The 121,042-nt window shown below is 42.6% G+C and overlaps 1 protein-coding gene across 1 annotated transcript; it reads right to left on the reverse strand.

Annotated features, from left to right (window-relative positions):
• Positions 1-1,694: 1,694 nt before the first annotated feature.
• CES5A (carboxylesterase 5A) lies at positions 1,695-113,679 on the reverse strand. Its single transcript, XM_064383084.1, is given in 15 exon segments — positions 1,695-1,926; positions 2,012-2,084; positions 4,997-5,146; positions 9,716-9,863; positions 13,213-13,281; positions 16,372-16,512; positions 18,207-18,311; positions 20,119-20,223; positions 22,094-22,247; positions 25,381-25,514; positions 27,320-27,458; positions 29,499-29,703; positions 107,958-108,039; positions 108,041-108,075; positions 113,634-113,679. Coding segments are annotated over 15 exon segments (1,818 nt in total).
• Positions 113,680-121,042: the final 7,363 nt, after the last annotated feature.

Below are 121,042 nucleotides of genomic sequence, written 5' to 3' on the forward strand. Positions count from 1 at the left end.
CCACCAGAAGCCCTGGTTATCAGGTGGGAGTGCAGCTCTGTGATAATATCTTCTGGGTTTTCTTGTTATTATTGTTTCCTGAAGAAGCTGGAAATATGCCATTTAATGTGAGATTTTCCTAATTTAAAATTTGCTGCAACAAATTCCAAAACATGTTTAACGTTGTGTGGGCCAAACGAAACACTTCAGGGAGTCAGATTCAGGCTCTGGGTTGGAGATCGCTCACCCAGGTGAGTTACTGGAGTCTCAGAAACCCTTCTATTCTATGCATCTCATGTACTCTTGAAGCCGTCACGAAGAAAAACTAATTACCCTGGTGAATTATGTGGATATAATATGGATTATGTGGCTATACAAAGTAAGAGTGCATCCTTTGAAAGATGGCGTTTAACATTCTCTCTACCCTGTGACTAACTTTGATTCGTCCTTTCTTAATGTAAATGCTATTTCTCCAGAGAGCTCCTCCTACGACTTTAACCTAACTTAGGTTCCCTCTGTTACACTTTCTTAAAACACCTTATTCTCCTGAGTCACACCTATCAAATTTACACTATGAGATATCCGCTTCTGTGAATGTTTGCTGAGTGTCCGTTTGCTCACTCTTTGGCAGCAGCCAAACTTTTCTCACTGCTGTATCCGCAGTGAGGATGCGCCTGGTATACATCAGGTGCTCAGTGAGGATACGCCTGGTATACATCAGGTGCTCAGTGTAGATTTAGTTTTTATTTATTATCTTATCTTTCTTTTTTTTAGAGATTCTCGTTCTGTCCCAGGCTGGAGTGCAGTGGTGCAACCTCTGCTCACTGCAATCTCCACCTCTTGAGTTCAAGTAATTCTCCCACCTCGGCCTCCTGAATAGCTGGGACTATAGGCACACACCACCACGCCTGGCTAATTTTTGTATTTTTTTTAGTAGAGATGGGATTTCACCATGTTGACCAGGCTGGTCTTGAACTCCTCACCTCAGGTGATCCACCTGTCTCAGCCTCCCAAAATGCTGGGATTATAGTTGTGAGACACCGCATCCAGCCAGTGTAGGTTTATAGAACAGTACCTTTATCTTGACACCATCAGGGAAGCTTCATTTCTTCTTGGCATTGCTGATCTGATCCTTGATGCCTGGAATTTCACTTCTAGATTTTTGGTTTTAGATGATGTCAGCTTTCCGTGGCTGAGGACACCCTGTCACCCACACATCTCACTGAGCCAGAGAAGAGACCCAGCTCAAACCCGGGATGTCCAAGACACCCATACTAGGCTTGTGGCTGAAGCCCCTGTGGGTGGGGTTGGAGGACTCACATTTCGGGTGAAATACACAGACACCTTCTCCGATAGAAAATGGGTTCTGGAGGTTGGGGAAGAGTTATCGGCACAGAATTTAATTCTGCCCCCTTATACATATTTGACATTCTGATTTTATTTCATATGAGTTACAAGACCATTATTATGACAACTAATAGGCCAGCCCTCCTCCAAATTTACTGAAGAAATCTTGTTGCCTTCCAAGACAAATGGCATTTTTTGATGTTGAAAAGAATTCCATAAAGATCATTCCTAAGTCCATAAAATATCAGCGAAAGCGGCTTGTTCTGCAAAGATCCCCATAGAAAGCAGCTGAACTCGGAAAGAAGCTAATGATCACGGGAAAAACTGCAGGAGGAGGAGGAAAACCAAAATCACAGAGAGATAACTTCTCAAGGAGCACAAGAGAAAAAGAAAGGCTGGAGGAGAGAGAGGAAGGTTACTGAGGAAAGAGGACTGTGAAGCGTGTCGGAGGCGGACAGGATCAGGGGGATGGTGCTGGTCCAAACCTGCACCCGCTGCTCTTTGAGTTTCTGTCCGAGGCTCATGTTTGAGTCCAGCTGCAGGTACTGCTCTGTCAGATTATAGGCCGGCCACAGGGGCAGGTCGTCCCCATTAGGATTCCTGGAAGGGAGAGCAGAAACAGGGGTGAGATTTTCCTCCTCACACCGCAGGCCCTGGCATGGGGGAGACTGGGAGGTTTACTTACCCGGTTCGAGCGAAGTTAGCCCAGTATTTCATCATCTTCTGGCTCAGCAACTTCTCCTCCTCTGTGGCTCCTTCTGAAGAAGATAATCACAAAACGCTGAGGTTCTCAGCGAGGCTGGGGAAGCCCTGAGTGCCTTATATTTGATGAATCCCTTTCACACCCCTTCTCCCATTGGATCCTTACAAACCTACCAAGTCGCTGTACCCATTTTATACATGCAGATACCGAGGCTCAGAGCAACTGGGACCTTCCCAAGGAACCGTGGCTTCCAAATGGTGGAAGCTGAACACACATCTTCCCTGTCCACCCCATGCTCCTGCAGACAGTCCCATGAGGCCGCAGGTTCCCTGGGGACACAGACCAACTTGCTCCCTCTCTCTGTCTCTTTCTGTTTTCCCCCACCCTCTTCTTTCTCTACTTCTATCTCTATTCTTTCTCTCTCTCCCTCTCTCTGTCTTCGCTCTCATTTCCTTCTCTCTTCCTCTCCCTCTCTCTCCCTCCTCTCTTCCTTCTCTCCCCCCATCTTTCTCTTCTCTCTCTTCCTTTTCTCTTTCTCTTCTCTCTCTCCCTCTCTCTCCTCCTTTCTTCCTTCCCTCTTTCTCTTCCTTCCCTCTCTTCCTTCTCTTTTGCTCTCCCTCCTTCTCTCTTTTCTCTCACCCCATCTCTCTCTTCCATCTCTCCTCCCTCTCTCCCTCTCTCTTTTTCCCCTCTCCCTCTCTCTCCCTTCTCTTTCTTTTCTCTCTCTCATCCTTCTCTCTCTCTTTCCTCTCTTTTCCTTTTCTCTCTCCCTCTACCTCCCTCCTCCCACACACATTTTTACAATTACTTTCTGTATTTCTTTATTTAAAAAGTGCAAAGTCCAAAATGCAGAAAAAGCATCTAATACACAATGAAAACGTTTCCCTTTCATCTCTTCCCTCCAGACACCCAGTGATGAGCCTCAGAGGCACCTTCCCAAAGACAGGCTCTGCGGGTACCAAGGCGTAAGCAGATGCCTTTCTACACATCTGGCAGTAGACTGGATACATATTCTACATATTGCTCTTTCTATTAAAATTATCTCATGTATAGGACTTGTCACCTATTAAACTGCCATTTGTTGTTTTATGAACATGTACTATATAAATATATATTTATATGCAATTCTATATAATTATAATTTATGTGTCATGTTTCCAATCTTTTGCTAGTAAAAGCAATATTTTAGTGTGCACATATACTTTTGCACATGTGGAAGTATTATTACACAAAAACTCTAGAAGTAGAATTCCCAGGCTAAAAACTACATGCATTTTATTCTAGGTTATTTATTTCTATAAAGATGGAGTCTCACTCTTTCACCCAAGCTGAAGTGCAGTGTCATGATCATAGCTCACAGCAACCTCCAAATCCTGGACTCAAGCAATTCTTCCTGCCTCAGCCTCCCAAAGTGCTGACATCATGGGCGTGAGCCGCCACACCTGGCAAAGACTACATGCATTTTTTTATTTTATGAAAATAAAAACAATTTTTGAGAAAGAGTCTCACTCTGTTGCCCAGACTGGAGTGCAGGGGCATGATCACAGCTCACTGCAGCCTCGAACTCTTGGGCTGAGGTGATTCTCCCACCTCGGCCCCCTGAATAGCTGGGACTACAGGTATGTTCCACCATGCCTGGCTCATTTTGTTTATTTATTAATTTTTTTGTAGAGAGGGGGCCTTACTATGTTGCCCAACCTGGTCTGGAACTCCTGGACTCAAGCAATCCTCCCACCTCGGACTCCCAAAGTGCTGGGATTACAGGTGTGAGCCACCATGCCCAGCCTTACATGCATTTTAAATGTCAACAGACTTCTCTATTAATGTATAAAATTGTTTCTCACACCTGCTTGAATACATTATTTTAAGTGCTTTGTTTTTTCCAACCTTGATTCATGAAAAATAATTCCTCAGCTAAGGTTGGTCTGCAGTTCTCTTGTTATGAGGGAGGTTGTGTTTCTTTTTCCATAAACTGTTCATATCTGTTACCCAGTTTTCAATTAGGTTGTTGTTTTCTTATTAATTTGAGGAGCTCTTTAGACATCAAGGAATTTAACCCTTTGATACATATGTTGTTCACTTTTTCCAGTTTAGGGAGTCCATGTACCATTACATAGAATGGCCTCGGGAATGGCTGACCAGTAATAACAGTGATGTTTATTAGGTATTCACTCTATACTTTATGGGGCTTATTTCATTTAATCCTTATGACAACCTAGGAGGAAATTCTATTATTGTCTGTGTTGTAAGATGAGAATGAAAAACTGAAGTAATGAATAAACCACAGTGCACAAACACACTCTATATAGGACATTCTGTCCTTGTGGTCAAGAGGCCAGTGTGAATAAGTTAAGAGCCTGTATTTGTAATGTTTTAAACTAAATATTTTAGTGATTACTCCTGTGTGTAATTTTCCCTGTAATTTTTTTTTCTACTGATAACCTCATCTGGTTGGTTTATTTTAGGCACAAAATATGTCATAAATTTAAGAATAAGTGAGCTAACATCACAAGTAACAGTTCACAAGCATTTACACAAACTCATCTGGGTGCAGACCACTTTGAGCTGGAATTATGAAAAACATGGTCCTTGCCTCCTAAAGCCCCAGGTTATGGCCTCATGGGATTTCTGGGAAGGGGAGTGAGGGTAAGACCAGTGGTCAAAGAAAAGGAAGAAAATGGTTCTAATATATTTTTTTAAAAAATTATTTAGATTGCTCGAGTGCCCTGAAGTGGCCACACCTTCAGGTTTCAGTACAAAGAGAAGCCCTCATCAAGCAACTGTCACAGCACTTTTTCATCTTGGCTTCTAAAAATAGAAGTAAGGGCATTTTCCAGAGAAAGGTTATGTCTGCCTGTAAACCAGAGAGGTGATTAAATGCCAACCCTGAAGTCCTCCGGGCTCTTGCACAGAGGTGGGGTAAGCAGAGGGCTTCATGTGAACTGTGGGGAGTGGCCAGTCCCTTACCGAACATAACAATGTCACCCTTCAGGAAGGCACCACCGAACACAAAGCAGACTTCATCAGCGTGATCGGCTTTGACAAAAGCTGGCTTCATGTCTTCAAAGCACTGGGGCCGGTGCCAAAACTCGTAGAAGTAGACAGGTGCTCCAGCATCTGACAAAGGGTCAGGGAGGGTCAGGCATGCATGCAGCGTGGAGCAGGGGGCTGCCTCTGCATCCCCACCTATCAAGTCTTGGATGTATAGATCCAGGGGTGGGACAGCTCAGAGACAAGAGGCTACCTAAGCCAGCCTCACTTCCCCCTTCCTCACTTGAGGCTGGAATTTTCTGCTACAGCAGTGCTCACATCCCTAGTGATGAATCGCTCACGTCTGAGAAGGCAATAGTTCTACTTCTCAAAAAGAGTCCTCTCTATTCAACCAAGATCTACCTTGTTGGGACTTTCTCTCATTGACCCTGATTCAATCATCTGGAGACCAGCAAAAAAAGGCTAATTTCTGGCTTTCAAGACAATCCATGCATATTCATCTTACATTCCTTCACTTGTCTTCTACTGAAGGTCTTTGCTCTGTAATTTCCAACGCACATGGGCCTGTACACATGCAGACATGGGAACACATGCATGAGCACACACAGGTGCACACACATGGGTGTGCACACACACACACACACACACACACACAGTTTCCATTTTGCCTCCAATTACTTGGCCCATTTCTCTGCATTCCTCCCAGGAAGACCTCAGAATACAGTTGCCCTATACTCACTGTCTCCGCTTCCTCTCCCCTTATTCTCTCTCCTTTAATTGAAGTACCACTTAGGGACAGCACAAAGCACAGATCTTAGGTGTAGAGTTTGAGGAGCTTTTACAAATGTGTTTATGTAATCATCAACCCAGTCGGTCAGGATACAGAGAATTTCCTTCACCCAGAAAGGTCCCTTTCTAATCACTCTCCCAAGAAAAAGCCATACTCATTCCTATCACCAATTCATTTCACCTATTCTTGAACTCCACACAAATGGAATAATACAGTATGTACTCTGTTGTGTACTCTATAGCTTCTGCTCAACCTAATGTTTTTGAGATTCATCCATGTTATCAGGTGTACCAACAGTTTATGTCTTTTTATCACTGCGTAGTATGCTAGTGCATGATTTTACCACAGTTTATTTCTCCGTTATCTATGATAGACATTTGGGTTGTTTCCAATATATGATTAAAGCTGCTGTGAATGTGCACGTACAAGTCTTTTTTCTTTTTTTCTTTTTTCTTTTTTTTTTTTTTATTGAGACAGGGTCTCACTCTGTCACCCAGGCTGGAGTGCAGTGGTGCAATCACAGCTCACTGCAGTCTCAACCTCCCAGGCTCAAGCAATTCTCCCACCTCAGTCCTCACCCTCGAGTGGCTGGGACTACAGATGCCCATCATCACACCTGGATAATTTTTGTATTTTTTTTTTTTGTAGAGATGGTGTTTCACCATGTTACCCAGGCTGGTGTCAAACTCCTGGCCCCAACTGATCCACCCACCTTGACCTCTCAAAGTGCTGAGATTACAGGCATGAGCCACCATGCCCAGTCTATAGAAGTCTTTTGTAAGGACATACACCTTAACCTGTCTTCAGTGAATGCCTAGGAGCAAAATGATCGAGTAACAGCATAGGTGTATGTTTGGCTTTCAATAAGCTACCAGTTTTCTAGAGTTGCACCATTTTACTTTTCCACCAGAAGTACATGAGAATGTTCAGTATTCTGAACATTCCACATTCTTGGCAATTCATCTTGGTATGGTTTGTATTTTTATTTTAGCCATTTCACTAGATAGAAATGGTTCCCTCATTTTAGTTTATTTTCCATTTCTTTGATGACTATTTTGGGTACCTTTTCATGGACTTTGGAACTTTTTTGTGAGGTGTCTTTTCAAGTTCAAGTCTTCTACCCATTATTGTAAAATACTTTCTTTTCTTTACTGAATTGTAAGAGTTCTTCTATTCTGGATATGATTATTTTGCCAAATACTTGTATTATGAATATTTTCTTCCAGTCTGTGGTTTGCCTTCTCATTTTCTTAGCCATATTTTTAAGGCAAAATGTACATAAGTGAAATCTGCCACTGTATTTTAAAGTATGTAATTCAGTGATTTTTAGTACATTTAGGATGTTGTGCAGCCATCACCGCTATTTAAGTCCAGAACGTTTTCATAACCCCAAACAGAAACCCCAGACCCATTAAACAGTCACTCCCCATCAACCCCTCTTCTCTGCCTCTGGAAAACACAATTCTACTTTCTGTCTCTATGGATTTGCCTAATCTGAACATTTCATATAAATGGGATCATACAACATGTGGCCCTTTGTGCCTGACTTCTTTCACTTAGCACAATGTTTATAGAGCTCATCTGTGTTGTAGCATGCATCCGCATTTCATTTCTTTTTATGGCAAAATGGTAATCCATTGTAAGTATATATAGAATTTTGTTTATCGATTCATCAGTGGATGAACACTTAGGTTGCTACCATTTTGACCTATTATGAACAAGGGTGCTATGAACATTCACATATAATTTTTGTTTGAACATCTGTTTTCAATTATCTTGAGTACACCCCTAGGACTGGATTTGCTAGGTTATATGGAAACTCTATGTTTAACTTTTTGAGGAACAGCCACAACGGTTTTCCACAGTGGCTGCACTGTTTCATGTTCCCAACAGCAGTGTATGAGGGTTTTGGTTTCTCTACACCCTTCACACTTGTTCTTTTAAAAAAAATTATAACCACCTAGTATATAGCACAGGAAAAATAATAAAGATAGATTCTTCCCTCATACTATATAGAAAAATCAACTCAAAATGGATCAAAGACCTAAATGTAAGACTAAAACTGTAAACCTCTTATAAGAAAATACGCTGGTAAATTTCCATAGCCTTGAATTTGGCAATAGATTCTTAGCTATGACGCCAAAAGCACAATCAACAAAAAGGTGGATAAATTATATTTCATCAAAATTTAAGACTATTGCGCAATTTTTGTACATTATCAACAGAGCAAGAAGGCCACCCACAGATGGGAGGAAATACTTGCAAGTCCTATATCTCATAAGGGATTAATATTCTACAATATATAAGGAACTCTTAAAACTCAACAACAAAAAACAACTCAACTGAAAAATGGGCAAGGGTCTTGAATACACATTTCTCCAAAAGCATATATACAGATGTCCAATAAGCACATGAAAAGATGCTCAACATCTCTAATAATTAGGAAAATGCAAATCAAAACCATAATGAGATACTACTTCAAACCCATTAGAATAGTTGTTATTTAAAAACAACAAAAACAGGAAATAACAAATGTTGGTGAAGATGTCAAAAAATTACAATCCTTGTGCATTTCTGGTAGAAATGTGAAATGGTGCAGAACAATGGAGAACAACATGACAGTTTTTCCAAAAATTAAACATAGAGTTACATATGATCCAGCAATTCTACCTCTGGTGTATACCCCAAATAACTGAAAACAGGGACTTGAACAGATATTTCTACAACTGTGTTCATTGCAGCATTATAGTCAATAGCCAACCTTAGCCAATAGCCAATTGTTCATTGCACAATAGCTGAAAGGTAGAAACAACCTGAATGTACGTTAATGAATAAATGGATAAACAAAATGTGATATAGACATACAAAGGAACATTATTCAGGCTTGAAAAAGGAGGAAATTCTGATGTATAGAACAACACATAGAAACCCTGAGATCTTATGCTAAGTGAAATGAGCCAGACAAAATGACAGATATTGTGTGATTCCATTTACATTGAGTAACTAAAATCACTATGTAACTAAAAAGTCGGTCATAGAGACAGCAAGCAGAATGGTGGTTATTGGAGTCTGGGGGAAGGAGAGGTGGGGAGTTATTTTTAATAGGTTCTGAGTTTCAGTTTGGGATGATAAAAAAGTTCTGAAGTTGTATAGTGGTGATGGTTGTACAACAATATGAATGTACTTAATGCCATTGAACTGTACACTTCAAAATGGTTAAAATGGTAATTTTTTATTAAGCATATTTAACCATAACTTTTAAATTTTAATATAGAGTATGCCATTTTATTTATAAATATTTATGAATTTTCCAGATTTCCTTTTGTTATTTCTAATTTCATTCCCTTGTAGTTGAGGAAGATACTCTGCGTGATTTCCATCCTTTTACATTTATTGGGATTTGTTTGGTGACCTAACATATGATTTATTCTGAAAGACGTTGCACGTGCACTTGAGAAGAATGTGGAATCTAATGTTATGGGTGGAGTATTTGGCTGCCTTTAAAATTGTTGATTTAAAGTATATTACTTTAAGAGTTCCATTACTCCTTATAGCTAAGATGTTTGTTCCATTACTATGTATGGCTAAGATGTTGGAGAAGTCATTTCTAGAAAGAAAAAATTGGGGGGGATGCCCCCAGAAAATTATAGGGAGATGGGAATTTTCTACATGGTCCTGAGGAAGGGGAAGGAACAGAAACAACAACTGATCAACATTCGCAAACTCTGAAAGGCAGGTGAATGGTGCAGGTCACCATGGCATGGGTCCATCCAGACACACCTGGGAACGCCCTCTCCATGAGGGAACAGAGGCAGAGGAGGTAGCCAGTCAGTAGACAACAAGGATCTCTGTGTCCACCAGCCTCGCTGGGCTGTGGCCCTGGAGCGGGGTGCTCAGAGACTCACCTCGGTGATACTGAGCTGTGATCAGCCCAGGGACCACAAAGAACACATCTCCAAGCAAGTCCAGAAGACTATCTCGGATTTCAGTCAGGGAGTGCTTGTCATGGAAGTATTCATTAGCCACAAGGTGCAAATACTGAGGCGGGACGTGCTATAAAAAAATCATAGTCATAGGAGATCCAGATCAACTGCAACGGCCAACACGTTGAACACTCACCTGTACAGGTATGATTCTGAATGTTTACCCACATTGCTTCATTTAACCCACACAGCAACCCTATGATACAAGTATCAAAACTAGCCCCATTTCCCAGATTAAGAAACTGAGGCTTAGAGAGGTGAAGTGGTCGGGCCCAACTGGAAGAACCATGATTCTTTCGCAAGTGTATTTGTATCCAAATCCCATGCTCCTGACCACAGGCCTGTCTTTCATGTCTCAGAATGAGTCACTCCTGGGCAGAACTGGCTGCATCATCTGTGGAGCTCAGCACAAAGTAAAAACATAGGCTCCTTGCTCAAAAATCATTAAGAATTTCAAAATGGTGGCAGCAGAGCATTATACCAAATGTAGGACCCTTCTGATCAACAAGGTCCTCTGTGACTACACAGGTGGCATATCCATGAAACCAGCCCTGCTCCTAGTACCAGCGCTGCCTCCAGCCCTTAGCTATTCTCTTACCTAGCTATTGGTTTCTTGCAGCCTCAGTTTCTTCATCTGTAGGGATGTAGAGGATTATATAAGATGTGAAGAGAAAAGCAAGCTGCTTGGCCCAGAGCAGGTCTTCAGTCCTGTTGGTTCCCCCAAGCCCCATTGCTAAGTGCCTTAATAGGACATTCAATGCTTCTCTGATCCAGCATTAGTCTGCCTCCTAGACTTCTCCCTCTCAACTTTCCCCAAGCACAAATGGCAGAGAATGCACGGTAAATTTCATGAAGATTTAGGGATCTGGTGTTCTGGGAAATGCTGGAAAAGTATTGCAGCTCAAACCCCTACCACTAAGACAGCAGCACAACCCTTGATAAGTTTCTTTGGCATTTGGAGGTGAGGCAGTGTACACCACATTGGGGAGTGCTGCTCGGACTAGTTTATCGGGTGCTCAGGAGGCTGGTGGTTTTTAATCAGGCCAGAGCAAGGGAGGCCTCTACAGCAGGTCCAGTCTATGGTGTAAGTGCCCGGTCTCTTTGATCATATGACCAGCAGACCCCATGGTGCTGGAGGTGTCCAAGGTGGGTATAGATTCTCAGGTGAGCCCCCATAGGACAGTCAGAGTAAAAAGTCCTAGGGTTCTGGAGCAAGGCTATGCCTTCTGTGTCAGAGAACTACTTACTGTTTGAAAAGCAGCCCCTAGCATGCTACCGTGCCTAGGAGAGACACATGCCCTTCCATTCCTCTTGCATCTTCCTGCACAACCTACTTCCACTCTACTTGAGATGTCCTCCTGCTCAGTTGTTCCCCACTCCCCTAAGGCTCAGATCAATGATCATGTTCTCCATGAGGCCATCTCCAATCCACCTGAGAATTCCACTGTGTGACTTATATCAAAACCTTAGTCCCAATTCATCATCAGACAGCTGCAACTCATCAAACATCCCTCCAAGGGGGCGTGAGGGATCCCTGCCTGTAGTGTTTCTTTCTGTTTTCCTTCTTTCTTTCTTTTTTTTTTCTTGTTTTTGAGACAGAGTCTCTTGCTCTATTGCCCAGGCTGGAATACAGTGGCAAGATCATGACTCACTGCAGCCTCAAACTCCCAGGCTCAACAACCCTCCGGCCTTGGCCTCCCAAGTAGCTGGCACCACAGATGCACACCACCACGCCTGGCTAATTTTTTATTTTTTGTAGAGACAAGCTCTCCCTATGTTTCCCAGGCTGGTCTCGAACTCCTGGGCTCAAGGAATCCTCCTGCTGTGGCCTCCCAAAGTGTTTGGACTGCAGGTGTGAGCCACCATGCCCAGTTTCAGAGGGCTTTTTCTAAAACAGAAATCAAATAAGGTCCTTCTTCCTTCTGTTTTCAGTCTTTAGAATGAAGCCTATGCTCATCACATAGCTTATAACAGCTGAAAGCATTCTCTCCTGCGGCAGCCAACCCTCAGCTGATCTCTTCACACCCCTCTGCTCCCAGTTGGTCCTCTTGGTTCTTCCCAGTTTCTTCACTCACCCCTTTCATCACCAGACAAGCTCCATCAATCCTTCAAACCCTTCTCCCCAAGGGAGCCTCCTGTCCCCTCCTGTGGGCACCACAGGGCCTTGGTCATTCCTCGGCTTTATGTGTACTGTACTGAAGTGGTCTAATCATCTCCGTCCACCCCACATTGCACCCCAGTGCCCAGGGAAGTGCAGGGGCATGTGGACTCTCACTAAACATATGTTTCATGGACAAGTGAATAGAACATTGGCACTGAGTCCACACTGAATAAACGTTTACGGAAAAGAGGAAGATGTCGAAAGGAGAAAAGAAAGGAAGCAAAGCAATCCATCTCCATATCCTAGTGTCTAGAGTAAGACCAGATACTGATAGGTTTGTGCAGTGAATGAATCAATTAGTGATGAAACAATAACTGAGTGAGTGAATGATAAATGACTGGTCTTGCCAGAACTTGGGCCAATGCCTGGCTGGTGTGTAGTGAATACAGGTCCCCAGTCCGTGTGTGTTTCAGCATTCAGAGCTCTTCAAACTGTAGGTAGGTAATATAGCACCTATGCTGCGTGTTATGACACATTCTCAGGGTGGGGGCAACACCCCAACACCCACATTAATGCATCCACAGAGAAACATCTCAACAGTGGTACAAATGAAATGAATGAATGTGTGGGAACAAAAATGACTGAGAGCCACAAATCAGTCAAGGTCCAGTTTGGCTGCTGGGTGGGTTACAAAAAGCCTCTGGGTTTTTGGAGCTCTTCCAGATTGGGGGTTGTGGATTAGGGATTGTGGGCCTAGTGATACAGTTTGAATCCCTGTCTCTCACCAAATCTCATGTTGGATTGTAATCCCTAATGGTGGAGGTGGGGCCTGGTAGGAGGTGATTGGATCATAGGGGTGGTTTCTCATGAATAGTTAGCACCATCCCTTTTGTGCTGTTCTCATAATAGAGTTCTCATGAGATTTGGTTGTTTAAAAGTGTGTGGCACTTCCTCCGTTTCTCTCTTCTTCCTGCTCTGGCCATGTAAGATGTGCCTTCTTCTTCTTTGCTTTCTATCATATTTGTAAGTTTCCTGAGGCCTCCCCAGAAACTGAGCAGATGCCAGTGTCATGCTTCCTGTACAGTCTGCAGAACCATGTGCCATTTAAGTCTCTTTTCTTTATAAATTACCCAGTCTCAGGTATTTCCCAATAGCTGTTGCAAGAGTGGACTAATACACCTGTACTTAGTAAAGGTCTGTTGAGTGACTGAGTGAGTGAGGAGTGTCTGTGCCCCCAGCTCCTCCCACTGAATGTGACCCAGGGCTACTTGTTAAGTGCATGTGTCTCTGGAGTACTGCAGCCTCCCAAGCTACTCACAAGGATGTTGTATATCATACGGAGGGCAAGGGACTTGTTGGAGCCACTGAGGATCTCAGGAGCCTCCCTCTGTGGAGAGAAGCAGTGCCCTCCATGAGCTATCTGGTCATCAGAAGGTTAAACCCATCTCCCCAAGGGCCTGGGCACCCGACTTTCACAGCGGAAGCTGGGAAGGGCAGGAGCCCTCAAGCCCAGGCAGCCACGTGTGGAAGTGGCTTCTGTGTGCCGGTCAGGCAGTTAATTTCTTCTTCTCACTTTTGATAAAAGGCAGCTTTTCCCTGTCATTCCACCTGCAGCCTTGTGGGGCCCAAGTGGCCACCTTGTTGAAAGGCTCCCATTACAGGCTAAATTGTGGTCCCCTCAAAATTCACACATGGAAGCCTTAACCCCTGTACTTCAGAATGCAACCATTTGTAAATAGTACTTTTAAAGGGGTGGTTATGTTAAAATGAGGCTGTTAGAGTGGGCCCTAATCCAATCTGGCTGATGTCCTTATGAGAAAGGACAGTTGAGACACACAAAGTGATACCAACACCTTGGTCTTGGACTTCCAGCCCCCAGAACTGTGAGAACAAGAATGTCTGTCTTTTAAGCCTCCCAGTCTATGCTATTTTATTATGGCAGCCCTAACTGCTTAAGAGGCTCCAACTTGGCTTTGATACCAAGTTCAAACAGAAGCCAGAAAAATCTCAAAACTGGTGTTTGTTGTTCTCTTTCTAGAGACCTTTGCAGGTGAGGCCTCTGAGAAGCCACAGTGGGAGGTGGGGCAGTGGCAGTGGGGCTAGTGGCTGAGAACACAGGCTCCCTGTGCTGCCCTTGCCAGCTGTGAACTTGGCAAGGGACTCAACTCTTCCTGCCTCAGGCTCCTCATCTGTAAGATGGAGTTTGCAACAAGTACCCCCTGCCAGGGCAGTGATGAGAACTGAGTGAGTTGATGTTTGTAAAGCTCTTACAATGGTTCTTGGTACATAGTAATCAATTCACATGATTATTTGTTAAATTACCATTTTTTGGCAAAATTACAGCTTTAAAACATGAGGCGCCAGAAATACTATCCACCTGACAAATGAATTTTCTTGGTACGTTTTCTGCTGAAAATCTTGGGATAATGAATCGCTGGGGCCAATACTTAAACATACCTGTCTCCTGGAATCACAGGGAACCCTCAGAGTCATTCAAGTTACCCGTAAGCATATTTTAACTACTAAAAACCTTCTCTGTACGTTAAGGAGCTGGGATTTGTTTCTGGGGGATTTCTTGTGGTTCCTAACAGCTAGCAATAGGTTTAACTGCAAATTCACATGGAATTTCAGCACCCACACAGGCTTTTGAGCTCTGCAGATTCTGTCACTTGAATAATTCCAATATAATAGCGTTTACCGAGCACTGACTCTATGCCAGACTGTTTGATATATACCTGCGAGGCAGGTGCTAAGATTAGCCCTATTTCACCGTTGAAAAAATGGAGGGTCAAAGAGGGTAGGCAACTCACCTAATGTCACACAGCAGGCAAGCAGAGAACTCGGCATTTAAAGACAGAGCCTAGGCTGAGCACAGGCTCACATCTGTAATCCCAGCACTTTGGGAGGCTGAGGTGGGTGGGTCATTTGAGGTCAGGAGTTCGAAACCAGCCCGACCAACATGGTGAAACCCTGTCTCTACTAAAAGTACAAAAAAGGATTAGCTGGGTGTGGTGACAGGTGCCTGTAATCCCAGTTACTCCTGAGGCTGAGGCAGAAGAAACACTTGAACCCAGGAGACAGAGGTTGCAGTGAGCCCAGATCGTGCCACTGCACTCCAGCCTGAGCAACAGAGCAAGACGTCCACTCAAAAACAAAATAAAATAAAAGGCAGAGCCTAAATGGACAAAAATTATACACCACTGTCTCCTTACGAGCTGGGAGATGTTGGCAAGCCACTTTAGCTGCTCTGAGCCTCGGTTTCTTTAAAATAGGGATAATCATGCCTGTTTTCAAGTTGTTGCTTGGATCACCTGTGGTTGGCCCTGGAAGGCACCGGGGAACTGGTTACAGTAGTTACAGTGGTGGTTGTCATCACTAGCACCTGCCTTCTTCTTTCTAACACACACCCAGAAATCACTGAAAGGCCTTACTTAAGGCATGAACTGTGATTCAGTGGCCTCATCTGCAACCTGAGGAAAAAAGTCCCTAATCCCACCTCAAAACATTGCCCTGGAGGTCAAATTAACAACGGCAGAACATGCTTTCACAACTCAGTGAACTCAGGATTCTGGTTCTAGACAGCCATCAACTAGCTTTATAATTTGACAAACCTCTTTATTTCTTAACCCCATTTCCTCCAGCTTAAAATGAGGAGGTCAGTCTAAATAAATGAGCTTCAACAGCTTTAGGAATTTGAAGCCTCTACTCTTCTGAGGACAAATGACAAGTTTATTTCCAATGAAGAGAGTCTTTCTAAACCACAGAATCAAAAAATCGTGAGTCTTTCCCAGCACCCGGGCCTCAGCTCAACAATCTCTCCCCAAAGGAGGCTTTCTGCATGACCTGTTATCCTGCCTAAAGATACCTTCTCTCCCCAATTGTGTCCTTCATATCGTCTATCACTCTCCAAAATCATCTTTTCAACTTCATGTGTCGTCTCTCTCTCTCTCTCCACCAAAGTGTAAGCTGGCACCATGCTCACTGCCGACTGGTCTGTTTTTATAAGCCTGTAATACATGCTCAGTACATACTTGTTGAATAAATAAAATGATTTAACAATTTTGCAACTTATACAACCTTAGCATTCTTGGCTGTCAAAATGCCAGAACCAAGGCTAGACATGAAAAGTTTAAAGGACTGAAGTTTTTCAAACCTATTTGAATGTCACCTCTGAAATAGTAACTGCATTTTTTGGAAACAATCATTCATGATATTTTTTGAACAAAGACCAAATGGACCCATCTCCTCTTTCCTTTTTATATAGTTGTCTCTTCCACCCTAAACCTCATCACATGAGGAGCAAGGCAGACACTTGCTGTGACTGGCCCGGTCCTCACTTCCTCTCTTTCAGAGAGAGGGAAGCACTGGTGGGCTCCAGCGCTTACACCTGGTGTCATCTTTGGAAATGCCCAGCTGTTGAAACCAAGAGCTGTATCATGGTTGAGGGAGGGGCAGTATGGCCAGCCGGGATTCTTACCAGAGACAGCAGAAAGCCACACTCGTGGTTATTGACTCCGATGATGGAAGGAATTGCTTTAAATGCTTTCTGAGACAATAGAACTAGAGGCTCATTAGGAAAGAAAGCACCATCAACCACTAGAGTGAAAGACTTTGTTTTCTGTAGTAAGGAAGAAAGAAAAATCAGCAGCTATTTCTGTTCACAAAATCTGCTGTCCCAAATCCTGGCCAAGCAAAGCCAACTCAGTCTAACACTGGCTTAAATGCCCTTAAAAAGTAAAAAGAAACACCATGGGCCCAGCTCAATATATCAGTCCCTGGCAGCTCTGCCACCTACTTAGGCAAGGGGGCTAAATTTGTCTGTGCCTTATTTTCTCATCTGCTAAATGGGAATAATATCTACCTAAGAAAAACAATGGCTTGTGATATGGTTTGCCTGTGTCCCCACCCAAATCTTAAATTGTAGCTCTCATAATTTCCACATGTTGTGGAGGGACCCGGTGGGAGGTAATTGAATCATGGGGGCAGGTCTTTCCTGTGCTATTTGCATGATAGTGAATAAATAAATCTGACAAGGTGTGATGGTTTTATAAAGAGACGCTCCCTGAGCTTTTTTTTTTTTTTTTGGCCGCCACCATGTAAGATGTGCTTTGCTCTTCCTTTGCCTTCCACCATGATTGTGAGACCTCCCCAGCCATGTGGAACTGTGAGTTTATCAAACCTCTTTCCTTTATAAATTACACAGTCTCATGTATGTCTTTATTAGCAGCATGAGAAGAAGCTAATACAACCTAGCTCAGAGATTCTCAAAGTGTGGTTCCTAGACCAGCAGCATCAGCATCATCTGGGAATTTGTTAGAAATGCACACTCTCAGGCCCATTCAGTCTCCTATTTAAGAAACTCTGGGATGGGGGTGTAGCCCATGAACTTTCTTTTGGCCAGTCCTCCAGATCCTGATGCATGTTCAAGTTTGAGAACCACTGGCCAAATGCAAAGGGAAAAATGGGGGTAGGCGGAGTGGCCAGGACTGTAAGGGTTGGTGTGAACACCTTCCTCTGATGTCTCCCTGAGACACAATGCCTTGAACATGGCTGGATATTTTTTGGGTCTCAGAAAGCAAAACTCATCTCTAATCATGGTTTCTTTAGGATTCTGTTTTGGGATTTGGGTAGAAAGGAGCACATGAAAGAGTTCCACAGAACATCAGGTCCAGGACTTATCCATTTCACTGAGTCTAGCAGGGCTCACAGTGGACACTCAGTACACACCACATAACTAGCAAATGTTGAAATCTGAAAGATAATGATTTTGTTCATTCAAAGACTGTCATCAAAGGCTCTCAAGATTGGAAGGGGCATAACAGATCATCCAGTCCAATTAACTGTCAGTGATTGAAAGTTTGTCAGTAGTCAGCTAGATTTTGCTTGAATACCCAGAGAGATGAGCATCTCACCATCTTCTGAAGGAAGTCTTGAAAAGTTTTCAGTTACACAAATTAAAATGACTTCTTAATAGAACTTCCAACTCCTGATCTTGACTTCAGCTTCTGGAAGCATATGTAATAAGTGTGGTCCCTCCCTCCAGTGAGATGCCTTCAGGGACTTACAGACAAGCCTTGTACTTTGTTGAAGCTTCTCCAGGCTAAGTTGCACCCCTGCCCCAACAATTTTCTTAAACTATCATCTACAAGGGTTCTCTACCCCCATGTATTTTTTTGTTTACAACTGTTACCAAGTATCCCCAATCCTCCTTTTTTCCATGTTTCAAATCCAAATAAATGACAAAAGGGTAGGATTTGTCCACCTCTCCATTCAAAGGGCAACCCTGCTCCCCAAACTACCCACTCTCCTCACCTGGCTGAGGGTCAGCAGCTCCTTGGAGGATTTTGTCCTCAGGCACCTCAGCAGGGCCTCAGAGTCTGATGCATTGTACCCACAGAAACATGCCACCACCTGCAGCTATTTCCAGTGGAGGACCAGGTTAGAACATGATATTGAAAGCATCTAGAAAAATGAAACCTGGAAAATGTCCTCCAGTCAGCCACAGGCTGGTGCTCCATATATGAGGCCATCCTGCTACCCCTGCCTAGCCCCACGCCCCTATAACAGAAGGTGCACATGACGGACAGGCTGGCACTGCATCACCCTCACTCTCTTGCTTGGCCTCCCTGTCATCTTTAACAAACACCACAGCTGAGATGGGATTTTGTCAGTCTGTGGCCGTGGAATGGAATCAAGATTCCTGGTCACAAAGAGATCAGTCCTGTGAGCTTGGCTGCATTGCCACTTGGCCCTTCCGGAGCCTAGAAGCCCAACCTTGAGGTACTAAATGAAGACAGAAACACCAAGAGCAAGGAGCAGCTTTGCAAGCTCCTCTGCTGTCAGCAGAGGCCGGGCTCCAGATCAGATTCTCAGCTTGTCAGCTCTGCCCAAGCCCCAGGCCCACTCACAGCCTGGAATGTCCTGCCTGTCTTTTTTTCTGTCTCTATACCAATCCTTCTCATTCTTTAAGGCCCAAGTCCTGCCCTCCACAACGTCCTTTCAGGGTATTGCAGCCCCCAGAAATCCCTTCCTCATCTAATTTCCTATCAGCTCGATGTTCTCCACCTTCCAAGCCTAGCCCATTGCTGAACACCTGATTTCCTTGCCACTGAACCATCCATATTTGTAGAACTCATCCCCTGAAAGTGGTGGTCCTTAATCTTCTAGGAGTCATGATTCTTTGAGAATCCAATCAAAGTTACAGACCCTCTCCCTGGGAAAATGCACAAGCATGTAGAGGCTGGTACAATTGTGGGACCACCTCCAAAACCTATCCATGGATTCCAGCATTTAATCTTCTCCATGGACAGGTGATAAAAAGATTACATTGCCCTCAAGTTTAGCATATGCTTTCTCCACTGATAAATCTCAAAGTTCTAACAGAGCAGGGAAAAGAGTGGGCACTCAGTGACATATATCAAATGAATAAATTATGTCCAAACTGAAAGCAGCTTTATGGAGAACGTAACCAAATCAATGTTTCCATGTATTGAAGGTTTTTTTTTTTAATAATTTTATAGCTCTGTTTCTGCTCTTGGTATATACTGTTACTTTCTATAAGATGTTTAAGAAAATTTACCACTAAAATGATTAATACTCAAGAGATGGCTCCACAGCCCTGTGCTTAATTAATATGCATTGCATGAAATAGCTCATTCGTTAACTCATTCATCCAGAACATTTATGGCTGCCTGATATATACCAGGTATTATGCTGGGGGGCCTGAAGGACAGAGAGCTCCTGGTCTCTAGGGCCTCACTATCTAGTAGATAATTAAGACAAGAGACAGATGAGAAATATCGTGGGATAGATGCCCCTTACAGTCCAATGCCAGACAACATTAATCAGTCACAGTATTATTTCCCACTGAGCTGGAAACAGCCTCTGAATCTTTCTTAATGTAGTGCCCTGGGTATCCATTCCCAGTGGAGTAGAGTAGGTACAGAAGAAGAGCTGTATAGAATACAGGGGACTGAGTTATATACCACAAGCAAAGAATAATGGGTAAAACGTAAGAACCAGACACACACTCGTGCACACCAGTGGTGTGGCCTTGTGTAGCTAGACCCATTTCCTGTTGAACCTGGCCTTTCATGGAGGAACAAGGTTCACTTGGGCCAGCACGAGGTTCCTTGGGCATGGTCACTAAGGAAAGCCAAGCACATGGTGAGAAGGTGCCCAACCACATTTTCTCCTAACTGAGAAGAGGAAGCAGTATACGTACGTCCTCACCTTTCTCATAATCTTGGGCATTCAGGTAAAGGATGATGGCCACCTGACTCTCCATGATGGCTTTGTGGAATAAGCCTTCGGCCATGGGAGACAGCATCTGGAGGGAGAACACAGAAGACTCAGGAAAGGTTAGCAGAGGACTCCCCACCGATCACACATACCATTCTTCCCTCTTCAAAGAAACCTTCCCAGGAAGCCTCCTTAAAAGCTCTAAGCTTAGAGGAGAAAAGAGCCCTGGTTTGGGGGTTGAAGGACTAGCTGTGAAGGTTTGGGTAACTTACTTAACCTCTCTGAGCCCCTGGCTCTTCATGAACTTTGATGTCAAATATTCAGGCATATGATTTCTAGCTCCTTCACTTCCCAGCTGGATAACCTCAGACAAGCTGTTTAATATTTCTAAGCATCAGTTCACTCCCCTGTAAAACTGGAGTAAAGATCAGATTTTTTTTTTTCACTTTCAATGAAGGTTTTTCATCTCCAATGGAGGCCTGGTAGGGGTAGTATTTCAGAGGACAAAAGCCCTGACTGTGCAGCTCAAGGAGGGGGAGGTGAGTATCACAGAACTGTTGTGAGGAGCAGGACAAGTAATAAACATAGAAGTCTTCATAGAGGGTCTGGCCAAATTTCGCTCATGAAATAGTGGCTGTTATAATGTATGAAAAGTTAGGTTAATATAATCCACCTTAGAAGGTAATTTTGAAGATGCTAAAAGACCACATATATTGTCAAGTGCTATACAGCAGAAGCTCTCTTAACGCATCACCACGTCACTGATTTCTGCAATTAACCTCCCAACTGATGCCAAGGAAATTCTAACCACTCTGAGCCAGTGGACCATTTTCTAGCCAGTTTCTCACTAGTTTCTTGTCAAGAATCAGGTGTGTTTCCTTCCAAATATGTTTTGTCAGTTGCACTTGTTATTGTAATTACATAATCAATGAAATATCAAGAGAACAAATGTACTATGTGTGTAAAAAGAAAATCAAATTATGTCTGGAAAAAATTTCTTCATAAAGGATGGCTAAAAAATATTGCTGTTTGGCCAGGCATAGTGACTCATGCCTATAATCCCAGCACTTTGGGAAAACAAAGCAAGAGGATCACTTGAGCCCAGAATTTCAAGACCAGCCTGGGCAATATAGCAAGACTCCATTTTTACAAAAAAATAAAAATTAGCTGGGCGTGGTGGCACATGCCTGTAGTTCTAGCTCCTTGGGAGGCTGAGGCAGGATGACTGCTTGTGCCCAGGAGTTTGAGCTGCAGTGAACTATGATCACCCCACTGCATGCCAAGCTGGGCAACAGAATCAGATCTTGTCTCAAAAAAGAATATATTGCTGTCAAATTACGTGTGGACAAGAAAGAAGTAAAAGGAAATGTATAAAATCCAAATGCACTAAAGTCAGACTACTTTGCAGCCATCTTTAAGTTTGTGCCACTGCAAAGAAATTGCAACTGCAATTTGAGGACAGTGAATTTTGCAGGCAGTTTATGCAAGATAACCCGTGTTGGAACTCGAGCCAGCAAACCAACTCTGCAAACATAAGGCCCTGTATCAAACTGTTGGCGAGAGCATGTACATTTTATGGTTTAAATTAAAATAAAATATTTATATGCATCTTGTGGTATTTCATGCTTTAGCTGAGTTTTCTATTAAACAAGTAATTGCCACTCTGGTAATTGAATACTAGGGCTTCTCCTCCACAAATATAAGGGATTTTTCCTGAAATTATTACTCGCTAGGTGACCTTAGGTGATTTATCTAAACTTCCGCAGTGGCGGCTGTCTTGTCCATGAGATGAGACTGAGCCCCTAACTCGCAATGTGTTTGTGTGGCTTGTAGGAGACAATGTGTATTAAAGTGTTTGTTCAACATGAAGGCACCAATCAAATGTTAGTGACTCATCATCATCATTGTTGGAACCTTCCGTACTGAGATTCATTCAAATCACAAAGCAGAGAACTCACAAGGCCAGAAACACTTATGGCTCCCGCAGACTCGCCAAAGATGGTCACAGAGCTGGGGTCCCCACCAAAGAACTCGATGTTCTTCTGGACCCAGGAGAGAGCAGCCACCTGGTCCTTGAAGGTCTAGTTCCCCGGAGCATGCAGATCCCATGTGCTGAGGAGAAGAGGCAGGGTGAGAATTCTCAGTCGACCATGGTGTGTTTCCCACGGCCCCAGAAGTTGTCAGCAGAGGCTGTGGGCAGGTGTCAGTGGGGAGGGGACTGAGAGTTACAGGACTGGAGGAGTTGGGAAAACCAGGCTCAGTTCTCACACTTTGCTGGGATTTGAATTTCTTTGAGAATTTGACAAAAGCTATGCACCCAAGAAAAATGCACGTACAATATTGTAGGTGTAACTTCAAGTATTCATAGACTCCTCAGAATCTAGGAATCCTATGTTGCCCAGGCTGGTCTGGAATCCATGAATCCATTCCTGAGAGTTGGTCTGTACAAGAAAGCAAGAGTTTCCTGAGCACAGAATTTTCCACTAAATTAATAGTATAGTAACAATAATAGCAGTTACAACATGTACCCGACACTGTTCTAATGACTTTAAGGCTAATACTCCTACAATCCTCACACCTATGAGGTAGATGGTGCTGGGTTTTTCTCCCTTTGCTTCTTTGGGTCCTCTCCACCCTTCTCTGCCCTGTCCCTCCAAAGCTGACCTCTAGGAATGACATCATCCAGGCCTCACCTGTGTGCCATGAGGGTGGGCTAGAGAGAGACTGGGATGTTTATCCCACCACCCCATGCTCCCTCTCTGCTGGCAAGTGCTTGGGCAGAGACTGCCTTTCTCCACAGCAGCAGCTCATGCCAACTCTCTGCCACTAAACCTGTGAGCATGCTCTCAGGAGACCAATGTATATATCAACTCTTTCATTCAGACACAGAGAGGTTAAACCCCCTTGCCCAAGAGCTACAAAGCTGCAGATTTGGGATCTCATGTTCCCATGCTGCTGCCCCTGCACAATTGCATGTTTCCCAGGATGGAATCAATGGGAGAACAAATGAAGCAAGTGGAAATGCCATAGAACCAAAGAAGTGTCTAGACCGAAAACATGCATGCAGTGCACACCATATATGCACGCCATCCTGGGGCACATTCTACTCCCCTCCATTCCCCAGTCCCCAAACTGCTCCTCCCCCTGGGTCCCTTCCTCTTTCCATGACCACTGAGCTGGCTCTGACCGCACCTTCTCTCCCCCAGGCCCCTGCATCTGATCAAGAGTCAAGCCCTGCCAATTTTACCTTCATCTACCTATGTTCCATTGTACTGTGGCTCCCACACCCTGGTCCCTGTTTCTCCATCTCTGTTTATCCTGAGAAGCATTATACCTTAGTGGTTACTATCTCTGCTTCTAGCACAGGATTCACAGCCTGGCCACTTATTATCTGGGTGGCCTTGGGCAAGTCACTTAACCTGCTTTGCCTCAATGATTCTCACATATAAAATGGGGATAATGATAGTGCCCACTCCACATGGTTGCGAAGCCTGACAGTGCCAGGCAGACAATAAGCACGTCATACACACATGTAGCTAATGCTTTTGTGGTTCAACCACCCCATGGCCTGCATCAAGACAGTGCCTCCCAGTGGGGCTCCCCACATGCAGCTGGGCATCCCTGGCTCAGCCTCCACTCTGCTCTGGAGTGAGGTTTCTGGTACACTACTCTGAGAAAGATACTACTGGTCCCTCAATCTGTATTAGATAAAGCCCAAACTCTATGTACAGCCTGGCATTCAAGGCCTTTCCTTATCAGGCCTGTCCTTGCCTTTCCATATCCTTCTCCTGCTGTAGCTTTCTCAATCTATGCTCAAAACTAGATACAATAAAAAATTGTTGAAAACTTTTCTACCAAAGGAATCTTATGCCGAATCCTAATGTATAGAGCAGCCAGAAGTGTAAATGCCCTGGTCAGGGCACCCGTCAGCCTGTCCTGCCTGCCCAGCACTCCCAGAGCCACATCCCAGGGCTACAGGCTCAGTGCAGTTTGCAAAAGTATTGCTTCATCCCCACGTGTTGCTACCTCCCTTCCAACTTCCTCGCCTTTGCACAGGTGTCACCCTTTGCCAAGCACATGCTCTCTCAACCCCTTCTCCTCAAACCCAACCACATCCTTCGAGTGCAGCTCCAATGCCACCCCTCTCCCAAAGCCTCCCCGATTCCTTGCAGCTCCTTCCTCTGTTTCCACAGCCCCGTGGTATCTCACTTGGAGAATTAACCACGTCCTGCTTGGAAAGTGGATATTTTTGTCCCTGCATTATGTCCCCCATAGTCAGGAGCCTCTGTAGGGCAGAATTCATTTAGAATCATTGCTGCTTTTCCCATAGAATGTGGCTGTGACCCCCAGGCATGATCCTGGCCCCGCCTCTCACTACTCCTCTTTACTTACATTGGACACTGCTCATGACTTCTCCTGCCGTGTTTCAGGCAGGATAATAGAAATGGTCAAGAGACCTAGCTCTGTTTTGTGACCCCTGGGAAGTTGCTTGACCTCTCTGGGCCTCCATTTTCCAGCTGTGAAATGAGAATAACAGCAGAGAACCTTCCTTGAAGGATTATTTTGCTGGTGAGTTGAAATAATGCATGGCAAGTGTACAGCACCGCGCCTGGTTCAGTGAGTGCTCAGCACATGTCAGGCGTGATTGGAGGAGGGAAGCCACTGTGATGGAGTGATGATTCTCAGGTGAGCATTCGAGGATGCTGGGGGTGAGGCTCAGGTAGACACCACCAACTGCTCACACAAACAGTGCCCTCGTCTTCCAGGGCACACAGCGGGGCTACATTGCCTCAGCTCGCTTGCAGCTGGATATGGCCACGTGACTGAGTTCTGCCAATGGTGAGTGAACAGAAACGGTGAGTGCCGCCTGCAGGCTGGGCCGGGAGACCCTCCTTTGCATGTTCCTCCATGTTCTCTCCATCCACCCACCAAATGCAGACGATCCAGGGCCCTAGAGAATCCATATCAGAGCTCAAGATCCCTGGTTGACCATGGGGAAGGATGTCTGTCAATCAGGGAAGCTTAATTAAACTTTACTCAAGTGAGAAAGAGATTTTTATTGTTTTAAGCCACCAAAATTTGGGGATTTATCTGCTACAGCTGCAAAAATTACCAAAGTAATTAGGGCCAGCTTTGTTCAATGTCACGGAAGGCTCACCCCTTCTTGGGTTGCTAGACTCTGTCTATGGCTACTACACAGCTGCCCCTTTGGGATCTGGGGTGTCAATCACTGGGAGAGACTCACTTGAAGAAGCCAAATATTCCCAGCCAGTACTGGGCGATCACAACCAGCACGTCCTCGTAGGCAGCCAGGGAGGACCCATCAAAGACGGAGGCTGAGCCAGTCTGAAAGGCACCCCCCGGGAACCATACCAAGACCTGAGGAGGGGAGAGGCCTGTTGTTTGAAGAAGACCCAGGGTGAAGCACGTAGGCTCTGGCACCTGAGTGCCTGGGTTTGACTCCCAGCCCTGCCACTGACTATCTGTGTGACCTTGGCCAGATTATTTAACCTAAGGCTCATTTTTCTCATCTGTAAGATGTGAAGAAGGAAAGCATCTCACTTATGAAGTTATCATGAGGTTTAAACAAAATTCTGCATTTAAAGCTCATAGAATAGTGAGTGGTAGCACATTTCAAGTTTCAAGTGCTCAGAAATTGTTCACTAAATACCAGTGAGCCTGTGACCTACAGGAAGATGGAAATCATTGTAAGCCATGTATAAGAGCAAATACAGAGAAGCTCTCTACTTTCAGAGAGAGGAGAGGAGAGGAGAGGAGAGGAGGGGAGGGGAGGGGAGGGGAGGGGAGGGGTTCGGGGAGGGGAGGGGGAGAAAAAGAGAAGGAAGAGAAGAAAGAGGAGGAGGGAGGGAGAAGAAGGAGGAAGGAGGAAGAGGAGGAGGAGAAGGAGGAAAAAGGATGAAAGATGAAGAAAGGAAGAAAAAGAAGAGAAAGAAGAGTCATGTGCAGTGGCTCACATCTGTAATCCCAGCACTTTGGGAGGCTGAGGCGGGTGGATTGCCTGAGCTCAGGAGTTCGAGACCACTCTGGGCAATATGGTGAAATCCTGTCTCTACTAAACAAAAAATTAGCCGGGCGTGGTGGCAGGTGCCTGTAATCCCAGCTACTCGGGAGGCTGAGGCACAAGAATCGCTTGAGCCTGGGTAGCAAAGGTTGTAGTGGGCCGAGGTTGCACTACTGCACTCCAGCCTGGGCGACAGACTGAGACGCTGTCTCAAAAATAAATAAACAAACAAACAAACAAATAAATAAGGGAAGAGTACAAACTTTATTGATTAGAAAAATTGGGACCAGGGGACATAAAACGTTATTTAAATGGCATTACCTCTATTTATATATTTAATAACAAATCCCTTCCATTCTCTTTCTTAAGGTCATATTAGATGTTACAGTCTTTGGGACGGGTAAAGAGAGGAAAGCCTCTGAGGAAAGGGGAGGTAGACAAAGCACTGGCTTTGGTGCCAGGATCTAGCGCCTACTGTGTGTACAACATTGAGCAAGTTAGCTATGCCCTTCCTGTGCCTCATCTTCTCCATCTGTGGAATGGATCCAAATCATCCTTACCCACTGAGTTAGTATGGGAGTTAAATGAGATGATGTACTGTGCCTGGCACACAGCAAGCACTTAATAGGCGTTGCTGTTATGATACAAGAGAACCAATTTCCCCTGGCAGAGGCATAGGGAAAAGAGGAGGGTGTGAGGGTGTGGCTGAAAAATATAATATGCCTTTCCCCCACTCACTGACACAGGGATATTTTATATTCTTAAAGGAAACACTTAACATGATTACCTGTCTTCATTATAAACAGAAAAGTTGGAAGATAAAACTATCGTCTTTGAAAAAGGATTCCCCAAACTTAAAAAATGTCAGACTCCTTTTAAGCAGTGTCTTTTCTGAAAGTTTACAGGTCACTAAATATGCAACAGAGAGGAAAAACAAACAAAATAAAAATTAAACGTCAAGTCACTGCCAATAAAGAATCAATCAGAAAAACTGATCACCCGAATCTATCACGAGAATGATTTTTTAAAATTGTTGATGTGATTACATTTCCCTTTTACACAACAGGGGGTAGGTCCAATTCCAGACATGCAGCTGCCCTGCCTGGATCCCAGGTCAAGGTCTTGCAAGCTGGAGCCCCAAACACACAGCAGGCAGCCTTACAGTGAGCTTGGAGCCTGCATGGGCGTGGGCCGGCGCATAGATGTTAAGGTACAGGCAGTCTTCTGACACTCCGAATTTGGGGTAATGCACCTTGAGCATGTGTTGATCTAAGAGCAGCCACTCTGAATTCTGGAGGCACCTTAGAGAAGGAAAGGAGAAAACCCTCAGAAAAAGTTACCAGCAAACTTGCCTGGGAAGGGCCAGTTCTGTGACAGCGGGGAGGCCTGGACATCTCTGCCTGAGCAGAAGAGGCAGCTGGTACAAAGTCCAGTCATACCCAAACCCCCATGGTTTCCAAATCAAAGAAGCAAGCAAACTGTAATTCTCTTTGATCTGGTTCCTGGGTAGGGAAGAACACTGTGTAGAATAATTGTACCATTACCCCCACCACCCTCCCATGCCTACACCCACCACCGCGATAGAGACACACGTAACGACCCGAGCTGGCGCAACAATTCCCCAAACCATTGAGGGCAAGACACAGTGGAATATCAAGGGCTTTGCCCCTGTGGCTCCCTCTTCTGTCCCCAGAAGAGCAAGGAAACATTTCCAGGCCTCTCCACCTGGAACCAACCAAGATAGACTGGCAGGGAGACTCCTGCATCCAGGTTTGCTCAAGAAGGGCCCTCTGCCTGGACTGCTTGCTCCCTATATCTGTATGCTCACATTCTTCCCTTTGTTTTAGCTTCACTCCAACTTGCCACCTCCTCCCAGAAGCCTTCCGAGATTTCTCCAGTTCGACCATAGCTCTACTTTGGAAATACCTACCTATTTTGCGTTCTTTCCCAGAATGTGTCCTAGGCTTGTGAACGTGAGTTATCATCATCCCCAGTTCGACTGTGAGCAGCTAAAAGCCTAGGACTCTGTATTAGTCACCTCCATACCTCAGAGCGCCGGAACAGAGCGTGATACACTGTAAGATTAAGGAAGGCTGTGAATGTGAATGCTTCTACCATACTCCATGTGCAATCACTGCTAGTTGCTTTGTTAGTAGAATAATGTGCAATATCGCTGCACATCTTCTCCTGACAGGCTTTTATGCATCCTTGCCCCTTTGTATGTTGCTGATCAGGCCTCAGCACTTTCAGCAAAGCCATCTCTGACCTCCCATCAAAGTTAGGCTGCTGAGTCTCTGTTTCCCCTCAGCACCCTTCTCTGACACCCTCATGGTTTCCCTTGCCATCTTATATTTTAACTGTCAATTATTGTTTTCATTCCTGCCACCATCACTCATTTGCATGCTCCCTGAGGACAGCCGTGACTCATGCCCTGCCATGTCCCCAGGCCTAATGCAGAGCCAGCTATTGAGTTGGTTGTCAGTGAATATTAGTTGCATGAATGAATGAATGCATGAACGAATGCGTTTCAGCTTAATGTCCTCAGTCCTTGGGCCACATGGGGTCATCTTCTGTGACTCAGGGAATATCCTGGCACCAGAATTTCTTCTGCCAGGAACCCACGTGTCCCAAAGTGAGAGCTTGACAGAATCTAAAAAGTTGGAAGATTCTAGGGGATTTTCAAGTCTCACTGCCCACCCATTAGTCTCGCCTCATCCCTCCACAGTTAACTTGGTAACAGGTTACCTACTCGAGCTTGACCAGGAGCTCCCTACCTCCCAGAGTGCCTGTGTCACAGAGACACATCCATACATTCATTCCACGGGTATTTATGGAGTTCACCATGGGCCAGGTTGGACTGCTGGAGCTAACACCCTTCTAGTGTGGTTCTTCCCAATAAAACCCTCACTCAGTCTGACCTAGAGGCCAAGCTTGGGTGAGAGTTCACAAGAAGACACCGGGACAGTCCCTTTTGACCAAAGGACTCAGTAAGCCCATCTCAGCACTTCCAAAAAACCTGGCTGGGGTCTCTAGAGAGTGATCAGAGTCTCTAGAGAGTGTTCAGATAATAGTTTCCTGAGCTCAGCTTGGGATATTCTGATTCAGGAAGTTCAGAAGGGAGCCCAGGGAATCTGCATATTTTTAAAGATGCCTCCAACGACCTGGCCATCAGCGGGTTTGGGAGTCAGGGGATTACTGAACCACTTGTCCGAGTCTCAAGCCCTCTCTCTCCCTCTTCCTGGACGCACGCCAACCCCTCTTCTTTCCCACTGGGCTGCTTGACCTGCATTCCCACAACTCCCAGAGTCACAACCCACCCATGGGCCTGAACCTGGTCTTACAAATTAGGGTAGGAGGTGGCTTCTTGCAGGTTATCCCAGGGTGATGCAGGCTGCTGATTTGTAAAAGGCAGGGGTCCCAGCGGAGGAGCTGCAAAGGGGACTCCGAGGAACACATTCACAGGCACGGGGCTTCCCAGCACAGTGACTTGCTTGCCCTGAATCCATCCCAGCCTGGTGTTCCTCTGTGGCCCTTCAGCAGAAGGCCCTGAGAGAACACATGGGAGGAGTCAGGAGCAGGCTGGGGACAAGCAGGGCCATGGCCCGACCTGGAGCTCCCCAGTTGGGACACACTTCCTTCACCTGGAGGCTGTGCAGCCGGCGGTATCCGGGTTCCCTCTCCATGAATCCATGTCTGCGGCTTCTTCCAAGATTGCTGTAGATGTCAACCTTATGAAAGCACTGACTTTCTTTCCCCTAGAGCTCAGCACAACTGAGCTACAGAATTTTCCCCATTCACTCGGGAACCCATTTCCCTTCGCTGAGAGCTCTTTCTTTCTACAGGATGGACACTTGCCAAACTCTGTGGGTCCTGGGGTGCCACAAACTCATCTTCCCAGGGGTTCCTACACTTCTGTCCCTTCCACACCCTCCTGCACCATTGCTGGCACATCTGTGCAGCACCTGCATGATTACTGGCTTTTAATTTTTTTTCTTAAAATTTAATTTCAATAAACTCCTTTTAAAATTTTACCTAGAAGACTTTCAAGTAATAACATCTATGGAATTGTGGTGGTTTTGGTGAATTAGGTATCTACTTTTGAATACATATGAATATTCACGGGTGACAATTTAAAATTCTCATGCAGATGCTACCTGAAATCAACCATACGCTTCCAGGAACATGAAGATGGCACTTTGGGAGACTGGGCATGCAAGTGTCTCAGTTTCCACACAGAACGTGGAGCCTTAGGAATAAAACTGCCCAGCTACTTACTTAGCAGGACCCGGGTGTCTTGGCACTGTTTCTAATGTCATTTCATTACTGAAAATCCTGTCGCTGCAGCCAGGAGTGCCGAAGCACAGGCTCTGTTCCTCATGCCTCCCCAGTGCTCAGGATAGAGCCCCTCTAAGCCCCTTGCAGGGCGTGAGCAACCCAAGGGCAGAGCCTCGGTCTTCTGCGCACTACCTACTCCAAGAAGGAAGCTCTGGCTTCTCAGCAACACCAGGATGTTGGTGCCATCAAAGTATCACATAGTTCTCCACGGACCCTCAGACACCTCTGACAAATAACTTCATTTCTACCAGTGGAGAATCCTCCCCGCACCCCATCTTCTGAGAGCCCTCCTCTCCCACTGGATATCTCAGGGACCCAGATAGCCCAAATTAGGATCTGGCCTGGGTGCACCCGATTCCCATTCATTTGGCTGCTGCTTAAATTCCATGAACATCCACAGTGGCTGCTGGCCTCAGAGAGCTTCAGTCGGGAGCCAGAATGAACTTCCTGCTAAAAGGCAAATGCTGAATAGGCAGGCAGAGGCAGCAGAGTTACTGAAGAACAGCATCAGAACAATATTTTCAGAGGAATTGACCAAGCAAGACTTTCCTGTTCTGATTTACATAAGAAGAAGCTGATGATTAACTCTTGAGCTAGAGAAAGATAATTTAATAGGCTTTGGACTTCTGAGATGGGAGAAATAGAAAAGACATTCCATACCAGGCAAGACATTTCAGGATTACAAGTTCCAGAGACCCAAGGATGAATGAGGTTTCCAGACCAGCCTGTGATTCCAGAAGGACACAGTGCAGGCTGGAGAAGCCGAGAAGTCTCTGAGAAGAGGAAGAAGGTTGCTACTGGGGCACAAACACTGCCAGCTCAGACTGGCACCCTGGCTGGCCCTGCCAACCACAGTCTTCGCTGGCCATTTTGTCTACAACCTCCTTGGCAACCTTGAGGCTTCTTAGATTGTATTATTTCCCCTCTGGTCCTTCCTAGTTGGCACCAAAGATTCTCCCTGGCCTTCAAATCTGTCCCTTCATCCCACCTGAAACACTATTAATTCTGTACACCACTGCTCCCTCAACTGTCTAAAAGCACTTCATGTAAACTACCTTGTTGCCAACACCACCAGCCCCATTTTGGATGTCTTTCTTCTCCAGCTTCTTCTCCTTTAAAACCCAATTTAACTACTACCTCTTCCAAGAACCTTCCCCTGATTCTTATGAACTTCTCAGTACGTTGCTTTTCCAACCTCTTATTTTGTAATTAGTTGTAGCCATGACCCTCTTCCCCTTAGAGTACACCCAGGACTTCTCCGTGGACATACTCATCACAGCTTCCTACGTGTGCCCGTGGCTTCCCAAAGCTCAGCCTTGGACCTTCTAGCTTCACATTTTGTACCATTCACACTACCAAATTGACTATCAATTTACTTGATTTTTTTCTTTAAATTGACATTTTTAAGAAGCTGCTTTAAAGAAAATTGTATCAACTAGTGTGATAAGGATAGTGTTTTGGGAAGTGCAAGCCAATGTATCTTGCATTTCTACACCACAAAACCATTCCATTTACCTCTAGCAACCATTACAAAGAGGTGGCATATGGTGAAGAAGATCCCAAAAATAAGATAAAGAGGAAAATCTGCCCCTTCTGTACAGTGGATTTTGGAAAGGAGAAGGGAACAGAGGTTGGAAAAGCAGGTGTGATATAAAATGCACCGACTCCCCCTCTTAGACATAGGTCCTAAGGGGATATAGCAATGGGATACAGCAACGGGGTGCAGGGATGGAATTTGTGCTCAGCAGTTAAGCGATCTCCAGGAGGACACTGACCCCAGGTTCTACATCTCAACCAACTTGGGCAGACACAGCAGAGCAGAAGTGGTTGGGCCAAGAGAGATCTCAGGGGGTGCTCCCACTTCCCTTGGATCCCCAATTCCTTGAAACTGATCCAGACATCACCGTGTGGCTTTAAAGAAAACTCAGAGGTGACTACCAACCTGGCTGAGAACTAGAGGAGGAGGAGGGCAGGGGGCTACACAGGCACTTCCTGGGCTCGAGAACAGAGTGAAACCACAGCCTGGCAGGTGCTGGAGCACAGCGTTGAGCGCTGGGCAGGGTGAGGTGGGGCACCGACTTGGCCAGGGAGGATCAGTGAGTTTTGATCAAGACGAAAGGACAGACCGTGAGCTCTCCACTTGAGAATTCATCCTCCTCCCAGGAGCCCGGGCAGCGGGACGTTGCTGTGGAGCCTACAACAACGCAAGGACTTCCGCAAGTGGGTCCAAGTTCCCTCCACCGTCCCACTCATGTGGTCCTATTAGCATCCCATAACTCACACAGCCACATACCATCTTGGCAAGGAGTGCGGGTGGGGTGGGGAGCAAATCTGAGAGGCCACAGATTTATTTGAAGTGATTACGCTATCTAAAGAGACTACTTAAATTACTGAATAGGACTTTACCAGATTGAGTTAGATGTAATTATCTATCATTAACCAGAGGGGCGAAGAATTCTCCTTGCTAAAAATGGAAATTAGCAAGTATTATGTGTGTGTGTGTGTGCGTGTGTGTGTGTGTGTGTGTGTGTGTGTGATGCTATAATACCACCAAACTGAGTCTTTCTCTTCCACAAAATCAGAATGCAAACAGAACTATGGAGGAAATGGTTTCCTAATGAAATGTCTTCTATTTGCTGTTCTCTCTAGGTACCACCTCTGACTGTCACAGGCCTAATGCACAGGACCTACTCTCTGAGAAACACTAATAGTGTCAGGAATCAATAGCACTTTCCTTCATTTGTAGAATGCCTTGTAGGTACCAGATCCTGGGCTAAACGCTTTCTTTGCATCTGTTACCTACTTTAATGTGATTAGTCTCATTTTGTAGATGAGAAAACTGAGGTTTTGCAAGTTAGGATTGCTGGTCCAATATCGCAAGGCTGAGAAGCAGCACCGCTGGGACTAGAGCCCAGGTTTCCTGCCCTTGAGCTGCAGGTTTTGCAATTTGGGAGGAGGGAGTAGGAAAGGAAAGGCAATAGAAAGATCTGGGAGGATGGGCTGGCTTCTGCAGTTCTTGGGCCATGAAAAATTACTCAATCTTCTGGAAAGCTGAATAACCACTTGACATCATCTCCTTGGACCTTGATGTCCCCATCAGTAGCACAGACCAGTGGCCTGAATGGCCCCTGGAAGATACAGACCTTTGATAGACTCATCCTGTTCTCCCAGATTGCTCTGCTGAAACCCTGAGGGAGAAAACCATGATGAGGGCCAAGGTCTTATTCTTTAAGAAACTTAGCTTAAAACATGTTAATCTACCCCTGCTATAGGTGGTAAAGATCAAAGCCCACTTTTGGATTCTCATAAAGAGAGGCTAAAGGAACCTTGAAGGTATGAGTGCAATGGCAGCTGCCTCAGGGTGGAAACCAGCCTGTAGGTGGACAAAACAAAGAGGGGTGCTCTGGTGCTGGAATCAGGTCACTGGGCACTGCCCCACTCGCCACACATGGACCCACAGCTGGGAAGCCTTAGCGATTCCGTCACATAACCTGTTCCTCCAAACGCCTCACACATTCATTCTAAACCCAAACACTTTAACTTGACTTTCAAATCTTTTCTCATCTGGCTCCATTCTCCTATTCCAAACTAATGCCTCACTGCAATCCCACTGCTACCCCATCACTGCACCACCACCACTACCCTATCACTGCACCCCACCACTGCACTTCCACCACTGTCCCCACCACTGCACCCATCACTGCACCCCACCACTGCACTTCCACCACTGTACCCCATCACTGCACTCCATCACTGCAACCCACCATTGTACCACATCACTGTACCCCCATCACTGCACCCCACCAATGCACCCCCACCACTGCACTTCAACCATTACCCCACCACTGCACCCCAGGATTGCACCCTAGCACTGCACATCCACAACTGTACCCCATCACTGCACTCCATCACTGCAACCCACCATTGTACCACATCACCGTACCCCATCACTGCACCCCACCACTGAACCCTCACCAATACACTTTGTCACTGTCCCCCACCACTGCAGGCCACTACATCCCATCACTGCAAGCCCATGACTGCACCCTATCACTGCATCCCATCTCTATACCTCGTCACTGCAACCCATCACTATATCCAATATTTGTTTGTTCTATTTTCCTCTCCTGGAATGTTTTGCCTTAGCTCTTTTTTTTTTTTTTTTTTTTTGGAGACAGTGTCTCTCTGTCACCCAGGCTCCAGTGCAGTGACATGACAAACTTTTGGGCTCAAGTGACCCTCCCACCTCAGTCTCTCAAGTAGCTAGGACTACGGGTGCACATCACAACTCCTGACTAATTTTTTTATATTTTTGTAGAGACAGAGTTTCACTATGTTGCCCAGGCTGGTCTCTAAATCCTGGTCTCAAACGATCCTCCTGCCTCTGCCTCCCAAAGCACTGGGAATACAGGGGGTGGCCAGGCATGGGCCACCACACTCAAGTGACTTCTTTACCCAATGAAATCCTACTTGTCTCGCAAGATTCCGTGAAAAACCACTTCCTCCATGCAGACCTCCTCATTCCCAAATGCTAGAATCATTCTCCTTTTCCCACCCATGTAGTTTTGGATGACTCTATTATTTATAATACCCTGCCCTTGTTCCATAGTTGGTATAGCCAATGATAATGATGATGATGACAATGACAAGGACCATGTGATCTCTTCTGCAGGTCACAAAACTTCAGCCCACCTCAGATTTAAGCCATGGCTGCAGTGGACAGTAGTGTGCAGACCCAGCCCCAACCTTGCACTGACAGCATACCACCTGAAACATGGGTGGGCCGCTAGCTTTCTGTTTTCTGCCCCAGGGCCTTTCTCTCATCACAAAGGTCTCTTTTGTCTTTTCTTAGTTGAGAGCAGAATTACAAGGCAGATGGAGTCCCTCAGGAGGAACCCTCCACAGAAGGGCCATGAGAGCTGAGGGAGTTCTGAGCCATTCTAGGTGCTGTGTGGAAGTCCTAGGAAGTGAGGCTCCCATTGCTCACAGTAGCAGTCTCAGGAATACCTGCTTGTCTCACGTTCCCTTCTCCCCTCCACCCTTGCTCCTGAGTAATCTACCTTTTTACCCAAATCCCTGCCTTAGGCTCTGCTTTCAGGCACCCAAACCAAGTCAGTGGTAAGAGAAGGAGACCTGAAGAGCAGAGCCTCAGTGGGTTCTGAAGCTGGATCTCCCCCCTAGTCAGACAGCATCGTACTACTAAGACTGTCAGTGGCAGGATGTGCTTCAGAGGGGCGGGCAGCACTGAGGGGCGCGTTAACACTGGCACCTTTAGGTATAGAGGCAAGGGTAACTACAAGTACTGCGGTGATAGCTGCCTTTTGTTAACTGCCTTGGAAACCTTGAAGAAGATGGCAGTCTCTGTTAATCAGCTATCAACACAGAGTACACAGTGAAAATCAGGTCTCCTGGCAGCTTTGAAAGACAGCTGTGTCCCTCGAACCATAGTTAGACTATGCTGAAAATTAGACCCAGAGTTTATCCGTAAGGGTAAAGTTGAGCCTGTGGCCTTGAAAAATCTCCTCAGATAAAGTTAGGACACAAACAGAATGATTGAGACCCTGAGACGTGGAATAGGGACATCTGGGTAGATGCATTTGAGAATACCCGGATTCTCCTAAACTCTCCAGCCTGGCAGAAGCAGGCCTCTCCTTATCAGGGGACACCAGACACTTGTACTCTGGTAACAATGCATAAACTCGACTGTGATAGATACCTCCCAAGATAAAGCCTTTCCTCATCAAGATTACCCAATCCGCTTATTGTCCCAGGCCAGTAACCAGGGACAGGCTTAAGCATAGCTTGAACAAGAAAATGAGTCCCTTCCCCAGGAGAAAACGATTTTCCTACTGAATGAATCACGTGACGTGGCTAATATGTCCTGATAGAAACAAGAAAAACATGCATGGAGCTGCGTCTTGAGGGTGGTGAGCCTGAGGGGTGCAGCAGAAGGTAAGACTGGGTAGGAGGGAATTTATTAGCACGAGAGCACACTCTCATGATGCAGGACTTACTGTCCCCAAAGAATGCCTCAGACAGATCCTAATATGCTGAGAGTGGATCCATGAAGCTTGGACGTGATGACAGCCTACAGCAAATGAGAGGGAGATGCTAGAATTACCACAGCCAGTATTAATGAAGAGATGAGAAGGTTCGGGGATGTGGAACTGTGAAAATAAATACATCTCCTATAATGAGGGACCCCCACTTGATAATGTTTCCTGAGAGTGACAAGGTATCCCTTCACTAGGGCAGTAAGGAATTTGCTGGGCAGGAAGGAATTCTTTGAGAAGCCCAGTGGTGAGAATCCTTGTAAGCTACCATAGAAACGGGCTCCCGAGTATCAATGTGAATGAGTCTGGAATAGCAGAGGCCAGAGAGTGCTGCATAACCAGAGGTAAGGTGGAAATAATTACCTTAAAGGGCAAAAGAAGACAGAGTGGCAACCAGGATGCCTTGTCCCACAGAGATCTATGACAATGGCTAATAGGTCCTGGTATTCCTAGAAGTAAAGTAGGCAGGCAGCCAACCTGAATGTTGTTTAACTTGTAAAATCAGAGAAAGTCAAGAGCTGATGAGCAGAAGTGTATGTCGGCCATAACAATGAAAAATCCCCATCCCTTACGAGATCTTTCCAGATCTAAACCACTTCTCAAACTCACTGAGCTCATTGTTTGAAGGAGTCTGGGTCCTTTGAAAGATAACTATGCAATGTCACTATAGATATATAACTATAAACATACCCCCAATCCGTCCCAAGAGAGATTTATAGCCAGGACTTATCTCCTAATGGAAAGTTCTGGATGCACGGTCACTTGGTGCCCATGGTCTAGCATTTCTTTGATGCCAGGACCCACTAATGAACCAAGGCAATTCTCAAAGGGGTTTAATTCCCTACTGTGGTGGACACGACCTTACACCAGAATTGCGGGGACCAGATTATAATCCTCCCACTGGAGCTTGCCATGAGCTCCACCTGCACCTTCTCCCATCCCTGCATTTCCACCATCACAGGCCTGCCAGATCATATCACCCAGGCAACAGGACTGATTGATCCATAGCCTGGATTTGCCAATGCCATTTTCTCTACAGACCCTACTGCTACTCAAACCTGGTGGTCTTTCATGGCATCTGAAATTTGGGCTGGAGCCATATGTCTAGGTATGGAATGTGCTGCCTTCACCTGCCAAGGAGACTTCACCTCCTTGTTTTTGGCGAGAATTGCAAGATAATTAGATTTTTCTTTGACTTTAAAGGAGAAATCCTAGCATGTCCTGCCCATGGGATTTCTAAAACCTTCACTGAAGTGTCCCTTCCTTGAGTTTCCATAGGGTTTATCTCCCACCCTCTGGAGCACAAAACCTCCAGAGGGCTGGCTACCTCTTGCTCATCCTGTCCATTGAGCATGAAGTTGTAAATGTAACACGTGAGTGCAATGTTCTTGGGACTTCCAGGCAGTGTAGATGTCTTTGGACTTTATTGTAACAGGCAGCTATCCCTGTAACTGAATATTTTTCATCCCATGTAGATGCAAATTGTTCTAGTTTAATGGAAAAGATGGAATTCACCAAATCTATAGCTGCAGCATACGTTATAGCAGAAGCCTATTCACCTGCTCAAGCGGGGATGCCACACCTAGCACAGCAGTTACGATCAGAGTTACTGCTTGGTTGAATGTATGGTAGTCTACAGTCATTCTCCAGGGGCCATTCAACTTCTGCAGCATCCACACTGATGAATGGCGTTGTGAGAGGGACCACGACTGTTAAATCTGTAAGATCCTTAACAGTGGCGCTAATTTCTGTTATACCCCTCCCTGAGGATACAATATTGTTTTTTCTTTACTGACTTGGCCATGAAGTGGGAGCCTATTGGCTTCTGGCAGTTTCAGAGGTTTCCATTTTGGCTTCCACACTGTGATAGCTCTTACCTCATAGACCATGGAGTCCTTATGGGGGGTTACTTCAAGTATATCACTCCTGGGCACTGGGGAAATGACCACTAGGTGGGGTCTGTTGACACCCTGAGGTCTCTGTGAGCCAGTCTTTAGCTAACACTCCATTCACTACCTGGCTCTTGTAAGTCCCCACTCTAACAGAGGGGTCATGGTGACACTTTAGGTCTCTACATAGCAATGTCACTTCAGACTCTGTGTCCATTGGTCCTGGAAATATTTGCTCAGTACACAGTCACCCAAATAAACAACCATAAGTCCCTTCGGAAAAGAACTAGGAAAATTATCATGGTATATGCTTCCTGCAATTGTACAGAGTCCTTCTTTCTAAGGACCTGGCCACCTTTTTCATTCAGTGGTTTCCAGATCTGGCAATTGGTTCAGATATGGGAACAGAGGAAAGGTTTGTGTTGTTTTGCTGGGGCAGCCCCCCTCGTAGCCTGGTGCCACTCCTCCGTTCTTGCTTCTTCCTTTATCATGGATGTGAAGCAGCACCTCTGTTGATGGTCTGTGTTTCCCTATAGACACCACACTCCTTTAACCATCCCCACCACTCCTTACAGGTCAAACCCCCTTATCTGATCCTCGGGCCTTGGTGACCATTAAAGCAATTGCAGCCTCCTGCCTTCTGGCAGTTAAGTGCCACTACCAGCCTCAGGGTGAGTGACTTTGAGACTCCGTCTTCTCCATCAATGTTAATGAACCCAGCTCTATGACCACCTCTCCTGCCGTGCCCCCTGGCTTGCAGAGGAGGGCCACCCCACCACCACCACTAAGCTTCTTCCTTTTATTTATTTATTTATTTTTAATTTTCTTTAGTTTTTTGAGTCAGGATCTTGCTCTGTTGCCGAGACTGGAGCACAGTAGCACGATCACAGTTCACTGCAGCCTCAATCTCCTGTGCTCAAGTGATTCTCCTGCCTCAGCCTCCCTAAGTAGCTTTGACTACAGGCATGTGCCACCATGCCTGGCTAATTTTTAAATTTTTTGTAGAGACGGGGCCTCCTTATGTTGCCCAGGTTGGTCTTGAACTCCTCAGCCTAAGTGATCCGCCCACCTAGGCCTTCAAAAGTGCTGGGATTACAGACAGGAGCCACTGTGCCCAGCCTTACCACTAAACTTCATAGTGATACTGGTAGTCCTTTTACCAGCACATTTGTGGTGAAGTCTTCAGCCTGTAGTCCAACTGTGTCTGCCTTCCCTTCCACTACTGATAAGAGGCTTAGAGCCTTTTTTTTCTTTTCTTTCTTTTCTTTTTGAGACAGAGTCTCTCTCTGTCACCAGGATGGAGTGCAGTGACGGAATCTCAACTCATTGCAACCTCCACCTCCAAGGGTTTAAGCAATCCTTCTGCCTCAGCCTCCCAAGTAGCTGGGATTACAGGCACACACCAACATGCCCAGTTAATTTTTGTATTTTTAGTAGAGACGGGGTTTCACTATGTTGGTCAGGCTGGTCTGGATCTCTTAACCTCGAGATTCGCCCACCTCTGCCTCCCAAAGTGCTGGAATTACAGGTGTGAGCCTTTTCTTAAGCTCTCCCCAAGGCTGTCTTGATCTCACATTTAGCCATTATCTGCTTGTTAACAGCTCTCTGTCTCTCATTGTCCTTCTGCAGTGTACAGCTTAGCCATACCTGGCCTACTCTACTGCCTTTGTAGGCTTTGTTCTCTGTGTATTTTTCAAATACTTACATCATTGCACCTCCGACAGCATTCTCTCCAATGTGGGACATTTTTCCAGATCACTGCCAGCAGAATCTAGCAATTGAGCCACCACCTTGTGCCTCATCAAGCACCCAAGATGATATCCTCAACTCCTGCTAAGTGATCCAGTCCCCAGACCCCCATCTTACCACCTATCTTCTGAGACCACTTTCATTGGTCTGAGAAGGATTAAACATGCAAAGGAGCAGACACCAAGAGAGGGTTAAACATGCAAAAAATTTATTAGGGGAGATGCCTATGGATGGGAAGTGGGGAGGGAGCCAGGGAAGTCCAGGAGAGCTTCCAGACTGTGACAGAATCTGCAAAGGAGAGATAACAAGAAGGTTGAGTAAAAGCATCCTAGGCTGCCATGAAGACTAAAGAAAGTCCAGCAAGTATGTCAGGAAGTCTGTGAGCCTACGTCAATGACCAGAGGAGTCTTGAGTCTCCCAGAAATGGATCTGCTACACTCAGGCATTAGCTGGAAGCAGGCTGTGGGAAGCATGGCCTTGCTGTAAATGTTGTGACGGATTTCAGCAGCAAGTAGCTGGTGCCCTGGTTCAATGATTGGAAGCCATAGTTGGAAGCCTGCAAGGTTCATTGTCATGACCACCACCTACTGTGGGATATCAAGTGAGGAGTAGGCAACCAGAGCTGCCCATTATGAGATGAGTATTTTCAGATCCAGCAACAAGATGAGGCAAGCACGTTTGGTACATTAGAAGTTGTGACTGAGCATGCCTGGCTAGCACAAGAAAGTTACATACATGTGGCTGACCCCACGTCACCCTCCTCTATTGCACCAATGCCTCCCCTCAATCACATCCATCCACTGCCTCATGGCGGGTTTCCTATGGCTAGCTGGTGGAAGAGGCAAACAGGCCTGGTTTACATATGGGCTGCTCTAAGAAAATGGGCTAAAATTTAACTGTTACACAGCAGCCACTCTGAGGCATGACCTCAAAAGAGAGTGGTGAGAAAAAAAAATCCTCCTGGTGTCCAGTTTTAAGCAATATACTTGGTTACTACTTTAAATATTCACAAAAGTGAGCTGAGGGAAAGACATGCATGACTTCTGAACAGCAGTGAATGGCTTGGCCAGTGGGCCTGGGAAGTGCCAGGTAGGATTCTAAATTAGCGACAAAGAGGTGTGAGAATCATGAGGATTCACTCATATATGCGAGTGGGACAGTGTGTAGATCTCTGTGTTTCATGTTAATGCCCAACGAAGAACTCTGCAAACAGAGGGACAAAACTCATCCAAGGTGTGCCAACCAGCCTCCCTCCTCAGCCATGCAGTGCTTGCACCAAAGAATCAGTGAACAGAATAGCTATGGTGGCTATGCATGGGCTCTGATTCACCAAGGCTCAACTCAGCAATACTGCTGCTGAATGCCCACTGGCCAGCAGCACAAACTAATATGAGCCCTCTATATAGCACTGTCGTAAGTGGGAATCAAACTCTCTTTGGTAACAAGTTAGTTATGTCAGACTCCTAACTCTGGGACATGGGGAGATATGATGACTCATCCTTACCAGAATTGACATCTACTTAGGGTATGGATTTATGGGCTTGCCTTTCCTGCCCACAGTACCTTTGTCAACACCACTATCTGAGGTCTCTTGCCTGATCTGTGTCATGGGATCCCATGTAACATTACATCAACAGGAGGGACCTATTCTGTGGTTAAAGATGGGACTGTAAACAAATGGCCACAGGACCCACTGGTCCTATTGAGGGACTGTGTTAACTTCCCTTCCTGGGTCCACAAGAGACGTGGTTTTAAAGGCAAGAACTTCCCAGTGACATGCCCGCCCTGCCTTCATTCACATCCCCATCTGGAGACTAGAGTTCCTTGTCTAACTTTTGCATATGAGGGATAGGTAGACTGCCCAGGTGAGCTTCCTTTGTTTAGAAAGCCTGCCAAAAGCTTTGGAAGGAGGGGCTCTTTGTGAGCCAAGCAGCCAATCCAGCATCAGAGTCAAAGATGAGTCACTTGAGGGAAAGTTTGTGAAATCCCCTCTCACTGGACAAGAACTTAAATGTGGTGGGAGTAACTCCAGGGTTAAAATCCCCTCTACTCCCTTACCTATACAGACTCCATCTCTGGATCCCCTCCCACAACAGGGTGGGGATCTCTCTCTCTCTCTCTCTCTCTCTCTCTCTCTCTCTCTCTCTCTCTCTCTCTCTCTCTCTGCCTAATAAATTGCTTTTCTGCAAAGTTCTTTGGGTCCAATATTTACTTGAACAATATCACCGCGCTGCCTGGGTCTCCTCCCCATTCTTGGGTGAGTGAGATCCCAAGGTCCTGGAAAAAACACATCTGATCGGGGAACAGTAAGTGTCACTGGAATGCCCCCGCAGCCCTGCTCCCGTACCCTGGTTACACTACCATATGCTGCATTCACTGGAAACAGCATAATAAAACCATGGAAGGTCTATTAGGAGATCTGCTAAGGAATCAACTTGGTATCAACACACTGCAGAGTAGGAATGTTGTACTTCAGGATGCATTATGAGCTCTACAATACTTGGAATGTGCTGCTGTGCCTCAAAGGCTAGAACTGACCAGTCTGAGAATCAAGAGGTGAAAGAAATATTGACCCCTGTCACCATCACTCCCAGTGACTCACTTGCAGAATTTGTGCTTCATGTTACCCAGAGCGTAGGCTTTGTGGAATATCAGGTCTTGTTTTCTAGGGATGGAGGGATGCTTCCACTGGTCAACAGTTGATTGGTTGACCCAGCAAAGAGTCCGCTAAACTTGAAACTAGAACTGCTGCCTGATTACTTCAGACTCTTGTTACCAGTGGATCAGAGGAAAAAAAAAAAAAAAAAAAAAGGTCTGGCACGGTGGCTCATGCCTGTAATCTCAGCACTTTGGAAGGCCGAGGCAGGCAGATCATGAGGTCAAAAGATCAAGACCATCCTGGCCAACATGGTAAAAGTCCATCTCTACTAAAAGTATAAAAATTAGCTAGGCGTGCTGGTACATGCCTGTAGTCTCAGCTACTCACAAAGCTGAGGCAGAAGAATCACTTGAACGCAGGAGACAGAGGTTGCAGTGAACTGAGATTGCACCACTGCACTCCAGCCTGGCAGTAGAGCGAGACTCCGTCTCAAAAAAAGAAAAGTTAGATTATCATTAAAAACTAGGACTGCTGCTATATATAAGGGTGCTTCTATGTTCAGTTACAGAAAATTCAATGTGGCACGCCAGGTCAATCAAGTTCTTAGATCTATCAGGGTTAAAGGTCTAGAGCAGTTCACCAGGTAGACTTGGACTCAGGCCCTGTTGCAGCAATGGATACTGAACTTGTTCCTCTAACTCTACTGCCTTAGGTTTTTTGTGGAAATTGAAGCTGGCACCACCATGAAGACTATGTGACAGTGTAAACTTAATGTGGTATATGAGCAGATCTAAGTGGAGCAAGGAGTGGACTGTAGAAGATATTGTCATGGGTGAATGGTGACTATCTGGGGCAGTGACTATCCGAGGCCAGTGGCATGGGGGTAAGAAGAATTTACCAGTTGTAGATTAAAAAGGGCAGATTTATTAGAGAAAGCATGAAAATATGCTGCAAGGGAACAATGGGCAGAATCAGCAAGAAAGGAGCTGACTGCAAGGAAACAAAGCCTCACTGGAAATTTTATAGGATGGTTCTTGAGCTGCAGAGTGCTGCATGCAGTACTGATAATGGCAAGGTTACAGGGGGCTAACCTGCCATTCTTCTATCAGCCAAGGGTCTGGTGATAGCTGGGCACAGGAAGATTGTGGGTTATTTGCACAGAAGGACTGTTTCCTGGACCATGAAGAAAGACACACTTGTAGCTTATCTGCTTTCTTTTTGCTTTCTTTTAGTCCTGTCAGCTGACTCCTTTTTTCTAGTTAGGACTCCACAGATATCTCTGCTGTTCCACATCTCATCCTCTCCACCCACCTCTGATTTCATCCGCAGTTGTTGTAGACTGTCCCATGGCAGTACAGACTCACTTCACATTGACAAGTTCCACCTCAATCACGGGCCATGCAGCTTTCCACTTACTGTCCCCAGACTCTTTCTGATGTTAGAAATTCTACCTGGCTCATGCACAAGCTAGCACAGAAAGAGCAATCTTTAACCAATGAGGCAAGAGCCAGTGGAGAACAGCTCCAGCTTCCTGTTATTCAAGTGAACAATCCTAGCAGATACTCTATTAATTGTCCAATAGGTCTCTGGAACCAAGACCCAAGTTGTCAATAGCAAAAATCTCAACAAAAGACCCTTACATTCACTTTTCCTCCACTACCCTATCTCATGTTCTCTTATTCCCTTATTCCCAAGATTGCCTGCTAAATAAATTACCTGAACCTTAGTCTTTTGTCTCAGGCTCTGCTTTTAGGGGAACCCAGACTAAAATTTCCATTTTCATTTATTGGTTGTGTCAATCACTGTGCTAAGCATTTTGCAAGCATGTCACACTGAATCTTCACAAAATGCTATGGAGTTGATTCTATTGTTATTCTAATTATAGATGAGGAGACTAAGACACAGTAAGGTTAAGTGAAGGTCACAGAGCTGGTCTGCAAATCTAGATCTCTGCCTGACTGTAGCTTTAACCATCATGCTATTCAGCCTCTTCCACCAAGGTGTGAACTGCATGAGGGCAGGGACATTTTGGATTCACTTTGCACCCTCAGCAACCAGCTCAGAACCTGAGAGCAGCACTTTAATAAATGTTACATTTTAAATTGTGAATGTGCTTCTTTCTCTAATTTTATAGTTAAAAGGGAGCTTTGCTCAAAAGTAGCCTAGAGTGACCTAAACTCAGGAAAATATTCAACCCTGAAACCTGCTAGGACTCTAAAAAGGCCAAACTGGATGTGGCCCTTAGAGACAGGAAAAAAAGGGTCTTTTTTCCTGTCTATTCTTATACACCATTCAACACAACACTTCTGACACCAAATGTATGTATTTCCCCATACATTCCCCAAGAAATGCCAGCTAAGTATCTTCTAATGCAATTCAATTCTGACACTGTCTACCTGGAGACAGCATCAAATCCCACAGGTTGGGAGGTCAGTCCCATAAGCTTTCTCCCCACTTCAGATGCCAGTTGCAAGTAGTAGGTTGTGACTCTCACCGGCTATAAATTGGGTTTCTCATGACCCCTCCTTAGATTCAATTACTTTGCTAGAATGGTTCACAGAACTCAAGGAAACATTTCACTTATGTTTACTCATTTATTGGAAAGGATATTACAAAGGATACAAGTGAACAGCAAGATGAAGTGATGCAGAGAGCAAGGTATGTGGGAAGGGGCTGGGAGCGCATATGCCCTCTCTAGTATGCCACTTGCCCCACCCCTGACCCCAAACCTCCACATGTTCAGTTATCCAGAGCTCTCCCAACCCAGTCCTTTTGTTTTTTTATGGAGGCTTTGTTATGTAGGCATGATTGATTATATCATTGGCCATTGATAAATAACCCAACTTTCAATCTCTCTCTCCTACCCTCTAATCACATGATTGGTTCCCTTGGCAACCAGCTCCCATCCTGAGGTTATCTAGGAGCCCCCAGCCATCAGTCATCTCACTAGAATACAAAAGACACTCTTACTGCTCTAGGAATTTAAGAGGTTTTAGAAGCTTTATGTGAGGAAATGAACAATGAAACCACAAATGTATTTCACAATATCACAGTGGGCTACTCTTAAAATAGAAGCTTCTTAGAGACTCTCACTCAATTGGATTTCAGAACCAAGTCATAGTGACCTTTCAGCCAGGAAAGGATCAGAGTCACACTCACTAAAAGAAATTTTGAGTGCCCTTGATAGCATAAACTGAGACTGTAAAGGTCTTACAAGCATCCAAGAAGAATGGACCCTGTATTTTCCATCAGGCTGAGATGAAAGAAAAGGTATGGGAAGGTAGAGAAAGCCAAAAGAAAGGCAGAAAGCTTAAGAAGCATTCCAAGACAACCTGAAAAAAATGAAAGAACCTGAAATTTTTGATTGTAAGATAAGCCCAGTTTAGAAAAAAAAAAATCAGGTTACTTAATCTCAAATTTCAATGAATATTCACACATGATTGAGGCACCTTAATATTATAGATGGGAACTTGAATTAACTTTTTTTAAATTTTGCTGTGAATTTTCAGAGGTAAATATAGAAGAGAATTCTGGGCAAGCATTTTAGGATCAATCAATGGCAATCTTGCAGGAACTCTTTCAGAGAATAAAAAAGTAGGGAATGCCTCCAAACTACTTTAATGAGACCTGCATAACCTTAATTCTAAAACCCACAAAGGACCTTATGAGAAAATAAAAATTAAATATTGATATATCTCATAAACTTGTTAGATACAGTGAACTCCAAGTCTGTCTTCAAAGAATCAGGATGTCAGTATGTTCAGCTCTCTCATTCTTTAATTTTCCATTTTAAAGTTTAACTTCCTTGTAGTTTCAGTAAACAACATTTTCCACCAGTTCTAATCAGTAGTTCACATCTGTTTCCCTAGTCTCCTGCTCCATCCTGACTCATCCCGGTCACATGCTCCGGTCACTCACTCCAGTCACATGATTTGACCCCTGGTTACCTGCTCTGACCGGCTCATAACTGTCCTTCCCACCAAACTGCCCACTCCACCACTCCAGCTTGTACCCCTGCTCTCTTTAAAATCACTTATAAGAATTAGCTTAGACTGTACAGTCTAACCTTAGCCAATAGGGGAATGACACAGCAGTAAGGGCCACCTCTGTCAGGAATAAGTACCTCTTCCCCTCCCTTGTTCAGGTGTGTGCTCACCATTGTTCCATCTGGGAGCCACACTCTTCTATAGAAGTAAATTGCCTTGCTGAGGAAATTTACATTCAAGTGCTACTTCTTGTGCAGCACCAAAAATTTACATACAACAAACTTATGTGAAAGAATCTAGTGATATATAAAAACATGTATCACAACAAACTGAGGCTTATTCCTGGTGAGGACTAAGCTCTGATTTTTTTCTCATCTTGCCCAAATATCCAAGAAGTCTGGGGAGTCATGTCCTTGTGAACTTCAAAAATCTGAGATAGGGCTCCATTAATTTAGAGAGTTTATTTTGCCAAGGTTGAGGATGCACACCTATGACACAGTCTCAGGAGGTCCTGATAACATGTGCCCGAGGTGGTTAGAACACAGCTTGGTTTTATATATTTTAGGGAGACAAGAACATTGGTTCCATCCAAAAAGGCAGGACAACTCGAAGCAAAAGCAGGACAACTCAAAGCAAAAGCAGGACAACTCAAAGTGGGGAGGGGGCTTCCAGGTCACAGGTAGGTGACAGACAAACAGTTGCCTTCTTCTGAGTTTCTGATTAGCCTTTCCAAAGGAGGCAATCAGATATGCATGTATCTCAGTGAGCAAAGGGATGACTTTAAATAGAATGGGAGTCAGGTTTGCTCTAAGCAGTTCCCAGCTTGAATTTCCCTTGAGCTTAGTGATTTCGAGGGCCCATTATACTTCCCTTTCACATCCTACAAACCATAAATTCTCATCAGATGGGTTTTATTTAACCCTCTATATCATGACTTCCTTTCTAATCTGACTCTAGCATAACATAATGTGACAAAGAAGAAAATAAAATACTTTACCCCACATTTTGAAATGGCCCTGCAAAGCCATCCTTTGTGGGGGGAATTTGCATCTGTAAATAATCTCTATTAACATAGTTAGATGTTTTTCTTCCCAGTGCTCCCAATCCTGATGAGATTAACTGAGAGTCTAGTATATTTTAAAGGTCTGAACAGAAAACATTTGCCATCTACCGTCTCAAAGGGCAGCCACTATGAGACTTCAAAAGAAACTTGGTCTCCACAATCTTTTATCTCAACCTGAACATGTCCTTTCTATTGATGCCAGGTCTTTAGACAACCTCAATCAATTGTCAATCAGAAAATGTTTAAATTTACCTATAGCCTGGAAGCCCCCCCACACCCCTCACACCGCCTTCCCTGCTTCAAATTGTCCCACCTTTCTGGACCAAACCAATCTGTTTCTCGAATGTATTTGATTGATGTCTCATGCCTCCCTAAAATGTATAAAACCAAGCTGCATTCCAACCACATTGGGCACATGTTCTCTGGATCTCCTGAGGGCTGTGTCATAGGCACTGGCCACGCATATTTGACTCAGAATAAATCCCTTCAAATATTTTACAGAGTTTGACTCTTTTTGTCAACACTGGTATGCAAGGTTTGTTTAATGTTTGAAAATCAATGAGTGTGGTTTACCACATAAAAAATGCCTAGCTTAATACCAAAAACTTAAGCAACCATAATTTTTTTTTTCAAAATGTAAGTCTGCTTATAAGGGCACTAATGGAATTTTGCTTCCAGTTAGGATTTAGAAGCTTTTTACAGCTCCCACTCTAACAAAAAGAAAATAGTGGATAGACTTTTGAAAATTGCATATATAACACTATCAAGAACTATGGACACAGAGAAACCTAATTGAGCTAAATTCCACAGAGGGAACAAGTTGTTTGTAAATGAGTACAGATGAATATAGATGAGTACAATTATATATTTGGAAGAAGTTGCCGAGTTAGGGTCAAAAATAGGTAAAAGAACTAGCCTATCAGAGGCAGGGGAGTTGTTCAGGGACAAGGAAAAACCACTTAAGCTTCTAAAGTCAAATGTGGTTTAGCCTGGCAGGTTGAAATCTGGAAAAATGCCAAGCACAGCCTTCTGGTTCCTGCCTGCCAATTCTCTTCCACAGGAGTTTTTTTGAGTAAGCAGTGGCCTTGAGAAGCTGAAGGAAGTGCTGAAAACAGAAAGAACTTTTGTATATTCACAGTGCTCACCTTTCAAAGCCCCAGAGAATTAAGGGACTTGTTTTTACATCTTCAACACATTTGAAACCAGAGGTCAATCACAATTAACCAAAAGCTCAACCCTCGCTCAGCTTAATTTCTGATTAAATTGATCAGATAACCCCTGTTTTCAATATTGACATAAAATAGAAAAAATATATAGAATTATAAAGGAACAAGAAAATGTGACCCATAATCAAAAGACAAGTAAGATCAATAGAATCGGTTCCCACAAATGACAAAAACACTGCGATAACAGACAAGAACATTAAGGTAATTACTATGAATACATTTAAACATTTAGAGAAAAAGGGCCAGGTGTGGTGGCTCAGGCCCAGGCCTGCAATCCTAGCACTTTGGGAGACTGAGGATGGTGGATCATGAGATCAGGAGACTAGTCTGGCCAATATAGTGAAAGCCTGTCTCTACTGAAAATACAAAAAATTAGCTGGGTGTTGTGGTGTGCACCTGTAATCCCAGTTGCTCAGGAGGCTAAGGTCAGAGAATTGCATGAACCCAGGAGGCAGAAGTTGCAGTGAGCCAAGACTGCCATTGCACTCTAGCCTGGTCAACAGTGCGAGACTCTGTCTCAAAAAAAAAAAATTAGATAGGAAACTGGGCAAAATAAATGGAAACATGAAAAATTTCATAGAGAAATGAAAACTCTACAAGAAACCAAATGATAATTCTAAAGCTAAAAAACACAATACATGAAGTAAAAAATTATTTAAGTGTGCTTAACAGCAAACTAGATAAAGCCGAAAAAAAAAAATTATTGGTGAAATTGAAAACAGGGTAATATCAAATAGTCAGAAGCACAAAGTGAAAAAAAGAAAAGAAGAAAAATGAAAGCATTAATAACCTAAAGTATAATATAAAATGATCTAACATATGTATAATTGGAATCCAAAAAGGTAGAGAAAGAAAATAAAGTTGCACAACTATTTGATGAAGTATTGGCTGAAAAATGGATAAAAGACATCAACTTGTGTATCTGAGAATCTCAACATATCTCAAGCAAGATAAATACAAATGTAAATGAAAATTTAAAAATCACTCCTTAGCATATTATAACCAAATGCTAAAACTAAAGCTTAAGAAAGTTTTGCGAAAAACCAAAGAATAAAAGACACATTGGATTGCAGAAAAAAGCAATAGAAATGGTGGCTATTTTTGTTAGAAATAATAGAAACCAAAAGATGAAAAATGATGAATGAAAAATAAATGTTTATCTAAAATTTTAGAGAAAGATTATTTTTAGAAAATATTCTTCAGAAATGAAGATAAAAATAAGAAAATATGAGGAGAAAAAAGCTGAGAGAATGTGTTACCAACAGATCCACACTGTAAGAAATAATAAATGATGTTTTTGGGAGATGTAGGGTGACATCAAAGAAAATTACGGAGTAGGGAACTCCAAGGCCCCATTTCTCTGCAAAAACAGAAAATATACTGGCAAAAATGTCAGAATAAACTTTATCTGAGCACTGGAAACTAATGAAAGCTTTACAACAATCAAACAAACATTTACTCCAGAAAAAGTTTGCTGAATCTCAACAGAAGAGCTTTGTGGCATTATTGGCACCCTCTTCCACTCTTCAGTTCCATGGCAGTTTTGAAGGTGGTAGCCTACAATGCAAGACAAATGTTTTAGCTACTGCCACCTGGGACAAAGTAGAGATCCCAATGGAAAACAAGCATCCCTTGTTGTGGATCCTTCTGGAAAACAATAAACATACCAAAAAGCTTGGGAGGAAAGATGGGAAGTGAGATACTTTAAGGGATAAGGGCTTTGAAAGCTCTCACATATTCCTGGGAATCTAGAAGATCATGTGCTTGCCAAAAGTAGGGAGCACACTCAGATAAGACCTATAAGGGCCCTAAGCTCTCACATTTGGCTGACCTTCAGGGTCTGTCCAAGCAGAAAGTTAAGGCTAAGGCAGAGTTATAAATTTTACAGCTCAGTGTTGAAGGCTTGCCTCACTTAAGACACACAGAATACATTTGCAAAGACTGAAATAATTTGGTTGTTTTTATTTTTTCCAAGAATTCAAAGAAATTTCTGTCAAATTGCTACCTGACTATTAAACTAACCAATGACTTAAATGTCCACAATAACAAATTACAAACTTTCCAAAAATACATTTATTAAAGTCAACAAACAAACAAAACCAACCATAAGCAGCAACGACAAACCCTAAGGAGGGGATGACTGTGTTTCCAGAGCTGCCACATTATTCAAAATCTCCAGTTAACAAAAAAAGAGATGAGGCATACAAAGAAACAAGAAAGTGTGTTCTATAAATGGGTGATGAAGGGGAAGAAATTCATAAAAATTCTCACTGAGAAAGTCCAGATGTCACATTCACTAGACAAAGACAAACTATTTTAACTATGCCTCAAGAGCTAATGGAAATTAAGTACAAAAAAAACTAAAGGAAATCTTAAGAACAATATCTCACCAAATATAGAATATCAATGAAAATATCAAAAATTTTAAAAGGAATCCAGTAGATTTTAGTAGAAGAAGAATACATGAACTAGAATATACATCTAGTATATTACCCAACCTGAGGAGCAGAAAGAAAAAGAAGGAAGAAAAAAGAACAAAGTCTAAAACTTGTGAGACACCATCAACCATCCCAAATATAAATAATAGAAGCCCTGGAAGTAAAGGAAAGAGAGAAAGGTACATATAGAGGAGTGGAAGAAATAATACCTGAAAACTTCCCAAAGTTGATAAAAGGTGTGAATCTACACATCCAAGAAACTCAACAAATCCCAGGAAACATAAAGTCAAAAAGATTCACATTGAGACATATTATAATCAAATTGTTGAAAGACAAGGAGGCAATCCTGAAAACAACCAGAGAAATGACTTGTCACATGCAAGATATCCTCAATAAGCTTAATAACTGATTTCCCATTAGAAACCATGGTGCTAAGAAGGCAGAGTGGGATGACATATTTGAAATGATGAATGAAAAAATGGTCAACTAATAATTCTATATATAGCAAAACTGTGTTTCAAAAATGAGTGAGAAAGTAAGACATTCTGGCATAAACAAAAACTAAGACAATTTGTCATTAGTAGACTTGTCCTATAAGAAATAATAAAGGGAGTCCTTCAGGCTGAAATAAAGGACACTAGACAGTTACTGAAATCTGTATGAAGGAATAAAAAACACCTGCAGAGGTAACTACAAAGGTAAGTTAAAAATCAGTATTCATGCATTTTTAATTAATTCTTTTTCTATGTGATCTAAAAGACAGCTACATAAAACAATAATTATAATTAATGTTGATAGGCACACAATGTATAAAAATGTAATTTGTGACAATAGCAACACACATAAAGGGAAAGCAATATAGAAGGAAAAGTTTAGTATATTTCTGCAATTAAGAATCTAAATTAGATTGTTATAAATTAAGATATTAAATGTAATCCCAAAGGAAGGACTAAAAAACAAATGGAAAAATATATAAAGAAATGAGACGGAACAAAATGGTTGCCAAAAATATATCTAACACCAAAGAAGTCAGTAATGGAGGAACTGAGGAATAAAAATCTGTAAGACATATGGAAAACAAATAGTAAACTGGCAGAAGTAAATTCTTACTTAGCAGTTAATACATTAAATATAAAAGGATTAAACTGTCTAATTAAAAGTCAGAGATTGGCAAAATGGATAAAAATATATGTTCCAAGTGCATACTATCTATAAAGACTCACTTTATAACCAAAGACATGAAAAATTTGAAAGTGAAAGAATGAAAAAAGATATTTCATGCAAACAGTAACAAAAGGAAAGCTAAAGTGGTTATACCAATGTCAAAGTAGATTTTAAGAAAAAAAAATTGTTTTAAGAGACAGAGAATGATATATAAAAATAAAATTGATAAATGATCAATCCATCAAGAAGATATAACAATTATATACATGTATGTATCTAACAATGGAGTCCCAAAATACATGAAGCAGAAATTCTCAAGATCAAAGGAAGAAATATACAGTTCTACAATAATAATTAGATACTTCAATATCCCACTTTCAGTAGTGAATGGAACATCTAGACAGAAATTTGGCAATGAAATGAAAGACCTGAAAAATAGTAAAAACCAACTATACCTAACAGGCATGTATAGCACACTCTACAAACAGCAGCAGAATCCACATACTTCTCAAGTGAACATGGAACATTCTTCACGCTAAACTACATGTTAGGCAACAAAAATGTCTCAATAAGTTTTAAAAATTTGAAATCATACAAAATATCTTCTCCCACCACATGAAATGAAACTAGAAGCTAACAACAAAAGGAGTTTCAGAAATGTCACGAGTTTGTGAAATTTAATCAAAACACTCTTATACAACCAATAAGTCAAAAAAGAAATCACAGGGAATTAGAAAATACTTCCAGATGAATGAAAACAAAAACACAACATACCACAACTTATGAAGTGCAATGAATACAGTGGTCAAATGGAAATTTGTAGCTGTAAATGCCTACATCAAATGAGAAGATCTCAAATCGATAACCTGATCTTCTACCTTAAGGAATTAGAAAAAGAAAAGCAAACTAAATCCAAAGCAAGTTAAAGAAAGAAAATAACAAATAATAGCTTGGAAATAAAACAAAAAATAGAAAAACAATAAATAGAATTAAAGAAGAAGCTGATCTTTGAAAAGATCAACAAAATTGATTCTTTCCTTTTGAAAGTCACTATCTGACCAAGACAAAAAAAGAGAGAAGTCTCAAATTGCTGAAAACAAGAATGAAAGTGGGACCATTACTACCAACCTAGAATGTTCTTAAGTGAAAAAAAAGTCAAACCAAATATAATGCAAATGTGTCACAAGGCTCTAACAGAATTTGGTTTTTTAAGTTTCTTATATTATACAGCTAAAATAACCAATAGAGTAGACCAAAAAAAAAGGCAGTGAAAAAAATCACAGAAAATGACTTTTAAAGAAAACAAGAAAGAAGGAACAATAACAAAAATAAAACGAGAAAAATTACAAAAACAGTAACAAAATAGTAAACTTAAGCCTACCCAAATTAGTAACACATTTAATGAAAATAGACTAAGCACTGTAATTTAAGGTAAAGATTTTCAACCCATTCAGTAAAGTAGATTTTAAAACAAAAAATATTCTTGGAAATTAAAAGGGTACTTTTTAGTGATGAAAAGAAAATAAAATGATCAGAAAGCTATGTAACAATCCTAATAGTATATGTACCTAACAAGATATCCTCAAGACACATGAAGCAAAAATCAAACTAAAAGGAGAAACAGAAAACATTATAAAGTTTCAAAACAGTTCTCACTATACTATTAATAGAATAAGCCACAGAAAATTAGTAAAGATACAGATTTGTTTTTGTTTTTGTTTTTGTTTTTTTTTGAGGCAGTCTCGCTCTGTCGCTCAGGCTGGAGTGCAGCGGCACGATCTTGGCTCACTGCCAACCTCCACCTCCTGGATTCAAGCAATTCTGCCTCAGCCTCCCAAGTAGCTGGGATTAAGGCACCCACCACCATGCCCGGCTAATTTTTTGTATTTTTAGTAGAGATGGGGTTTCACTATGATGTCCAGGCTGCTCTCCAATGTCTGACCTCTGGTGATCCACCCACCTCAGCCTCCCAAAGTGCTGAAACTACAGGCCTGAGCCACTGTGCCTGGCCAAGGTACAGATTTGAACAACATTAATCAATTTGATCAAATTAACATATGTAGAACACTACATTAACAACTGCAGATTAAAATTTTTTTCAAGTGCACATGGAACATTTACCAGCATAGCCATGTGCTGGACCCTAAAACAAGTTTTAACAAATTGCAAAGGTATTAAAATTATGCAGATTATAGTCTCTGACCACAATGTGGAAATCAATAACATAAAGATAATTTAGCATTTTTTTAAACTCTCAAAAGTTAAGCAACATACTTCTAAATTGCCCATGTGCCAACAACAACAAGAAAAAAAAGTCACAAGGGAAATTAGGTAATGGAGTTCAGGCATTGGTGGAGTTCTAGATAACATAAGTGGGCTGACATCATCTACAGAAGCATATTTACTTAAGAGAGAATGTTGTTGATTAGTTGACACTCACAGTGTGTTTATTGGAGTGAGTTTGTCCCTGATTGGCTGATTTTCAGAAGCAGAAGGTAACAATGAATTGCTGATTTGCAAAATTATGTTTACTGAAGCAAGTTGCCATTGATTAATTGAACAAGTTTAACAACCAGTTCTGGAGGCTACTTTTTACCATGGCTACAAAACAATCAGTCTGTTATTAAGTTTATAAGAATATGTTTATTTTCAATATAAAAATCAATGTTCTTTTTTCTATTAGCAAAAACATCAGAAAATAACTTTTTAAAATGCTAAACATAATGTTGAAAATATCAAGTACTCAAGAATATATTTAATTAAAGATTTGAAAGATTTCTGACTTCAAACTATAAAACATTGCTAAGAGAAATTAAAGAAGACCTAAGTAAATAAAGAGATAAGCCACCTTCATGTATTTGAGGACTCATTATTAGAATGTGAATTCTCTCAAATTGATCTATAGAGTAAATTCAATCCAAATAAAAACTCTAGCAAGGTTTTTTTTTTTTTTGGTAGACATTGAAAAGCTAATTCTAGAAATTATATGAAAAACCAAAAGACACTGAAAAATGTTGAAGGACTTATACTAGATATCAAATTTACTATAACCATACCTTGACTCCTACCTCATCACACACAAAAATTAATTTAAGATGCATTATATACCTAAGTGTGAAAACTAAGCTATAAAGCTTCTAGAAAAACACACAGGGGAATATTTTCATGATACTAGAATCAGCAAAGGTTTCTGAAAGAGGACACAAAGGTAAGGTACTAATCAGAAAAAAATTGATAAATTTTACTTCACCGAAATTAAAAGCTTCTGCTCACCAAGAGACACCATTAAGACAGTGAAAGAAGCTGGGTTTAGTGGCTCATACCTGTAATCCCAACGACTCATGATGCTGAAATAAGAGGATTGCTTGAGGCCAAGAGTTCTAGATGAGCCTTGGCAACATAGCGAGACCCTATCTCTAAAAAAAAATAATAATTTAATTCAAAAAAAATTTAAAAAGAAAGTGAAAAGGCAAGCCACAGATAGGGAAAAAAACACTCACAAAGTACACATCTGACAAGGGAATATCTAGAATATATAAAAACTCCCACACATCAATAAGAAAAAGACAATTCTATGAAAAATGGGCAAAAGACTTGTCTAGGCATTCTACAAAAGATGCTATCCAAATAGATAATATACACGTGAAAGGGTGTTCATCAGGGCAATGTGGTTAAAGCCACAGTGAGTACCATTACACACCCACCAAAAGGGCTAAAAATTAAAAAATTTTTAAATGGACTGTGTCAAGTACTGGCAAGGATGCAGAGTATACACTGCTAGTAGTATACACACCTTTACTCTCAGTGATTGGCATGGGAGTCAAGCTCTAAAAGTTCAGCTCCTTTCAACTAGAGGAAGTTAATTGTTTAAATTATTTATGAGTAATCATATTACTATTATTCTGCCATTATGTAATATTTACTTTTTCTTATTTTGTCTTGTCTTCCACTGTGCTAAGTGCTCTACATTCATTATTTCATCTTTCTATAACAGTATTAAATAGGTGTTATTATTCCATTTTATAGATGAGAGCATGAAGACTACGTAAAACTGGCCGGGCATGGTGGTCATGCCTGTAATCCCGGCACTTTGGGAGGCCAAGGAGGGTGATTACCTGAAGTCAAGAGTTTAATACCAGCCTGGTTAACATGGTGAAACCCTGTCTCTACTAAAACTACAAAAATTTGCCAGGCATGGTGGCAGTCTCCTGTAATCTCACCTACTCTGGACGCCGAAGCAGGAGAATTGCTTGAACCCAAGAGGCAGAGGTAACAGCTGAGATTGTGCCATTGCACTCCAGCCTGGGTACAAAAGCAAAACTCCATCTCAAAAAAAAAAAAAAAAAAAAATATGTAAAACTATAGATGAGAGCATTGAAACTTAGTAAAACTCTATTATTAGTTCCTCAGCTTCCAAATCTGAGCTTTTATGCAATTCTCTATATTGCAAATGTGTCACTGGAGGCAACAAGTGGAGCCACACAGATTCCAAGAGAATTCCAACTAGGAGGGAGAGAGATGACCAAAGTCAGCCTCATCTGCTATGCTTAGATGTGGTTTGGCCCTGCCAAAACTCATGTTGAAATGTGATTTCCAGTGTAACAATGTCGGGAGCTGGGTCCTACTGGGAAGTGTAACAACCTCCTGACAGGGAGAGTGGGTTCTCACTCTTGCAAGGATGGATTTGTTCCTGAGAGAGTGAAGAATTGGCTGTTAAAAAAGAGCCTGTCTTCCTTGGTTTCTCTCTCGCTTCCTCTCTCACCACGTCATCTCTGCACACACCCACTTCCTTTTCTGCTTTCTGCCATGAATGGAAGCAGCCTGAGGCCCTCACCAGATGCAGTTGCCCAGTCTTGAAACTTCCAGCCACCAGAATCATGAACCACATAAACATTTTTTATTTATAAATTACTCAGCCTGAGATATTCTGTTATAGCAACACTAAATGGACTAAGATAGAAAACTGGTATCAGATATGGGGTGTTACTATAAAGATACCCCAAAATGTGGAAGCATCTTTGGAACTGGGCTATGGGCACAAGGTAGAAGAGTTTGAAGGAGGAGGCTAGAAAAAGAGTTTTTGCAGCGAATGGAGCATTAAGAGTGGTCCTAGTGAAGGGTCAGAAGTTAAAAATATGAGGGAAGGTTTGGAACTTCTTAGAGATTGGTTAAGTGTTCATGACCAACATGCTTATGACTTTACTATCCATTCTGATGAAGTCTCGGATGAAAATGAGAAAAAAGGTATTGGTAACTAAAGAGAAGGCCACCCTTGTCATACTGTAGCAAAGAGTTTGGCTGGACTGTGCTCATGCTCTAGGGCTCTGTGGAAGGTCAAACTTAAGAGCAATGAAATAGCATATCTAGTGAGAGAAGTTTCTAAGCAGCAAAGGGATCAGGCTGCTGCATGGCTACTTTACACAGCTAGAAAAAAGGGAAGCAGAGTGTAAAGCTTTAGAAAATTCTCAACCTGGTCATGTGGTAGAGAATAAAGGAGCATTTTCAAGACAGGAATCCAAGGGTATGGCCCAGTGACTGTTGCTAAAGAGACCGTTACTGATGGAAGGGAACCAGTTGCTAATCCTTGAGACAATGGGGAAAAGACCCTGAAGGCATTTCAGAAATATATGAGGTTGCCTCTCTCCTTTCAGGCACAGAGGCCAAGGAGAACAGGATGGTTTTTAGGATGGGTCCCGGGCATGGCTGCTCTGCACTGTTGCCTCAGGACTCTGCTCCCCTCATCCCAGATGCTTGTGGCTCAAATGGCCATAGACTTTGGCAGAGTCCACACCCCCATCACATGTGTTAATTCTGCAGGCCCACTGAATGCAAGAGCTATGGAGGCATGGCTTCCTCCACTGAGATTTAAAAGGAGGTATAAAAAAACCTACAAGCCCATGCAGAGACTTGTTACAGAGGCAGAGCCACTGCAGAGACTTTCTATTAGAGCAGTGCTGAGTGGAAATGTGGGGTTGAAGCAGCTGTGAGAGTCCCCACCAGGATAATGGCCAGTAGAACTGCAGGGTCAGAGCTACTGCTGGGACCGCAGAATTGTAAAGCCACCAGCAACATGCAACCTCAGCCTAGAATAGTTGCAGGCATTTAATTCCAATGTATGAGAGGAGCTACATGGGCTGTGTCCAGCAAATCCATGGGGCAGCACTGCCCAAAGCATGGGAGCCCAGCGCTCACACCAGTGTGCTCTGGATGTGGCACATGGAGTCAAAGGACATTATTCTGGAGCTTTTAGATTTAACATCTGCCCTGCTGGACTTTTGATTCAGATGGGTCTGTTACTCCTTTCTTTTCTCAGTCTTTTGCAATGGAAATGTCTACAATTATATCTTGGCAGTGCCTATTCTATCACTGTTATCTTGGAAGCAAATAAATTGTTAGGTTTTTATTTTATTTTATTTTACAAGCTCATAGCTGGACTTTGGATTTTAAAATGTGTGCTAGAACAAGTTAAGACATTTAGGACTATTTGGATAGAACGATTGTATTTTACATGTGAGAAGAACATGAGTTTGGGGGTGGTGTATAAATGGAATGCTATGGTTTGGATGTGGTTCGTTTCTCCAAAAACTCATTTTGAAATTTGATCCCCAGTTTGGTAGCATTGGAAAGGGGGGGCCTGATGGGAGATGTTTAGATCACGAATCTCTTATGAACAAATGAATGCCTTCCTGAGAGGTAAGTGAGGCCTCACTCTCTTGGGAATGAATTAGTTCCTGAGAGAGAGGAGAACCTGATATTCAACAAGAGTCTGGCTTCCTCAGTTTCTGTATTAGTCTGTTCTCATGCTGCTGATAAGACATACCTGAGACTGGGTAATTTATAAAGGAAAGAGGTTTAATTGACTCACAGCTCCACATAGCTTGGGAGGCCTCACAATCATGGTAGAAAGTGAATGAGGAGCAAAGTCATGTCTTACATGGTGGCAGGCAAGAGAGAGACAGCACATGCAGGGGGAACTCCCCTTTATAAAACCATTAGCTTTCATGAGACTTGTTCACTCTCAAGAGATCAGCATGGGAAAGACCCACTCTCATGATTCAATTACCTCCTACCAGGCCCTTCCCATGACATATTGGTAATATGGGAGCTACAGTTCAAGATTTGGGTGGGGACACAGGCAAACCATATCAGTTTTTCTCTCTTGCTTCCTCTCACCATGTCATCTCTGTGCACATTCCTGCTCCTTTTCCACCTTCTCCTTGAGTGAAAGGAGCCTGAGGTCCTCATCAGATGCAGCTGCTCAACCTTGAACCTTCCAGTCACCAGAATCATGAGCCAAATAAATCTCTTTTCTTTTTTTAATTAAAAATTATATTTAATCTCATAAATGAGAAAATGAATAAATGATATATATCCCTATTACAAAGGCACAACAAGGTATTTCATGCAACAGATATGTATTCAGCACCTTCTAGTATAGCATGAGAAGTAATTATGCCATACAGCAGTCTAGAGGAATACTGAAGAAAATCAAATGGAAAGTCTGGGATTATAAAGCATTATAATATCCTCATAATAAGAAAATAAGGGGTGATTTTTATTTATTTATTTATTTATACTTTAAGTTCTAGGTTACATGTACAGACAGAGCTCTGTCACCCAGGCTGGAGTGCAATGGCACAATCTCAGCTCACTGCAACCTCCACCTCCCAGGTTCAAGCAATTCTCCTGCCTCAGCCTCCTGAGTAGCTGGAATTATAGGTGCCTGCCATCATGTCCGGCTAATTTTTGTATTCTTAGTAGAGACGGAGTTTCACCATATTGGTCAGGCTGGTCTAGAACTCCTGACCTCAGGTAATCTGCCTGCCTCAGCCTCCCAAAGTGCTGGGATTACACGCATGAGCCACAGGGCCTGGCCACCTCTTTTCTTTATCAATTGGCCAGCATTAAGTATTCTGTTACAGCAACACTAAATGGACTAAGACATCATCAGAGGGATGGGGACACTACATGTTAGGGTGGGGTAGGGCTGGGGCCAGAACTCAGGTTCCTGACTCTTGGTCAGTGTCTTTCTGTACATAGATGGTAGAGATTTCTCACTTTTCTCTGCCAGGGTGGAGGCTTTCACAATCTGACAGGCACTGTAGACTAAAGGGTATGTGTATTGTCTCATTTAATCCTCATGACAACCCTGGAAGGAGGGTTTAGCCTCATTTCAAATATCACAAAACTGCTTTAGAAAAGTTATTATCTTGTGTAAGGCCCTGAATACTGAATGGCAGAGTCAGCATTTGAAAGTAAAACTTTATAAGGAAGTCCATGCCTTTAACTCCTACTTTACCTACCTGAGGAGAGTAGTGCTTGTCCTAGGGAATGGATTTGCAAATGTAGATTTCTTGTCATTTGGGAACCACAGGAGTATTTCTGCACCCCTAGACCAACCCCCATCTCCCCATCCTCCCATCCCCTGCCTCAGGGGCTGCTCACTCCAGTGGAAAAGTCTCTCCTGCTCTTCTCCAGCTTGTGTCTCCAGGGACTGCTAAGTATTCTGCTTGCTACACCCAAGCCAAGAGCATCCAACCCCAGGAGACAACTCCCTGCTGTCCTGCCAGGGAACCATTCCCTGCTGTCCTATATAGGAAACAAAGCACCCTGCCCAGGGTTAGTGGGAGAGCCAGCAGGAAGCGAGGGGCAGAGGGAATGATCTATTCATTAGTCTAACCGAAAGGCCAAAATGCTCCCAGGGGTGGGAGACAAGAGTTCTTGGAGAAGGGGGAAAAAATTGTCCTAGGGCCTTCTAAGTGGCCCAGGCTCCTGGAAGGGGACCAAGACGAAGGTTTGCCTTGCTTTTCTTGGGAAATACTCGGCCTTTCTTGTCAGTCAACACCCAAACCAAAGGGACCAGTCCTCTGGAAGCCTGCCTTGGACTAGAGAGGACCAGGGAAGTGCCTGGATGCAGAGACACACCCCCAGAATACCCAAATGTTCCTGATGGAAGGACTCTGAGAGAGCATCTCTTCCAAGGCTCTCAGTGCAGGGAAACTAAGATCCCACATGGGACAGATAGTTTCATGCTTCCATTTTCCTTAAGAAATACTGACAGTTGACACCTGTCTTTACCACCAGGCTTTCAGAGTTAATTTGCCATCCATAACACAGTATTTGTAATAGTAAAAGTCTGAAGCCAACTCAAATGCCCAGCATTGGTAGAATAAAGAAATGTGGTGGTAGTTGGATAAATAAATTGTGGTGTATCCACATAGTGAAACACCATACAGCAGTGAAAAAGAATGAACTGCTACTTTATGCCATGAAATGAATGAATCTCCCAGATAAAGTCAAACTAAAAAAGCCAGGCACAAAAGTAAGTCCCAGAATGCAACGCTGAAAAACAGTCAAGGTAATCTATAGTGATAGAATTCAGAATAGTGCTTGCCCCGGTGAGATGAACAATGGCCATGAGGCTTCAGGGGTGCCAGGAATGCTCTCAGTTTTGATCTGTGTCATATGGAAACCAGAGTAAAAATTGACAAAAATTGATTTATGCACTAAGGTTTTGTGTGCTTTTCTATATGCATGCTACACATTATACTTCAATTTTAAAAAGTAAAACGAACAGTGGGTAATTCTCTAGCTCATACATGTAAAATCAGCTGTAGATGCACCAAGAAACGCTGCAAGGTGGCCACGGGTGTCTAGGATGGGAAGATCTGCAGGACAGGAGACTGAGTGATTTTTATTTTTTTCATATTTTTCTGCATTGTTTGAAACTTTGCCTACAATAAGCATGCACTATGTTTAGAATCAGGAAAAAAAAAAAAAGCTCGTTCTGCTTATTTTGAGGAAAAACATAAATTGAAGTAAAATAAAAGCAAACAACCCCTGAAGAGATCTTTAAAAAGGAAGAGTCCAAGTGAAGCATAATGACACATCATAGATAATCAATAAATATCTGTGGAATGAATGAACAACCCCATGAGGTCATTTCAACAGACCGGGAAACTGAGACTCAGGGAGGAGAAATGCTTTAAAGTCTCATCTCCAATTATGACAAAAAGGTTTTGTCCTCATAAAGGGATGCATCCCTAGGAGGCATATGGGGCCCAGGGGCCCCTGCCAGTCCATCCAGGTCTCTATCACCATGGGAGAGGCTGAGGGCCTTCGTGAAAGATCTTCCGACCAGGAAGACCAGGGCATAGTGATGTCAACCCTGAGATCATCACAGACATGGTCACCCTTGTGACCACTTTCCCAGAGACCACTGTGTGTCTGGCCCTGCATAGGCAGCCAAATTTGCTCTTCTCAACCATCCTATAATGGAAGTCTTGGTGGCTACATTTTGTAGATGAGGAAGGAGAGGTTTTCTTAAGTTCCTACAGCTAGTCTGGCAATACCTGGGGGAGACTGAGACAGAGGTGCTAAGGTAAGCATTAAAAACTCCACACAACATGACTCGGCATGGCTCCAAATACACCACAGGTTTGTTTATCACCAAGCCCCAGCAAAGCATGCACCTGGCCTACCTATCTGGAGACACTCCTGTTCAAATGCCTGCCCTATGTCCTGATGCTAGCATCTCAAAGGTCCTGAATGCCTGAGCCTATAGAGGGAGCAGGGAGCAGTTCTGACTGGTAGCACAGAATGGACAGGTCCCTTTCAGGGCAGATACAGGAGTCAAGAGCTTGAACTCTTGTTGCCATTATGATGGAAGTCTTGCTGGAGAAGATTTCCAAATGAGAATGGCTAGAAAACACCTTACCCTGCTGCATGTCCTTCTGAATCGGGAGCTAGCAAAACTGAGCAAACTGTTGAAATTCCCTCCAGAGGCCCCATGAAAAATCCAACTTGGAAAGAGGATCCTGGATTCACATGGCACTGTTGAGCTGAGAGACTTCAGGGTTCTGAATCTATCCATTTTCAAACTGTCTCCTGCAACACTGGTTCATCAGAAGAACCTCTGGTACCACAGAGCATGGATCTAGGTAACACTCCTTCCATGTACCTTCAAAGGAGAATCTCACCTTGTCGGTTTTACTAGGTTAAAGCAGTGGTTCCCAACCAAAGTGCTTTTGTCCCCCAGGGGACATTTGGCAATGTCTGAAGATATTTGGTAGTCACAACTAGTGCGGAGGTACTGATATCTACTGGGTGGAGGTCAGGAATGCCACCAAACATCCTACAGGGCAGCCTCCTACAATTATCTGGCCCAAAAGCTCAATAGTGCTAAGACTGAGAAACCCTTGGCTAAACATATGATGCCTATATTTGAAAATTTTGACCTACAAAAACACCCAGTGGTTTCCCATGACTCATATTGGGTTTCAATAGATTTCAACTGAAGAGATGGTTATGAAGTATTTTTAAAATTTGCAAGCTATGAATCAAATCCAAACCCCTCGTTGCACAGATGGCAGCCACATGGCCGAGAGAAGGTAAGGGATTTCCCAAGGTCACAGGGCAGCAAGTGTGGATCCAGACCTGAATGCAGATCCTCTTCATCCCTAGTGACCCTCTCTGTCAACACAGAAGCCTGACCTCCATAGCAGGCTCATTTCTCCAACCACGAGAAATGGCTTCCTTCCCACTTACTGCTCTCATGCCCTGCCCCACGAGAAGTTTCCCATCACAAACTTGGGATGATATCCATTCGGATTCAAAAGAAAATGTCTGCTTAAAAAGAAAGAAAATGGGAACAAAATAACCTTATCTCCAAACAACATGCAAAGTGAGGCCAGCTGCAGAGAACTGAGCAAGATTAACACCCACGCACATTGATCAAGACAGAAGAGGCATGTAAGGAGCACATTGGGAATGACAAAGCTTTCCTCTCGAGGAATAATAGCTTTGCCTCAACGGACAAGGAGCCTTTCACCCCAGAAGAATGAGCCCAGGGCATCCCATAATAAAGCTTGTGCAAGGGCCTGAAAGAGAGGAGGGGAACTTGTCTTCCAGGAAAAATGAAATTACGATGTCACGGCCACTTCCAGGGGCTGAAGACCCACAGCCTACAGCAAAGCTCTGCTTGTCAGGGCTGAGATGGCCCCTGGTGATTGTCCAGGGGAAAAAAACCAAGTGTGCCAAACAGATTTAGAGTGAGGAACAAGAGCTGAGCTTGCTCTCACTCTGCAGCCAAAGGCCAGGGAGTGGTAGGGAGTTGGACCTGCCAGCTTATACAGTATTCAACTCGCTCACACTCCTTTTAGTACCAACACACTTAAGTCTCATCCACTCAGTGACTTGCTCAGGTTGTGTTCAAACACTTGTCTATAAAGTGCACGTGGGAAGTGCTTATGCCATCCCGCATCCTCATTGTGCTACAGGGAAACTGAAGCACGAAGAGGAAGGGATTTGCGTGAGTCGGGGGAGAGCTGCCCAACTCTTTCATACCTAGGCCAGGGCCCTGACATGGTTTGGCTGTAGCTCCCATAATTCCAAACCTCATCTTGAATTGTAGCTCTCATAATTCCCACGTGTCATGGGAGGGACCTGGTAGGAGGTAATTGAATCATGGGGTGGGTCTTTCCTATGCTGTTCTGATAGTGAATAAGTATCACAAGATCTGATGGTTTTATAAAGTTGGGGAGGGTTCCCCTGGACATGCTGTCTTGCCTGCTGCCATGTAAGATGGGATTTTGCCTCTCATTCTCCTTCTGCCATGATTGTGAGGCCTCTCGAGCCATGTGGAACTGTGAGTCAATTAAACTTCTTTTCTTTATAAATTACTCAGTCTCGGGTATGTCTTTACTAGCAGCATGAAAACAGACTAATACAGGCCCTTTCCCAGAAAGGAAGGGAAATAAAGCCAGCAAACACATACCTTGTAGGCATCTTATTAACATATGTTTGTTTTGTTTTTAAAGCTTCACACTATAAGGTTAAAATAAAACCCCTCAGCAAAGAAATACACAAAGCTGCCCAACCATAGAGTTAGGGAAGCATATTCCCCATCCTGGAAGCCTTCCTCTTACAAAATGCATCCAATCCTTGGCTCTGCCCTCTCCAGATTTTCTATTTATCAAGGCATCATTTATTTTCCCTGGTGCACTGAGCACCAGCCATACTGGAGAACTGGAATCACCTGCCAAGACCTGAATTTCCCCAGATTCACTCTGACGGTTTCCATGGCAAACACTTACACCTCTCGTTTTATATGTAGGATTTAGGCCAACCCAAGGGCTCTTGCAAATGTTTTTTTCTGACCCCACTCATGTTGTTCCTCTTTTCCTCTTATATATCAATGGGTTTCATTTTAATTTTGAGGCTTACAATTACGTTGCAGCTGTGCTGGGACTGTCTGTCTGTTAGCACGTGGCTTTAGCAGCCAGCAGCAGCCAAAATTCCTCATCCTTGTTCCTTTCAACAGGGAAGGATTGCAGCCTTGGTGAGGACTATAATGAGGAACAGGAGAGCTTACCCTCAAATCAAATCCTTCCTCTTTGATCTCAGCCTTTTTGACTGTGCGTTTGGCTGCTGAATACTGCTTTGATCCTTCTCCTGCCAAAAACCACCAAAGATTTTCCATGTCCTCTGCTCTGTTTATAGAATGAAACAGACTGCATCCTCTGGCAGGTCAGAGCAGCCGGCAGTAGGGAACGAGAAATGTGAACATTATCTCTAATGATGACTGCATTTGGGGAGGCTGTGATCCATAGAGCATGGAATGGGTAGTAGAAATTTTCTTATGCGATGACTTCTGTCCAGTTTGGCCCAGTCCCAAGGATGGCCATCCCCACCCTCCTGTGGGAAGAGATGGTGCAATGTCTTCCCTGTACACCACTTCTTGACCATCAGCACTGACGTCCTAAGGACCTGCCTGTGGGAGGGATGTGAGAGAGAAGATCACTTTGGATTCTTCTCCATGTCCTGACCAACATCCTGTGAAATCATTGTTTATTCAAACTCTTCCCCAGAAGATACTCAGGATGGAGTAGTTATTTGAGGCGTCATCTGCAGCTGTCAGAGTCCTGAGCCCAGGGAATTCTGAAGGGAACTCAGAAGACACAAAAGTACAGTCCTTGTCAGATATAATCTTATGCTTCTTGATTTACAGAAAGACATGGAGGGCTTCATCTGAATTTCTGTCTCACAGCTGTTGCCTGAGATGCCACCATTGGTGACTCCTTCCTTACAACACGCATGCCTGGAGGAAGGTGTGGGGTGGTGAAGCTCAAGACCCTCAGATGAGGGGATGAGTTTGCCAGACTGGAGAATCCAGGTCAATATGGAAGTACCTGGACCTCTCAGGGTGAAATCTCTACTACCATTGCCACCACCACCTGTCTGGTCATTACACAGGCACTGCATAAATATGTTATACTCATTGTCCCGCCTAATCTTCACAAAGCTTATTTCAAATGGGAAGTTTTTATCAGTAGTCCCATTATACAAAAAAGGAAGCTGAAGATCAGAAAAATTCAGTGATGTTCCTCTAGTAGCACAGCTAATAAGCGACAAAGTAAATAGTAAGTGGAGAAAATAGACTCACCTGGCACAGCATAATGGCAGCAGACACTCTCATCCTTCTAGTCTCAAGTCGGACCTCCCTTTGCCCTCAGGCAGGGATCAGCACCCGATGTTTCCAATCCATTCCTCCCCCTACTTGATTCTAGAAGACCGCGAGCAACACAGAGTGCCAAATTGTCTTGTTCTCTCCTGGATCCCCCACTCCTAGTGCTATGTCTCACCCAAAGAGGGTATCAGGATATTTTATTAAGTTGAATTGAATAGATTGACAAAAATCATCCAAAATCCATCATACCCAAGCTCCATCCATGCAAATGGAGGCACTTGGCTACTTGAGTCTCAAGTTTTATAAATTTTCTTTAAACCGGTTGCTAAATGTGCCAGTGGTGCAGGGCAAGAAGTTCTTCTCCCCAGACTTCTTACAGCAGCACAGTCCTGCCCTCCCCATCCATGATGTTTCCCAGGCTCTGCATCCAGGCTTTATCACACAGACAACTTCCTTTGCAGACTGAGCATGGATGGTTTCCACAGTGGTATTGTATAGTGGGAGGAGTTTCATGGCTGAGGATCCTCTACTTCCCAGTTGCTTTTCTCCTTTTCTCCAGGTTATCTTAGCACTCCCCAGAATATCTTTAAATCTGATTTTTACGTGATTCTTCTTCCTATGCCCAGAGCAAGCCCCAGTTTCTCCAGGAAAACTTCTCTGTCCTGGTTCCTCTGAGCTCTGGGAGGCACATAGATAAAGTTGGGCCTTAGCATCAAGCTGCTGATGCAAAGTCCTCGTGATTACGAAACTATACCCTCAATGTAGAACAAAGAATACAATGATTAATTGAGAAGTGGGAGGAAAAGGAAGCTTTTATTTTTTTAATCACTTAGGAAATCTTTGGACACTTTAGATATGACATGTCATTTAATCATCACAACACTCCCAGGAAGTATTACTGTCTCCACATCACCCATAAAAACAATCAGAATCAGATAAGTTAAGCTCCTTGTGCAAGTCCACAGAGAGAGAAAGTGACAGACGGTATTTGAATTCAGGTCTGTCTGCCTCCAGGGACCTGCAGCCTCAAACTGGACAAGCAGTATGTCCTACAGATTCTGTTACAGATAATCGATGCTGGTGTCCCTCCAAGGTGCACACATTTCCTGGTCACCAGAAAGACACTTGGGCTTAAACAAGACAACGTCTGGCTGAGATCATCCCTGTTTCCTGGTGAGAGCATTTGAGGAGACAGACATTGATTGATGCAGTTTGTAATAATACTCATTTTTCTGTAATTACTCCTTGAATTCCAGCCAAAGTGGGCCACACAGAGCTGCAGCTGTATGAGATGTCTGGATTCTCCCAGTCAGCAAAGAGTTGGGGACAGGGTGGTCACAGACAAGCCAAGCCAGGGCAGAAAGTTGTCTCCATTCAGTGAATGCTTATTGAATCCTTGCTCCACACCAGACCTTGGAGGGAGGGAGAAAAAAGCCTTGAAGTTGACAATGTAGTTCCTTCATGTCAATTAAATGTTTATTTAAAAGAGTGCAAAAATAGAAAAAGGGTGGTTTCTTCCTTTGAGGGAAGCCACAGGCACATGAATGAATCCTAGCAGTGTGATGTGCTGGGTACCAGAATCGGAGTGTGCTGGGGAGTCCAGAGAGAGGGGCTTCCCAGGGGAGCTGAAGAAGACTCTCCAGAAGAGGTATTTTTAAGACAGACCTTGCAGGCAGGTCTTATGCAGCAGTTCAGCAGGTAGGTGAGAAGCTGAGAGGTAGACAGGGGGACCAGCTTGGCTAAAAGCTGCAAGTCCTGAGCCAGCATGGTGTGGTTGAGGCACAGCAAGAAGTTCTGGGTCAGATGCAGCCACTGTCCCACCATGTGCTATCTGAAAGACCTCAGGCAAGTTTGTTTCTCTGTGCCTCACTTTCCTCCTTCATGAAATGAAGAGGAATAGTCTCTGCCCCTAGGGTTTTTGTAAAGATTAAAAGTTATTACACATGTAATGCTCAGAACAGTTCCTGGTATAGATAGGTGCTCAATTAAAGCCAGTTAATTTTATTTGGTGATGATGATGACAAGACACTAATGAGAAATAAGGACAGGACTTTAGGTCAAGGCCAAGTGATTGAGAGCTTCAAGTGCTGTGGGAAGGAACGAGAAACTTCATCCCATGGGCAATAAAGGATTCTCTGTTTCTAAACGAAATTCCAGCAGATGGAAGAGCATTGGATCCAGCTCCTGCAGCATCAGCCATGCTTTGTCAGAAAGGGAAATGGACTTCCATGTTCTTGATGACACTATATATTGAGGATTCTCTGCAGCTTAGCTTTCTCCCTAATTTAATAGTCAAGTGCTGTGCATATAAAAGGTTTTGGGTTTATTCAGTGCCTCCAAGCTCCCAGACTTCATGTGATACTCATATGTTGTGGCTGAGGAGACAAAGTTAATGCTAAGAAGCAGAAGTGTCTCAAAAGAGCATGCAATCAAATGGTTAATCATGCTTCTGGGGCTCAGGGAGCAAGTGACATAGGCCCTCAGGGAAGGGGCAGATGAGTGTAGACCAGCATGGTCAGAGAGGGCACCCCCATTACTCTCAGGTAAGCCCCCCACGGCAGGTGGCAAGGCCAACTTACTCATCCCAGGCTTCTCAGAGGAGGGTGTGGAGAGACGTGCTTGACCTGACAGGACTAGGCTCCTCACCACCAAGCCCCTGTCCCTTCTTGTGCCTGATGAGTACGTCTGTAGAATTAATGAGGAAATCTCCAGGGCTTATGGGAGTTGAGACCCATGGCAGATCTGCTCCACGGGAAACTGCCCATCTTCCCTCTTTCTGGCCCACTCACCGGATCCCTCCATTCCTACTCATCCCATCTCCCAAAACTGTTGGAAAACGGATACGGATATGTCACTGTCCCCCGAAGCCCTCCTAGGCTATCAGAGCACATGCTGACTTACTCTTCTCTTGCCTGCCTTGACATCGAAGAACCAGCTCCTCCTTCCCCTACCCTGTTTGATTCTTTATCAATTTGCTCCTTCCCTAGCCTCCATCCATACAGCCCTTAAATCAGCCTAACCCTCTAGTTTTATTTCTACTCCTTCATAGCTTGGGCCTCTGCTTTCTTCACTCTTCCCCCTTGAACACAGGAGCCTCCTGTTCCTGTTCCTCTTATCCTGTCCAATCTCATCTGTCTGCATCCAGCTGCAGGCCTTTTGCCCCATAGTGTCTTCTCTAACTGCAATAGTCCACACTGATCTTTCCCTTCTCACTACCTGTATATGTGAGGTGACCTGCAATTCCTGCAGTTTAGTTCATCTTATGTCTTGTACTGGCCATAAGTACCTGGACTTGTAGGTCTGATTCCCCAGATTGGGTGCCTCATGGTGGCCTCTCTACTCCTCTACCTGCAGTGGGCATGGTCACTTAGCACCAGCTCAAGAGGGATTCCCCTCCTCAGGGGCTGAAAACTGAACCCTTCTTCCTCCTTTCTCTCCATTCCAGACAAAAATTCCACAAAGAGAACAAAGGAAGCTGTTTGTATTTTCTCAAAGATAATAAAATGCAGAGAGAATCTCGAACAGGGAAAGCATGCTCCACATCTGTAGACATGAGGAGTGGAGAGAAGTGATGGGATTTGTAACAAGCCCACAAAGGGCAGTTTTTATTTGCCTGGGTTTGGGTCAAGGCTGTACAGCCTCCTTCCCCTGAGAGACACTGCCCTCCACTTTCCCTCCAGAGCTCGGAGGGCTGGAAACTTGGGAAGCCTGGCTGATCTTCCTTTCTTTTCCACTTGTCCTCAATTCATTGTTGAGGGAATGGAGGGCTAGAGTCTTTCCTGTACCCTCTTTCCCACTGAAATTGGACACAGAATGAGGATAGAAGTTAATCCGCTCATTTCAATCCACTCCTCACATTCATCAGCAAAACCAACCTGTGCCTAGAGGTTAAAACAAACCAAACCGAAAGCAAAGCAGGAATGACTGCAGTTAGACACCAAGAACTGAGTTCTACACTGGGATAGAGCACAGAGGTGGCAGAGAAGAGCCATGGATATTTGAAGGAAAGGGAGAGGTTCTAATTACCATGGACTAAGCACACATGCACATACACGCACATGCCTGGAGGCAGAGGAACCTGATCTCACCCTCTCTTGAGTTCTGAGCTGCCATGTATAAGAAAAGAGGGGCCAGTGGGTAAAATGAATGGCCCACAGGTGAATGGCAGAAGATCTGAGGTCTGTGGCCCCACCTAGCTCTATGTCTGCTGCACTGGCTGCCTGGGAAAGTGAGGAAATCTGAATTCTGGTTACCTCTGCTGGCCTTGAGCAAGTTCATTCCCTTTTCTGGGCTCCGTGCTTCCATCCTCAAAACGAGGGAACTGGACCAAATGGTCCATAAGGAGCTCCCAGCCCTGCCTTCCAAGACGGTGTGAGTGCTTACTGTCTGCTGAGCCTGTTGGACACATTACCTGCATGAGTGCCCAGCCTGAGTTGGTCATCCAGGCCCCTAGTTCATTCCAGGACACTCACCTCTCCTCCCTGACTGCTGGGAGGCCCCAGCCTCAGTGAGCCAGACATGCCACCTGGACACTGGCAATATCAGGTGTGTGACAAGGGGCACCTGTCATTAGCCTCCCCACCTCAGGACACAGAGAGCAATGGTGATGTGCCCTGTGGCCAGACCCTCTCCTCCAGATCACTCCCAGCTAAGATACAACCTGCAGCCCACTCCTCTAAATGCATCATGCAGCCACCTCCAGCAGCCACTGATCTGAGTCCACTGTGCCATCAAAGAAGCCAACATACCCACTTACCCCACACCTGACAGAAGGAGCTATCCCATGGCTCAACAAGAATGCCCTTCACCCCAGCACTCCCAGTCCTCTCCAACGGATAAAAGCCTGTTTCAGACCACCTCCTCCAGGAAGTCTTCTCTGACTATGCTGATCCACACATATCTGCCCCTTCACTGAGGGCCTATGACACTTGCTCCCTGAGCCCCAGAAACACCATTAACTATTTGATTGCATGCTCTTTTAAGTAACTTTGGCTTCTTAGCATTAACCTTGTCTCCTTAATCACAACATAACCTCCATGAGTATCACATAGAGCCCAGGAGCTTGGCAGGACTGAAAAAAAAACAAAACCTTCCATATGCATAGCACTTGGCAATTAAATTAATTAGGGGGAAGCTAAACTGCAGAGAATCCTCAATGTACAGTGAATCCTCGAGAGCATGGAAGTGTTTCTCTTTCTGGCAATGCATGGCTGATGCTGCAGGAACTGTGCCTACAATCCCTCAGTGCCCCATACCATTTCTGCCCCTGCTGGCTCGGCTGCCCATGGCAGCACCTTCATCTTTGCCCTTGGGCTGCCAACATTCACTCTGTTCACAGCACGCAGAAGACTGGAGGTGCCAGGGTCTGGTGGATGTCAGGGTAAAACTGTGTAAAACTGCCCCCACTTCCTAACTCCCTGGCCAGCCCTAAACGCTGTTTCACACTATTTCCCAGAGCTTCCCTGTGGGGTTAAGCTCTTGTCATCCACACTGTGGCTGTTTTTCCTTCTGTTTGTCTCCTCTCCACTCATCTGCCAGTGCTCATGCCTCCCAAGCAAATTACATTCACTCAGTCCTCTTTTTAGTTCACAAACTGTATTAAGACAAGAGCGGCCCCAGGTCCCTTCCATCTTGTTGCTCTGCCCCAGCCCCCACATGTCCTTCTGCTCTGCATGGTCAAACTGTGTCCCAGGTATATCTATGCTCTGGCTTAGATAGAGGAGAAAAGAAGATACTCAGGGAAACATTTTTCCTGTGAGTGAAGTAGAGGCTGCCCCCATCCTTTCCTTTCATATGCCTTTGGTGAGAATTTAGCTACAAGGGAGGCTGGAAACACGCCCAGCTTAAAGTCTATTAATAAGGACGAGGAGAAATGATCGTGGTGGACAGCGTACAGTCTCTGCTACAGCATTTGAGTAATACCCATTTATTGTGCTCCAAAATACTCTGAAACAAAGGTGCATGTCTTTCATGTGCTGCTTTGTTTAATTCTCACATCACAATGAAAGTGTTACTACTATTGTTTGCAGATAAAGAGGAAGACACTGAGAATTTCAGTGTCTTACCTGAAGTATCACATGAGCAAACCCAGATCTGGCTTACAGGTTTTCTATTATGTGCTTATTCTGTTTTTTGTTCCCATAATTGTATTTTATCTGGTGCAGTATCCCTTCTTGGAAGGTGACAAAAAGGGGGGCCAGGAAAGGGAAAAGGCTCACCCTACTCACAAAGAGAGCAAAATACAGAACTGGGCCATAATCCGGGGTCCTGGCCACTGACCTGCTCTTTGTCTGTGAAGCCTCCTCTGGGCCAGCTACCTCCAAACAGCTCCTGCCTGGACTCAGACCAGTACCTATGGAGCTGCAAGGGAAAGGAATGTGTATTCTTTTGTCTAGTTGAATTCAGAGCCCCCATCTTAGACCACAGTTGCATCTGAAGTTTCTAAATAGAAAATCTACCAGTCACGGTGATAGTGATGGCCCAGTGTCCTTTGTTACCTGTGCAGCAACCAATGTGCTCAGCTTACAGGCCTTGAATCAACTCCCCACCCCTCCCAGAAGGAGAGGAGCATGTATTCTCATGGGCCTGACTGTTGGCATGCAGGCATCAGACAGGGAAGCGGGATTGGGCCACCAGGGTCCCCAGATCCTCCATGAAGTCATCTCCTTGCTGTCGTCAGTGTCAGTTGCCTAGCAACTGCCTTTGGCAGATGGTGGCACTGAGTGCATGCCAGTCTCTCCCATGGCTAAAAATACATTCCGACGACAACAGGTCTATTTTAAAAGACACAATGCGCTCCCAACGTCTTTCCTTGTCTGTGAGGAACTGTGCTGTGCCGGGTCTCTCTGGGCTTCTGATTTTGTCTGCTAGGGTGGAAGGGAGCATTCGAGGAAGAAAAAATGGAAGGCCAGCCACCAAGGGGGTGCTCAGAAAGTTGTCATGAAGGAGGAGGAGGAGGAATAGGAAAAGGAGGTCAAGGAGGAGGAGAATGAGATGGAGGATGAAGACATGGAGGAGGAGGAGAAGGAGGAAGAAGCAGAAGAGGAGGAAGAGAAGGAGCAGGGGAAAGGAGAGGACGAGAGAGAAGAAATAGTGACCCGGGAAGGAGATGTGCCATGTTCAGCAGCAAATCCTCTACTCTGGCCGTATTTCTACCTACTAGAGGGTGGGGTTAAGGAAAAAAAAGCATAGACTCACAGAAGCCTAGAGTTGGAAGAGACACAGTCTCATTTCACCTTTGAGAAACCAGAGGTCCTGAGAGGTGGAAACAAAAAGGGCTCTTTGCCATTGTTCAGCGTGGAAGAACTGAGCCCCCAGGTGTGGGGATGAGGCCACAGATCTCCAACTCCTCTTGCCTACCTAGAGACAGTTTTATCACCCAGCCCTTGTAACCACCCTGGGTTCACCTGGCCCACTGCCTAGACAGAGCAGATTTATCAAGACAGAGGAATTGCAATGGAAAAAGAGTAATTCACGCAGGGCAGAACCAGTTGTGCAGAAGACTGGAGTTTTTTTATTACTCGAATCAATTTCCCCGAGCATTTGGGGATCAGAGTTTTTAAAGATAATTTGGCAGGTGGAAACTTGAAAAGTGGGGAGTGCTGATTGGTCAGGTTGGAGATGGAATCACAGGGGGTCGAAGTGAGGTTATCTTGCTGCCTCTGTTCCTGGGTGGAATGGCAGAACTGGTTAAGTCAGATTATGGGTCTGGGTGGTGTCTGCTGATCCATGGAGTGGAGTCTGCAAAATATCTCAAGCACTGATCTTAGGTTTTACATTAGTGATGTTATCCCCAGGAGCAATTTGGGAAGGTTCAGACTCTTGGAGCCAGAGGTTGCATGATGCCTAAACTGTGATTTCTAATCTGTAGCTAATTTGTTAGTCCTGCAAAAGCAAACTGGTCCCCAGGCAAGAATAGGGTCTTTTTGGGAAAGGGTTATTATCCATTTTGTTTCAGAGTCAAACCATGAACTGAATCCCTTCCCAAAGTTAGTTCAGCCTATACCCAGGAATGAGCAAGGACAAGCTTAAAGGTTAGAAGCAAGATGGAGTCAGTTAGGTCTGATTTCTTTCGCTGTCCTAATTTTCTGTTATAATTTATAATTTTGCAAAGGTGGTTTAAACCTCGTCAGCTCAGCCTTTCTGTTTAATCATCATCATCTGCAGCCTTCCTTGGTACAAAGAGAGTATTGAGTCCCTTCATGAATGCATTTAGTCATTCATTTATTTAACAAATATTTATTAAGTGTCTACTGCCGTATGGTGCCAGGCCTTGGAGATACAGCAGGAAACAAATCCATACAGCCCCACCTCATGTTGCCTGCAGCTCACTAGGTGAGGCAGGCATTGAGCTGGCAAGCACAGGGTACCCTGTGCTGTAGACATCAGAGTGAGATCCACATCCAGGCCTACTGACTGGCTCTGCAGCCACAGACTTATCACTTAATCAGGGCTGCAAGTTAAAGTACAGGAGGTCCAGTTAAATGTGAATTTCCAATAAATGACAACTTTCAAAAATATAAGTATGTCTCCAGAATTGTCTTATCTAAAGTTCAACTTTTACTAGGGCTCTTAAATTTTTATTTGCAAAATCTGGCCACCCTACCCTTAATATCACTTTTTTCAGTTTCCACACCTGTAAGATGAAGGAAATGGTATCTACTTACAGCAGTTACTCTTTGGATTACATGAAAATATGTATGTATCTGTGACTGGAAGGTAAATGTCACTTTCTCTCCTCTTCAAGCAGTATTTAACCAGGAGGTTAGGCCTGGCAGATGATGTGTCTGACCCAGTGGTCAAAATCAGGATTTTGTGTTAGTCCAGCCATCTCCCCAGGGTCTGGTAGTAGGTGGTGGTGGGGGTAAAACTGCTGTTTTCTGAGGCTAAACCAGGGAATGAAGGAAATCTACAAGTTGAAACCTGACTTACAAAGAATCCAGGAACCAACCAGTTAGCTAGGAGTCTGTGTCTGGCTGGGGATGCTTGTTAAGGATACACCAGCGTTCTACCTAAGACTCGCTGCATCAGAATGTCTAGGGAAGGACATGCCCGTTAAACAGAATCCTTGATAACTCTCTGGACCCTAAAGTTTGAGAATTGCTGGTCTGAGGAGCAGGGAGGAATTGCTGTCCCTGGAGAGGCACGATCCCACAGGTTGCTTTAGAATGTGGGCTCCTGGCCTGAATCCTGGAACAGAAAAAGGACACTAGTGGGAAACTGGGTGAAATGGGAAAAACGTCAGTAGTTTAGTTAATGGCATTGTGCCCTCATCAATTTCTTAGTTTTGATCCTTGTGCCATGGTTACATAAGATGTTAACATTAGGGAGAGCTCAGTGACGGGCATATGGGAACTCTCTGTACTATTATCGCTACTCTTGCGTAAATCTCAAATTAGTTCTAAATAAAAAGTTTTTTGATTTTTTTTAGAGCCTGCTTTGTCTCAAAGCCTGCCTTGGGCCCCAGTGTGCATATTGACATTACTCCAGGCTGGAATTAGTTAAGCAAGTACAGATAGCTGAGAGCCTCCCCGACCCCAAATACACACCAGGTACCCGGAGAGCATTTGCTTCTCCTCACTGCCATTCACACTGGGGCTTAAATGTCAACCACAATGAATTACATTTTAATCTGTCTAAGTGATCAACCTGGCCAAGGCCCTAATTGGATGCCAGGCACACCCGCTGAAGGGCATGCATAATTCATCAGCTGGGAGGCTGCGGAAGGGCTTTCATCCTGGGCCAGGGAAGGGGAGGGAAAGGGGAGAAAAGATCAGTGGAGGCTGGTAGAGAAGGGAGGAGGGAGAAAAGAAAGGGGGAGGGCAAGGGAGATAACTGGAAGGAGAAAGGAGAGATGTCTGGGGAAGGGAAGACCTGGACACCAGTGGGCAACTTGGAAGGGAAGAGTTGGAGGAGAAATAGCAGGTGGGGTTGGAGGGCAGGGCAGGAAGAGGTCTGGAATATTTGATAGTCACAATAATGACAAAGTCTTTAAGCTCCACTAGGGGCCACCTCCTCCAGGAAGTCTTCATTCACACCCTCCAGCAAGCTTGGGCCCTCTTTCTCTCTCTCCCTTAGTGCCAGGATGCACCTCTGTTACACTTGGACTACTCACAGGTCCTATACTGTTTATGAAATCGTCTGTCCCTCTCCAGACCCTGGATTCTCTCCCCTTCGCATGATGTCTGACTTGATGATGGATCATCACTGCCCGGCAGAGTCCCTGTGCAGAGTGTTGAATGGCTGACGGATAGATTTCTAGTTCAGACAACACAAAGAAACTATCTTAATGCCCCTGTCCAATGGGTTCTTCTTGCCCACTGCACAGACAAAACCAGACAGTGGCATTGCAATAAAGAAACAGTTTAATAGACACAAGGCCAGCCACACCACATGGCAGACAGAGATATTACTCAAATCAATCTCTGAAAATTTGGAGGCTAGGGTTTTTCAAGGATAGTTTGGTAAGCCAGGGATTCTACTTCTGAGTGGGGGCCATAGGACAAGTTAGGTCAGGGAAGGTCCAGGTAGAGCCATCGGTAGTCAGAAATGCAGAAACCTGAAAGATAACTCAAATGGCCAATTTTAAGATCTACAATAGTGATGTTATCTGCAGGAGTGATTGGGAAAGTTCCATATCTTGTGACTTCCGGAATAATGACTGGTAATGGTTTATGTCTACACCTTAGCAGAATTCTGGCTCCTCACATCCCCTTAACCTCGTGGCATTTCATTAACTTTACAAAGGTGGTTGAGTTTTGGGGAAGGCCTATTATCATTTATACTATAAACTAAATGTTTCCCGAAGTTAGCTTGGACTAAGCCCAAGAATGAGTGAAGACAGACAGTCTGTGAGACTAGAAGCAGGATGGAGTCAACCATGTCAGATTTCTCTTATCATAATTTTGCAAAAGCAATTCCATTAACTAATTAACCCAAAAGGGATGTAAACCACATAAGTCCCCTGGCTCTGCCATTGAACTTGCTTCAGCTATGTCAATCAAGTTCCCTAACACCACCCTCTACTCAGCCCTTTGTCTTCTTCTCCTGCCTCCCGTCTCCAGAGACCACAGGAAAGTAAACAGTTTTAGTGGACTTGAACAGGAAAGTCCATATTTTTTTGGCCACACCTCCTAATGCCTATTCAGGAACACAATTACCTCCCTGCTCCCTGCTTTCCCCACTTCTCTCCAACTGGGCTTCTCCTCCACTCCAGCTGCTGGTCCAGGTTGCCAACCAAATCCCTGTCATCAAAGTCAATGGCCACTTCTCAGAGGTATTGACCTTAACTGAACTCACAAAGCATAGACTTCTCTCCCTGACACAATTTTCTCCTGACTCCCGACACCACACCCTTCTGCTCTTCTTCCTTCCACCTTGGCATCTTCATGCCCATTTGCTTTGCTAAATTTCCCTCCTTTGGCCAAACCTGAATGCTGGCAAGCCCCAAGGCTCACTCCTCAGAGCTCTGCTCTCCTCTGATCACTGTTCCTACTTTAATCATCTTATCCAGTTCCATGGTTTTAAGTGCCATCAAATACTAAAGGTTCCTAAACACTTACTCCACCTTTGACCTCTCCCTTAAGCTCCAAGCACAAATATTCATTTGAATGTCTGTACTGATTATCTATTGCTGTATCACAAATAACCCCCCAAATTTAGTGGTTTAAAACAACAACACTTTTTATGTCACATTTTCTGTAAATGAGAAATCTGGTGCCACTTACCTGGGCGCTTCTAGCTGAGGTTCTGCCATGAGATTATGGTCAAGCTGCTGGGTGGAGCTGCAATCTCATCTGAAGGTGTTACCAAGGGAAAATTTGCTTCCAAACTCACCCATGTGGTTGCTGGCAGGGTTCTGTTCCTGGTAGGTCATTGGGCCAAGGATCTCAGTTCCTCACTGGCCATTGGCCAAAGGCCTTCTCCAGTTCCTTGCCATGTGGGTATCTCAATAGGCAGCTAACGGAGGGGAAATTGTCCTGCTCTGGGGCAAGAGAATGAGAGAACAAGAAAGAGTACCCAAAACAGAATCCATGGATGTAAGCTAATCTCAGGTTCCATCACCTCTGCCAAATTCTGCTTGCTAGGAGTGAGTCATTAAATCCAGCCCACAGTCAAGGATAGGGAGTTACAGAGGGCATGAACATCAGGACACAGGGGTCACTGAGGCCATCTTAAACATACATATCAAATGAAGTATGTCCATAACAGAATTGTTTTTCTCCATCCCAAACTTCTCCCTCAAGTTTTTCTTATCATAAGAAATAATGTGCTCTCGGCCTTAGCGCCATTTTTTTTGGAAACTTCTGCGCCATGAAAGCCAAGTGGAGGAAGAAACGAATGCGCAGGCTGAAGCGCAAAAGAAGAAAGATGAGGCAAAGGTCCAAGTAAACCGCCAGCTTGTTGCACCGTGGAGGCCACAGGAGCAGAAACATGGAATGCCAGACGCTGGGGATGCTGATACAAGTTGTGGGACTGCATGCTACTGTCTAGAGCTTGTCTCAGTGGATCTAGAACTTCATCGCCATCTGATCGCCGATCACCTCTAAGACCCACCTTGCTAATAACCAAAACTGCCCATGTTGGTCCTTTGCCCTGGACCTGTGACATTCTGGACTATTTCTGTGTTTACTTGTGGCCGAGTGTAACAACCATAAAATAAATCACCTCTTCCGCTGTCTTAGCTGAAGAATTAAAAAAAAAAAAAAAGAAATAATGTACCAGCATTGTCATAATTGTGCTATCAACTGGATAAGATGAAACTGTAGCTCTCAGAATCCCCCTGTTGCATGGTTCTGGGAGAGAGTTGGCCAAAATAGGAACTTGCACAAGCTCTGGAAGGTAGGAAATGAAGCAGCAGTCAGCATTCTTGAAAGCTCTTCATAGTCAGATATGCTCATGGGCAGGCACAGAAGTACCTGGAGCATCTCTGCTTGTCCCCATGCTCTTCTGTTCTGTGTCCAGTTAGTCTTTCTAATGGCAGGTCTTGCTGACCTACATCTGCCTAAGGCCCATCTCCGGAGGCATGGCTGTAGGCCCAGAGAGGTGCAAGCTGCACAGAGGCAGCAGTATTCCAACACTTTCTCCACGATCTCCTCTCATGGCCTTACCTTGGTGGCTGGATGTGCTGGGTTTCTTTTTCTTAAATATGTCCAGCTACTGCTCCAACTATAATAAATCCCTCATTCCATAATAATCATAATGCTGGCTCCCTCTTATCTCAATTGAAATGTCTCTTCCCCAGAGAGATCTTTCTTGAATTTACTTCCCTGTCTATGTTCTAGTCCTCCCATACCATTCAATTCTGAAAGAAACAGTCATCAGTAATCCTTATCCACTTCTTACCATTTCCCACATATGGCACTATATATTTTAATTGTGCTACCGCAGATCATTGTAATGTCACTCTTATAATAAAAGGTGTATCTATTCCTATTTTTAATTGTGAAATGAAGGCACAAAGAGGTGAAGTTATTTGCCCAGGAGCTTACAGATAAGCAACCAAATCGATAGTAATAAGGGAATTTAAACCCACTTCTGCCTGACTTCTAACACATTCTCCTCATCACATTATAATGCTTCCCCATGTCTGAAGCTGGAGTTGGAAGTTTCTTAGCCTATCAATCTCAGGGTCTTCATCTGTAAACCACAGGCACCTCAGAGAATGATTATGAGCATTAATGGTTCTTAGCAAACTTTTATCCCTTCCCACTTCCCCACCCCTACCTACAAATCTCAAAATCCAGGTGAGTATATCTACCAGGGTGGGTCTTCAGAGTGTAATCAAGGTCTGAGCAGAGGATCCATGGGCCTATCACATCTTATGGGGCAGATTTCATCCTTGAGCCTTAGAAGCACCCTGCAGGACCCCCTACCTACCCCACACCACCTCTCTAATGGGCGGAGACACAACTCTCCGTCACATAGAGTCAGTCACAGAAGGCTGAGGACTGGGCACCAAGCCTTCTGCTGGGCAATGTTTCCCTGCACAGGCTGAGTCACTCCCAGGGCACAGGCTCCCTTCCTTCATGGCCTTCACCAGCTTTTTGTGTCAGGCCCTCAAGATCTACCTGAAACTCTTCTGAGCTTTGTGCAATATGTGAAGACACATAGTCAGAGAAACAGACTCATAATTTGGCAGATCAAAGGGCTATGGAGAAACTAGAGACACTTGGGTGTCACTGTGATTAGTTTCATGTCGATTGCCTGCTGGTTAAAGCCTGAGGTCTTCACCTACCACCCAGAGCTCTCTGGAATCTGCCTTTAGCCAGGATTTCCTACCCAAAGGATTTTATCTGCTCTTTTCCTCAGAAAGAGCAGACTCTTTTTGCTCCTTTGACTCTCAGCTCAGAACCCTGCACCCTCCTGGTGACCTTTCTTTGTCTCTTTACCTGCTTTCTACCCTTGTTCAAAGGTACATGTCAAAGCCACTAGCCACATACAGATGAAACAACCTTTGCGAATGATTTTCTTTTAAGATTTAGAAAAATCACTACTTTTAAAAAATCAATTTATACATTCCAGAAATGTTTTTCCATCTGTTGTCTCATTTTATCTACCAAAAATTATTAGGCGGGTTGGACATAAACCAACTCAACTGTAGAATTGTGAAAATAATCATAACTGGTACATTTGAGCTCCTTCTCTTTGCCCGGCAGTGTGCCAAGCACTTTCCATGAGTTAAATACAGTGTGTCCTTCCAAAAGTCCTGAAAGGCAGCTGTATTTATTACCCCCATTCTCCAGAAGAGAAAACTAAGGTTTAGAAATATTTAAGAATGCCTGAGACTTCCAGTTCCAAAATGGTAGAACAGAAGCAAGCTAGTTTCACATACTTCCACCACCCTTCCCACCAACAGGAAGTCAAAAAGAAATACACAGTGCCAAGATTATCATCAGAAATAACCCAGTACTCAAAGATGAAGATGAAACAGTTTTGGGGGGTGCAGGGAAGTGAAAAAACTCCAAGAAAACGGTAAAAGAATTGGACTCTCACATCCATGATGCCCTTCCCCTCATTCTGCCCAGCGGCAAGTATGCAGAAAATTGTTCTCCAACTCACTGTTTCTATACAGAAAAAGGTGAGATTGAGAAGAGCAACCAACTTCTCCACCATCTTGGGTTCTCTGGCAGGAGACCTCTCTCTACCTTAACTCATAGAAAGCATCACAAGTGTCTGAAAGGAGAACCATCCCTGAGGAGAGGCAGAGAAAAGGGGGAGGCAGTAGCTACAACAGCATCACACTGCAGGAGATTTGTCCCACAGGTCTTCTGGGACTGAATCCCTAGTCAGCCTTCCTGCACTGCTGAGGTATCACCTTTAAAATTCCCCTTTCAGGAAGGGCAGTGCTTAGATCATTTATTAGAGCCAAGGCAAACCTGGGCTTAAGGCACTACCTAGAGTTGAAAATGAGTCAGTGGCCTAGTGGTGAACAGTCTCTAAGCAAATATATCCAATAAAAACCAAAACAAGCCAGCCAGGGAAGACAGAAACAAATAATCCTTCAATACAAAGATATAAACATACATCCATAAGAAGCAGCTGCAAACAGGGAACCATGATCTCCTCAAATGGACAAAGCAAGGAACCAGCGACTGACCCTAACGAGATGGTGGAATGTTATCTCTTTCACGAATGACCCTAATGAGATGGTGGAATGTTATCTCTTTCACGAAGAATTCAAAATAGTAGTTTTAAGGAAACTCAGAGATCTCCAAGAAAACACAGAAAAGCAATTCAGAAACTTATCAGAGAAACTTAACAAAGAGACTGAAAAAATTTTAAAAACCAAACAAAAATCTTTGAACTGGGAACTATGTTTACTGAACTGAAAAACTCATTAGAAGCTCTCAACAACAGAATGGATCAAGCAAAGGAAAGATGAATGAGCCTGAAGATAGCCTTTTGAAAATACACAGAGGAGAAAGAAAGAAAGAAAAGCAATAAAGATTATCTACAAGATGTAAAAAGTTACATCAAAAGGCCAAATATGAGAATTATTAGTATTCAAAGAGAATTCAACAAGAGTGAGAGATAAAAAGCCTTACTCAAACAAACAAACAAAAAAACTGCCCAAAACTTGAGAAAGAGACAAATTTCTATGTATTGGAAGGTCAGAGAATAAATACCAGAAAGATCTGACCTAAGTAAGACTACGCCAAGGCATATATAATTAAACTCTCAAAGGTCAAGGACAAAGAGAAGATCCCAAAAGCAACAAAAGAAAATAAGCAAATATTATATAAAGAAGCCTCAATTTGTCTAGCAACAGACTTGTCAATGGAAATCCTACAGGCCAGGAGGAAAAGGAATTATACTTCCAAAGTGCTGAAAGAAAGAAAACTGTCACTTAAAATTACTGCATTCAGCAAAGCTGTTCTTCAAATATGAAGGAGAGATAGTCTTTCCCAGACAAACAAAAGCTGAGAGAATTCACTACCACCAGACCCATCAGACAAGAAGTACTAAGAGAAGTTCTTCAATCTGAAAGTAAAAAAAAAAAAAAAATTAAAGTGCAAAAAAAAAAATTGAAGGCATAAAAGTCATCAGTAAAATTAAGTACATAATTTGTTCTTTTCCTTGCTTTTAATACTTCCTCTAATACTGTAATTATGGTGTGCAATCCACTCATAACTCTAGTATGGAGGCCAAAAGACAGATACATCAAAACAATAATAGCTATAGCAAACTGTTAAGAAATGGGTAATATAAAAATATGTAAGTTGAGACAAATAAAAGTCAAAATGGGAGAGGGAGTAGAGTTAAAGTGTAGATTTTTAAATTTTTTTTTTGTTTCTATTCTTTTCTATGTGGTCTAAGATAAGTCGTCATGTCCTTATAATAACTTGTTATATCTATAAGATGTTTTTTGTGGGCCGGGCGCGGTGGCTCAAGCCTGTAATCCCAGCACTTTGGGAGGCCAAGGAGGGTGGATCACGAGGTCAAGAGATCGAGACCATCCTGGTCAACATGGTGAAACCCCGTCTCTACTAAAAATACAAAAAATTAGCTGGGCATGGTGGCGCGTGCCTGTAATCCCAGCTACTCAGGAGGCTGAGGCAGGAGAATTGCCTGAACCCAGGAGGCGGAGGTTGCAGTGAGCCGAGATCGCGCCATTGCACTCCAGCCTGGGTAACAAGAGCGAAACTCCATCTCAAAAAAAAAAAAAGATGTTTTTTGTAAGCCTCACGGTAACCACAATGTAAAAACTTATAATAGATCCACTAAAAATAAAAAGCAATGAATTAAAACATACTACCAGAGAAAATCACTTAACCACAAAGAAAGACAGGAAAAAAGGAAGAGAAGAGTTACAAAACAACCAGAAAACAAGCCACAACATGTCAATAGTAAACCCTTACTAAATAATAACACTGAATATTATCCCTGAATGTAAGTGGATTCAGTTCCTAATTAAAAGACATAGTGGCTGAATGAATAAAGAAACAAGACTCAACTATGTGCTGCCTATAAGAAAACCTATAAAGACACAGAGACTGAAAGTGAAAGGGTGGAAAATGATAATCCATGCAACCAGAAGCCAGAAAGGAGCAGAAGTAGTTATACTTATATCAGAAAAAATAGACTTCAAATCAAAAACTGTGAAAAGAGACAAAAATGGTCATCACATAATGATAAAGGGTCAATTCAGTAAAAGGATGTAACAATTATAAATACCTATGCACCCAATACCAGAGCTTCCAAAGTATATAAAGCAAACATTAACAGATCTAAAGGAAAAAGTAGACCGCAATATCATAATAGCAGGAGACTTTAACACCCTCAGTAATAAGACAGACTGTACAAACAGAAAATCAACAAACACTGGAGTTAAACTACACACTACCTAATAGGCCTAATGGACATTTATAAAGCATTTCACTCAACTGCTGCAGAATACACATTCTTTTCATCAGCATATAGAACATTCTCCAGAATAGACCATATATCAGGTGATAAACCTCAATACATTCAAAAAAGTAGAAATGCTATCAAATATCTTTTTTGATGACAATGGAGTAAAACTAGGAATGAATAACAAGAAGAACATTGGATTACAAATACATGGAAATTAAACAGCATGCCCCTAAATGAACACTAGGTCAATTAAGAAGTTAAGAAGGAATTTTAAAATTTATTGAAGAAAACAAAAATGGCCAATATATATGGGATACAGCAAAAGCAGTAATAAGAGAGAAGTTTATAGCAGTAAACACTTACATTAAAAAAGTAGAAAGACTTTAAAGAAACAATCTAATGATGCACTTCAAGCAATTAGAAAAGCAAGGAAAAGAACAAAATTAATAGAAGGAAAGAAATAATAAAGATCAGAGCAGATATAAATGAAATTCAGACTAGACAATTTAGAGAAGATTAACAAAATGAAAAGTTGCTTTTTTGAGAAGATAAAATAACAAATTTTTAGCTAGACTAAGAAAAAAAGAGAGACAACCTACATAAATAAAATGAGAAATGAAAAGGGAGACATAACTGAGACCACAGAAATACAAAAATATTACAAGAGACTAGTATGAACAACTATACTCAAACAAATTGGAAAAGCTAGAAGAAATGGTTAAATGTCTGGACATATACAACCTATCAAGATTGAACTATGAAGAAATATAGAACCTCAATAAACCAATAATAAATAATGAGATCAAAGCCATGATAAAATGTCTCCCAAAAAAGTAAAGCCCAGGACCTGATAGCGTTGCCAATTAATTCTGTCAAACATGTAAAGAAGAAGTAATACCAATTTTTCTCAAACTCTTCCAAAAAATTGAAGACAATGGGACACTTCCAAACTCATTCTATGAGGCCACCATTACCCAGATATGAAAATCAGATAAGGACATAATTAAAAAAAGAAAACTACAGGCCATATCACTGAAGAATGTAGATGCACAAATTCTCAACAAAATACTAGCACAACATACATCACATTAACAGAAACAAGAACTAAAACCACTTGCTTATTTCAATAGACATCAAAAAAGCATTTTATAAAATTCAACATCCCTTTATGATAAAAACCGTTATAAAACTGAGTATAGAAGGAACATACTCAAAATAATAAATCCTATTTATGACAAACCCACAGTTAATATCATATTGAGTGGGAAACACTTGCAGGCCTTTTCCCTAAGATCTGGAATAAGACAAGGATGCCCATTTGCGCCACTTTTATTCAGTATATTACTGAAAGCCCTGGATGAGTAATTAGGCAAGAGAAAGAAATAAAGGGCATTCCAACTAGAAAGAAGTCAAATTATCCTTATCACAGATGACATGGTCTTATACTTAGAAAAATCTAAAGAATGCACCAAAAACGATTAGAACAGATAAACAAATTCGGTAAAGTTGCAGGATACAAAATCAACATACAAAAATCAGTAGCAATTACATATGCCAGTAGCAAACAATATGAAAAAGAGATCAAGAAAGCAATTCCATTTACATTAGCTACAAAGAATATAAAATATCTAGTAATCAATGTAATCAAATAAGTGAAAAATCTACACAAAAAAACTATAAAACACTAATGAAAGAAATTGAAGCAGACACACACAAAAAAGAAAGATATTCCATGCTCATGGATTTAACAAATTAATAGTGTTAAAATGACCATATTACTCAAAGCAATTTATAGATTCAATGCAATCCCTATCAAAATACCAATGATAGTCTTTACAGAAATAGGAAAAAAAATTCTAAAATGTATCTGGAACCACAGAAGACCCTTTCTAGACAAAGCAATCCTGATCAAAAAGAACAAAGCTGGAGGCATCATACTACCTGACTTCAAAATTTATTTCAAAGTGATTGTAACCAAATCAGTGTGCTGCTGGCATAAGAACAGACACATACACCAATGGAACAGAGTAGGGAACACAGATACAAATTAAACACATTTAAAAAACAATGAATGATGCTGGAAAAACTGGATATCTACATGCAGAAGAATGAAACTAGACCTCTATCACTTACCATATACAAAAATCAAATCAAAATGGATTAAAGACTTAAACCTAAGACCTGAACCTTTGAAACTACTGGAGGAAAACACTGAAGAAACTCTGCAGGACATTGGTCTGGGCAAAGATTTTTTGTGTAAGACCTCAAAAGCACAAGCAACCAAAGCAAAGATAGACAAATAGAATTAGATTAGTTAAAAAGCTTCTGCACAGCAAAAGAAATGATCAGCAAAGTGAAGAGACAACACACAGCATGAGAAAATGTTTGTAAACTCTCAACTGACAACAGATTAATAATCAGAATATATGAGGAGCTTGAACAATTCAATAGCAAATAAACAATCCAAATAAAAAATAGGCAAATGATCTGAGCAGACATTTCCAAAAGAAGACACACAAATGGCCAACAAGTATATGAAAAACAATGTTCAACATCAGTAATCATCAGAGAAATGCAAATCAAAACAACAATGAGATACCATATCACTCCAGTTAAAATGGCTTTTATCAAAAAGACAGGCAAAAATGGATACTGGCAAGAATGCAGAGAAAGGAGAACTCTCGTACACTGTTGGTGGAAATGTAAATTAGCACAGCCATTATGGAGAATAATTTGGAGTTTCCTCAAAAAACTAAAAATAAAACTACCATATGACTCAGCAATTCAACTACTGGGTATATATCCAAAACAAAGCAAATCAATATGTCCAAAAAAAATCTACACTCCCATATTTATTGCAGCAGTATTTACAACAGTCAAAATAAAGAATCAACTAAACTGCCCATCAATGAATAAATGGATAAAGAAAATAAATGGATAAAGAAAAAATATATATATATCTTATTTTCTTATTGTATATATACATATGTATCTTATTGTATATATACATATGTATCTATGTATCATAGATATATATAGATATATAGATATATCTATATACATATAGATACATGTATATATTCACACATGTATATATATACACACACACAATGGAATATTTTTCAGCCATAAGAAAGAATAAAATCTTGTCATTTGCAGCAGCATGGAGAGAACTGGACATCATTATGTCAAGTGAAATAATCCAAGCACAGAAAGACAAATATCACATGTGAAATGGGACTTAATCAAACTGAAAAGCTTCTATACAACAGGAGAAATAATCAGCAGTATAAATAGACAACCTAAAGAATAGGAGAAAATATTTCCAAACTATACATCTGACAAGGGACTAATATCTAGAATCCACAAGAAACTCAAACAAATCACTCATATGTGGGAGATAAACAAGGCAGGTAATGGTAGAGAGGAGAAGAAGAATGAAGAGAAGTTGATTAATGGGTACAAATACATGGTTTGATAGAAGAAGTAAGACCTAGTGTTAGCTAGATCACTAGGTGACTGTAGTTTATAACATTCTATCACACATTTCTAAATAGCAAGAAGATATGAATTGTAATGGTTCTAGAATAAAGAAAAAAATATTTAAGGTGATGGGTATGCCAGGTACAATGATTTGATCCTTACAAATTATATGAATATATTAAACTATCACAAGTACCCTAAAACTATGTACATCTTTATGTATAATTTTTTTAAAGAATAGAAAAAAAGGAATACATCTGTTCATTGTCCTTCAACTAAGTATGAAGGGACTGCAATAAAAGTGTGGAAAATGGAATTAAAAGATAAAAATTAAAAATATGAACTTTATTTCTCAACGTAAGCTGCATCAAGTTCAAGACATTTTTATAAGCAATGATGTCAGCCATTTGGTCCATCCCTGAAGAACTGAGGGTCCTTGCAACTTAACCATGTCAATGAAGTCACTTTTACATTATTAACTGAAGAAAAATGAGTGCCCTTTACAAATTTTTTAAGATTAGTAAATAAAATAAGTCAGAAGAGGCCAAATTAGAACTTTAAGGTAAATGCCTCCTGGTTTCTCATCAAAACTCTGGCAAAATTACCATTGTTTAATGAGAGAAATGAGCAGGAACATTGTCATGCTGGAGAAGGACTCTCTGGTGAAGCTCTTCTGAGCATTTTTGCTAAAGCTTTAGCTTTCTCTAAACATTACCATAATAAGTAGATGTTATTGTTCTTTGGCTTTCAAGAAAGTCAACATGCAAACTGTTGTGAGAAGCCCGAAAAACTGTTGCCATGACCTTTGCTCTTGACCAGTCTGCTTTTGCTTTGACTCAACCACATCCACCTCTTGGTAGCTATTGCTTTGATGGTACGTTGTCTTTAGGATTGTACTGGTAAAAAGCCATGAAGGTGGAAGGGTGGGAGGGGGATAAGGGACAAAAAACATCCCCTATTGTGTATAATGTACCAGTTCGGGTGACAGCTACCCTAAAAACCCAGACATCATCACTATACGTTCATTCATGTAATCAAAAACCACTTGTACCCCTAAAGCTATTGAAATTTGTTTAAAAGATGCTCAACCTTCATCTTAATAAGAAGTAAACATCAATTTTTAAGAAATAAAATAAAATTTCCATTGAGACTCTGCTCTTGCCTATAGCTGATCTGGGTGCAACAGTTTTGACACCCAATGTAAAGTTTCCTCAACTTTTTTCAGTCGGAGTTTGGTAAGCTAAACCAGTTGAGATGTCTATGGTGTTGGCTGTTGATTCTGCTGTCAATCATTAGCCCTCTTCAATGCCTTTCCCCATCCCCTGCTTTCTGATATGCTTCCGACCTGACCTTGTCTTGGCAACCCTATCTGTGTCCCCAGGACTCAGAGGTCCCATGTGACTCTGACCTCACATCATGGGAAGGTCTTCTAGCCTGTGTCCAAGGTCCTAGATGAATGTCCAGTCCATCTGGACATCTGGTCCTTCCCAGCTGCAGCCTGCAGATGCTTCCCACTCTCCCGGGAAAATAGCTCCCCAACAGCCTCGCCAAGGGAGGTGGGCACTTGGCTCACAAGCCTGGCTGGCAGTCACACAGAGCATCCCCCTTGCACCCCTTCCTCAGAATCCTCAGAAGAGGGGGGAGCATCATGTCTGCCTGTACATCCCCCTCTGCCACATTCAGACAATCTCGTCGCATCTCTCATGTGCACCCCATCCCCATGACTCCCTACATCCACACTGGCCCCTATGAGCCTCCACATCCACAGACTCAAGTCATCGCTTCAAAATCAGAGTGCTTCCAAATTAGGGCCAGGCCCAAAATTTATGGAACCAACCTAAATACTCAGCAATCAAGATAAATACTATTTTCATACACTATTATTAAATGAATGCAAAATATGTCCATGATGAACAAAATAGCAAAAATTTACATGAAGACAGAATCTGACAGGGCGTAGATTGGGTTGAAGAAAGTGAGGTTGAGTCATGAAAGTGTAGGATTAAATGCTGTCTTTATTGAAAATGTTGGTATTTTGCCCACAATTGAATTTTTTTGTATTACTTTGAAATTTTCTAAAATATCACAGAAATATACTATCTTAAATACTGATTTTTGGCCCCCACTTCAGTTCTGAGGCTGAAGTGAGAACCTTGCTCTCCTGACCTTAATTTCAGTTCTGTAAAGTCCAGTTGTGGTCCCCTCACCATCCTCCTTGGCCCCAGCAGTGGCTCCCTGATATTGTCAAGATATGGGCAAAACTCTATGTTGTCTAGGTCCTCATGGTTGTTTGGGTATCTGTCCACCTCTTTGTTCCAATCACTAATGGTCAGATGGAACACATCCATGTAGCCATAAGGATTGTTAGAATATTGAAAATACTTCCTCATCTCAAGCACACCTACACCAAATGTCCCCTGACATCCTCCCTCCTCCTGCAGGACCGTCAGAAACCCCCACAATTCAGCAACCAAAGGACCAATGCCTGACCAACTTAATTCGCTAGGCTCTGCCCATGCAGTATTTTCAATAGTCCCCTGTCCAGCTTCATCCTTTGCCAGCCTCCTCTCCCTGCTCCAGCCACACCAGCCTTTGCCCTGTCTCTCTGAATATGCTGTTCCCTCTGCTGTTCCCCTCTCTGCCCAGTTATCTCTGACTCATCCTTCAGATCTCCCCCAAGTGTCACTACTGCAAGGAGTTATCACAAGAGAGGGTCTATTATAAAAGCCAGTTTGGTTCTGTTTTTTGCACTCCTTAGCCATGTGATGCCCTATGCCACCTTGGGACTCTGCAGAGAGTCCCCACCAGCTAGAAGGCCCTCACCAGATGCAGCACCTTGATTTTGGACTTCCCAGCCTCCAGAACTGTCACAGGCTTTTCTGACTTCCTTTTGAATGGTTCTCTTCATGCTGTGTGCTACTTCTGTGGTTCTAATCACAGTTGTAATTTTACATTGTTTGTGTAATTTTTTTTTTAGATAAGTTTTCCAGTGCTAAACTGTAGGCTTCATGAAAATAGAGAAACTGGGCCTGTCTTTCTTTTATCTCCAGTGCCTATCAAAGTACTGATACATAGACACACACTAGGTCTGTTCCCTTGAGAAGGGGATTAGAGGAGATGCATAAGAGCCATTTATAGAATATGACTTAAGTCAGACAAACAAAATACATCCTACTTCAAGATCATGGTGCCTGAAATCACACCACCAGTATGATTCTGTAAGGTTGGGTATTTTTGGTGAATTACCAGATTAAGCCCAAAGCCCCATTTTCCATATGGAGAAATCAAGGATCAGGGAGATGAAATGAGTTATCCTAGGCCATACAGTAATTAGTGACAGAACCAGGGTTCTTGACTCCTATTCCTTCACACAAAGCATATTCCAGTGCTTTTCCCACTCCACCCTCTGCTACTCTCTCTTCATCCCAGGAATTACTTCCAATGTCCAAAGTTCTCTACTGTAAATATTATTCCTTCTCATTCCCTTTCTACAGTCTTCTGCAGTCTATTAGTAATGGAGTTGAGAGCCATGGAGAAGAGAAATCTATGCAGCCAATGAGGAACAGAGGTAAGAGCCTTTAACCAAAGATCCTCCACCTCACCATGATACCCAGAAGGAATTAGCCTAAGTCTGTTCTGCTACAAAACACTTGAACTCAGTCAGTGACAACCTACTGAGGCAAGGTCAAGTGCAATCTTCTTAGAGTGACATGACAGGTCTTGGGTGATCTGGCCCTTGCTCTATCTCCACCCCATCTCTTACTGTTGCAACTCATATCCCACATTGCTGTCATTCTGGACTGGCCTTAACCCTATTTTCACCCCTCTGATCCTTTATGCATGGCACTTCTACTTTCTAAAAGACCCTTCTCTTAATCTATCAGGCTAACTAACAGCCCTCAGTCCTTTTGAGGCCTGCCTCATGCATCCCCTTTTCCAGGAAGCTCTTCTAACCTTCCCTCAAATTAGGTTAGACTGGGTTGCAAGCCCACTGCACCATGACTCCTGGTCTCTCACTATTCAACCATGAGATTCCTGAGGACAGAGACCTTGCCTTGGGCACTGCTGTACCTCTCATGATGAATTATGTGATGCTTATGAAGTATCTACCATGTGTTAAAATGCATACCAGACACTGGCTGCCATGGTGAGTGTCTGCCCCCTCTGAAACTCATGTTGAAACCCAATCACCAATGTCACATTATGAAGAGGTGGAACTTTCAAGAGGTGATTGGGTCATGAGGGCTATGCCTTCATAAATGGATTAATCCACTCAAGGATTAATGGATAAAACTGATTGATGGGTTATCACAGGAGTGGGTTGGTTATCACAAGAGTGTGTCTATTATAAAAGCCAGTTTTGTTCTCTCTCATGCAATTCCTATCCATGTGATGTCCTGTGCCACCTCAGGACTCTGCAGAGTCTCCACCAGCAAGAAGGGCCTCACCAGATGCAACCCCTTGATTTTGAACTTCCCAGCCTTCAAAATTGAAAGAAATAAATTTGTTTTTTTAAATAAATGACCCAGTCTCAGGTATTCAGTTATAACAACAGAAAATAGACTAAGACACTGGTGATATAATGATGAATAGAGGTCTCTCTTCTTGTGGAGTTTACTTTCCAGTGGGTGAGACAGAGGGTAAATATGTTAGTTAGTTAAGTAGTTAGTTCATGTGTTCATTCATTTAATTATAAATTGTTATTAGTGTTTAAAATAAATAGTGTGTAATGACAGAAAATAATGGGGAGGGGAGGGTGGGCAACACCGGATAGAGTCATCAGAGAGGCCTCTCCGAACAGATGAGATCTAGGTTGAGACCTGAAGTATAGAAAGGAGCCAGCCATGAGACCAACCCAGCAGAGGAAATGCACAGGCAAATATCCTGAAAAGAAAGAGCTTGTTGAGTCTGAGGCAGAGTAAAAAAGGCTCAATGAGCTGGGGGCTGATGAGATGAGGTTCAAGAGGAAGGCAGGAGTCATATCACACATCAACTCACATAAGTGCAACAAGAAGCCATTAAAGAACTTTGATCTGGCTGTGAAGAATGAATTTGGGGGATACAAAGGTAGGAGTAGGGACATTAATTAGATGACTATTCTTGAAATATCTGGGCACCCCATGGCCCAGTCGAGTTGACACATAAAAATTAATCATCACATTCATCTTAGAATACCATTTCTTCTCCTTCCATATATCAAAAGTCAAGCCATCCTTCAAGGCCCAGTAAAGAACCACCTCTTCCTCGAAGTCTTCCACCACACTCCTTTTCCCTCTGAGTTCTACATCATTTTTAAACTTTACTTATAGTCAACCTCAGAGTCCCTCTGGGTAGATGTCTGTGTGTAACTTCTTTGCCAGTGCATTCTTCCATGAACTCTTCTGATGATGTTTCATTGATTAATGCTTTTATTGGCTTATTCTTTCTTCCATGCATACTCCATCTAGCCCTTCTGGCAATGCATACAATATGAGAGATAGGCATGCCTTCCAACTGTCTCATCATAAAGTTATAAGAAATAGAAGTTAATAAACAGGAAGCAACATATAAAAATATTGAGTCAAAGAGATGACACACAAATCTGAAATTTCCATTGCCAAAATTCCAATCTGTAAATGGGTCTTTCACGGTCACCAAAGTAGGGAGCCCATGAGCCCATGTTCTCAGGCCTGCCTTCCTCCTGACTTCAGTTCAGCATTCTCTGATGTGGTGCTTCAGTTGTCACTCCTCCTTGGAGCCTCTGTCACCTCCAGTCTTCCCAGCACTCCAGTAAGCATGCTGTTATTTCCAGACCACCCTCAGCAGCATGCCTAACTTCCCATGATACCTAGAAATCTACTTTCCATGTCTCAAAGAATTAACAGAAGACAAATAATTCATGGAGAGACCTGGGGTTTGCCTTGCACGATGCCATCTTTGCAGCTCTGCAATCCCACATCTTCTCCTCCTGTGTGTGTTTGTATGAAGCACTTTCTGGAAAATCCATTTGAGAATCCTCTAGGATCTCTGTGCAGTCAGATAAGTCCCCTCCCACACCCTTCTGGCCATGATGCTCTTTATATCAAAGCACCTACAAGCTGGAAAGTAGGGTCATCCTATGGTGTATTTTTTTTATTGGACTCAAGCATACATTGGGTTTCCCCAGCTGGCCCCTAAGTCTGAGGGCCAGTTCTTAGTCCTATCATTTTTTGTGTCTCCCTGACTTTTAGTAGTAGGTGCTCCTCTAATCCCTGCTAATCATTGAGTGATACCAATCCAGATCAGAGAATTAGCTAATTCAGTGGACGGATGCTTTTTAAGAGTAGATATTAGGCTGCTGGAGACTTCCAACAGCCAAAACAGTTTTTATTTTAGGTGACAGAGGTCACTTAAAGCTGAGGAGCCCTTTAATGAGGAAAACATTTTTTAAGCATCCATTAAATATAAAGTATTGTACTGTAACATTTACTGATTGCTTACCATGTGTAAGGCATCATCTCATATGCTTCATATATATCCATACATATTAAACAATTTAATCCTGAAAACAACTCTAATGAGGAAGCATTATAATTATACTTCCTTGACAGATGAGGAAACTGAGGCATGCAGCTGTTAAGTACAGCAGCAAATGGCCTGCAGGAGACGAGGCAGATACATGACACTATTACAAAGAGCAGAGTAAGACAAATACCACAAGAAAAGAAAACAGAGTAGAGTTCTCTCACCTGGAATTTCCATGTGTGCTTTGCCTACCTGGAGAGCATGACATGTCCTTCAAGACCCAACTAAAGATCTGTGCATTTTAGTAAAGGCGTCTACAGCTCCTGCCCCCAGCAGAGCTGACTGCACCCTTCATTGCCCCCTCCTGCTGAGACATAGCATTGGCCCAGCCCCAATCACCCTACATGATGACTCCTTCCATATCTTCCTCCCTCATTGGGCCATGAGCTCTCCTGGAGGGCAGGGACAGATTGTGCTTCAAGGCCTTTTCAGCACCAGCCCTTGTTGATGATACAGCAGTAAGGCAGGCTTACCTGAATGCCTCCATCCTGAAGTGGCATGTGACTTCCACTCACATTCCACTGCCCACAGCAAGCAGCATGTTTCTGGTTGCATTTCACACTTCAGACTTTGCCTGGTGAAACTTGCTATGCAAAAAAAAAAAAACAAAAAAAACACCACCATGGGGATGGGGACTGACAGTTGGATGAGTGACAAACAGGTGGAGGATGGCCAAGCCAAGGCACATTATATTCACACCTGGGACCCCTGCAAAGAGGCACTTCAGGAAATGTAGGAAAGCCATAAGTGAGGTCTGGATGGTGTGGGCTGTGGTGAGAGCCTTTGGGACACAGAAGAAGGAACCCACGCTGAAGCATAATTCGTCTTGTTATGTTAATTCCCCACCTGACCTTGGACAGAACGCTTTTCAAAAAGGGTCCTCTTTCTCTCCATTGGAAAAATATTAGGCTACAAGCTTACTGTCTCATAGTTCAGATTCCATGCTCTTGACAACCATGCCAGGCACCTGTCTCATCTATGTGCCAAAAATGATATCTACCCCCTAGTTTAGGATCCTGAGGAATTTTAGCAAATTTGCCAAATACTATAGGGAAATAGATAATTTTCCTTTCCCGTCTTTAAATATCATCTTTTTTTCTACAAACAATTTTCTCCTTTTTGAATATTGAGTTCCAAGAGTGAATAAGCTATAACATCTCCAAGTTTCCAGAAATGTAGATTTCGTGGAGCGAGGGAAAGAAGGAATGAACCATCTTTTCCCCGTCGTCACAGGAAGCTGCAGCACATTTCTAAAGTAAGATGGGCTTCTAATTATTAAAAATAAACCCTGGCCTACAGCCTGATTTGCACATTAATGTAGCCAGCAGATGCAGACTTGCAAACATGCTCTCTGGCTCCATACTGAGACCCAGCTTCTCTGCCCACTTGTCATGCTGAGATTCTCTAGGGACAACCATTTCTGTTTGGAGAACCATGAAATCAGCTAATTGCTCTCTCAAGGAAGGGGATTGTGCCCTGGGGCTTAAGGGGGCAATGGGTCCCTAGGATCTGACAGAGGAAGTTAAGGAGAATGAAAGGAAACTTAAGATAGGTAGATATGTATTAATACTCTTTTAATATTAAGTAGCAGAAACACCAACTGGCTAATGCAGAGGAAGTTGGTGGCAGGGGTTGTTACTGTTTTGTTTTGTTTTGTTTTGTTCATGTACCTGAAAAGTCTAGAATGTGGGAGATGACTACTAGCTTCAGGAATGACTGGATCTATGTATTTAAGCAAGCTCATTAGGAGTTTGTCTTTCTCTTTCTTAGCTCACTTTCCTCAATGTGCCCTTTTACTCTCAGGCAAACTCTTCTCAAGTTGTGACAAGATTTCATCCCTGTAAATAAATAACCCCAGTGAAGAGAAATTCTGTTTCCTACTAGTTCCCACAAAAGTCTCAGAAATAACCCTTGCACAATTTAAATCACATGCTCATTCCTCAACCAATCATTGCAGCCCTGAGATAGAATACATTAACTGGTCAGATCAGAGCACATGGAAGCAGGGTTGAGGTCCACCCCACTCACATCTCATGAACTGAGAGTACAAAGAGGTAGTTCCACAAAGAAAAAACAACTTTAAAACCTCACTATTCTGAGGACTCTGTATAGTAAATATTAACAGGTAGATAGGGAAGTAAGACCAGAACTCAAAGTACCATTGAATGTTGTGAATTCTTTTTTCCCCTCTGTTTTACGAGGACCAGAACATGACATGGCCTGATACCCTGACGTGGTCATTAATATGAATAGAGAGCTCTAGGAGACACTCTATAGTTCTGGGACAAAAAGTAGGAAAGGGAACTCATACTCTCATATAGGAATGAACTGAAAAACACCATCAACATGTAAGACCTTACTGACATTTACGGAATACCCTCATCCAACAAAAGCAGCATACAATTTTTTTTCAAGTGCATATTAAATATTCGCCAAGATAGATCATGATCCTGAGTCAAAAAACAAGCTTTAACCAATTTAAAATAATTGAAATTATACAAATTATGTTCTCAAACTATAATGGAATTAAACTGGAAACTAATAAGAGAAAAACAAGAGGAAAATATCTAAATGCTAACATATTAAGCAACACACTTCTAAGTAATTCATAGGTCAAAAAAGAAGTCTCAAGAAATATGAGAAAATATATGAACTGAATGAAAATAAAAATACAGCCTATCAAAATTTGCAAGTTGCATCTAAAATTAAGTATTTAGATAAAAATTTATAGTATCAAATCCTTATGTTGGTTAAAAAAGAAAAAAAGAAAAAGATCTCAAAACAGTCATCTAAGTTTCTACCACAAGAAACTAGAAAAAGAAGAGTAAAACAAAACCAAAGTAACCAGGAGAAAGAAAGCAGTAAAAGTAATGCAGAATCAATGAAATTGAAACAGAAAGACTATAGAGAAACTTAATCAAGCCAAAGGTGTTTTTTTAATAATTGAAGAAATTAAAATGTTTCTAGCAAGACTGACAGAGAAAAAAGAGAGAAGATACAAATTATTAATATCAGGAATGAAAGAGATATAGATCCTGTGGCCATTAAAAAATAAGGAAACACTACAAACAATACATATAAATTAAAAAACTTAGATAAAATAGAACAATTCTTGGAAAACCACAAAAAAACAAAACTCATCCAAGATGAAATGAATTAACTACCTAAATAGTCCTATAAATATTAAAGAAATTGAATCTATCTTTAAAAACCTTCCCAAAAAAAAGTCATTTCCAGGCCAGATACCTTTACTGGAAAATTCTACAAAATATTTAAAGAAGAAAAAAGCATTAATTCTACACAATTTCTTTCAGAAAATAGAAGTGAAGGAAGCATATACCCACTCACTTCATGAAGCCAGTATACCAAAAATAGTAACAAACAAAAAACTGCAGACTAATATCCTTTGTAAACATAAAAGCAAAATTTCTCAACAAAGTAATAGCAACCAAATTTTAAAAAACACACACACAACCAAGTGGAATTTATAGCAGAAAATAAGGCTAATTCAATATTTAAAAAGCAATCAATGTAATCTACTATAATAAAATTTTTAAAGGCAAAATACATCATCATATGTAATCCAGAAAATGGATTTGACAAAATGCAACAATTCATGATGAAAACGCTCCATAAACTTGAGATAGAAGAAAACATCCTCAGTCTGATAAAGAACAAATGTAAAAAGCCTATGGCTAACATTCTACTTAATAGAAAATTGTGAATGTTTTTCTTATCAGATTGGGAGCAAGGCATGGATGAATTCTCCCTGCTTCTTTTTAATATTGTACAGGAAGTCCTAGCTATTTGCAATAAGCAGAGAAAAGAATCAAAAAGCATACAGATAGAAAAGAAGAAATAAAACCTTCTATTTGTAGATGACATAGCTTTCTATACAGAAAGTACCGAGGAATCTATAAAAGCTTCTAAAACTAATACATGAGTTTAGCAAGATTGCAAGGCAAACCATATAATCAATCATATTGCTATATATTAGCAATGTATAATTGGAAAACAAAATTTTAAAACAATGTCGTTCACAATACCCCTCCAAAAAATGAAATACTTATATAAAATCTGTATGCTGAAAACTATACAAAATGCTTATGAAAGAAGTTAAAGAAGACCTCAATAAATGGAGAGATATACCATGTTCATGGATTGCAAAACTCACCATAGTTAAAATGTCAGTTCTTCCCAAAATGATCTACAGATTTAACACCATTCCAATAAAAATCCCAGGAGGATTTTAAAAAAATATTGACAAGTTGACTTTCAAATATATAAGGACATGGAAAAGAGCTAAAATAGTCAAAACGATTTTGAAAAAAGAATTACAAAGTTGGAGCATTTACACTACCTGATTGTAAGATTTCCTACAAAGCTTCAGTAATCCAGATAGTGTGGTGTCAGCAAAAGGACAGGCACAAAGATAGCATAAGCGAGTTTCTTGAGGTGATCAAATTGTTTTATATTCTGATTGTGGTAGTGGTTGCACAAACCTATACCTGAATTCAAAGTCATAGAACTGTACATCCTTCCAAAAGTCAATGTTACTATCTTATATTTTTAAAATAAAAAAATTTTTAGACCTTTTAATTGAAAAATAAAATTTCCAAGGTGTTAAGTCAGTTCACTGGGGAAAAGAAAATGTTTTTAACAAAAAGTACTGAAACAATTGTTTATCCATATGGAAATAAATGCACTTCAACTCTATCTTCATTCCATACACAAACATAATTTAAGACAGATCATAGACTTAAGCATAAAAGTGAAAACCATAAAGCTTCTAAATAAAACACAAAAGAATATTTTTGCATTCTTAGATTAGACAAAGATTTCTTAGGACATTAAAAAGCACTAAGCATAATGAAAGCAATAGATAACTTGAACTTAAATTTTTAAAATCCCTGCTTATGAAAAGACATCATTAAGAAAATGAATAGGAAAAAAAATAGTAGAGAGGTTTTTGCCACATTCATGTCTGACAAACGACTTGTGTATAATGTATAAAGAATTCCTCCTACAAATCAACAATAAAATGACAAGCTAATTTTTTTAAACTGGGCAAATAACTTAAAAGATACTTCACAGAGGAAGATATACATATAGCTAATGAGAAAGGGTACTTAACATCAGTGCAAATTTTAACTACAATGAGATACTGTTCTATGCTCACTAGAATGACTACTCTAACAATACAAGATGTGGAACCTATGCACTGTCTGGAACTCTGCTGTGTCACTGTTGGGAATCGTATAACCATTTGGATATCTGTTCAGCAGCTTCTACTAAAGTTACACATGCATGTATTGTATGCTTCAACATTCCACTCCTATTTCAACAGAAATAGGTTCATATGTGCACTTAAACTGTGGAAGAGCATGCTAATTGCAGTCTTAATCATAATATCAAAACTGGAAATAACTCAATTGTTTTCAATAGTAAAATAGATAAACAAATAGTGGTATGTCCATACAATAAAATACTATTCAGCAGCAGTAAAGGAAAAAATAACCTGGATGAATCTCAAAAGCATTACAGTGGGCAACGGAAGCCAGGCACATAATAGTACATACTGGTCCAGTTTGTTCATGTCAAGTTCCAGAACACACAAAACTAAGCAAAGGTGATAGAAATCAGAACAGTGGTTGCCTGCAGGCTTGGAAGGTTGGCTACAAATGAGTCCAAGGGAACTTCCTGGAGGGATGTCAATACTTTGTATCTTGTTTTGGATAATGGCTTCACAGCTGATTACAATTTTCCAAGCTTATGAAATTAAACATTTTAGAGTTGTGCATTTCTATTACACATAAATTTTTACCTCAATTTAGTTAAAGAAAAAAATATTTATAAATGTAGCACTTGACTTTCTACAAACCACTTTCACACCCATTCCCCTATTCCTTCCATGTGATCTTCTCATCGACCCTAGGCAGTAGGAAGATCAGGATTATTGTAAGAATGAATAATCTATGAGAGAGCAGAATGAAGAAATGACTCCCAAGGTCACACACAGAGCAAGCTCTTGCCAGAGCAGGGACTAAAGCCCAGGTGTTAGGACTCCACAGCCAGTGCTCCTTATACAATGCCTTACTTTTTTTTTTTTTTTTTTTTGAGACGGAGTTTCACTCTTGTTACCCAGGCTGGAGTGCATTGGCGCGATCTCGGCTCACCGCAACCTTCACCCCCTGGGTTCAGGCAATTCTCCTGCCTCAGCCTCCTGAGTAGCTGGGATTACAGGCACGTGCCACCGTGCCCAGCTAATTTTTTGTATTTTTAGTAGAGACGGGGTTTCACCATGTTGACCAGGATGGTCTCGATCTCTTGACCTTGTGATCCACCCGCCTCAGCCTCCCAAAGTGCTGGGATTACAGGCGTGAGCCACCGCGCCTGGCCCAATGCTTTACTTTTAAATGTGCTCTCCCTTTCTCTCAGGCATTGCAGAGATCTCCAGGGGCACAGTAGATGTCAGCTTCCTCAATTCTCACCACATTAATCTCTTTTGCATATTCAAATTCTGCCTAAGATTTCATTGAAAAGTGAATTACTGATATTACAGATGCTAAAACAAACATATATATCAAGTGGCTTCTCTTTTCCTTTGCATATCTTTGTGGTATAATTTGGGAGATATTAGAGATACTGCCCTCTCCAGCTACCCCATGCTAATACTCCACCCTCAGCCACACTCAAAGTGAATTTTTCGTCCTGCCTTTAAATCTCAATCTCATTCATCATCACCAATTTTCACTCTGGGCCAAAAACAGTTATATCTGTTTGAAACAGTGCAGGCTCCAAGCACCAGCTGTTATACCAGAGTACATAGAACTGAAAAGACAGGCTGGAGAGGAAGGGCTTTAAGCACAGTGTGATGTCAGCCTAGTCATTCCCCCTCTCCGAAACTCAGTTTTCCCATCTTTCATACAAGGGATCTGTACCAGATAAGCTTTAACTGAGTATACTGTAAGAGGATCACCAATGATACTGAAGCTATGACTATACAGACTACGAAGAATTAGGTTTCGATTCTTAGTCCCAATGGCAGACTTAAAGCCAGGAGAACTTTGATTCCTAAAAGTTGATAACTGAACGATTCTCCCAATAGAGATTCCCATTCGTATATTAATCTCATCCAAAGACATCCTCCACTCATGAACCATCCCCTCAGTGGGCCTCAAAACAGATGCAATCCCCAGATGCTTAGATCAAACTACCTTGACCGCTACGTGACCAGGCCTTTACTACAGACAATAGTAAAGAGCTGGAGGGGCAGTATTCATCTTCTTCTGAAACCTCCCCTGTGAGTATTATCAGCCAAGATATCTCACCTGAAGATTCTCTTTCCAGAGAAAAGCTGCAAGTCATTGAGCTGAAGGGGACTCACCTCCATGCAGAGAAGTGGCCAAGACCTCCAGGATTAATCATCTTCCATTCCCTGTTCAAGGAGACTCTAAAGGACCTGACGACCTCTCTGTATTACTTCTGGGCTAAGAAATTGTACTGTGAAGACTTGGGCCCCAGTCCTGGTTCCATCAATAACTGATAATACGACTCTGGACAAGACCTCTCTCCTTTAGGGACTTGTCGCCTCACCATAAAATGGAGTTAATGGCCCCTGACAACCTCCTGGATTGTTGAGAAGATCTAATGAAGTAAAAGGTAAGAACATGCCTTGAACAGAATAAACTTTCTACCACCAATGGGGGCTCTCATCTTTTGGGAGACGGAAGCCAGAGGCATCCTCTAGTCCCTGCGGTGCGGACCAGTCTTTTTTCCCCATGCCTGTGCAGTGCCACTCGGACCACTAGATGGCGATAGCTGTCACTTGCCAATTCTGGAAAAAAGGGTGTGGGAGAGCCAGGGGCCCGCCAGCTTTACAAAAACTAGGCCAACGCCAGCTCGTTACATCACTTCTGATCCAAGCAGCCAGTTCAGTCTGGATTTTTCCTTATTGCAGGCGACAATGCAAAAAACTTCCAGGCTCCTGCGCATTTCAATGCTAATTGTTCGGCCTGAAACCAGTCTTTAACTCCCAGGGATTGGTCCTGCAGGCTCTGTCCCATCTTCCCTGGGTACAGGCTTCTCTACCTAGGTTCTCCTACCGCCGTCTCCAGCTACTTCATGCTAATACCCCATCCTCAGCCACACTCGAAGTGAATTTCTCATCCTGCCTTTAAATCTCAATCTCATTCATCAGGCACTTATTGATACCTACTTGTGTGCAAAGGCCTGCACCAGGGGCCATGCTGGAGTAAGTGGGACCCAGACCCTGCCCTCAAGGGAAAGAAGGGGGCCAGAGACTACATGAGCTCATATCCGCCTCTGCTTCTCACTTGCTATATGCGTGATTTGAACCAGTCACTCAAGTTTTCTCTTCTTCAATTTTCTTCATTTTAAAGTGGGGTTAATAATAGGCTTGTTTTGTTTATTAAATGAGTTCATACTGGCCAGTTCTTTGACTTGGAAGGGGGTCTAGCACTTCATAAGCAATAATCACTTATCGAGCACCTACTAGGGGCAGGTGTATTATCTGATTTAATAGCCATATTAATGGCTCAGAAAAATTAAGCCATTTGCACAAGGTTGTTCGGTGAACCAAAAGTAAAGTTAGCATTTGAACCTGGTCTGTCTGACTCCTGGAGCGCTGCCTTCAGCTGTTCTTACAGAAAGTGAGCAGCTAAACGAATGTTTCGAGGGACCTGCAGACGACACTACCAGTTCCAGTACCAGCAGCACAGCTGCAAATTGGGCATCCTAAACCTGCCATTCGGGTCTCAGTGATCTTGTGCTGGATTTAGCTCTAGCACTAACTGGGGCTCTGTGATCTGGGAAAAGACCCCTCCTTGGGACTCAATTTATTCACCTATAAAACAAGACAGCTTGACAGATCAGTATTTTCCACACATGTCTACTTGTCAAAATCAACTGGGGTCTTTCTTGAAAGTATGGAATTTTGGACTCCATTTCAGATCTGCTAAAATAGAATCTCCAGAGGAAGGGTCTGCAGATCTATTTTTAACAAATGATTCAGAGGATTCTTAGGATCAGCAAAGTTAGGAAAGCATCCTAGGACCAGATGATCTTAGCAATTCTCCCAGCTCCTACTATCACTCAATCCGGCTCTTGATCTGCCTCCCTACAGACCCATCATGAACACTGCAGTCCCTCTCCCTATGCCCCAGGATTTGAGCCCCCTGAGCAGTTCCCCACCCTGCATGGATTTGAGAGCTCCTTCCTTCCTGTGAGGCACTTAGGTTCTTAAGGGAGCTAAAGCTATTTAAATAATGAATGGAATTTACAGTAGCAATTGGAATTCACTTAAGCAATAAAAACAACGTTTGCAGTAAAGTCTCCTTAAAAATCTTTTCATCGGGTTAGAAGGAAGATAAAGTAACTTCTCCCTTGACTTTCCTAACATGCAAATCAGGATATTTTGACAAGACTCAATTCTAAATTTCTGCAATGTCCATTTGGAAGGTGTAATGTTCGCTGTCAGAATAACAGTGCCCTGCTGCCCCAGTCTGATATACCCAGAAGCCGTAGGTCGAACCACATTTCAGGCCAAGGGCAGCTCCTGTGTCCTGGTGGGGAGACTTTTGAAAACAAAATGGGAAAGAAGCCAGCCCCAGCTCCATTCTACCAGCTCATACTATAAATCATAAATCCTCTCGATCCTTGTTCTTCCTGTTTGCAGAGTCATCAAATGGCACGACTGCGCAATATTGGCTGCCCATTTTCCCCTCTTTCTGTTGCAGTCTCTCAGTTCTTACAAGCAGTTGATCTCACTAACCTGAAACAGACCTGAAATTCTCACTGTTAGGCCATGCCCTTGGGCTAAGGGAATGTTTTCTGGAAGAGTATGTACCTTGAACTGAGTTTTGGAAGACTGGTGTATTAGCTCCTGCCATAATAATGCCACATAACAAAGCACCCCAGTACTCAGTGCTTATGGCATTCAGTTATTCCCACTAATACATATATGGGTTAGCTGGGGCAGCTCTGCTGATCTCACCTGAGCTGGGCTGAGTTTGGCTCTGGCCTTGAGTTTGATCCAGGTACTCCAGGTATCTCTCAGTTCTTCTAGGACCCACTGGGCTAGCCAAGACATGTTTCTCATTGTGATGGAAGAAGCCCAAGAGGGCAAACTCACCACTCAAGTTTATTTCAAGCTGCTGCTGACTTCACATCTGCTCATATCCCATTGACCAGAGCAAAGGGCAATGACATACAATCTGCCCAATGTGAGGCCAAAGCAAGTCACAGGACACAGAAAAGGCATGGGAAGGTTAAAATGGGAAGAAAGTCAAGCACTTGGGGCCACTCCCTGCAGGTGGGATGACACAGGGGAGGAATCCTAGAGAAGCTGGAGCTGGGCTTCATTTGGAATTCACTTAAGCAGTAGAAACACGGTGGCAGTAATGTCACACCAGGTTGTTTGCATTAAACAAATCACAATTTTGGCAAAAGATCAGATGGAGAAGAGATACTGAGTGACCATTTGTCCCACCCCCTCAGCTTCCTGATAGACTGATAGGGTAAAGGGGCTTATGGAAGGTCATTAGGCAAGTAAGAGGCGGAAGGAGGAATATTATCTGTGCTTAAGCAATTTTCCCATCTGAGATGGGAACAGTCAGGGAATTAAAATTTCATTTATTTGACAAACATTTATTTAACATCAACTCTGTGCTGAGCAGTCTTCTGGATGTTAGGAATATAGAAGTGAACAAAGCACTTCTCATAAAAGCTTTCATTCTGCTTTGGGGAGAAACAGACTAAATAAACAAGGAAATCTATTACATGGTGATAAGTGCTATGGGAAAAAATAAACATGGTTTAGTGCCAAAGTTAGGATTGTAGGGAGAGGAGGTTAGTGTCATTAATTGGGTGGTGAAGGAAGATAAGAGGACATTTGAAATGGAAGTTGAAGGAAGTGAGGGGAGGAGCCATGAAGCTATCCGGCCATTTTCAGCAGGGAGAACTTCAAGTAGGTCAGGAAAAAGCTTGGCATGGACTGGCGTGAGCAAGGAAGAAGTAGTGGAAGGAAAGGTCAGCAGGACGGCAGGGGAGGGCCAGGTCATAAAAGAGCCTTGAGGGCCATGGAAGGCCTAGGAGTTTTGATTAAAATGAGATGGAAAATATTGGAGAACTTTAAACCAAGGAGACACATGAATGGACTTTGGTTTTAAAAGATCCTTTTGACTGCTGTGTTGAGAATAGATTGTACGGGCTAAGAGTTTGGAAGCTGAGAGCTTGATTAAGTGGTCTAAACCAAAAAAAAAGTGATGTCAATCAATTTAAAGGCTGATTTTGCCCAAGTTGAGGGCATGCCTGGGATAAAGAGACACAAGCCACAATAGGATCTGTGGCTCATACTTTTCCCAAGGAGGATTTTAAGGGCTTCAATATTTAACAGGGAAAATATGGGCAGGCAGGGAAAAGAGGGGAAAAAAAAGAGGGAGGATATGGTTACATTTTTATGAGGCTTTGATTAGCACTCACTGAATCCACATGTTGTATATGAAAAGGAGGGGGCAGAGGAACAGTCAATTATGTATTCGTCTCGCGCTCAGTAAATCTGCACTTTACATAAGATACAGTAAATACAGAGTACAGAAAGAAGTCGAATATAAATGCATCTCAGGGTAGGTGGTGGAAGGGAGGGGTACAATTTCTAGTCTCCTCTTGTCCTGAGCCTTAAAGATAAGCTGTTACTTTACATTGTCAGGGTGAGGGAGGCCCCCTGGGGAGAATGTGGACTTCTATCTTGTAGCTATCTATTTAGGAACAAAAGGAAAGGCAAGTTTTTGGCATGACTTGGTTTCCAGGATTAACTTTTCCTTTGACATGCTGAGTGGGGGGTCCTGAGATTTTATTTTTCCTTTCACAGTGGCAATTGCTGTAATCTAAGCTAGGGATGGTGATGGTGGCTGGGACCCAGGGGTTGGCATTCCAGGTGGTAAGAAAGGGTCAGATTCAGGATTTTGGATGGTAAAGCTGAGCGGATTCCCTGATGAATTTAATTAATGTGGTGTTAGAGTTTGAGGTCAGAAATGACTCTAAGATTTTTGTCTTGATTGACTGAATAGACGTATTACCATTTTCTGAGTTGGGGAAGCTGCAGAAGGAGAGATTTGGGTGGGCAAATCAAAATGCATGTGTAAGGGGCCGTTGCCTCCCCATACTTTCTGGCTGGCCATATGTAGCTCCTTTCCCCATTTCCCAGGGCAGGTTGAAGGGTTTCTGTAGCCAAATATAGCTACAATGGTACTTTGCTCTGCTACATGTAGTAACTTTCAGTAAATGCTTGATCATAGTTTGGGATCCACAGGAAGCAGACCCTGAGATGAAGTTTAGCAGGCATGAGGTTCATTAGGGAGTTGACCTTGGGGTCAACACCAGTGGAATGAAGGGGAGGAGGCAGATTGGGAAGAGGGAGACAGTGAGCTGCAATGCATTGTCAGGGAAGCATGGGGAGTTCTGAAGATAAGGTGAGCCTTCAGAACTGCCTGAGTTGGGGCAGAAGGCTGAGAAAGAGGGCTACTGACCACCAGGGGCAAAGCCATTCTTTTATCTGAGGCAATCCCCAAAGGGGAGAAAGGGGAAATGTGTCCTTCATTCCTAGAAGTAGATCTAGGTGGCATATCACAATGCCCACCACATCCCCTCATGCCAGACACAAAGAAACAGGCTGATTTCTTTATGTCCATCTCTTCTCCTGCACTAATAATTCATGGCTAATCAGCAAATGAGAAACCCATCTGAGTTCACAAGCTTTCCAACCAGAGGTGAGGCAGAATAAGAACATCTTAACATTGGAAATAAACACAAAGGGAATTCCCGGCGGAAAAATGCTGCTAATGGAACTATGGACTGTGAGTGCGGTGCAGCTGTTGGCCAGACTCAAAGGGCAGACTCAACCCTGGTAACTCCCAGTCAAACTACTCACCCTCATCTTTGGAACTGTGGTTTAAAACATCAGTCTTCAATACATACAAAGTGGAAGAGGTTGGATAAAAACAGTGAACCAGGGCACAATCTCCGTATTCCCCTTCTTATCCTAAACTCTTAGAAAAAAAGGAATAATAACAATAATAAACATTGATGATAATAATATAAATAAAATGCAATATAACCAATACAGCATATAAATAAGAATATAACAACATATAATAATAAAAATTCATAGCAGTATGGAAAAAAAAGAAGGGGTACCCGAGTGGAAGAAAAAGTTAGGAACGGCTGAAAGGAGAAAGGCAGATGGAGAAGACCGAAGAAGGAAACCGCATCCCAACAGCGCAAAGGAGAGACCTGCTATAAGAAATGGAGGAGCACCCGCGTCCAAGGCAGCAGGAGCACCCAAGGATGATTGATGGGATGCTTGGTTGGGGTTCTGAAGAAAATCAACCTCATGAAAGAAGAGCCCCAAATTTAACCATCCGAAGAACTAAACTGGACATGAAGAACTAAATTGAACAAACTGAAGAACTAAATGCCCATGGAAAGAATTAATAGAATCAATAGGAAAATACTTTACAAAAGTCTAATTAATATTCTCATGCAAGGGAATGTGGCACACATACAAAATTATCAGATGAATATCTTGGAAATTACAAACTCGGGTATTGAAATTTTAAAAAATCAATATATGAGCCAAATATCAAAATAGGTAAAAACTAAGAGAAAATTACTAAACTGGAAGATTCAACCAAGGACTTTTCCCAGAAACAGAACACAGAAGGAAACATAGATGGAAGTTAAGAAAAAACTAAAGAGAAATGGAGAATGAATCCAACAGTATAAAAATCCATTTAATCAGAAAATGGGAATAAGAGGAATGAAGGAGGAGAAATAATTAAAAGGCAGAGAGAAAAAAAAGAATGTAAGTTTTTAGATTGAAAAAAAGAAGTCTTTAGATTGAAAGGGTCTATCAACTGCCGAGTAAGTTAAATAAAAAGACTCACACTTAAACATTTTTGGAAAAATTTACAAGGAAAAAGAGAAAGTTTCTCCAAGAAACAAAACAGATTAATCAACGTTGGCTGCCATAGCAAAATACCACAGACTGGGGAGTTTAAACAACAGAAATTTAAATTCTCACAGTTCTGGAGGACGGGAAAGAAAGAGAGTAATAGGAGAAAGTGAGCAGGAAAGAAATATAAGTTTTTAATATTTTTTGCTGGGAGGATCTAGGAAGTGATTGACTCTAAATATTAATATGTCTCTTAAAATGCTTCAATGCATCAATCTATGGGTTAGCAATATAAAATAGGATGAATAATTTCAAACCATTGTAGAAGAAAAAATGAAATGAAAAGTTATTCAAATGGAAAATCTTAGATTTAGAAACTAACATCCAGATACATGCTGCTTGTAAAATACACCTAAAGCAAAATGACACAGAGAGGTGAAAAATAAAATAATGAAAATAGCTATGTTGTGCAAATTCTAAGAAAAAGAAAGCCAAGTTGTGATAATATCAAACAAAATAGAACTCACGGCAAAGAACAATGAAAGGAAGTAGGGGAATGGAGTATCTATGTTGATAAAATATAACGTCAATAGAGAAGATACCTCAGCCATAAACTTTTATGTACCCAATAACTTAGCTTCAATACAGAAAGCAAAAACTAAATAATATACAAGGAGAAAGTGTTAATCTACAATCATGGTAAGAGACCTTGTTATTCAGCTCTCAGAAATCACCAGATCAAGTAGCTGTGGATCAGGGACAGTTAGAGAAGATCTGAAGAACATACATATGATAATTTTAAAGTGAGAACATCAATGTTAAGAAAAAGAGACTTCATTATTTTCAGTCATACATGAAACATTAAAAAAAAATTATTCACGTAGTAGACCACAAAGGAAACCTTAACAAACTTCATTAGAAAGGAGTCTGACAGGTTACTTTCTGGGACAAAATGTAAGAAAACTAGAAATTAATAACAAAAAAATGGCTAAACAATTCTATGCACCTGAGCATGCTAAATACTTTTAAAAAATTCTACATTAGCAAAGAAAAAAATGTACTATTTAGAAATGAATACAAGAAGAGGCCATATATCAAAAACCTGAGGTAGATACCTAACTCATGAAAATTTATAGTCTCGAATAAAGTTATTAGAAACAAGGAAAAAAGTAAAAGCAAAGTCAATAAACTCTTTAATTCAAGAAGTTAGAGAAAAGCAAAATAAACTCAATGAAATTAGAGGAAGATATTAATAAAGATAAAAAGCAAAAACTAATTAACTAGAACACAAAAAAATCAATAATATAGATCAATAAAACTAAAAGCTGTTTCTTTGAAAATATCAGTAAATTAGACTGAAAGTGAGAATAGAGGGAGTAATGGTGATAAAAACAAACAACATTAAGACTGAGAAAAGAGACATAATATACAAAGCACATTTTAAATTAATGAGAATTTAGACCAAAACATTTCAAAATCTAAATGAATGAATAATTTCCTGGGAAACAATAAATCACAAAAATTGGTTCAAGAAGAAAATCATGGAAGACCAATAATCATAAAAAATTGAAATAATAATTTGAGATCTACTCCCAATAAAGTGCACCAAAATGAGAAAGTTTATGGTCAAGTTCTAGCAGACATTCAAAAGATCCATAATCCCATGTGATATACTATGCAAAGCATGGAAAAAGATAAAAATTACTCTAAGTCATTCCATGTGGCTATCATAACCTAATACCAAAAGTGGGCAAGGAAACATAGATGAAAGAAATAAGTCAATATTACTTATGAGCAAAGATACAAAAATTCTATCTAAAGTATTAGAAAGTAAAAACTAGTAAGATATTAGGAGCAAAAAATGTAAGAAGAGTCCAACATTAGAAAGCAAGTAATGTTCCTCACTAGAGTAAAATCATCTCAACAGATAATCTCAACTGATGCTAAAATTTAATACGATTTAACACTCATTTCTGACTAAAACTAACAAATTCAACTTGTAGTGTTTTATACCATAGACCCAGAGTGTATATCATAGTTAATATCAGAAACAATTCCTTTAAAATCAGAAACCAGGTAAAGATGTCTCTAATCACTACTACTTTTCAATATTGCCTTGTGAGCTTACCCATAAAGACAAAAGAAGAAAATAAGAAACGTAACTCTGAAGAGAAAGAGACAAAACTGTTAGTATTTTCAGTCAATATAACCATCTATCAGAAAAATCCACAAGAAGCAAATGGAATCAAATATGAGTTGATAAGTTGATCAGACATAAAATCAACACACAAAATTAATAATTTTCATGTACTACAGCAATAACTATGTAGAATATATATTTTTTATAACCCTAGTCACAAAAGGAAAAAAAAACCTGAAAAATATCTCAGACAAATTTCATAAAAAATGTCAGCAGAAGTGGTCTAAAGACTTAGGATGTGAAGGGAAACCTGATTGTGATATTACTAGGTGGAGTAGAGCTTAAATACCTGGTTTCGTTTGCTGGTTTTGGTTTTTAGTTTTTCTTATTATTTTGCTTCAAATGGTATTTTCTTTTAAAATTTTTAATTACTATGGGTACATAGTAGATGTATATATTTATGGGGTACACGTAATGTTTTAATGTAGCCATGCAATGTGTAATGATCACTTCAGGGTAATTGGGGTGTTCATCACCTCAGGCATCTATCAGTTATTTGTGTTAGGAACATTCCAATACTACTCTTTTAGTTATTTCTAAATACACAATAAATTATTGTTGACGGTAGTCAGCCTGTTGTGCTATCAAATACTACCACCAATTCCTTCTATCTAACTATATGTTTGCACCCATTAATCATCCCCACTTTGCCCCCTGCTCCCCACTTCCCAGGCCAGCCTCTCGTAACCATCATTCTACTCCATCTCCATGAGTTCAATTGTTTTAATTTGTAGCTCCCACATGTGAGTGAGAACATTCAAAATGTGTCTTTCAATACCTGTTTTTTAGGTTCTATTTCCCTTCCAGTAGAACCAAGCTCAGACAGTAAAGGCCAGAATCAAACACTTGCCTGTTGATCCATATGTGCCAGGCTTTGCAGGTTCTCTATTTTATTAGCAATTAAGAAAGTATCTTTTCAGGAAACAGAATGAGAGCACGCATTTTTGGAAGTGAAGGGAAGGGAGCAGAAAGAAAGTTTGAGGAACATGGAAAACAAAGCCTGCAGACATCCTAAAACTTCTCATAGTCGGTCCTTATCGAGGTGAAGCTCAGGAGTGGGAGAGGAGAGAGGTCTCTCCCCCTACACATGCCCCAGAAATCCATGGTGGCCAAACAGATGGTGCACAACATTTTTAAACCACTTTTAACACAGTAACTTTTTTTTGCCTGCTTGCTCTTTATTCCTTTAGTCAAAAGTCTTACCAGCTGTCACCATCTCAAGGAAAATGTCAGGGGCTGGTGGCTGCCTGTGCCTCTCTTCAGCTTGGTGGGGGAGAGAGGTGTGGAACCTCAGCCAGCTAGAGTCCTGGCTGTGGAACTGCTGAAGTGGCCAAGGGTAGGGGAAAGGCCCCTCACAAAAATGAACCCACCAGGGAGGCTCACAGCCAATCTCTTCCACATACCATCCCTTCCAGGACTAAGCATAAATACTTTCCAAAGTACTTTCCCTAGGTTCTTGTCTCCTCCAGACACCCTGAGACAAATATTATTCCCATTGCAAGGAGAGAGCAATGGCAAAGCCCGGCGTCTGGCTCTGCAATCTACCACCTGTGGGTTCTTAGAAAAGTCCCTTTTCTTCTCTGGACCTTAGCTTCTTCACAGGCACAATGAAATTGTCCAAATGTCCTCCAAAGTTGCTTCCAGCTCTAAAGCTCTGATGCATTGTCTAATACCAGTTAGACATCCCTGATCCTCCTTTCTGAATGACGGTTCTGGCTGCTGCTTCCCTGACCCCTTCCTTCTGCTCCAGGGAGAGCTCACTATACACCAAGGAAATTAGAACCTGAGAACAGCAATAGGCTACCAAAGTCACTTCCTTAATTTTTTTTTTTCTTTCTTCTTCAAACACCAATAAATTTTTTAGATGGAAGCCAAGTAGGGCTGTTGGTTTCCCGTTGAATAAAAAAAAAAAAAATTGATGAGTAATTTGCTGAAACTAATCCTCTCCATCTTTTAAAAATCACACATTTAAACTGATTTAAAGAGACCTTTAAAGATGCATTTAAATTTTCTTTCCTCTTTGTTTAACTATATAATTGTTTTCACTCACAGTAATATTCTCTCAGAGGTGTATGCTTGATTTATCTAATAAATCTTTCTCCACATTTGAAATCATCCATTAGCAATAAGGAGCTTGACACTCCATTATCCACAATAAATTTCACTACCATTAAATCGCCAAATACTGCATGGAGGAAAGGAGATACCAGGATGGCCTCTCTAAGACAGGGTAGAATCAGAGCTCAGCATAGAGCCTGCTACGAGCCTGTCTCTCAGTTCCTTATGCCAGCCCTGGGTTCTCCTGGCAGTCAAGGTATCTATCTACCCTACCGTGGGGGCTGACCCAGAGAGACAAAGTTGGGTAGGTTAATTTGCATCTACTCTAAGACTCATCTCTCTCATTCCAGTGGGTTTGGGCTGGGGTCCAGGCAGTAGCAGCCTGTGGCTAGTACCCACCTTTAGGCCATGGCATGGAGCAGCACAAACAAGAACAGCCATCAGCCTCCCCCTTGGTCCTAACACAAAACCTCAGCATCCCAGCTGGCCTTGACACAGAGCCCCAGTCCTCTTGCACATCATATACATGGAACAGCTGATGAAGAAAAGTCAAATGAGTTCACCAGTTTCTTCCACCGTTGCCAGCTGGCTGCATTCTCAGGGGACACTGAAGCTCAGCTTACAAGCTGATGACGTCTCTGCTCACCACCAACTGGCAGCTCCTGCGTGGAGAGAAAGAAAGAAATCATTGACTGGGAGGACCTCAGAATCAGAGCTGAAAGAAACCTCAGAAGCCATTGATTCCAGGAGTTCTGAAGCTTTGGTATGTCAGTATCACCTTGTGAGCTTGTTAAATGTACTCATGTCCAGCCCCACCACACAGCAAGGAAATTCTAACTCAGAAGATCTGGGTGGGCCTGAGTATCTGAAGCCTCAAGAGCAGCAAATACTGATGCATCCAGACTTTTAAAAAACAGCCATTTGGCTTCCGGCTTCTCAACATTGGCTGTACAGGGTAATGAGCTGAGGCCAGGCGTGGTGGCTCATGGCTGTAATCCCAGCACTTTGGGAGGCCGAGGGGAGCAGATCACTTGCCCCCTCTTCAGGAGGTCAGGTGTTTGAGACCAGCCTGGCCAACATGGTGAAACCGTGTCTCTACTAAAAATACAAAACTTAGCCTGAAATGGTAGTGCACCTGTAGTCCCAACTACTCAGGAGACTGAGGCAGAGAATCACTTAAATCCAGGAGGCGGAGGCTGCAGTGAACTGAGATCGCACACTGCACCCCAGCCTGGGCGACAGAGTTTTGCTCTGTCTCAAAAAACAAACAAGCAACCAAAAAAACCAAAACCAATGTAACGATCTGGGGAAGATTTAAAAGTACCAGTTCCTAGGCCTCACGCCACACCGATTTAATCAGGATTTCTGGCTAAGAAGCCCAGGCATCAGAATTTTTTAAAAGTTCCCCAAGAGATAGCAATAGGCCTTGAGGATTGAAAACAACTATCTGGGCAGTTGTTTTCCCGTACAGGAGGGAACTAAGACCCAGAGAGGGGTCAGAACTTGCCCCGAGTCACATAGCAAGTGAGAGGGATTGCTGCATAGAACCCAGGTCTCCACCAATCTGATGTGAGCTCCTTTTGTGAGCCAAGGTATGTGTGGGGAAGGAACAAGTTGGGCTCAGTTGGTTACTGGTGCCCAAGAAAGAGTGCCAGGCCCTGGAAATAACAGTCACTCTTCAGGAAATCAAGCACCCAGGTTGGGTCAATGTTGCTGGTCTGGGACCACACTTTAAGTAGCAAGGATCCAGATCCCTTTTGATTTTTTATATTTATTTATTTATTTTTGAGACAGAGTCTCGCTCTGTCGCCCGGGCTGGAGTGCAGTGGTGCAATCTTGGCCCACTGCAACCTCTGCCGCCCGGGTTCAAGCCATTCTCTGCCCCAGTCTCCTGAGTAGCTGGGATTACAGGCGCCCGCCACCACACCCAGCTAATTTTTTTTTTATTTTTTTAGTAGAGACGGGCTTTCACCATCTTGGCCACGCTGGTTTTGAACTCCTAACCTCAAGATCCACCTGCCTCAGCCTCACAAAGTGCTGGTATTACAGATGTGAGCCACCACGCCTGGCCCCAGATCCCCTTTATTTACCTTCTCCTCCTTTTGGAATCCCAGTGTCCACCCGTCAAGAAACAATTCCTAGTTTTCCACAGTCTCCGCACAGAGTGACATCACAGAAATGAACGCACTTTGTCATCTGGACCTTAGGGAGGGATGCTAAGTGTTGTGAATTAATGGCATGTTGGGTAAATCCTGTCCAGATTGTAAGTGTTCTGAGGGCAGTCAGGAGCCCCCTTCTCTTGTCTCTCTTGGTTTGGGGCTGAGCAGTCAAAATGTGAAGCATGCCTAAAGCCCTGCATAGCCTTAGGCAAGTCACTTCCTTGCAAGAGTCCTATCTGTAAAACTAATATTCACCTCCTAGGGTGTCATTTGGATTAAATGAGACATTGAAAGGAAAGGGCCAAGCACAGAAGGGATGTGTAAAACATAGTTGACTGGACCAGGCACGGTGTCTCATGCCTGTAATCCCAGCACTTTGGGAGGCCGAGGCAGGAGGACTATGAAGTCAAGAGATCAAGAACATCCTGGCCGACATGGTGAAACTTCGTCTCTACTAAAAATACAAAAATTAGCTAGGTGTGATGGCACACGCCTGTATTCCCAGCTACTTGGGAAGCTGAGGCAGGAGAATTGCTTGAACCCAGGAGGCGGAGGTTGCAGTAAACCAAGATCGCACCACCGCACTCCAGCCCAGTGACAGAGTAAAATTCCATCTCAAAAAATGAAAAACAAAACAAAACAAAAAACATAGTTGTCTGTCTCAATTTCCTTACAAAGATGGCATAAACAAGGGAGAGAAACTGAACTAAGACTGCCTGGGTCCAATCTAGGCTGTTTCGCTTCGTAGCTGGGGCAAGCAGTTAACTTTTCTGCCCTTGATTTTCTCTTCTGTTTAACAACACATTCCACAAAGAGTTGCTGTGAAGTTTAAATTAGAAAGTGCATTTAAAGTGCTCAGCACAGTTCTAGGCACACAACACGGTAAGCACTCCATAAGCATCAAGTATTATTATGCCTACTGTTGTTGTTACTATTGGTGCTCCAGATCCCTGGCCTCCTTTGCAATCTGCACGGCAAATGTTGGAAGTTCTATTCCTGATAATGGTGGGGACTTGCATGGGACTTTCCACCTTGGGAAACAGACATAATCCCCACTGCAGTGAGGATTCCAAAGTATGGCCATAACAAGAGAGAGCTAGCTGGATTTTCACCACCCCTAGCCTGGGACTGAAGTCCTCTGGGCAAGTAGGCAATGGTGCCCTTCACATGGCAGGAGGGTATCCCCTGTTGGTGGTGCCTTATGGAGTCTTGTTTATGCCTCTATTAGGACACTCATAACATCCCAGTTCAATCATTGTCTCACCCTCTGACCAAGACCCCAGGGTCCAGGGCCAGGCCTTTTTCATCTGTGTGTTCCTTTTGAAGCCTGGGAAACAGTAGATTCTCCAGAACGTTCTCTTCATTAATGAATGAGTGAGTTAATGAATTCATACTGGAAATTTTTATTAAATTTAATAATCCTAAAAATCTTATTACCCTTTTTGGAGTTGAGCCATGTGGTAGAACCCCACTAACAAAGAGCAGGGATCTACTTATCTCAGGACAGCCAGCCCCGTCCAGGATGGGGACACTTTGGGAAGAAAAGGGAGCCCACAGGTTAGAGGTTTTCTCCTGGCAAAATGCTCTAATTCCATGTCTGGACCAGGGAAATTTCTCTAATGCTCTTGAAAGTTGAGTATGGAAACTGTGGAGGGGATTCCTGGAAGGAAAGTCAGGAGGAAGCCTAGAAGGGTAGACTGCATCCCAGACTGATGTCCTGAATCCAGAGCCTCCAGACCACAGGGTTAGAGCTTATGAATCAGAGTGAATGTTACCATTTGACTTTCCTTCACCATCACACAAAAGCTTGAATTTCCACTAAAACTGTAATTTAATACTCTAACGTAGTGGCTCCCCTACCCCAGCAGTGGTGCTGAGTTCCAACCCATTTGTTTCCCCAAAATGGGCAACATAAGTTCCTTAGAATCAACCATTTCAGATGGTCCCAGCACCAAATAGATGGGGAAAGCAACCAAGAGAAGGTTTGCATTGCCAGGAGTATTGATGGGTTGGAATGCAATTGCTTTTGCAGTGATTCAAAAGCACACTATGTTGCTTTTGAACTGTTACAGAAACCTGTAACTCTTGCATGATTAGGTCACTTAACTTAGTAAAAGATAGTATTGTCTACCTCCTTGTCTTCTCCTTTAGAGGAACAGAAGGTCACAGGACTTAAAATAGACCCATAAAGGCCAAAGTAAGTAGAGAATCAAAAGAAATGTGATAAAGTTGGTCTTCTATTGCACTATGCACTGAGCATGAGACGAGCAAAATTAATGGACTCAAGCAAAGTTTAAATGGAAGTAGACATCTCTCCAACCTTAAGGGCTGTGGGGATTTGTGAAGGTGAGAGATGCCCTTGAAATTAGTTCCACCTCTGTCCAGGTTCCTTGGAGCAGGGACCATGTCACTATCAGATTCATGTAATCATCACCAGCTGGCCCATACTCCCTGGCCCATAATAGGTGCTCAACACTTGTTTGATGAGTGTCCAGAATGGTGTAGAAATTACTCATAATTGAAAGAAGACTATGTTGAACCAAGGCAGGTGGATCAAGAGGTCAGGAGTTCAAGACCAGTCTGGCCAAGGTGTTGAAACCTTGTCTCTACTAAAAATATAAAAATTAGCCAGGCGCCTGTAATCCCAGCTACTTAGGAGGCTGAGGCAGGAGAATCGCTTGAACCTGAGGGGCGGAGGTTGCAGTGAGCCGAAATGGTGCCACTGCACTTCAGCCTGGGCAACAGAGTGAGACTCCATCTCAAAAAAAAAAAAAAGAAAGAAAAAAAAAAGAGAGAGAAGCTTTGCTACAGGTCAGCAAACTACAGCCTGTGGGCCAAACCAGCCTCAAACCATTTTTGTGTAGCTCATAAGCTAAGAATGATTTTGACATTTTTAAATAGTTAGAAAAAATCAAAAGAAGAATATTTTGTGACAGGCGAAAATCATCAGTGTCCATAAGGTTTTATCAAAACACAGCTACACCCATTCATTTGCATATTGTTGACAGCTGCTTTTGTGTGTAACAATATGAGAGTTGAGTAGTTGATATAGAGACTGTATGGCCACAAAGCCCCAAAAAATTTATCACAGGGTCCAATCCTTTACAGGCTTAATCTTCCTGTTCTAAACCTTTAAAATAGGTGAAGATTTGGGAGAGAGTAAGATACACACACACACACAGAGAGAGAGAGAGAGAGAGAGAAACAGAGAGAGAGAAACAGAGAAACTTGGTAGCAGAGAAAACTGCTTAACAACCAGGATACATTAGTCAGCTTGGGCTGCTACAACAAATTGCCAACTGGTGGTTTTAACAGCAGATATTTATATTCTCATGATTCTGGAGGCTGTGAAGTTCAAGATCAAGGCACCAGCAAATTTGGTGTGTGATAAGGGCTTACTTCTTGGCTTACACATGGCCATCTTGCTGTATCCTCAGATGTCAAACAGGAGACAGGGAGGGGGGCGGGGGTAGCAAATTTGAATGCAAATGCATTCTGGTGCCACTTCTTATAAGGGCACCAATCCCATCATGAGGACTGTACCCTGATGATCTTATATAAACCTAATTACCTTTCAAAGTCTCCATCTCCAAATACCATCACATTGGAGAATATGGTTTTAACATATGGATTTGGTGGGAGTGGGGGGGATACATTCAGTCCATAGCACAGAGTTATTAAAACATTATCTATGTAGCCTTGAAAGAAGTGTTTTCTCTCACTGGAAGTGTCTGCAGATAGACACGTACTTCTCAGAGATGCTTTTAGAAGTTTCAAGCATTAGGACAGGGAGCAGACAGACAATCTTTAAACCTCTTCCAGCCCTTAGGTGTCCAGAGTATATGACTCAGACACAATTGAGGCCAGAAGGTGCCAAGGTGACTCTCTGGTCTAGGGGTCTCTTTGCATTTGGGTTTTCCCATTACATTCTCCTTGCTCTGCCTGTTCTATAGGAATCCTTTCCAATTCAGTAAGCTGGAGGATCCACTGAAGATCATTCATCTATCCATCATGTAGGCATAGCTAGAGATACAGGACTGTCAATTCCGAATGTGTTTGTTCAACTTAAGTGATAGCAGTTGCTGACAAGGAGAAAGCTATTTCCTTATTCACCTGACAAAGAGAAAGTTATTTCCTTATTCAGTCTTCAAACATAAAGGTGACTTTGCAGTTACAGATTATTTTCTGTGGCCTTTTGCCCATGGGACCACTATTTCTCATTTGAAGTCATAAGAGACTGATGCACCTGCAGTTCTTGCCTTCCATCTCAAAGCACTCTATAAGCCATCTTAACTTAAAAATGTTCTTTTTGATATCAATACAGGCTGGATTTGGGGTTAGGCATTGTGGGGATAGGCATGGAAGCTGTTCTTCTGTTTGTTTGTCTTTGGTTTGTGGCAGCATCTCACTGTTGCCCAGGCAGGAGTGCAGCGGCGTGATCTCAGCTCACTGCACCCTCTGTCTCCTGGGTTCAAGCAATTGTCCTGCCTCAGGCTCCCAAGTAGCTGGGATTGTGGGCATGTGCCACCACGCTCGGCTAGTTTTTTTTGTATTTTTAGTAGAGACGGGGTTTCACCATGTTGACCAGGCTGGTCTTGATCTCCTGACCTCAAATGATCTACCCGCCTTGGTGTCCCAAAATGCTGGAATTATAGGTGTGATCTGCCATACATGCTGAGGCTGTTCTTTAATCCTGTTCTACCTAATGTATAGTCATTAATAATGACAAATAAGGGAAAGCCACAGAAGAGAGCAAAGAGCAGGATGAGCAGCTCACCAGATAGCTCAGAGTAGCTCTGGGAAATCAAAATGGCTGGAGAACAGACTGATGTGGTTTAAAATTTTTTTCTGTCATTTCAGAAGGTGGAAGAGTCAGGTTTTACTGTAATAATGCTGTGTAACAAATAATCCCAAAATTCTAATGATTTACAATACTAAGCATTCATTTCGTACTCATGAGTCAACTGTAGGCTTAGCAGAGCTCCATAAACTGGACTAGACCCATGCTTTGGGATGTTTCAGATCTCTACTCTGTGTATTCCCTCAGGGCGGGGCATGTTCTTATAATGCAGAGCAGAAGCTACAAGGGAGCTGGAAGAAACTCACTTAAGGTCTCAGCTTGGAATTTGCACCATGTCACTTCTGCCCACATCCCATTGGCCAAAGCAAACCACATGACCAAGCCCCAAATCAATGGTGCAGGGAGGTATGCTAGAGCTATGGATAATCCATGGCTAGGGCACAGAGAAAAGGAAGAATTGTGAACAAATAATAGTCTAACACAGTGGATGACCTAATGTCCCTTTACTTTACAAACTTGGCTGAAATGCTACAAGAAAATCAAGATCCTTTTCCAGACTCATTTAATAGAGCTCAGGGATTATAAAGAAATTTTGGCTTTGAGATGGAAAGCATGAGCGTACAGACCATTATTCTGAATACCACTGGTCTCAGATCCCTAGAGATACAGAAGTATATGGGAGTTGGGGCTGAATCCTCTAGAACTTAAAGAAAAAACACCAAGCCCACATGAATGCAGTTTCTCTTATCTCCACATCCTTTAAAGACTTTAACCGGTTAGTCTGCCTGCAGTTCACCAAGATTGTATCTTGTAAGTGTTTTCATCACCAGTTAATGTGTGATAG

Source organism: Aotus nancymaae, unplaced genomic scaffold (genome assembly GCF_030222135.1).
Source record: "Aotus nancymaae isolate 86718 unplaced genomic scaffold, 86718_ANA_hifiasm-v0.15.2.pri h1tg000030l, whole genome shotgun sequence".
In the NCBI taxonomy this organism is placed as follows: Eukaryota; Metazoa; Chordata; class Mammalia; order Primates; family Aotidae; genus Aotus; species Aotus nancymaae.